The 144,179-nt window shown below is 35.6% G+C and overlaps 3 protein-coding genes and 2 long non-coding RNA genes across 8 annotated transcripts; 1 reads left to right on the forward strand and 4 right to left on the reverse strand.

Moving 5' to 3' along the window:
- Nucleotides 1-9,056: 9,056 nt before the first annotated feature.
- Nucleotides 9,057-21,491, forward strand: LOC121411327 (centromere protein K-like). The gene is made up of 9 exons (XM_041603993.1): nucleotides 9,057-9,104; nucleotides 14,965-15,090; nucleotides 15,815-15,874; nucleotides 16,515-16,590; nucleotides 17,439-17,568; nucleotides 18,205-18,312; nucleotides 19,359-19,482; nucleotides 20,018-20,059; nucleotides 20,576-21,491. The coding sequence occupies exons 2-9, from the start codon at nucleotides 15,010-15,012 to the stop codon at nucleotides 20,732-20,734; spliced, it is 780 nt and encodes a 259-aa protein (XP_041459927.1). The 5' UTR covers nucleotides 9,057-9,104; nucleotides 14,965-15,009; the 3' UTR covers nucleotides 20,735-21,491.
- Nucleotides 21,492-29,046: 7,555 nt separating this feature from the next.
- LOC121411329 lies at nucleotides 29,047-33,342 on the reverse strand. Its single transcript, XR_005969450.1, has 2 exons — nucleotides 33,260-33,342; nucleotides 29,047-29,117 (listed from the first exon to the last, which is right to left on the reverse strand). It is a non-coding gene; the product is annotated as an uncharacterized LOC121411329 (long non-coding RNA).
- Nucleotides 33,343-36,316: 2,974 nt separating this feature from the next.
- Nucleotides 36,317-59,334, reverse strand: LOC121411330 (inner nuclear membrane protein Man1-like). Its single transcript, XM_041603994.1, has 14 exons — nucleotides 57,764-59,334; nucleotides 56,439-56,467; nucleotides 55,963-56,032; nucleotides 54,928-55,010; nucleotides 53,542-53,636; nucleotides 48,255-48,406; nucleotides 47,296-47,397; nucleotides 46,603-46,705; nucleotides 45,295-45,463; nucleotides 44,569-44,608; nucleotides 43,676-43,763; nucleotides 42,787-42,892; nucleotides 40,791-40,869; nucleotides 36,317-40,196 (listed from the first exon to the last, which is right to left on the reverse strand). Exons 1-14 carry the CDS (start codon nucleotides 59,289-59,291, stop codon nucleotides 40,057-40,059), a joined length of 2,784 nt encoding a protein of 927 aa, XP_041459928.1. The 5' UTR covers nucleotides 59,292-59,334; the 3' UTR covers nucleotides 36,317-40,056.
- A 5,715-nt stretch (nucleotides 59,335-65,049) lies between these two features.
- LOC121411331 (dystroglycan-like) lies at nucleotides 65,050-102,265 on the reverse strand. Of its 4 annotated transcripts, none has more exons than XM_041603995.1 (3): nucleotides 101,814-102,265; nucleotides 78,803-79,687; nucleotides 65,050-71,264 (listed from the first exon to the last, which is right to left on the reverse strand). In XM_041603995.1, the coding sequence occupies exons 2-3, from the start codon at nucleotides 79,103-79,105 to the stop codon at nucleotides 68,883-68,885; spliced, it is 2,685 nt and encodes an 894-aa protein (XP_041459929.1). In that variant the 5' UTR covers nucleotides 79,106-79,687; nucleotides 101,814-102,265; the 3' UTR covers nucleotides 65,050-68,882. The 4 variants fall into 4 exon arrangements, with proteins under 4 accessions (XP_041459929.1, XP_041459932.1, XP_041459933.1 ...); XM_041603998.1 differs by lacking the exon at nucleotides 101,814-102,265 and adding an exon at nucleotides 82,120-82,220; XM_041603999.1 differs by lacking the exon at nucleotides 101,814-102,265 and adding an exon at nucleotides 79,869-79,952.
- Nucleotides 102,266-112,448: 10,183 nt separating this feature from the next.
- On the reverse strand, nucleotides 112,449-127,631 carry LOC121411332. The gene is made up of 3 exons (XR_005969451.1): nucleotides 127,516-127,631; nucleotides 127,142-127,213; nucleotides 112,449-112,991 (listed from the first exon to the last, which is right to left on the reverse strand). It is a non-coding gene; the product is annotated as an uncharacterized LOC121411332 (long non-coding RNA).
- Nucleotides 127,632-144,179: the final 16,548 nt, after the last annotated feature.

Consider the following 144,179-nt stretch of genomic DNA (forward strand, 5'->3'; position numbering starts at 1 on the left):
AATTATGCAATACATTCCAGTAAAATATCACTTGTATTGATTTAAACAAAAAAATGTAACGGATAAGAATATCAAATAAATGAGCATAACAATCAAAATTGGATCAGGATCAGTTCAGTCAGATGTGATGTTAACATATCAAACTTTTGTTTAGTTTCACAACAAAGTGATATGACATTGGTAATATGCAGTGGAACTTAACAATTTCTTTTTGTAGTTTTATTTAGAGGAATAAAAGTACTTCTTTTGATTTCAATGAATCCTCGTTAGAATGGAACTATATACACAGTGTGATTTAATCGAGAACTCCTCTATTGTATCACATCTCCCAAAAAATGACACATTAAGAACATGCATTTCTTTGTATGCCACTGACAGTGCGGGTCTACTCATACATCCTGTATAGTGAACAGGTCATTTGCTGTATTTAAAGGAAAATAAAACAACAGAGATAGTTCATGTATCATACTGTATATGCGGATCTGTAATAGGATATCCTGGTAAGGAAGTACCAGTGTATGTATACAATTAGTTGTATGCTTTAATTCACAAGAAACCTCTACTTGATTCATAGACATACTGTAGGAGCAAATTAGTGTGTACATATATTGACATGCATTTGTCACATTGATTTCCGAAAAGTCATCATACTGATGATTTAAACCTTGGTTTGAATATCGGAAATCTAATGAAATACTTTTGTTAAGCACTATTTGGGGTATCTTGGAGGAGAATTGGGGTTTTATATACAAAATCAAAATGAAAGATAAACTGTAAATTCTTTTCCTCCTCCCACTCTTTGGGATGTACCTTTGAAATTCTGAAATCATTGTTTGGCACATCTGTAAAGAGAGTGGGTTTTAAAACACCAAAAGCCTATCATTCAAAAACATTGATTAAAGAAGCTTTTCAAAATGTAAATATGACTTTGACAAAATGGTTATTTTGTGTAAGTATGACTCTCATCAACCTGTGCAATACATTGAAATTTGTCCTTAATATTTTTTTCTTTAGATTGTGTGGCTACATTAAAGCTTAACTTAAGTTGTCCAAATAAACAATAATTCTGTGAGAAATCCTTAAATCATGGTAAATTGTTAACGGACAAGTCCACCCCAACAAAAAGTCGATTTGAATATAAAGTGGAAAATCTAACAAGCATAACACTGAAAATTTGACCAAAATTGGATGTAAAATAAAAAAGTTATGGCATTTCAAAATTTTGCTTAATTTCACAAAACAGTTACATGTGCATACTGGTTGGTATGCAAATTAGGAGACTGATGACATCATCCACTCACTATTTCTTTTGTATTTTATTATATGAAATAAATATTCTAAGTTTCTCCTCATTGTCAAGTGAAACAACGATTAATTCACCCTCAACATGTGGAATTTATAGCATTGTTTAATACTCTATGGTTCAGCCAAGAAGGTCCTTCTTGTCAAATATTTGTAAAGATATGAAATAATGTACAATTTAAAAAAGAAAAACAAAAGAAATGTTGAGTGAAGGACATCATTGACTGTCTCATTTGCATGACACTGAATTGTGCATAGAACTGTTTTGTGAAAAATAAGCGAAACTTGAAAATGTCATAACTTTCTTATTTTACATCTGATTTTGATGAATTTTTCAGCGTTGTGCTAGTTTGATTTTGCCCTATTTATTCAAATCAATATTTTTCTGTGGTGGACTTGACCTTTAACAAACTTCATGAATCCTTTAAATCAAGAGCTCATATAAAAATAGTGAGAATAGAGCTCTGAAAACCAATTGCGCCATGGACCTACATACATATTACATGTAATAGGTCCATGATTGCACCAAAACACAGGCTACACAGCTACATGTACAAATTAACAAACATGCCATCATCGCCATGCATTGCTTACATGCATGGGCACTATATTACTAAATATAGCTTGGAAAAAATCGCACTGACAGAAAGCCATAATTTGCAAAATTACTTACTAATCTGTTATTCCTTAATACTAGAATCATGTGGCACATGATTTTGATTGAATACAGACCCTTGTTGACCAGTGTTCCTGGTGTATTCCAGTCTTTCCAGATGTAAAATTCAGTGTTTGATTGTTACAACAAGTAGAAGTTGTCTTTCTGTGAATTCTTGTATTTGTGTATGTGATACACTTTGTGAGAAAATTTACCGTGTTAATTTTAATGCTTCAAGTTCATGTTATTAAAAAACAGACATTATAAGTACTAATCAATGAACAGATAATAAAAAAAGATAAATAATACATATGAAAGGTTTTTGAGGACCCTTAAAAACAGAGCTTGTGAGTGGGGTCCTACAATAAATGAAATGTAAAAAGTGAAGGAACATACTGTACAGACTAATAAGAATAAAATACAAGTACAGAAACAGCATTTTTATGCTATATTTAACCCAGATTATCAAAGAGATTTCTTTCATATTGTACTTTAAACTGATAAAGAGTTGTACAGTTCCTAATATCAGCAAATGACAAATATTATTTTCTTAATGATGATATACAGATACTTCATTTTCTTCATGTGTATGGTGGTGGATTTTCATTTCTCTGAATATATGATCTTCGGTATTATTATATTGTTATGAGTATGTAAATAATATTTGTCATTTGTTTAATCAGAATCTGTTGTTTTTCTTTCTTTTAAAAAATCCAAAAGCTGAATTATAAAAGCTGATTTACAACAACAGCCAATTGATCCTCAGTATTATTACGTTTTTTAAACATGAGTATGTAAATAATATTTGTCATTTGTTTAATTAGAATCTTGTGTTTTTCTTTCTTTTAAAAAATCCAAAAGTTGAATTATAAAAGCTGATTTACAACAACAGCTAATTTTTGTGATTTGAAACTTCAGCCTTCGATTTACATGTATACATGAATATAGACTTTATGAAACAGGAATAATTTCTCTAATAACTCACAATAATCACAGCTCTTATGATTTCATTTTATTAGTACTTTTTTCCCTTGATTGGAGATCTTTTTTTAGGTAGCAGATGCATTAATGAAATTTAGTTTTTACATTTTGTATATAATAATTGTATACCTGTAAATTGTTAATTCATAAAATTTTCTTTTATACTGTTACTCTTTTTTCCAACTGAATATGTTTCATTTGAATCTTATTTTTTCACAAATATTTCATATTGAAGCAACTGAGTTCCACAATAGTTTGCTATATCCCTGCATACTGTATATAAATCAAAATAAGGAATTGGAGGAGGTAAAAATGTATGTATTGTGTGTTGTTTTGATAATTTGCCACTTTGAGTTTTCAATAAGGCATTCAAAATCATGCTCGAAGAATTATGCATCTTTTGCATTTGTGCAGGCTTCTGACCATATCCATTAATACTCATCAACAAATTCATATGCATTCAATACCCTTTATTCATTTGTGTTATGCAAAGGTAACATTACATATGTAAATTGTTGAAGTGATATTTAGGAATTTAAAAAAACTTTGTCACATTGCATGGCCTTATCCTCATGTATAATATTTTGTATATTATGGCCTTACCATGTCCCTATAGTTTATGTTAGGCTTTGCCTCTAAATTCCTGAATTTATCAAATATTTTTCAATAAGGAGGCGCAGTAGCTCAGTCGGTAGAGCAGGGGTTTCGGATTCCAGTGTCCCGGGTTCGATTCCCACTTGGCGCGCTAGTGCTCCTTGGTAAGGCATTAATCCTCATTACCAGTTCCCTTGGAGAGGACCTTAAGACATCAGTCCTCTGGTTGCTTGCTTACAAGCATTCAATGCTTTCTTAGCAATCAGGTAAAACAAATGACCATCAATATATGTTTTCACTCTTGAAATACCTAGAAACGTTTTTACTATGTTGTTGTTTGTATATGACTATATGTACATTATTGAAACTTTGATTTATCTAAAAGAAAGGCAAAATATAATGAAACTCTGAAAGCAAAGAATTTAATATTTTTTTTCCAAAACTATTATCAATTACAGTCCCTAGGTGAAGATAAAAATCCTTTCACATTCCATTTATTATAAATTTCCTGATCCTATTGAATCTTCATTGATAAATCCCACTTTTTATGCTTTCTAACCAAGCTTGACATGAATATGTGTGAAAAAAATATATGAAAGTTGAAAACAAAATTCTGGTCAGCTTTAATCAATTTATTCCATAAAACCTTAGTATACCTTTGATGTAATTCTCGTATATTTGCAGTTTTTTCCTATTTTCTAATTGAGAAGGTTTATTTCTATAACATCTGTTACATAATTCGCTGTTTGATGATAAGAAAGGTAAGATATAGATAGGATCATCAGTTAGCTTGTGCACAGGTTCCATAACATTATGGTATTGGATGAAGTGTTTAAGATTTCAATTCTCATGTCGAAGAGCACTGTTTAAATTGTTCTTTTTCATTTCACTTTCAATTGTACCCTCCAATAGGCTTTCACAATAAATAGACATATATTGCCATCAGGAGATACAATTTTTTGTTTTTATTGTGTTTTTTAATATGAATTTTCAAAATAGGTTTTATACATGTACAATCAACTATGCATGTGTAGTGTTAATTTTTTGCTGCACCTGACCCATGTGAAGTGAATAAGTACCCAGCATGCACCAACTGCCACACCATGCTCTCAATGCGGCAGCTTGTGGTGCGCTTCTGGAGAGATTATTTTGAGACGGATGGCATTATTATAAATGCCTAGTAGTATTTTCAATGCATTTAACTTTCATGATCATGTACACTTGTATCATATTCATAATAAATAGTCCATCTTTTATCAATAAAGTTATGGTGGGCTACTTTTTTTTAAAGTGGTTAAACTGTGTTATTTCCTATGTAAGTGAGGTATGTGAAACATTAAACAGAAAGATATTATAATCACATTTATACACGTACAGTTGTACATCTGAATCATATTGCAAGGAGGTTCGTATGAGGGTAACAGTGAAGACTGAGGCATTCCGGCCTTCGGATCGAGAAAGTCGTGATCATGATGTGAAAGTCTTGTGTAATATTTTCATATTTGGTTGATAATTATCATGCAGGGTAATATATTTGGACAGTTCTCAAAAAGTAGCTTGTTCTTGATTTAAATTATGGTTGCATATACTTGGAAATGGTAAGAAAAAATGGTATGAATCCCGAAATGGAGAGTCCAGGAAGGGGTCTGTGAGAGGACAGGCAGTTTGCTTCCATGCAGGGTAAAGATTATTTTAATTAATATTTTTTAGATTAATCTTTCGGCCTGATGTTGCCATCATAATGATGAAAAGTGGCCCACGACTGCCAAATAATAAAACATGATTAAATAATGTGACAATAGTAATTAGATGGAATGGACAGTCAACCCAAACCAAATATAGCCAGGAGTCGAAGCCACTTCTTCCTGGGACTGAAACAGGGTTTCTCCCTTAACAGCCCATATGGATGCAAGCTAGGGTTGTTTAAAGGGAGCCTGGTCAGCTAGGAGTCAAGCTAGTAACCTCGACTTCTAACCTCCCCTAACTGAATTTGACTCCTCAATCAATATATTTAGCAATATTTATATATATATAATATGCCCTTGTCCCACTCTGAAATCATGACAGTAAGAATGGTTAATAATTGTGTGTCAGAGTGCGTGCATTTGTGTGTGGTGTGTGAAAGATTGAGAAAGGGAGAAAGAGAAATGGATGGAGAGGGGAAGAGATAGAAATAGAGAAATAAAGTGAGAGAGGGCATTAGATATATTGGCATGACAGTCATGTAGACTAGAAAGCAAAAAGTTGACATTAATGCGTAAACTTTTGATAAGTAAGAAGATAATGCGAGCGCGAAGCGCGAGCTGAAAAGTTAGACATTTTACCTGAAGAATTGAAATTCTACAAGCACTTTTTGTAATCGTGATAAGGATAAGTATATAACTAAACAATAAAGCGAGCTTGAAGCGCGAGCAGAAAAAATCGAGATTTACACCTAAAAATGGGACTCTATTCATGTTTGTAAATCATGGAAATGATGAGTAATTGGAAATCTTTTGATAATGCGAGCGCAAAGCGTGAGAAGGAGATTTTTTATATATTGGATAATGATTTAATTAAAGAACAAGCTGCGTATCTGAATAAACATGCACGATTTAGAATCTGGGCATTCTGAATCCCATTTCTTTATAAAGAAAATCAAATAAATCGAGCGCGAAGCGCGACTTTAAAGTATTTGATATTCCGATTTGAAAAAGGGTAAATCTAAGCTCTGTATCAGTCAAGCACTTTGCAGGAAAATTGTGAGGTGGATATGGATCACAGTTTAAAAGAGCTGATATGTTTCAATATTATTACTTTAGGGTTTGGAATAAGATCGGGACATTCTAAGAACATTATGTCATCATAATTATGAAAATGATGACTACCTTCTATTTCTCTTCCTAAGCGCGAGATGGAACTTGCCGATAATCCATTCTGAAAAAGGGCACAGTTTGATTATTAAATTAATGTATTGTTAATTAATCTAATAAGCCTATAAGAGCGCGAAATCTGTTTATATTGTGGCTTGAAAACTGGACATTAAAGTACTTTTGTAGTGAATAAGATGCATGAGTTAATATTATCTTCAACGATCAGTGCGAGCGCAAATCGCATGCCGAAATGTTTGATAAACTGTCGTGAAATGGGGATTAAGTTTGTTATAGAATTAATATATTGAGATATACATAACTCACCAATCAGATCGCGAGCGTGCAGCGCTAGCTATTATTTTTGACAATCTGGGCCCCGTAACTCAAAGATTAGCGATTAATCGCTAAATAAAATCAAGATCATCGTTGCATGCGCAATAGCGAATAATTAATACTATGACATTTTGTACGATCATGATTATTTGTATTATGGATAATTATTTGTCTTTTGTGAACAGTGTTTTGTTGATATTGATTTTGTAATACTTTGCAATATTGATTTTGAACTGAACGATTTAATGAATATTACAAAACAAAAAAAAATGCCGCAGACTGGCTAGGAACTAATCAGAATTTGTGTTATGGGGTCTTGATCTGAATAGGGATATTTTGAGAACTTTATGGAACACCGGAAAATAATAGGTACCTGACAAATCAAATTTTGCGAGCGCGCAGCGTGAGCAGAAAATTTTAATATTCAGACCCTAAAACGGACATTTTTACAGAGTACTTTTAAAAATCCCTTTGCAAATCAAACAAAATTATGCTAGTTTGATTTTAGAACTGTAATATCATGTTTGGTATGTTGACTTCAAATATTTATATTTTAAGCTTCATATTGAGCAAAATATGTTATTCACCTAAGAGACAATTCAAGCGCGAAGCGCGAGCGAAAATTTTATAAAGTGAAATTTTAAAGATTTTAAAAAGTATTTTACAAGTCTTCCCTCATCTTATTCACTAGTCTTCCTCCTCAGTGGCGTAGCTACGGGGGGGGGGGGGGGCTGGGGGCACGTGCCCCCTGAGATTTGATGTGCCCCCCAGGTTCCCCCCTGAAAAAAATTGGCAGCCAGCAAAAAATAAAGGAGAAAGAAGAAAGAAAAAGGAAAAGAAGGAGAAAGACAAGAAAAAAAAGAAGAGAAAAATAAATGGAGGAAGACGAGTGAATAAAATAATGTGAGGGGAAGACTTGCAATGTTATAAATTTTTGCTTGTGCTTCGCGCCAGAATTGCCTGTTCGATGATTTTCATATCTTGCTCAATGGGCTGATATGGAGCAAGTTTTGAAGTCAATATACAAAACATATTTTAGCTCGGTCATCGAGCTTTCATTATTTTTTTTCATTTACAAATCTAAGTGCTCTGTAAAATGTCCGTTTTATGGTCTACATAATATTTTAAGCTCACGCTGCGTGGTCACATTGTTTGATTTGCCAAGTTCATATTGTCTAGGTGTATTCCATAAAGTTCCATCAAACAAATGCATTCAGAATGCCCGGATTCTAGGTCTAAATCTAAAACATGCGCGATAGCCTGCATATTCTTTATTTAAAATGTAAATTATCCAGCCGATTCACATTGAATATCAATAATTGTCTGCTGACGCTTCACGATCGCATTATTATACCCAATTAACTGTATTCTATTTATGATTTACAAAATATGAATAGAGTGTCCCGCTTTTAGGTCTAAAATCTAAATTTTCTTCCTTAAGCGTTTCGCGCTCGCATGAATTGTTTAGTTACATACCTATCCCATTTCTTTATACAAAAAGTGCTTAGAATGACAATTTTTTTAGGTCGGAATGTAAAAAAATTGCTCCCGCTTCGCGCTCCCATTATAGAAATATATACCGTCTTCGTGGGTAAAAGCAGTCCTTAGGCTATAACAGGTCGATAATGCTAGAACAGTTAATATACATTTTTCATACATTTTTGCTCGCGCTTGGCATTCGCAATAATCATATAGTTACATGCGAATCTTTTTCAGGATCATACATAACATTGCTCAGAATATTAAATTTTCAGGACAAAATACAAGGCTTTTGAGGTTGTTTTATAAGAATAAAACTAAGTAGTGACTGATCGGGGGAAATATAGGTGAAGATGATTTCGGGCCCGTCCCCTATTGGCGAAAGTCGGATCCGCCCTTGTGACACATACACACACCGGAGAAAAATGGTTACCCCCCTGAAAAAGCAAGGACCCCCAGTGACCCCCCCCCGGAAATAAATCCTAGCTACGCCACTGTTCCTCCTCTTATGTTTCCCCTTTTTTCTCCTCTCTTTTTTCTTTCTTTCCCCCTTTCCCTCCTTTTTTCTTTTCTTTACTCCACCTATAGGGGGGCGGGCCCCTTGGCCCCCCTTGATCCGCCTATTTTACCCTATTCTCTTTCCCTCCATGTATTTCTTTATCTCCCCCGCCAAATCGAAGGTCCCTCGTTCCGCGAAATTCGAAATTGCTCGTCTGCCCTCTATTGATAGAAAGCAGACGAGCTATTTCGCGGAACGCGGGACCTTCGATTTGCCAGCTGAGAATGGAGCTGAGCGCTGGATGGAGCGACGGCTGGGATATGCGACCCCGGCGCGGCCGGCTAGGTACGTGGACGTGGCTAATTGCCGTAGCTGCCGAGGATGGGATCTTGTGAGGACCAAGGAGACGGTAAGTTCTTGGCAGACACGCCAGACAGTTCAATCGAACAACACAAAAGGAGTAAAATAGTCCAGGATAGACTTTCTTGCGATGTAACTTTTTTGTTTAGCGTTCAGAATGTACCGTATCTGTATCAAATTGGTACCGATGAAGAGAAAGATTGAATGACGGGACTTTCAACTAGGACTAGGTTTCAGTTTCGCAAGAATAAGCAATGGGGTTATCGGCGCATGCAATTCGTGTACACATTAACGGGATGGGTTTATCACGATTTTGTGAAAGAGGTATTCGAATTGCACATGAGCCAAATTACCTGGTGTAACACTTGGGTTGTGTGAAGTTATTGCTTCAGAATACAATGCAACATTATTTAGATAATTTCATATGTTTTTGTATTAACTTTCAAGTTTTGGCTCCCCCAAGTTTTGATTAGATCACTCATTCAATGAACAAGGTTATAATATAACCTTGTTCTCAGTTATATCTCCATGTGTGGCAAAATAAGGGTGGCAATGCAATGCAATGTTTGGCTTATTTTCTCTTTTTCTTTGGGGCAAATGCTTGATTTTTTTACACTGACAGTTTTCATTACACCTATTTTTCATACTACTTGGCTCTTATTTCAATTTGATTCTTTAAATCATTTTTTTTCTTAATTAAAAATAGAGATCAAAAAATGAAAATTTTCTTGCCATATATCATGGCATATTAGTCCCACCAATAGAGGGTGTACACAAAAATATGCTAAATTCAAGTTTTTGAGCGCTCTGGTGAATACAAAAATTATTCCCAAGTTACTAATGAAAAATAAATTGCAACTGTATGAAAATTAGTAATTTTGGTCACAAAAGTGATATTTTAATGATTTTTTTGAAGTGTGTGCTCTACAACATTGGCATACCATAGTCCTACCTGTAGACACTCATTCAATGAACAAGGTTATGATATAACCACTCATTCAATGAACAAGGTTATGATATAACCTTGTTCTCAGTTACATTTCCATGTGTGGCAAAATAATGGTGGCAATGTTTGGCTTAATTTCTCTTTTTATATGGGACAAATGTTTGATTTTCTTACACTGTCAGTTTTCATTACAGCTATTCATCATATAACTTGGCTCTTATGTAAATTTAATTCTTTAAATTATTTTTTTCTGAATCAAATATAGAGATTGAAAAATTGAAATTTTCTTGCCATATTACTTTCTACCAATAGAGGGCATACACAAAAAATATGCCCAAAACTCAAGTTTTTGAGCGATCTGGTGAATACAAAAATTATTCCCAAATTACTAATGAAAAATAAATTGTAATTGTATGGAAATCAGCAATTTTGGTCACAAAAGTGATATTTCAATGATTTTTCAAAGTGTGTGCTATGTACAGCATTGGCATACCATAGTCCTACCTGTAGATTCCCCACAGGCAGGATGGTTGCAGTGAACAAGTGGATATAACCTTGTTCTCACTTATATCTCCATGTGTGGCAAAATAAGGGTGGCAATGTTTGGCTTATTTTCTCTTTTTCTTTGGGGCAAATGCTTGATTTTTTTACACTGACAGTTTCCATTAGACCTGTTAATTCATACCGCTTGGCTCTTATTTAAATTTGATTCTTTATATTATTTTTTCTTAATTAAAAATAGAGATCAAAAAATGAAAATTTTCTTGCCATATTACTTTCCACCAATAGAGGGCGTACACAAAAATATGCCCAAAATTCAAGTTTTTGAGCGCTCTGGTGAATACAAAAATTATTCCCACATTACTAATGATAAACAAATTAAAACTATATGGAAATTAGTAATTTTGGTCACAAAAGTGATATTTTAATGATTTTTTTAAAGTGTGTGCTCTATACAGCATTGGCATACCATAGTCCTACCTGTAGATTCTCAACAGGCCAGATGGTAGCAGTGAACAAGTGCCTGTAGATTCACCACAGGCAGGGTGGTAGCAGTCAACAAGTGGATTAGATCTAGACTATAGTATAGTCTACTGTCTAGACTATACCGTGTCTATGCTGACCGGTCTTGTATTACCGAACATGCACATTTACTCTTTGGACTTTGCACGCTGAAATCCTGAATTAATTGGGGGGGGGGGGATAATGATGACAATCGTTTCCATGTTATTTTCTGTAGTGTAATTCAAAGTATACATATTGCACCACAGCTCAGTTTTATATTTAGAGGGAGCAATAATCAGCTCTCTTAAAACTTTTAAGTGGAGCACTGCAAAAAGGTCTTCTTTGACATGAATCTTGTCCGATTTCATAATGGATAGAGGAATGTTCACTAAGTTACAACCCACAACCAAATGAGATAAACAATCAGATATAGATCTATACAATATTCATCTCATTTAACTTTTAAATGTCATTCTTGCAAGTGTGTTTCTGCTCACAATATAATTGTGTGTTATTTACAAAACCTTGAAAGAGAATGAGGTTTTCAAGGTTGACTCTAACAGTTTGATCATTGACTGACACTCGACACTCTTGTTAAACAATTGCTGAGGCGAGTGATAAATCGCCTACCAAAAATGGTTTAAGGAGAGCGGTAGCAAGTGATCACTCTCACTCCCCTTAAAACTGAGTCCCCGGCACCATTGATACTTATTAATTTTATTAACATCCAAGAACTATTGCCTTTTATTAGCTTTATTGAAGGGAGGGGGAAAAACTAATTATTACCAGGGCTCGACACTAGCGGCGGTCCGACGGTCCCAGACCGGTAAAAATCGCTGTCGAGCCAGTAGATTTTCAGAAATTGGAAGATTTACTGGTCCGACATGACCAGTAAAAAATATTGTCGGGCCAGTAATTTTTCCAAAAATAGCAAGATTTAAGGGTCCGACATGACCAGTAATAAAAACCATTGTTGGGCCAATAACTTTTCCAGAAATGGTCAAATTCACAGCAAACCATTTCCCCGTTAAATTCTGCCATTCACACACAGAATACAGACAGAATGAATCGCACGTAAGTGTTACTAGAGTACTATACAGCATGCATACAGTGTACATGTAGTCAGCCACACAAACCACATGGTAAATTCTCCACTGGCCGCACGAACGAAGCCTGGCTAAACTCTGGCAGAAATCTCTCACATAACTGTCAAAATTCAAGGTTCATACTCATGAAAGGCTCTTATAATGTCCATATTTCCTAAAAATTGGAGCAACTCTGTCATTTGTAAGCAGTAAAAGGAGAAATTTTCACTTCTGTTTTGGTTCAAACAGATCGGGTTTCGGGTGATATCGTCTGAATACATAATAGCCCCACATATGCATTTATGTGTGTGTTGATACACTAATGGTATCTGACTTTCTTTGGTAGCTATTTTAATTGAGCCAAAAAGAAACTGATAAATTATTTATAATAGTTTTAGCTTTCTTCCTATCTTTCTTTCCTTCTTAATCTTTCTTTGTTTCTTCCCTCAATTTTTTTTGTTACTGTCTTTCTTTTTTAATTTCCCTTTTTTTCTTTAATTCATTTTTTCTTTCTATCCTTTTATAAAATATTTTCTCTATTTCCTTTTTCTCTTTCTTTCTTTCTGATATTTTCTTTCTTTAGTTTTTGAGTCCATCCATCCTATATTCTTCTCTTCCTTTCTTTCCTTCCTTCTTTTTACCCCTTTCTTCATTCTTTGTTACTTTCTTTGTTTCTTTCTTTCTTCCATCCATCATTTATTTACCCCTTTTTTTTCTTTTCTCAGCCCTTTCTTTCTTACATTCGTTCCTTCCTTTCTTCTATCTGTCTTGTTCTTTCCTTTTCCCTTTATTAATTATATCATTTTACCTTTCCTTTCTTTTTTTGACTGCTTGCTTCCTTTCTCTCCTTTATTCTTTCATTCCTTCCTTTCTTTGTCTCTCGGTCTTTCTTTTTTTCTTCCTTTCATCTATTCTTTTACCTTTTCTTTTTTTTTAATTGCTTGCTTCTTTCCTTCCCTTTCTTCCTTTATTTATTTCTTTCCTTCTATCTATCTATCTATCATTTTACCTTTCCTTCATTTCTTCCTTAATTCCTTCCTTCTTTCAATCCTTCCTTTCTTTCTTTTGTCCGTCTTTCCATCTCTCCTTTTACCCTTTCTTTTTTATTGCTTCTTCTTTCTTTCCTTTACTACTTTCTGGATTTTTTCTTTCTTTCTTATATTTGTTCCTTCTTTATTCCTTCCTTTCCTTCTTTAGTTCTTTCTTTTTTTCTTCCTTCACATCTATCCTTTCTTTACCTTTTTTTCTTCCTTTCTTTTATTCTTTTTTTTTTCCTTCCTTCCTTTCTTTCTTTCTTTCTTTCTTCGTTTCTGTCTTGCTTTCTTTTTGTCCTTCATTTCCTTCATTTTTTTTTGTTGGGGGGGGGGTAACGAAAGGCTAGAAAAATAAACTTGCGCCTTTTCTTAATGTTTTCTTTATTTTTTGGGACCAGTAGATTTTAGGTTTGGACCAGTAAAAATTTGAAAAACTGGGTATCTACTGGTCCGACATGAATAGGTTGGACCAGTAGAAAAAATGGGTTAGTGTGGAGCCCTGTTATTACAGTTGTTGGATTTAGTTGTACAAATGTGCAAAATTGCAACATCAGTGCGCATATGTTAACTTTTAATTTAGCATCAGAAAAAATATGCTTTATTGGCCCTGGCCTTATGCCCTTAAAAACTATATCCGTCCAAATCAAAGCAGGGAATTTTGATATAAAGTTCAAGATGATGAAAAGGGGCAAAAAACACATTCTCAAAGCCTTTATTTTCTCACAACATCAACATATGGCAAAAATAGCTGATCATTAAGTTTTTAAATTTTTTTAACCTTTCACACAACACACGTGTGGTACTATGGTACAATTGGTGAGTACTAATTAGTGACCAAAATATGTCACATGCGAAGAAGGATGCAATCGGAAGCTGATATCGTAAAAAGGAAAACAAAATAAAATTATGAATTAAATTTTTTGTAGGCATTTTTGTAATTCATGGACATGGTGGAAGTTTGATGACTTTAAAGAAAATATTGCGTTTGATGTAATTGAATATGAAAATGTTGGTTATTACGATCCACTGACATGTTTCAGCTCGTCTTTTACTGGAGCCAAGTTAGAAAGAAATAGGTCAGTAGATTTAGATTAGGTAATGGAGGAAGATGAGATTGAGAATTCAATGAAAGGGGAAGTTCACCCAATCCAATGGTAAACAAGGGCAGAAAAATCAGAGATCAATTTTTTTTTTGTTGAGTAAAGACTTTTTGTTGAGTAAAGTGTCATCAAGTGTGAAAGAGGTCGAGGCATATTTGCAAAGCGGTGTTGGCTCAGTCGCTCAGAGAGCGGTGTTGGCTCAGTCGGTAACGCGTCTGCCCGTCGAACCAAAGATCGTGGGTTCGAGTCCACCCCGGGCGGATGACTGAAGCCAGTGCGTTGTGTGTAAACGTCTCTCCCATGTTTCATAGATGCAGGCTGTGTTACAATGGAAAACACTCCGTCCCTCGGATAGGACGTTAAATGGAGGCCCCGTGTAGAGGAGAGTCACCACCTTTGCACGTTAAGAACCCATTGCACTATTCGTATAAGAGTAGGGGGAAACCCCGGTGTAGTGGTCCACCTGCATTCCCCAATCAGTTATATCGGGAGGAGAGACCTGCGGGTCACAGTGATTCAGTTCGCTTTTCGCCTCCCAGGCACAGGTGACGCCAAACAAATAATAATAATAATAAAAAACAAGGCCAAGGGGCACTGCACTGGTGAGATTAACACAGAGGCGTACACATTTGACTTGACAAGCTTTAAATTAAATTGTTGAGTATGTCTATGAATAAAGCGTAATTTGTGTTCCTTATTTTCTTTATTGCTTCTGTTTTACACCACCCACCCAACACAGGTCAAGGAATACTTTGAATGTTTAACCTCCAAACAAGTTGGAATCATGGCATCGCAGAATTCCAAACAAGAACCTGAATCAACATTGAAAGCAGAATGTGAAGAGTCATGGAAGCAAGTAAACAAAGTAAGTTCTCTTCTTTAAACTTTCCAAGTTCCCTCCCCCCCCCCTGTTAGAGTAGATTGCCAGTGGATTTGGCTCACCCTTTTGGGATGTGAGGTTTTATTGTCCAACTCATTATTAATTACACAAAATAGTGCCACTGATTTATTTTATCCTAAAGCCAATAAAAGTAATAAAATGACTTCAGGGTGAAGTACAGAAACATAGCTACAAGATAGACCTTACATGTAAGAGATTTACTCATTTTTCAAGTAGAGACATGCCTTTTTACTTGATGTCAGATGACATAATTAGTGCCAGAATTTTTTGTGGCAGTTTGTCTATATAATAACACTAATTTTTATGTCTGAGAAGGAGTTTGTACAAAAAAAGCAAAAGAACCCGGGTTACAGACAGTTTTCCTTGTCAGTTCACACAATCTCATGTACATATGATTCCTTGGGATCACCAGCAGAAATTTGTTCAACTTGGGTGAGATTCAACTATAGAGCTGTAAAAGTAATAAGTCTTGTTTTTGCATTACTGCAAAAGAAAGATTATTGAATGGAAAATTGAGAAGGAAACAGAACTTGCTTGATGCATTCATTGCGATGTCATTGACCAGACAAATGATTAACATAAAAGTAGATTGTTTCATTATACTTCTGGTAAAGGGCCCAATATAAGATTAGTGAGGTAATGATTGCTAGATACTTTGTTTCCATTTTTTCTTCTTGGACAACTTTAGAACCAAGCTGTCTTGCTATCACAGCCGATACATGGACCGGTTGGAGACTCACAGAATGCTGTAAGTCTAAAAAGACAAACCATCTTATCTGATATTGATAGGAATTTGTATGTTAAGAATGGTTGTTTCATAAACCCATGATGTGATCAACTCTTTTAAATTAAACAAAAGCTTGATCTTATTTGTGAAAAAGTTGGACATATGATTGTAATGTTAAAGTCTCATACTATAATTTGACAAAACCAACCCATTATTTGAAAATGATATCACTCTGCATTGACAGGGCTATAAGGCACATTATTTCATTATAGCAGTCACTTAAAATTATGAACAAGTTTGTGAATTTGCATAACTAAAGTATTTATTTTCATTTTTATTAAATTCAAACCAAAATTTGTTTGTTTTTATGGGTATTTCAACTTTTTATTGGTAACATCTTGTAGAGCTGCTAGAACTCAATTCATTAAGACCAAAAAATGTCAAGTTGATGGTAAATGCATCTAGCCCTCCATATACAGTGTATATGGTGATTTTATTGCCAATTTATTTGGCTTTTTAGTCATATATGATTTACATCCACTTTTAAACTTAATAAACATTTCTTATGATATTCCTTTAGAAATTAAATATACTTTGTGTGCAATGTTTGTTTGCTTTTGTATGATAGTTTGCATTTTCATTTTTGTAACCCATTCAATAGCTGCCTGCCATATTGAAGATGAAGGAAAGATGTCTTCAAGGAGAAATCAATGCTGTTAAAGCAAAAAAGATTCAAGGTAAATTATATCTCAGTTTCTTATGTGACAATACAATATGATTCCCCCAATGTTTCATACCTCTTTTTTCCCTCTAACTGTAAAAGTTTCTACCATATTTCATTTACAATTTTGACAGTTGTGGTTTCAATGGTTTATCACTGTAGTGATGGTAATATTTTCAGAAACACCAAGTTTAAAGACCAGCTTTGCACTAGATTTTCTGCTATTTAGTGAAAGGAGGTCAAGAAATTATGCATAAACAACACATTAGCTATTCTCTCCGAATATATTCTGTGTCACATAAAGCTATTTTAGGTACACACAATTTTAAGTGCAACTTGGACTTGGACATGTTCGTGGTGCTAAATCAGATTCTCAATAATTTTATTACTAAGAATCTATTTGTCTACACATAGGCCCGTATTCTGAAGTCAGGTTTAACTTAGACCATGGTTTAACTCTACTAAAAATATGGGGAGCCACAAATTCAAAAATTCTTGTTTGTATTGTATATTTCTTATGGTTGCTATCTTGTTTCCTTTCACTTTCATAATGAAGAAAAATACCTCAGATATCATTCATAGACAATTATGGACGATTTGAGTGTCAAATGAGTTAATAAATTGGATGTGTCTTGTTAGGGATTTGTGTCCCTATTGGCTCTCTATATTGAAACCACAATTTTAAACCAGGGTTTAATTTAAACCTGAGTTCAGAATACGGGCCATATATTCCAATCCAAGTTAAGAATATTAATTTCACTGCTCCAGATCCTTAACCTAATCTTTTATCCCATTTCATTCCTGTTTATAATATTTCAGTCTCTCAGATTTACGACCATGCCATATTTTATTTCCCACTTTCAGTGCTTCCTAATGATCAAGTGATTTTAGAATCCTTGTTGAAAGAGGAGCTGCAAAAGAATGTTTCCCAGCTAGAGGAGTGTCTCTCTGTGGTGGAAGGGAGACGGAGAGAGCTGGAAGATGATCTTGCCAGGTAAATACAGTAGTGACATGGAGTTACAGTCTCATTTAGAAAACTAGAGTTCTTATGATTTTAATGCCTCAGCCCACCTGGGCCCCGTCTTATGAAGAGTAGCGATTGATCCGATAAATCGCAACTATGGATGGCCAGCAACGTCAACATCTATAATGCATGTTTGTTCAAAATATTTTCTAACTATGATGTATGTTCATGCATTCATTGTTTTCTTGAGAATTCACTGTGCTTTTTTTTGTTTACAAAGGACACGGTGCAAATTTCCTGTAGAAAAAAATTATGACACTGATGGATTTCCGTAGAGCTATGATTGATTGTATCAATCATAACTCTTTGTAAGATGGGGACCTGAAATCTATGGCTACTTGAGGCATTGGGTTTTTGTGCAATTTTTTCATCTGTCGTTTTCATGATATTAAAGAATTGTTTGACATTGATGATTTGATAATTTGGGAGGTTATCAAGGTCAAAGAAAAGGTAATTTTTTCTATTGTCTCACAGTTCGACTTTTGTTGCCATCATGTTTGAATTCAATGGAATATGTGAATGTAATTATCTGTATATCTGTCGGTTTGTCTGCCTAAAAAGATGTGGATATTCATCTATGTCTTTATAACTGTCTTTGCACTGCAGGCAAAATGAGTTATTATCACAACATCAGGATATGAATAGAGCTTTAGAATCCAGATTGAGAGAAGCAAAAGAAGGAGGAGGAAAGAAGTCAAGGCTTAGTGAAGATGGGTATGTCACCAACAGTTCTTATTCCTATTGTGGTATTATATTATTACAAGGGGACAGACATTTTAAGATACAAATGGTTAATGATATTCAGTATTTGTTGTAAGCTACTGAAATCTGTGTATCTGATTGGCTCAGTGCAAAATGCCCAGGGAAATCACTATTTGTTCCATGAATGATTGAATGCATGTTACCAGTTGATGTCTCTAAAGGAATCTCTTTTGTTGACAATGTTTGTGCACAGCTTCCTTAATATGGCCCTGTACTCTGATCATAAAGAAAATACAATTTTACTAAATAAAATTATTTACCAATTATCATCATTCAAAGACCATTCAATTGAAGGAAGAGTAATGCTAAAGTTAAAGAATATGCTCTTGGTCATTACAAAATTCATAATTTAAGGAGAATTCTGGCAAGATATGTTCGAGTGAAGCATTCTTATTAAATAGTGTTATACATGTACAATCCAAATTACTTGTACTTCTATGGAGAAAGAAATGGACTCTCCTTTGGGAGCTGTATTGTCAGCTTATTTTAATAAGGAGTTTTCCTATTGAATTAAAAACCAGACAAATGATTTTAAACAAAAAAATTCTTGATTCTTATTTTGACTTTCAGTAGTTGTGTGTGAAATCGTAGGAATTTTATTTTTTTTCCAGCGTTTGACTTACCATACAATCAATGTGTGTGCATTCAAAATTGATCTCTATAGATTATAGATACAGTCAGTGGTGTGAATTACAGTCATTGGTGTGCATACCTTAACAGATGTCACCCAGGCTAATGCAGATACATGGTGTGAAACTTATTGACATGTTTCACATGAAAAATAATTTTCAATACTTATTGGGGCATTACAAGAAACTTTGTTCAATTCCAAATCAATTGAATATCCAAAAATCAAGCATTGATTAAATGCAATTTTGTTGATGATTTTCATGTATTATTACATTTAAACTTCCTTGGTGTTTTACTTGATTGAATGTGTAAATAAAACTCCCCTTTTATGTAGTTAATATTTTATATTATTTTTTTTTTCTTCCCAGTCAAATAAAGATATTGAAGAGGAAGCAGGAGAAAGCCCGTGAAGTTCACAAGGTTCTCCTGAATCAGATAGGAAACTTTGTTGGAAAACATTTCCCCTTGCCTGATACATCAAAGAAGCGACAGGTATGTCTTTCTGATTGTTTTGTAAAGTTCCCTGAAAGAAGATATTCAAGCTTCTAGACAATAGGACTGTAGTACTGGATTTACGTAAATACTTCATAACCATAACCGTTTTGCTAGCTTTTTAGTACCTCCACCCACAGTAGGTGAGAGTCATTATTTTTGTTCTGTTTTTTTTAATATTCTTAAGACTTTTTTTACCCACCAATTTTGTGTAATGTGAGATTTACCAATCTTAAAATGTAATTTTAAACAGTAAATTAGAGTACAATTTCGTAAATTTCATTGAGACTTTATAGAGAAAGGATTACAGGGGACAGTTAGTTGTAATGATGGGTATTTATAGTACATGACAAAACATCTATCAATAAATTGAAAAAGTAAAAGAGGAGCTCCATGATATTTGTTTTATTTTATGTGTGTGTGTGTTTGTAAGGGAATTTAGAGATTGAGCTACTTGTAATGCTGGGGAAAGGAGCATAAAAGAGTGTGGGTCAAAAAGGATCACTCATGTATCTTCATATTTTTGTACTTACAGGCAGAACAGATTCAGTACAAATCACTCCTAGAGATAATTGAGGTATACTTGCTTTAATTTTGATATGAAATGAATCAGGAATTATTTGATTATTCAAAGATATTGCATGAACTTTTTTTTCTATGGCCCAACTCATTTCTTTGTATAAAAGGCATCTTATTTCTTAGGTTTTAAACTGTTCAATATTATATCATCTTTTGTGAAGATACAGTACACATGATCATTATACGGTAATAGATTATTGCGTTTCTTTGAATAGATTTTCTGTAATTGTTTTTATACCAATTCAAAGGCAACCGTTATATTGAATGTTGTAGGTTTATCAGTTAGGTTTCTGTTTGGTGACATTGTTTATAAATACTTTCTTATCTCTCAATTTTTTTCAAACTCAGATATTCATGTCTAATTTGTTTTGAATAATTGTTCGTGATGATAGTAATGATAGTCAGAAACACTCCTGTGAATTTAAAAACTTTTGACAATTTTCGCACCCAAGATACTATATTTGTTTGCTAATCAATGATACAACAAATTTCTTCTTTCTCTCTCTTTTTCAAGATCTTGATGAACAAAGGGATGGATGGTGGCACTGATCCATATGTTTTCATGCATGAAACATTTTGGCCTCCTTACATAGAACTCTTACTTCGCTGTGATATAGCATCCAGACATCCACAAGATGCCAACCGTATAAGACTGGTACCTCTCCATCTCTAAATATGGTTAACTCTACAAAACTGGAGTGTTATATTCACATAGAACTTTTACTTCACTGTGCCAGCATCCAGACATCTGTAAGAAGAAGCCAGGCAACTGTATCAGACTGGTTTTTCTCCATCTCTAAATATGTTGGTTAATAAACTCTGAACAGCGGGAATATCAATGTTTTGCAGTCTTACATTGCTGCAATACCATCTTGACATCCCCAAGATACCAACCAGGGGAGCATTTCATCAACATTTCTGTCCGACAAGTCGTCAATTCTGACAACTTCCCTTGATTTTGATTGACTGAGCACTGTTCATATGGTAATTGTCGGATAAATGGGACTTGTCAGATAAAACGTCCAAGTCTTTTCATGAAACGCTCCCCAGGCTTGATGCCAATTGTATCAGACTGGTTCCTCTGAATCCTCTCCACATTGAATGATAGACCCTGAAGAGTTGAGGCTTTTACATTGCAACATGATGTGTCAAGCCTTTCTAAATGGAACGGAACTACTATAATGCGAAGTTCGCTTGCTGTTGTATTGACCTTTGACTTGTTGACTTTATCTCAATAGAGACCTTTCGTTTTCTGTGACGAGCCATGTGGACGTACGAGATTAAGGAATTTTGGGAGCGCTGCGCATGCGCGAAGTAATCTGTGATGAGCCTTTTCGTTCACTGCCCAAATCTGTGACTGGTATTTGAGGGTTTTGACGTTCGGTGTCATAGTGCTCGAACGAGCGCTAGTTCGTACATGATGACGTCATCCAAGCTTAGCAAAAATGAATGAAGCCGCATCAACATTCGAGTTTCGTTGATTCAGCAGGGCTGGTAAACTGCAAATTACTGCTTGTTACCAGCTTTTCAGACACTGCATATCCAATAGGTAATTCATGTTTTATTTCCAAACAACTGTGTTTTTTTTGCTTTTTGCACATGAGTGCATATGTTGCACCCCACAGTCACCCCACCAGTTTGTAGTATGATGCTACGCCTGATTCTCTGGACCGCTCGCTATCACGCTGGTATATGCTGTGGCCTGGTACGGGTACGTCGACTTAAATCAAAACTGTTTTCATCAATGTACGAACGTGATACTGAACGAGCGGTGTCACCACTTCCGGTGAACTAGGAATACGTTGCAGTCGCAGACAATCGAAAGCGTACTTATATCAGGTTGTGGTGTGCCTGATCATGCGCATGCATCCAGTATGGACATTTGCTCTGATGCATATAGATGTGAAGGTTTCGTCAAACAGAATTAATGAGCACTGAAAGATGGTTAATTGCCTATCATTTGCAGTCTTCTTGAGCATTTGTAGAATCCAGCTGTTTTTTGTTTTTTTACACTACCCAAATCATTAAAATTTAATGCAGTCAAGAATTCCTCCAATACTGAATATGCACATCAATGTGAAATGTAGAAATTTTATTGCTTTCACTGTCATCATTCAGTCCCAAAATTATTTTATCATATTATGTTGCTTTAATTACATTTTATTGCTTAATTTTCTCTGAGACACACTGCTAATTCTTAAATTTCTCTCAGAGTTTATATCTCGGTGCAGTACATGTATATTTCTATGGGAATTAAAAAAAGACTGGTATCACTTCTCTTTGACCAAGACTGCCCTCAATGGCTTATTGATATCAGATTGTGATGGCTGGTGGTTAAGGTTTTTTTTTACACCAGTCACTTTTGTGGTGATCAGATTTTGCAAACCTGCTAACACCCTTGACATTGCTGAATAGATTTAGGGTCAACAGTTACTTTTTACAATGTATAGTCTAGTCAGTTGCAGTTATGAGAAATGATATAACTCTCACATTTCAGAATACTCATTCAGTCAGATGAATACTTATTCACATTGAGAATTATGGAAATCAGAGCAAACAAGAATGGCCACAATGCAGATTTGATTGTGATTACATCTGACAACTTTATTACTTTCTTGTTTTCCACATTACCAATTTTAAGAATAATTTGCTCAGAGAAATTTCATTGGGAATATTATGTGCTTGAACAACAATAACCATATTTTTGTGGTTTTCCCTCTTATTCAGCTGTGGTTGTTTTGTCCAGTAAGGTTGTTGCATACTACCTGAATGGAGAAACATGGGTGGAAAGCTTTGCCAAATAAACAATGACCAAAACATGATCTAGGGTTGTAGGTTCCATCAATGTGAAGCAAGAAATACTATCAATGTTATTTTTTCTGTGCCAATTGCTTTCCAAATTTTGAATTCTTAAGAAATTATAAAAATTAGTCAATCTTTTCTGCATATGCTTCAAAACATGTAATCAAGCTCCATTCACATACAATATCATATAATTCAAGCCAGTGAAAAACACAATAAATCCCCAACTTCAAGGCTCTCAAATTTGAATGTTTCTAAATCAAAGTCAGTAGTGTAATGCTTGAAACTTACATTGTTGTATTTTGCCTCCTGGGGCCTGTTGCATAAAACTTTTTACCTGAGAAAACTTGTAAAAACTGAAAACTAAGGTTAGTCTGATTTCTGCCATTGACTTTAACTCGGCAAAAACTCTGGTTTAAACAACCCGAGTTTTCTCAGGTAAAAAGTTTTATGCAACGGGCCCCTTGTGGCTTTCAAATAATGTATAGGTTTATTGACTTCCAATATGAGCTTTAATTTTGTTTGTATGTATGGAAAGTATGACTGATCAAGGAATGTATTGGTGGTCATATTATTTTGCATTTGACATTTCCTGCTTGAATAGTTTATCTTTATATTAATCTCAGTTATCTAAAAGCTGGTTTCAATTTGACCCCATTCTCATCTACTTAAACTATTTTAGTGGAAACCAATTTAGTAGAAATCAGTTTTTTAATGTGTAGTGGGGATGCTTTAAGCGATCTTAAGTGGACTTCCATGGACAGTTTTTCCTGGTTTAACCCTAAAAAGACTGGGGGCTGATTCAGCCCCCCCTCGACATTTTCCGCGATAAATCTGCCGCGCAAATTTTTTTGACCGCGTCGCTCGCTGACTTTTTACTTTCAAGTCTCGCGCAACTTTTGAGACCAAAATTGTGACCCCCGGGTACGCGGTTCCGAAATTACGCAACATTTCGTAAGTGCATGCAGACCCAAAATTACTCAAAAACGTGAATTTGTGTACAAATCCAATGCAAATAGTGTTTTAGCCAAAATTCATAAATGTATCATTATTTTTCCTTTTACTGCTTAAAATCAATTGATTTTATCTTTTTTATGGTCAAAATAAAGTCCCCAACAATTTCCATTGAAAAAACAATAAAAAACAAAAAGTCGAAAAACAAGGAAATACATAAGAAATTTAGAAAACAATAGAATACATAAGAAAATAAATGTGATGTTTGAAATTTTTTTGAATAAATTTGATCAGATGCCTATCTAGAGTATGTGAAACAAAAATTAGCATTTCAGGGGCATTATTTTATTAATTAGAGCAAACTTATGATTTTACGCATAAATTAGCATAATTAATGAGACATGAGATTTTTTGCAGAATTTGATGTTATAGTCTTGTAGATAATGCCATGGGTAAGGCGTGTGCCAATTTTCGTCACGATCGCGCGATCGATGGCCGAGATCATAAGGGGGGGCTGAATCAGCCCCCCCCCCCCCAGTTTTCTTAGGTGTCGAAATAGCCCAGTCTATTTAGGGTTAAGGATTTTTAAGGACTGAGGACACAACCTTGCGAACTTCGCACGGAAGTATGAGATGTGTATGTTGGACAAACTGCTTAGTAAACACTTTGTCTACGATGCAGTTTCAAATTTTGCATGAAACATGCCACTCCAATGAGAGCATTCCCAGAGCAACAAGACAAATTTACTTAAGTTGTTCTGGAAACCAGTTTAAGATATGGTAAAGAGGACACTAGCAAACCAGTTCAAGAAAGTAGATTAGAACAGGGTCTTTAAGTAAATAGAAAGTGGCACAAAGTCTTCAATTTTTTTGTTAACCAGACCAAGTAAATAGTGATGACACAAGAATGAAATATAGAGTTGCCCAAGTTTTAATCTCCAAAATTATTTTTTGACTTGGGCCATTATTTGACTTATCCATATAGTAGGGAAGTTCTTCACCTTATATCAGGCCTCTGGTATAGTACTAGAAATATTTTGTAGAAATATGAAGAAAACAAATGATGTAATGATTCTCTGAATCTTTGTAAATATTTTTTTTTCTTATATATCTATATGTATATAGTTGAAAGGTATGTTATTTTGATCATCACATGGATATGCTCAAAGAGAATCACTTAATAAAATCTTGTGCCATTCAATATATTCATAAGTTATTTCAAAATCATAGTTTGTTTATAATTCAAAATAGAATATCTTTCTGTTCTGAAGAAAATCAAGACAAACCTTGCCCAATTTCTATAACAAAATTTGGCTTTTCACTTAAAATCGACCTAGAATCATTCAGCCTCAGAACTTACATTGATATATTACCTATGGATACCGGTAATCTTTTTCTTGAGAAACACCCACAGAATATTTTCAGATCTGAATTCAACTTCAAAGTTTCACAAGTATTTCAAAGATAATAAGATGGCAATCTGTTTACTGCTATCCAGTTCCTGTTGATTATTTTAATATTCTATATCATAGCTCATCTGATTATTGACCTTATACTGTCTTATCCAGATTCACATCACTAAAATATCCCAGTTGTAGATCCATGGGATTTTGTGAGAGGCCCACTCCCCCCCCCCCCACTTGAAAAAAAGGAGGGATAGGGAGAGTGGAAAGAGAAGAAAGGGAAAATGGAGAGAGGGAGAAACAAGAATAATGGTCAAGGTGAGAGAGAAGAAAAGCAGGGGGGGTTAAGAAAAAAAGGACAGCCTCTGTGCATCAGCCTTAATTGGCTCAGTCAATGTCTCTGCTTCAATTAATTGTTCACAACCAAGCGGAAGAATGAAACACCAGAGTTGGGGCATCTAGTGACCACCAAGTTGCGTCCAACGGCAGATTCAGTGACCATGACCATTCACCAACAGACACCAGTTGGTAACATTAAAAATCAATATTTACCAATAACTTGTACAGTATATCTTACAGAAACATCTTTCTCTGATGATTACATCGGATCCAACTTCAAAATTTGTTCGAATTTTCTCTTGCAATCATGATTACAGACTTGCAATCATGATTACAGACTGGCAATCATGATTACAAACTTGTAATAATTTAGATCACATTCAAATGCTTTAATTTCAATTACTTACTTTAATATAATGTAACATTTTCAAAGATTTTTTTAACAATCGTTTGTATAATTCCCTGAAAATCAATGTCAAAATTCAAAACTTTTAATATTCATCTGATATATGTTTAAAACATTTTATAAAAATTTCAAGAAAGTCAGTTAAATTAGAGAAATGTAATTTCCACTTACAACTGACTTTCAGAAAACAGGCTTAATGGTTACATTGCATATGTATCTGGTGTCATGGCTGTAAGAAACTGCAGCTCAAAATCGGCAGCAATTGCTGTTTTCCAATTAATGTAACTGAAGATATTTGTCTTCAAAATGATAATGGCAATTCTCTTCTTTTCACTGCAATGTGCACATGGCTTATGTGCCAACCAAAATAAAAAAGAGGTGTATAAAATATCCACTGAGAACTACAGGCACACAACCTCTTGCCCTAAAACATCCAAAGCAGCTGGCCAAAAGCAAACATTCGATGCACACAACAATAATAGGACCTGTTCAAGGCAAGGTGCAATCACTGCCCAGACTATTTGGAACAGCAAAAGTGATGTAAATGAGCTAGTCATCAATGCCACATAAGAAATTCTTCTCATTGCTATGTATAAAACTTCCTCTCTTTTGGCATCCTGGCTTGCATACAGGCTAAGATCAATATAAAATGCAAGCAATCAATGTGACATCAATAATTTATTGGACCTCAAGAGTGCTTCATATGTTATTATCATTTCCCTCGCCTTGCCCCCCCCCCCCTTCTCCCTCTCTCCCACTATAAAAATCACTTTCCAGTCCCAGTATCTCATTAACATCATCCTTTCCCTCACAAATTGCAACACTCCATGGCTTTTGTAATAGGGAAACAAACACACATTTGTTCATTTCAAATAACTCAAGTTTTTAATGAAATTTGCTGATCCTGACATCAGCATTTTCAGATTCACAATGACCTTCCATACCATAAAATGAACCTCAAGTGATGAAAATATCATCAAGAGCAAAAATGTTTCTTCAAATAAACATGTACAAATAAGAATGGTGGGCTGTCATCATATTTAAGCATTTTTAAGGACAGCTCGATTATAAAAAGCTGCATTTCAGAATGATACCAATGACAACCTCATTGACATAAGGGATGCTTCAGTATAAACATGCAAATACTCATCAATATGAAAAATTGCCACTTGATCAAATACTACAACAATCAACAACAAGCAGCTCCCCTAATGACGTGTGGACTAAATTGCCTTTTAGGTAATGTATCAATTTGCATAAATTTCAATGATGTCCAAATTAGAATGAAGGGTATTCAATTGCAGACTTTACACTGATCCTACATCACAGAAGTAAGTATGACATATATTATAAATAATTCCCATGTCGATCCGACAAACACAATGACATACATGTAATTATATTTCTTTTAAAGAGTTCACATAAATATAGGCATGTTGACTTCGTATTGTAGATCAATGTCAAATCAATCTTGATTTACAATGTAGGTGAGGTTTCCTTAATCTTCCAAAATATCCACTATTGTTTTCAATTTCAAATATTTTTAATGATGTAGTTAACTCTTTGCATATAATATATTGTAAAATATTCTCAGAAAAGTTCATAGTCCTTCAGAACACATTTTTATTGTGTGTGTCATGAAGCACTTTTTTCTTTCTTCTTCCTCTCTTCTCTCCTCTTAGCTTCATCTCTCATCCTTCCCAACTCTCCAAGGGCTGGAGGAATATCTGGTATCTCCTGCATTAAAAAAAAAGATTGTTAAAAGGTACCAAAAATATTGTAGACATTCCAAACCAGTGAATCATACCTGAGTGGTAGAACCTGAAGAAACTAATAACTGCCATCAAAGGTAACTACCATGGCAACAGGAATCAATTGCCAATCAAAATACAGTACTCAATGGAAGTTAGCATCAATGGCAAAGTTATATATCAATTCTAAGTTTTAAGCAACAAGACCAGTGCAAGCTGGATTAACTTACAAATTATCCAACAAATCTTTGGTAGTCTTGTTAAAGGTCAAGTCCATCTCAGAAAAATCAGACAAGCACAATGCTGAAAATTTCATCAAACTCGGATGTAAAATAAGAAAGTTATGACATTTCAAAGTTTCGCTTATTTTTATCAAAATAGTTATATGAACGAGCCAGTTACATCCAAATAAGAGAGTCGATGATGTCACTCACCATTTTTTTTGTTTTTTATTGTTTGAATTATACAATATTTTAATTTTTATGAATTTGACGATTAGGACCTCCTTGCCTGAAGCACAAAATGTTAAAATAATGGAATGCCACGTGTTCAGGGAGGAATGAAACTTCATTTCACATGACAATGACGAGAAAATAAAAATATTTCATATAATAAAATACAAAAGAAATAGTGAGTGATGTCATCAGTTCCTCATTTGCATACCGACCGAGATGCATACAACTGTTTTGTGAAATGAAGCGAAACTTTAAAATGCCATAACTTTCTTATTTTACATCCGATTTTGATGAAATTTTCAGTGTAATGCTTGTTGAATTTTTCTCTTTTTATTCAAATCAAGTTTTTGTTGGGGTGAACTTGTCCTTTAATGGGTTGGGCCGTTGGGGGACAAGCAAGATCAAGATCTACTTTTATGTGTTTTTTTTATTATAAGTGTCTTATTATTTTACAATCAAATCAAAATACTTCAAATGAAATATAGACAATGGATGTCAAGATGAACCCTAAGCATTTGATATGGGATGAAGACAGACATATTTCATTTTTTTTTTATTTGATAAGAGCAACATACTTCAAGAAGTATTAAGACAAGACAATAGAGAAATAAACAAATAACAAACAATTCATCTTACCAGTTCCGGCTTATAATATGAATGTACCATCTGAGCCCCTAGGAACATGGTCAGCATACTGGCCGTCATGAACTTGAGATATGGGAACCAGTCAACACCTGCCGGCATGTTGAAAGACTTCTTCAACAACAATTCAAAAAGCTTCTCCAAAATTACTTCTTCTTAAAAGTGTCAACTTCTGGCCAAGTCAATATGCCAGACACTTTATTTCAGTTTGTTTGTCATTTACAGTGTTTTTAGTTACTCCTTATATTCTTCCTCCAATCGTTTTGCATAGCGGCGTTCTGATTCTTTTCGCCTGTACACATCATCTGCAACATACAAAGGATAAAAGGAAGAGAGAAATGACAAAGAAATGGAGGGAGAGAGCAAGCAAGCGAAAGAGATGAACAATTCACACCTTCAAAATGTCTACAAGACTGCCTATCATTATCTGCGTTCTGTTGATGCGGTTTCTGTTCGTAGGAAGATAAGTGCCCTGAGGGACTTACTTACTTTCTTTAAAGTAGACAACCAAAGAATCAAAAGTATTTTATAATGACTTTTTGTGGTCATCATTGTAAAGGGGAAGTATAACTAATCAGATATATAACTTCACTTTTTAAAATAGTGATTAGAGTTTGCAGAAATCCGCTCTCAAAAATGACTTAATTTTCATGGCATGTTTCTGCCTTCGTCCGTCCTCTGGCGAGCTCCAGCTGAGTGACGTCACACCAAGAGCAGTGAGCAGCTGAGCTGACAGCAGCCCATTGAAGACGATCTTTCCAATCAGCGTTTTTTGCTCTTAGAATTGTTTATTCCTCTCAAGATTGGTCTTATTACATAGATAAAAGTTTGAATTTTCTGAACAGTAAAATGAAATGCACATTTAACATATTTTGGTAACCGATATTTAGCTTAGAAAAAATTATTTGTTTTCAAGAAATATACGTGAATAAACAAAGCATATTTTCACTTAGAAATCATGCTTGCACCACATTGATATTATTATCAATATAAAGCATAGACATTCGTCTTCACGACTGAATAAAAATTATGAAATTTAATCACGTAGCAGGTTCAGGAACCACAAAAAACACGGCAATATCCATCGCGAAATGATTGAAATTGCAGTTGGATTGCCGAAGCATTGCGAGGCAACAGCAGCGAACGTACTTTGTTTGTATATCATTGTGAACCCAGGAGATTTAGAGACACGGTCTATGGACAAATCTGTACGCACGTTGAATTTTTTTATGAGTGCGGGGATCCTGGTTCGAAACTCTTTGATTTTTTTTTGGTTCGGGATTTTTTTTTAAAATTATATTCCTTCCCCGTTCCTACCAGCTCTTTTTTCTCTTTTTATTTTCATGTGAGATTCTAATCAGTCCTGTATTTATTAAACCTTACTTCTTAATTGCTGCTTTTGATTTTCAAGTTCTTGATTAGATTCTCTACTTAAATCATTTGGGCAGCAACTCACTCACTCACTGACTGGAGTGGAGCAACACACTGCAGTGGACAATCGGTCTTTACAGTCCACAATTCAATAAAAACGGGCAAAGGAACACACTTCTGATTCACGTTTGGTCTGAAGTTGTCGAAAACAGAAATTGAATATCACATTACATGAAGAAAACGGTAAATTCAGAAGATATTGAACAGGTCAGTAAGGTGATTCAGTGCATGATGCACAGAGAGATGATGAGCTCGTCGATTGTGTGACGTCATTATTCTTGACCGTTTTCGGCTGCGTGATTGTCGGTCTGGGGGGCTGAGAAGGGTGTCTAATCATTTCATTTCTTGCATTTCCACGACATCTATAAGACTTTTTAGTGACATATTTGTGTATAAAAAGACAATACCTTTCCATCCATATATAATTTGTCTATAATCATCACTTTCGTGAATTTTCTTCATGTGTATACTTTAATAGGGCTGGAATTCTCCTTTTTCCCCGTTTTGATGTTTCAAGTTTTAAACGTGGGGATTTCCTCATGCCTACCAGTAGATTCCCCACACACAGGATTGTTTCAGAGAGCAAGTGGTCTACTGACTCGTACTTTGCAACTCTTCCCTAGTGAACTCATGATTTTATTTTTATAGTGCTATGTACCTGTAGAGGTGGTAGTGGTGGTTGATATCTTCTAATGGTACAACAGGTGCGAAAGTACAATCAGTAGCCCCGCCTCAAAATGTCTTGCATCTATACTTGTCAAGATCAAGCCTCAAGCTACGAGTAGGCAGTTCGGTGAAAAGCCACTTTCAGAATTTGTTTCAGCAACTGTGCACCCATGTAAAACAGGTGTCACACTGAAGGTTTTATGATGGTTGATATATATATTTGTAGTTATGGTAGCGTTCGATGGCGTATATAGGCCAGTGTTATAATCGAAAAAAGAGGACAAGAAGACGATGCTCATTCAGTTCCAATATAATCATAATATTTACCCTTTCTTGATGGTAGAAAGGAATTAATGATGAAGTACAAAAGGAATATCAATGGGAAGTATACAAATGAAGAAATATAAACAGTATAATGTGAACGCTATAGGACTCCTTTGTTAACGGCCAAGGGATGGGCCAGGAGAACAAACTGTGTGATTTTATGCGGGGTGGAGCGGTAGCTAATACCCCCAAAATCTATCTCTCATATATTTTGTACTCTGTATTTATACTCTGGACTTCATATGACAATCACGTTTCTATATTCTTGGACCAGTTGACTCATACTATTTCTGGATAAGAAGGAAATGGGTGTGTTTAGAAAGACCACAGTGAGTGAGAGTGGAAGAGAGAGACTGGGAGAGAGAAAGAGAGAAACCCTGATTCTGTAATGGTCATTTTCATGGAAGAAACCTTGTGTGACGTAGTGAACAAGTGGACATAAACAAAATAGTATTGGGTTAGTGAACTCTTTCGATTACAGTTCAACTAATGTTTCTTATTTTAAATCATATATTGATTATTTCTAATCTACTCTTACATAAGTATGAAGCCATTGCAGGAGGAAAAAAATCCTATCATACCATGAGAAACTTTGAAGTTATATGAATAAAATGACATATAATTCAATGGCATACCTTGCCTCACATTGCACTTTTAGAAAAGGGATTACACAGTCCCATTCATTGCATTTTGTGTACATGTATGGCAGTGAGTCCAAACTTCGCGCGTGTCCATACTTCGCGGACGATCATTATCTCAAAAACTAGCCAATATCCTTAAAATATGACATCATCAACATGAAAAGCGACCTTAAATTACCCTTTGGTGAAAGTTTCTTTACAATGAGTTCAGTATTCATGAAAATATTGGCAAAAGATCAGTAAATTTGTCACCGCCAGCACCCGTTTTGAAGAAATCTGATATTTTCAACAAGCATCACGATATCATCATGTTGCAACTTGCAAGCAGAAATCATCAAAAATGTGACTTAGATGTGGTACTAACCGATTCTATAGCATTTTGCCATCAATCTGATATATTAATATATATTTCACTTTTTGAGTTTTTGTTTAAATCTCTACAAAATCTTTGGTGCGCGAAGTTAGTTCTCACTTTTTCTGAACAGTTTTCCAGCACAGCCCACATTCGCCGATCGGAATAGAATTTTGAGATCACGATACCGGCAAAACCCCTTGACCTACTTCACATTTTCGTCTATGATTTTATAGTTTACGATCTTGCCGTTAATGTGGTAACTATTTCTTGAATTGGTTTTGCATAAATTATATTTCGTGAAAAAAATTAAGCCTGATGAATATTTTTGAAAAGTGTGCGAAGTTTGGACACCCCATCAACATCATACGTTAAATCTACTTTTGCTGTAATTTAAATATCTGCACATTTGATTCTCCCCTTTGAACAGGAATATCTCTGTCAATATTTGACATCATGAGTTTAAGCACCATTCTTTTTCTTATTTCACAATCTTTCCAATGTTATCAAATTTGTTGGGATCCCTTCAAGATTTCAGACAAGCCTTCAATCATGCCATGGTTTCAATATTTTTTTTTGACAGAACATGAAAATCGGGGATTCAACAATGAACAAAATCTACATATTTCCCCCTGTAAATTGTAATATCTCCCTCAATATATCACAAATGAGTTGATTGAAGCACCATTATTTCACAATTTATTTTTACTTGCACGCTGTAAGTGTAAGCAATTTTTTATCGGATAATGTACATACACTTGCACGCGCACCAGTACGACAATACACCAGACGGTGGACTGTAATGTTTCCAGAAGAAGAAGAATTTTTCCAATGGTATCAAATTTGTTGGAATTCCTCCAAGATTTCAAAAAATCACCGAACTCCCATCAAACACACACACAAAAAATCACTCATGGGACTAGGAATTCAAACTTACAAAAGGTTTCTTGCCCTGGTGCTATTCTAGCATTAATCATAACCCATTCCAGTGCAGCTCCTGTAACGAAAAATATAGGTAAGAACCTATACACACCGAATGTCTTCTTTCCCGGCCACTTATTGAAGATTCTTCGAAGAGTTTTACTATAAAACATTCTTGCCGACGATAATTACGCAAACACGGGCTCATGACATAGGGAGCATGCGCAGCGCAACAACAAGCATCGATCATGAACCACCCCCGCCCCGCCCCCCCCCCAAAAAAAATAATAAATAATGGCATTCACCCCACAAAGCCAAATAAATTTATTAATCATTTTGAGTATAAGTGCAATAAATTTCCTCTATTTTTGTTGTTGTTTTGTTTCATTTTCATCACAATGTCAGTAAATTGCGTACCAAAAGCATACTTGACATTGTACAGCAGTAAAACACGCATCAAATTGACTCCGTCAAGTTCACATTTTTCACGGGAAACCATTTTTGTCTCACCTGCGAAGCAAAGTGAGACTATAGGCGCCGCTTTTTCCGACGGCGGCGGCGACGGCGGCGGCGGCGGCGGCGTCAACATCAAATCTTAACCTGAGGTTAAGTTTTTGAAATGACATCATAACTTAGAAAGTATATGGACCTAGTTCATGAAACTTGGCCATAAGGTTAATCAAGTATTACTGAACATCCTATTAGAGTTTCATGTCACATGACCAAGGTCAAAGGTCATTTAGGGTCAATGAACTTAGACCATGTTGGAGGAATCAACATCGAAATCTTAACCTGTGGTTAAGTTTTTGAAATGTCATCATAACTTAGAAAATATATGGACCTAGTTCATGAAACTTGGACATAAGGTTAATCAAGTATCACTGAACATCCTGCATGAGTTTCACGTCACATGACCAAGGTCAAAGGTCATTTAGGGTCAATGAACTTTGGCCGAATTGGGGATATCTGTTGAATTCCCATCATAACTTTGAAAGTTTATGGATCTGATTCATGAAACTTGGACATAATAGTAATCAAGCATCACTGAAAATTTTGTGCAAGTTTCAGGTCTCATGATTAAGGTCAAAGGTCATTTAGGGTCAATGAACTTTGGCCGAATCAGGGGTATCTGTTGAATTACCATCATAACTTTGATAGTTTATTGGTGTAGTTCATTAAACTTGGACATTAGAGTAATCAAGTATCACTGAACATCCTGTGCACGTTTCAGGTCACATGACCAAGGTCAAAGGTCAATGAACTTTGGCCGAATTGGGTGTATCTGTTGAATTACCATCATAACTTTGAAAGTTTATGAATCTGATTCATGAAACTTGTACATAAGAGTAATCAAGTATCACTGAATATCCTGTTTGAGTTTCAGGTCACATGATCAAGGTCAAAGGTCATGTAAGGTCAATGAACTTTGGCCATGTTGGGTTTTTTGTTGAATAACCATCATATCTCTGTAAGTTTATTGGTCTAGTTCATAAAAAGTGGACATAAGAGTAACCATGTATCACTGAACATCTTGTGCGAGTTAGAGTAGTATTCAAAGTCAGCACTGCTGCTATTGAACCGCGTGATGCAGGTGAGACGGCCAGAGGCATTCCACTTGTTATACTTAATCTTCCTTGTAGATAATTATGATATAGTTTTCTTTTAAAGTAACTAAATAAGTAAAGATTTTCAGATATGGAATATACAGCAAATTATCAATGATGATTTCATGTAACAACGCAAACTATCAGTTCCTTGGTGAGCTGGATGCACAACACCTTTCCTCATGTTTGCTTCACCAAGATAGGTACATCCAGGGATCCAGCTCACCTCAATAGTTAGCCCATCACCATCAGGAACAGTGATTATTATTTGCTTAATATTATAATAACCAAAATAGACTTTGGAGCCTTCAACCAACATGAAGCTCTGCTTTTACTTTTGGCTCCCTCATATCCACATCTCTCATTTTCTTTCTCTGTCAATTATTTTAGAACCAATTACAAGAATACATTATAGAACTTTTTGTTTCTATTGTTATATTAGGTATGCATTTCATACTTAACAATATTTATTTATGTTTGACTATGAAAATTTGTATTGTATGATATTATTGTTTGTATTGAGTCGTTGATTTTTTTGAAAATGTGAAATGTTGATGTGAATAAACCTTGAGATACGGATCAATCAAATATAAATTGGTGAGAAATCAAATGACATCACACATTTAGAAGAGAAGTTATGTTGGTAAAGTCCAAACATATGGAAACAAAAGTCAATCCAAGGGTGCAGTTGAAATGCTTGCTATAATGACATTTCTCTATATGTATTAAAAATAAAGAGAAATGTCATTATAGCAAGCATTTCAACTGCACCCTTGGATTGACTTTTGTTTCCGTATGTTTGGACTTTACCAACATAACTTCTCTTCTAAATGTATGATGTCATTTGATTTCTCACCAATTTATATTTGATTGATCCATATCTCAAGGTTTATTCACATCAACATTTCACATTTTCAAAAAAATCAACGACTCAATACAAACAATAATATCATACAATACAAATTTTCATAGTCAAACATAAATAAATATTGTTAAGTATGAAATGCATACCTAATATAACAATAGAAACAAAAAGTTCTATAATGTATTCTTGTAATTGGTTCTAAAATAATTGACAGAGAAAGAAAATGAGAGATGTGGATATGAGGGAGCCAAAAGTAAAAGCAGAGCTTCATGTTGGTTGAAGGCTCCAAAGACCATGCATCATATTATGAATGACTGAAAAAAAACCCTCCTCTTACATGGCAATACCACTGATACATGTACTGACCTTCAAGTCAACACAGATTGCAGAATAAAGAAAAAAAAAGCCCAGACAAATAAATTATTTGTATTTACATTTTATTTCACAATTTTATTCATACAGAACACTCATGCAAGAAGCATAAAAAGTGCACACTCTCCTCCATGTTTCCGGAATTATAATGGCGATATTTCCCTACTGATTACAAAATTGTTGTATCATACAGGTGCTAGAACTATTCATGGAAAATTACAAGCATGGATATATATCATTATAATTCTTGATTATGATTGTGAGTACATTAATCTGAGTACAGGTATTACAGGTTTTTTAAATACAAGTTTGTTGTAACTTTTGCAAGTTACATCTATTAAGCATCTTTATATTGGCCTACTGGTGAAAAGTGGCAAACTGACCATTGATGGTAACTATTTTGCTCATTAATTACTGTAAAATATCTAACATTTGTGAAACCAACAATTAAATTTCCATAGCAATATAACATAAATAGAAAGTTATATGATTTTTAAAATAGCACCAAATCATTGCATTACAATATCTTTAGATAATGTAAGCAATTTTATATTGTAAATCCTTTGTTCATGTCATCAATTTCTACAACATCGGGTACAAGTAAATAATTGGCATTCTTATTTGTTGTTAAATTTGAAGGGATAAATATGACTTTTAAAAAAATTGGAGTAATCGTATCATACAAAAACACTTTGAAAATAAATAATTCCTACTTGATCTGTGGTATTCTAAACTGTTCAAGAAGAAAATCTGTACTCAATATCATCAATGAAAGGCACGCCACAAGGCCCTGTTTCACAAAGCTTTGTTTTAAATAATAAATTGTTAAATTATATACCAAGTCTGCTCTCGGCTAATCAAATGCCGGAATATCAGTAGCTTGAAACTTGCTATCAATAAGAAGACCCTGTTTGGGCTGATGTTTTCACAGTATAATTAATAAATTGTTGAAACCCAGGATAACAAGATAGCACATTAAAACAGAGAAGATATCTGATATATCAAATGTACACTACATACACAATTGACGAGTAAACAAGACAATGAATAATACTGATAATTATACAAAACTACATGTAGATGGATACTCAACTGCATAAAGCCAAAATCCATGACCCATATTCTGAAGTCGTGTTTAATTTAAACTCTGGTCTGCAGTTGCGATTGAAGTATTTAATTATGACATAAATCTCTAACAGTAGAGGATCAATGAATCAGCTCATTTTATTTTCAAAACCATTCTTAACTGTCTAGGAAGGATAAAGAAAATTCAGGAAAGAGCAGTGAACATAAGGAGCATACAATGCAAACAAAATTTTGACATGTTTGGCTTTCCATAATTTTTAGCACTGAGTTAAACCATGGTCTAAGTTATTCCCGACTTCAGAATACGGGCCTATGCCTTCACCATTGCAAGATCAGAAATATGTTACATACCAAACTTCTAAAGAAATTCAAATAATGACCTCTACGACCTTCAATCAGATCATCCTCACTCACATTTGCATACATGAGAGAAAATGGAAGTTGAACTCTCAAGAAGCTCTCTAGTTATTGCAAGAAAAATATTTTGAGTCATATGACCTTTGAACCCATGACTCCAATATCTTTTCAGATCATCATCATGTCTATATGCATACATGAGCTAGTTGATCCCTCTAACGGTTCTTTGGTTATTGCAAGATGGGGTATTTCGATGTACATTGACCTGTGAACTCTGACCTCATGACCCTAAAATCTGATCACATCTTCGTCTTGTGCAAACTTGAAACAAGTTTTAAGATGATCCCGTAACTGCTATTCGATTATAAGAATAATTACATGCATATGACCTGATGCATCCTCTAATAATTTCCTAACTTATATATGAAGTTTATTTTTCAACTTACTGAACAAAGTATAGTTGCAGTATGAGAATATATATAAATATGAACATTAACATCATACAGACAAAAAAAAAATGTTTATATTCCGGGGCTACTTTTTCCAACATATGTCTACTGGCTGAATCTGGAACAATTGAGAAGCTTTAACATTACAATGAATGGGAATTTTCCAGGTCACGTTTTTACTTAATTTCCAGGGCCCTTTTGAGCATTTCGGGGGTGAAATCATCTCGAGCCCTAAACAAGATTTTGCCTGCCATCGAATAGTATTGTGCCCAAAACATGATCTGACTAGTGCAATGATGTGGAAATACACAAGATATTTTAGTCGGACCCCACTCGTTCAAAGCAATCGGTATCATAGTGCACCCTCTCCATCCCCTTGGGGAGTATTCTCCTAGCCTTGTCATATTCATATGCTTATCCAACAAAAACGTCGCACCCTACAGGGTATTCAACAAAGATGGTCAGGAGCAATGTAGATAAAATACAAGCCACAAGATGAAATCGACCAAATTGAAACCAAACTCAACAATCTAATGATTACAATGCTATATACCAACTCCTTTCAAATATAATGTAGGATACAATAACTTATCACACAGAACCATCTACACTAACCACACAGAATCACATAATCACTAATGGCTGGTATGAGATCAATTCAAAATAACATAACTAAAATCATTAGACACAAAAATTGTTATACAGAGAAAAATCATTAGATCAATTAAAATCAATTCAACAAAACAAATAATACCTAATCATCCTCTCTTTAAAGTTTAATTTTTATTCCAATAATTGATCATTTATCTCATTCATATAACTGTTTACTAATAAATATTGTGCATTCACTAATATACCAGCCATCAGTATGATCATGAATTTTGTGTGGTTTTCATTTCAAACACATCACTATTTCCTTTCACTTTACAGTAATCAACAATGTACAATCTTTACACTCTATACATGTTTATCTTTCACTCTTACCAACCAATCTACAAGAGGTAGATAATGAAATAACTCCCAGCTTCAATCTTCAAAAATTATTTTGGATTAACCTTTCCTTACCATTAAAATACGATCAATTAATAAATTAAATCGCATTCATACTTTTTCTTCCTTTCATATTTCTTGTTTACTATGATTTCATGCAATTTTTTGGGTGACTTAATATCCTACTTTTTGAAGACCCAAGTGGGTGTTTCATAGAGTAAGTTACGATTAACTTTACACACAACTGAGTTCTATTCTTGTTCCCAAGTTTTTTTTTTGTGTGTTTAACATAGTTTGAATGAAATTTCTATAGTCTTCTGATAAAAATATTGATAAATAATAGACTGTACATTCAGAAGCTTGTACACAAAAAGAATATGAAATGTTGACAAGAATTTTAAGTTAGAAATATTGGATTAAAACTTCAAATGATTGGCATCAAAATGACTGGGGATCTGATTTGGCAAACCAAGAAAAGGTCATCAGATGTTGGTCAAGTCTTGCACAACTTTATTCCTCGCCAAAATTTCCAAACATGATATGCCTCTACAAACAGCAAGATAAATTAAAGACTATTTATGTTGTCTGGTGGAATGTCTTCCAAGAAAAATAGAAAAGAAATATACAACACAAGGTGGAATACATTTGACAAGTGTTCCTTTTCTGAAATTATACTAGACGAAAATATATTGCTTAAAACAAAACAACCATCCGATCTATCAAGAACATCAAATCCTTCAATCATCTAGACCAGTGTACGTTTATGATAAGTTGGAAAATACTATTTGTAAGGAAATATTTTCCTAGTTTTTCCTTTTCAAACAGGGTAACCAAGCCTCTAATACAAATGGGAGTCCAGGTTGACCTCATGGCCACATTTTGCAGGCCTCGGTCTTGAGTCACTGTACAAAGTCTATGGAAGAGAGTTTTCCTTAGCTGTCTAGTGACTCGGAACTCCTGTCCTCCACTATATCACTGCCACTATCTTAACATTTCCTTTTAATACCTCAATAGAAAATATGAACGTCCTGCGATCACTTTGTTTGGTTGCAGGAGAAAAGGGGTTAACTTGCTTGGCACCATACTTGGCTTTGGTATAAAAGGGGCCTCTGAGATTAATAACAACTCACATTCTCTTCCTTCATATCAATATAAACTAGAAAAGCAGAAAGTCACAAAGGGGTGATCAGCTGGGTGAGCTGGGAGGCGACTGGAGTGACATACGGAGATTGTTGGAAGGTTTCAGCAATGATGTCACATTAAGAGCTGATGGGAAACGCTGATGGTATCGGTCAAGTCGAATGTATTTGACTGTCACAAGCTTACCTATCAAGAGAAAACATCATAAAAATGGGTTTAAAGACAGTCTTTTTCTTTGTTTTTTATAAACATGGACCTCAGATTATCATACAAAGATCAATATTTAACCTACAATATTGATGATTATTTAACATTTCTTTAATGTTTGTGAATTCTAATTTGATCACTAAATCAGATTTAGCAACATAGTCACACATGTCTTCATTACACAATCTTACCTTGTATTGAATTGACACTTTCAATATTGGCATTCTTTAGATTTACATTTATACTATGTTCTGAAGCATCTTGTTCCTACAAACATATCACGTCTGAGAATAATTCTTACCTATTATTGTCTTTTGAACGTAAGAAAATGTCAGCAATAACAAAGATAAACTAATGTTGACAGTAAAAGATTTTCAAAACTGATATGAATCCAATGAATATTTGGCCCAATGTGTTTTGTTTGTGACAAAACAGGGAAAGTAACTTCCTTAATTTTCTTAACAAAGATAATTTGTATGAAATTTTATACTGTACATTTTAAAAATGTACTATTCTTATAGCTTTTCAATTAAAATAAATAGAATTACTTATAAAATCATGGCATAGTCTTACCATCAAACCAGCTTCCTTGAAGGCACCGGAATGCTATGCCTGCCTTCTCTGAAGAAACACACTTCACATAGACACATCCCTGTAAATTGAAATAAAGAAAAAAAATTACCCATAATGACACAATTAGGCAGAAAACCTTTATTTTTTCAATGAAAGATTGAAAATAATAACTTTGTGATTTTGAAGAATTAATATGATAATTTAATTTAACCCCTTTGAGATCTAAACACCATTCAAATTAATAGCGAATGCTGTGCTTTAAACCGACGAGCACAGCGCCGTCATTTTTGTTTACTTTTCAAAAAAATATCATGATCTCATAAGTAATGTTACGCTCTGATACAATTGGTTACCAATTTTGGGGACGAATTATTTCCCTGACTTTTTACGGTTCCTCACGCTTTGAACAGGCTTTGATAAGATTTATTAAACTTTAATGCAGTTATGACGCTCGAAGTCAGGCTCTGATATGAGTATCAAGCTCTGTTTTGCAAAATTACGCTCTGTTACGCATTGGAAAATATCGAGATCGCCAATTTTATGCTGCTTTTGATCCAGAGCCTATATAGAGATGCAACAGATCCACAAATTCATTGCATCTTCAGGGCTCTCACTTAACTCTTTTCTTTGGTTGCTAGCCAGGCAACCTATCAATTTTTAGGTTGCCAAATGGCATTTTATCTTGCCATACGGAAGTTCAGGTAATAACTGATGATTGTACACAGAATGTGTGCACCATGAATAGCAACCCCTCCAAAATGTTGCATGTTTTACAAGACCTACATAGTCCCATTGTTATTATTAAATGTAATAACTGAAATTCAGAGAAATCACACTAGACCGTGTGAAACCCTTTGTTTTAACCAGCCACTACTTGATTTAGATAAACTCATGCAAAAGGGAGCATTCAAATTTTTACAGAATCCATGAGCGAGGGAGCGAAGCAAATTGTGTTTTCCTTCAGACAAATAAATACTAGAGAGGAAGGTATTTCAAGCTATTTTACTCCTGGGATTAATATAGTTAACCTATGAAAAGTATTTATTATAATATAACATTATGTGATTTGCTAACCAATCAGTAAATAATTTCACAAAAACTTGGACTTGGCATCAGCACCATAGACTAAATGTGTTATTCTGGAAAGCCTGGGGCAAACTTTCAGGTTGTCAAAAATAGGCACTATGTATAACTTTTAGGTTGCCCGCCAGTAGTTTTGGTTACCAATAGCACCCGAGCCGCTAATTTCAAGCCCAGATCTTTGACTACAGAACACGATGGCAGAACAACAAGATCCAGAAGTTCCAGAGCATGATCTATCTGAAGAAGACACAATGTTTGTCTCCCTGCTGGTACTGAAGTCGCACTGCTATTTTATAGGGATGGATACAGAGCATGGGTATTGTAGGAGCATGTGAAAGAGCATGAGAGAGCGTGAGGAAGCTAACCAAGTGTAACAAAGCCTCACAAAGCATGTCAATCCTTGATCAATGCATTTCAAATCATGGGAAGGCGTGATAGTCCTTTATGAAAGTGTAACAAAGCGTGTCATATCATGATGAAAGCGTCTGACCACGTGTCAAATCTTCATGCCAGATCGTAGCAAATCTTGAGACATCTCAACGAGGCGTGTCAATTGGTGACAGACCGTGAAGACTGGGGTCCCCGCTTTGAACCAAACTCTGTTAAGCTTTCCTACGCTTTGAGTCAAGCTTTGTTGAGCTTTGTTATGCTTTGATATGCTCTCAGCACTTTAGTCAATTCGTGACAGAGCACCCCAAGTTTATAAACAGTTTAAAAATTTTTGGCGCTCTTGCCGAATGTCCTACTTTACTCTAAGCTTTCCAACGATCTATTACCACCCTAACACTTTGATCAAGCTTTGTTACACTTTGGTGCCACTTTAAAGCACCATCAAAGCGCTGTTGGTGTGAACTAAGCATAAACAATCTGATGACATCCTCTAAAAGCAATACAGTATACAATAAATATTTACCTCTCTAGAAGTCTTCTCGACAGCAATGTGCATGATACCACTGTCATCCCCACATCTCTCTAAGATAGCATCCTGTATGGTCAAATGCCAGTTGCTTCCAGACTCCCTGTTATATTCAAGATTATCAACAGTAAGTAATCAATGTATACAAACTACAAAACAAAATATAACAGAAATTTATTTAGGAAAACCATATCAATGGTGAGAATGATAAAAATGAGGTTGTTGGGCATGATCGAAGAAGAAAGATCAGGGGAAACAATGATTTCATTATAAAGTAAAAGATTAATTATAACCATATCATCATATATCTATAACTGTGAAATCATGAAATCTAAGCATAAAAATAACCACACTGATGATCAACAACAAAGAAAAGTAGATGTGAGCAGTGCATTATATTGCTCACTGGAAAAAGATCAGATATCTGACTGGAATGCTGTGCTTGCTATGTCAATTTCTCAGCAATTGTACATTTTCTACCAAAATCACTTGGGTAATGTTTTATATTAATAGATAAAATAACTTTGATAATCATTTTATCAGATTATATTCAACTCATTTTATATCATTGCCACAAGTGCCATTTAATAAGAACACTTACCTCATCCATTTCCAAAACAATTATTCTTGTTGACACATGCTTAGCATACACTTGACAATGGATAAAAAACAGATTGCCCCAAAGAACATTTTCAATGATTCTTGATACTATTTTATCATTCAGAACAATGAAACTTCCCCAACCAAATTGTGGATAATAATCTTAGAAATGACAGAACTAGGTTTTTTTTCAGTTTTTTCCCCAGAAAAGCTATCTGTCTCTACATTTTGACTGACAGAATGTTAACTATACAGAACATACCAAGTGTGAAAATAAGCAACTTACAGTGTAGGATCAAACATATTTCTGACTTTGAGGCACGGAGTGTAGTTATAGGCACTGGCTTTCACTGCACTATCCAGGCTTGCAAAAGCTGCAAAAGACAAAAAAAATATTGAGATGGTTAAATTATCTTAACTGCAATAATTGATTAAAAGCAATATCAAAATATTGTCTTACAAATAATTTTTAAGTAATAAAAAAAATGAGGATATATTGTATCCATATTATAGAACATTGTACAAATTATACGCAGATCGTCATTTCATACATATCACTCATTTGAGCTAGTCATATCAAAAACTGTATTGCCCTTGTTTTCATCAGCAATGAGAAAGTGGTAAATTATTTGTCACCCTTTGCATATAGAATTTATGTGCTCGGCCAAAAGTGAACATATCTTTGCATTTTCTATAGTCTCATATTCAAGCAATTAAAGACAAAGATGATTTAATAATAATACTCAATTTTTATACAGCGCAAATTACAGTGAAGCCTCTCAGCACTCTAAAAGATAGTATGAGAAAGAGAGACTGAGGAAAAGAAAAGGAAAAACAATCATATTGAACCTAAATACATCATTCAACATAACCTAAAAACATCATTATACATATTTGAGATTGAATTTTGACAATATGGAACTAGATACCGGGAATGCATCATTAGGAAATTTGATTTGTTGAGAAACCATTGCTTCTTGTAATGTGGGCCTGAAATTCAGTGAGTCCCAGTAAGATTGCACATACACGCACACACTATTAGCTTGTTTTTTTCTTTTTATCAATGCCATCAAAAGCACCAATGCCATCAGCATCACCATCACAAGCTCCAATCATAAACCAGCTTACAAACCTATTAATCAGCCTACATCATAGTATTCATTTACATACAAGCCTTACCTGTTCCTTGCCACACCTTTGCTCTTTTGGGATTCATATCCTGAAAAAACAAAAACAATGGAGTTACATTTATCGATCAATCAACAACATAATATTTTAGTAATCTTAACTGGACAACCTACTAAAATTATGATGGTCTGCAGAGGTTGAGACCAGCCACCACTAAAAATTTCTGACTTGCACCCAATGCAATCAATCCCTAGCACTTATTTCACAATTGACAAAGGAAATGATACTGTCCATTAAAAGCCAACTAGTTTTTTATCCCCCTCTAACCATATGGTGAGGTGCACCTTTATCATGTGACAACCCTGCTGGACATACATGAATAAAGGGGGGGGGGGGTGTCTCACGATGTCTGGGAAGCCCCTTTTAGTATCCAAAACAAATTAAGCTGTTTTCTTTTCTTCAAACAAATTATCAAGCTTTTTGAAAGCTAACCACCAAGAGACAGAACTCACAAGACTGTACACCATTTGTCAAATATACAAACCACTTCTTTAACTTGCTTCAAATTGGCACCACTCTTCCTCCAACAAAATTGCACCAAAGAGCTGCAAAAAATGTAAAGGTACCATGCAAGGAAGAGATTTTCCCCCCAATTTGGCTCTTTCCCATAATGTATCAAACCTGACAAAAACACACAGGAACTAAATGTACATTGTGGGTGCAAATTGCCCTTTGCTTTATGCTACCTGAATGATTCAGAGTACTTCGCCTACTTACCCTATCAGTGATGGGTACAAACGATGTGACAGCCACAGCAGGAGACGGTTGAACCCACCTCCATACAGCAAACTCTTCACCAGCAACCTGCTGTGTCTCTACTCTCACACGAGATTCATTGACGTTCAGGAACTGTACAGCCTTCTGCCACAGGTGCTGCTTCTTATGTCTGGTAACAAAGAGATCACATGAAAAATAAGCTTTCAAGCTATAACTTGACACCCTGGTCATGCAAATATTTATATCATAATCATCTTTACTCTCATGTGGGCTCGTCGTGGTCTAGTGGTTCTGACTCTCGCCTTTCAAACAGAGGGTCATGGGTTCGAATCCTAGCCATGGCATGTTTTCCTTCAGCAAGAAACTTATCCACATTGTGCTGCATTCAACCCAGGTGAGGTGAATGGGTACCCGGTAGGATTAATTCCTTGCATGCACTGGGCGCCAGTGATGGTAGCTCAAGCTAAAGCTGGGGTATTAAAAGTAAGCGCTTTGTATCCTCAAGCAAAAAGTGCTATATAAATCCAGCTATTATTATTATTTTTTTATATTTATGTTTAATCACACATTATGTGAAATAGGGCATTGTATAAAGACCTCTATAAAAATATTGAAAGATCAAGTCATTTGAGAACCTACGGTTTATTTAATGAGCTACTGCCACCATATCATTTTGATAGATGAGAGCTAGTTAACAGTAGAAATCCAGCAGTTGTTATTGAAAGGTTTCATGGAAGAGGGTCATAAAGTTGTCCACAACTTTACTCCAGTTTACTTCATTTGTGAGTCTTGTGATTTGCCATTGATAATTATTTTTCAAATTGACGTAAATAATAAGTTTTTTTTTTGGGGGGGGGGGAACATTGGCTGTCAAAAGAATTATTAAAATGATATATTTCTTTATAATGTTCTATTGTGAACAAGTTGCTATTTACAAGGCTGCATATTCAAGAAATAATAAAACTAATATGATCTCATTATGTTGATCAAAATCAATTCCAAATTTAGTACAACACAAAAAATAAACCAGTGGATAAGTTATCATAAATTGCAAAGACTGGTCAACTAACCATCGGGAATTCAGGATCATTATATATGTTTTGCACATTTTTAATTAGTCAATCCCAGTCATCAACTACTTCACAGGGTCATAAATTATTACACAAAAGAATGTCTGTATGCAGAAATACTATTAAATAACATAGCCCCCCCCCAAACACTAACCAAATACCCTGAAGCCAAATCGACACTGCGTTGTGTATCTCCCCCCCCCTCCCCCTTGACTGAATGGAATTGAGGGAAGCCTACCTTTCAGCTGGAGGGATCAGTGTGTCTCTGACATGAGGAATAGCTAGGTATGGTGTCAAACTCTTGTCTTGGTAGCAGGCTTGTTGGTGGTTAGCAAGGACCTCTGTAATTGACAAGATATTCATATAGATTTGAAACAACAATGTAAGATCAGTGTTCTACCTTACAAAGATGTGACACAATACATTTTCGTTAAATCAATGTAAAGTTAGATATGGAATACACATTGTGTCAAAGCACTCATCCAATGTTGTTAATCAGTCCATGTATAATTAATTTGAACAATCAGCAATATACTTAATTTTTTAAATAAATGAATAGAAAGAACAAAAATTCTAATGATGATGATCTTCAAAGGTTTTCATGATGGAGAGATTAATGATGAATGATGTTGTTTAGCTTGATTTAAATCACTGAAAATTCTCTCAAAGACCAGGAAAGTACTAATAACCATTTAATGTATGCAAAGAGAGAGGGAGAAGAAAGAAAAGAGAAGTAGACGACATTCAACACCAGAGCTCAACACAAACTGCCGGAAATACGTCATATTTTCCGAGGTCAATCCCAACACCAGCGTGATTTCAAGTACGGTGTTGTAGCTGGTGTTGGTGTTGTCCCAACACCAGATTTCAACACCATACTTGAAATCACCCATTAAATGAAGAGAAAGATTAACCACCATGGTGGACCTACCAATAATCTTTTCTACAAGCTGAGTGACTTCTTGCCGTGCCTGTTCTTTCCTCTGCATCTGGTACTTTATAAGATAGAAACCTGGCCACAATACCAAAAGAGCTAGACAGGGAAAATCAATTGATTATCAAAACTGTTAATTTCAATATGAATAAAATTAAGGGTTTTTTTTCCCTTTCACCGTCTACTTTTTAAAAGCACTATATCTTATCAGTCAAATACACAAATATGTGACTGATTTTCTAGCCAAAATCATCTTCTAAATTGTAAAATCATGAATATTTCTGACAAAGTTTAAAACACCCAAGATGCCTTACTCTACTAACTTGATCCTAAACCTTCATAAGTTCTTTGTGGACTGATTTTTTTGTTTTACATACAGACATCAAGAAGAACAGGGTTATTTAACTATTTCTATTGTTCTCTTCTTTTGAGTGTATAGTCAAGTTATCTATTGCCCCCCCCCCCCGGACAAAAATCGCTAGCTTGGTCTGTATTATGATTTCATGCATCAATTGGTGCAATTACAATTTTCTAATTGACATAACAATTTTGAAGACAGTGTGGCACATATCTCAGGAGGTGCCCCTCCCCCTCCCTTGCTGTCAAAGGGGTCCAGACAACTTGGCTGGGTCAACTTCAACCATGGACATGATGGACTATTCAATTAACCTGATCCAACCCCCTCAACAAAGGACCAAAGTATAGTCACACTGTACTCCGAACAATGCTAGAAAATCACATTCAAGATGAGTCCTTGGGCTTGCAAGCCCAAGCAATAGACTATCTAAATCCACAGTACATTCAACCTACAAATTTCCACATGCTTTGTACTAAACCTTTTGAATTGATATCATACGATGAAGATAATGAGGATGGGCTCTTGAGAGAATGGATTAACATTTTATACATACATGTAATTTATTACATAGGGTCTGTTTAACCAGACTACTACTTACAGATAACGAGGATGGTAGCCCAGAAGAGAAGTTTGATTGCTGTAGTCTTGACCTGACAGAATAAGGTCATGTATTCATGAGTAGATTCCAGCCACTTCACATCGTTATCATACCTGTATTCTGTCAGATGTTCGTTCTCTTTATCAAACAGCCTGGAAAGAAGTCATACAATGATAAAGAATTATCCTTGGCGGTTGGCACAAAGTAAATAAAAAGAAAACAGAACAATTTGGGAATACACACAATCAAAAGGCAAAGTAACAGTTTCTTCAGTTAAAGAAGAAAGGAAAAAAGAAACAGGATGGCGACATTTGTAAAATAGGAAAAAAAGTTATTTATATCTGAAAAACAAAAATAGCTAAAACAAATTCCTAAATCAAATCAAAATATTTGATAAATCATTTGTTATCAAAGAAAGGATAATCATAGGGACAGTGACTTTCCATTATAGTAGACCGGCCAAACCTCAAAAAGTGCTCTAGATAAGGATTCGACGGCAAAATTTGTTAATGCTTGGCATCCCAGCTAATAGTCTTGCAAAAATACCCAGGAATAGCGTACGGCCGGATGCCAAGCGCAATTTTGCGTGAAAGTGTCATTTTTAGCGTAAAATCTGAAAGACTGTCGAAAATCACGCATTTTGATATTTTGACGGATTATCATCATATTTTTGATTATCTTTGATATGAAATTATTTTTATTCAGAATTTCAAATTATAAGTCTACTAAATATGCATTTCAAATTTGAATATTACACACACACATATGGCACAGGGAAACATAAAACAGCGATTTCCTCGAAAAAAAAGTTTGTGAAAACTATCAATAGATTGAAGTTTTGTTACGCAACATAAATTCTTCGATTTAAATGCGTTTATCCATCGAATGTATAGTAAACGTCCTAGTGCCACAAATATTAAAAGAATTTTCAAGAAAGATGGTAGATATCTCATTTTATGTTATCCGAAAGGATACAATGTGCATTTTACCATGTGCGCATTTTGAAAAAAAAATTGAAAATACCGTACATTATGTACATAATTACATGTATAAGTAGGGGAAGGCGGGGTAAGTTGAGCATAGGGGCAAGTTGAGCCACCAGCCCCAGGCCAATAATGAATGAGTCAGACATTGTGGTGGTGTCATGTATTGATGACCCATAGCATAACCCCTAACCCCACCACATTGTTTTCCACTTTGAAACAAAAAGTAGTTTTTTAGAGGGAAAAGTATGAATTTCAGCCAAAAAAGTAAAAAAGAGTGTGAAATAGATAAGTACTTTATTCACACACACGTCTTTAAATATAGTAAAGACATGATAACAACATTGTTAGTCCAGGTATGGATCTTCATTCTTGTCATAGTCTTTTATATGATGGATGCATAATAAATGTGTGGATATAAAATTATCGCACTAAGTTCGGACTGGGGTAAGTTGAGCCAAACAGCATGGGGCAAGTTGAGCCATGGTAATTCTTATGGTAATGTATCTTAAAAAACAAAAAAACCATAAAAATCGATTGAAATGCAGGCTGAAAGGAGCAAATTTACATGACTGCTCTTTTCCTTTTAAAGGATGTTAGTATTATAGAGAATTAGCAAGTGAAAAGACTTTAAACAAAAAATTGACATGCTGGTTCTCCCCCATACATTTTGTACATAGTTTTTGTGGCTCAACTTACCCCCAGATGGTGGCACAACTTACCCCATATATGGGGCAAGTTGAGCCATTTGACATCGGTTTTTTCAAAGGTCACGATGACTTTCAGTGTGGGGGTAGAAAGTTATATGTAGGTGAAAAACATTTCCCAAGAATCAAATTTAAAGGCAAGGTACTTATTTTTACAATAGTACTAGTCATATCAATTCTAACATGCAAAATGCAAAAAGTGTCACAACTTACCCCGCCTTCCCCTACATACTAAGGCGAGTTTTTATTTACATGTAAGAGTCCATAATAAAGCGAGTTTTTAATTAGATAGCCCAATTTATCAATTCCTTGCATCCCAGCTAAAAGTCTTGCGGAAATACTGAGGAATAGCGTAAGGGCGGATGCCAAGTGCACTTTTGCGTGAAAGTGTCATTTTTAGCGTAAAATCTGAAAGACTGTCGAAAATCACGCATTTTACTATTTTGACGGATTATCATCATATTTTTGATTATCTTTGATATGGAATTGTTTTTATTCAGAGTTTCAAATTATTAGTCTACTAAATATGCATTTCAATTTGGAATATTACACACACATATATGGCAATATGACACAAAAAATCGTGATTTACTCGAAATAAAAGTTTGTGAACACTATCAATAACTCTTAGTTTTTTTTACAACTCAAATTCTTTAAATTGGTTCATCTATTGAATATCGTTCGTTTCTAATGTCACAAATATCAAAATAATTTTTTTTAAGTAAGGTGGAAGAGATATTTTCCGAAACGGGACATGCAAAATTTATCGGGAGGGGGGGGGGCATTTTGAGTGTAAAATTGAAGATACTGTAAATTATAAACATAATTACATGAATAAGTACTTTAAAGGACAAGTCCACCCCAACAAAAACTTGATTTGAATAAAGAGAAAAATTCAACAAGCATAAAACTGAAAAAATCATCAAAATCGGATGTAAAATAAGAAAGTTATGACATTTTAAAGTTTCGCTTTATTTCACAAAACAGTTATATGCACATCTCGGTCATTATGCAAAAGAGGGAACTGATCACATCACTCACTCACTATTTCTTTTGTTTTTTATTTTATGAAATATTTTCATTTTCTCGTCATTGTCATGTGAAATGAAGTTTCATTCTTCCCTGAACCTGTGGAATTCCATTATCTTAACATTTTGTGGTTCAGGCAAGGAGGTCATAATCGTCAAAGTCGTAAAAATTGAAATATTGTATAATGTAAACAATAGAAAACAAAAGAAATAGTGAATGAGTGATATCATCAACTCTCTCATTTGGATGTATCTGGCTCGTTCATATAACTATTTTCTTAAAAATACGCGAAACTTTGAAATGTCATAACTTTCTTATTTTACATCCGATTTTGATGAAATTTTCAGCATTGTGCTTGTCTGATTTTTCTCTATTGATTCAAATCAACAATTTTTTGAGGTGGACTTGACCTTTAAAGTGTCATTAATTTTTTTCTATACGTTCAAAGTTATAATGAAATTTTGAAAAATGTAACTTTGGTTAAGATTTCAAGGTTGATATGACGCTGTTAAATCAAAACTACCGTCACCTCCACCGGAGAAGTGGCTTCTTTAGTCCTACTCTGCTATGCCAGCGAGACAAAAAATAGGTACTGCCGTGCAACGGCCATTTTTTTAAATATACTTTGATAATCAAATAACTGAAGTAAAATTTAGATTGACAGAGTGGTTTAAAAATGCTTATTCAATCGCTTTATTCATACATGTATGTTTTCTATGATTTTGGATATAGATATTCCTGTAAAATTAATGCTGCCATGGTAACCATGGTAACGGCAAATTAAATATCAGACTTATTTCTGAATATCGCCACAGGTAGATTTAAGTTCAGCACCAATTCATTCGTGGAAATAGCAAGAAGATCGAACCCTACAAAAGCAAACATAATCCTACATAATATCATGACGAGTATCGCACTGATATAAGATAAATTATGTGCAATATCGATGTAATATTGTGCGCTGTTTATTTTTTTATCAGAAATGCGCATCTGATAAAATAATGTGCATCGTTATATTTCGCATATATAACATAAAATGATATATATCTTGCATCTTATTTCAGTATTTGTTTTCACTATATGTGACATGACAACAATTATTAAGTATTTATTCGGTTAGCACTTAATCTTGACGAAATTGAGATGCGGAACACAAACATTATACCATTAATAATTTTTACAAACCTCTATTTTGAGTAAATCGCGGTTTTATGTTTCCCTGTGCTATATGTGTGTGTGTAATATTCAAATTTGAAATGCATATTTAGTAGACTTATAATTTGAAATTCTGAATAAAAATAATTTCATATCAAAGATAATAAAAAATATAATGATAATCCGTCAAAATATTAAAATGCGTGATTTTCGACAGTCTTTCAGTTTTTACGCTAAAAATGACACTTTCACGCAAAAGTGCACTTGGCATCCGCCCGTACGCTATTCCTCAGTATTTCCGCAAGACTTTTAGCTGGGATGCAAGGAATTGACAAATTGTGCTATCTAATTAAAAACTTGCTTTATTATGGACTTTTACATGTAAATAAAAACTCACTTTAGTATGTACTTATACATGTAATTATGTACATAATGTACAGTATTTTCCATTTTTCTTTCAAAATGCGCACATGGTAAAATGCACATTGTATCCTTTCGGATAACATAAAATGAGATATCTACCATCTTTCTTGAAAATTCTTTTAATATTTGTGGCACTAGGACATTTACTATACATTCGATGGATAAACGCATTTAAATCGAAGAATTTATGTTGCGTAAAAAAACTTCAAACTATTGATAGTTTTCACAAACTTTTTTTTCGAGGAAATCGCTGTTTTATGTTTCCCTGTGCCATATGTGTGTGTGTAATATTCAAATTTGAAATGCATATTTAGTAGACTTATAATTTGAAATTCTGAATAAAAATAATTTCATATCAAAGATAATCAAAAATATGATGATAATCAGTCAAAATATCAAAATGCGTGATTTTCGACAGTCTTTCAGATTTTACGCTAAAAATGACACTTTCACGCAAAATTGCGCTTGGCATCCGGCCGTACGCTATTCCTGGGCATTTTTGCAAAACTTTTAGCTGGGATGCCAAGCATTAGCAAGCATTAACAAATTTTGCCGTCCAAAGTATAAAAAATCGTTTTGGCCGGTCTACTATTATATAAATTACTCAACATACATGTATTTCTCTTGCGATGTTACTATTTTGCCAGAATCCATTAGAATGCTTTAGTACTTGAGTATTTGGACAGTACTAAAGAACAAAATAAATCAAAATATGCAAAAGAGCTCTCAGCCTTCGATCATCATAGAGATCACAGATATTTTCTTTACGCAGATCTGTTCACATATAGTGTGGATGGTACACTATCCCTACATCGGCTGTGACTTGAATATTTTTTTTTCGATAAAAAATACTATCAAACATGAAGGGTATATGGAAAAATTTGAATGATTTTAATATCCACCAATTTGCATTTTATACACAAGTAAATTCTCAATTTAATTCTACATAATAAATCTGCTCATGTGCAATGTTGATTATATAACTCTTACCTTATACTCCATTGTGGATTTGAAGTAATAAGGAAAAGAGTTCTGGGCATGTACTCTGACACCCAAAATGGATTGCTTCTTGGTGTACGTTTTTGCTAGAAGGAAGAAAAACACACACACAAAAATAAATAAAATATATATATGTGGATGCTTGAGTACCGGTACATGCAGTCAAAATATATGCATCTCTCTCTCTCTACCAGATCAGAATTACCCACCTAAATTAGATGACCTCTAGCTCTAGGACCTTTTATTTTGTGACCCTAAAATCTAATCATATCACTGTCACTCTTACACATACAGTGTACAAAACTCACATACAAGAGTGATGTTTGTAGTTGATCCCTAAAATGATTTGGATATTGGAAGAACAATTTTCATGTAGGTAATGAACCTCATACCTAAAACATCATGATTGTCAATCTAATCAGATATGCAAACATAAGATTAAAATTGGTCTCTTGAACAATTGCTTATTCATCATAAGAACACGTTTTCAATTATATAATGGCCTCAGTGATTTTTTACTTTATAAACCCAAAATGAAATACAAAATAAAATCAAAGTTGCAATCTGAAACAAGTTTTATGTTGATCCCTGAAATAATTATTCAGCTATTGGGAGTAGGCTCATCCCGACAACAAAATATTTCAATGTAGTAATAATCTCTTTGACATTTGACCTTGATACCCCAAAACTAATCAGATCACCACTTCTCCTACTTGTGCAAAGTATGAAATTAGTCATTCAAACTATTCTTTAGATATCCTGAGAAAACTAAAGAGAAAGAGTGAGACAACCCCAAAACATTATACCTTTGGTAATCACATTTGGAAAAGAGAGGCAAAGTAGTCACAACTATCAATACAACAGCTACCCATTTAACAATAGAATGACATTCACTTTAATTTAAATAGCCAGGCGTATATAAGATCATGTTTGCATATTAATTACAAGTGCAGTCCCTCTTTTATAACAGCTACCAACATCCGACTCGCATATACACCCACCAATGGCTACATGCACATTCTTGAACCCACATTATAATACAAGTCATAAAATAATAATAATAATACAAGGTTCTTGTATAGGGCATATCACAATTATGAATATTGTCTCTATGCGCTTCCAAAGGACTTAGATATTATTACCCCAGCTGTAGTTTTGCAGCCGTAATTACTAAGATTACAGTGCACACGCATTTCAAGGAATAAATTCCTGCCAGGTACCCATTCATCTCACCTGGGTTGAGTGCAGCACAATGTGGATAGATTTCTTGCCGAAGGAAATTACGCCATGGCTGGGATTTGAACCCACGACCCTCTGTTTCAAAGTCCAGAGACTTATCCACTGGGCCACAACACTCTACAATAATAAAATACTCACAATGGAGGGATATTCCTCTAAATAAATCTTAGCTTCTTCCATCGTCATATTCTTTACAGGGGATTTACCACACAGGAAATCACCTAACAAAAGACAGGGAGAAAACAAAATGACAATTGCATTATAATATAGCATAAATTGTACCAAACATCAACAACAAATGAGTTGCCTCCATTCATGATCATGGATAACATTATTTAGTAACAACTATTCATGATCATATACATGTAGGCAGACTGAACAATGTGAACATATACAACATTCATTTCCTGTGTTTATTGAAATTCAGCATCACTTCACTAGGCCTGTGGACAATCCACAGGAACCTGGGACCTGCTCAAAAGCTTTTGAGTCCCAGGCACAAAAATTATAAAAAAACATAATTTTAAAGATAACTCATAATTGTGTGATCATAATTCCATTCTCTCAATGAAATTAAATCATGAAGTGGGATTGGCATTATTTTTCTTGGTCGGCTTTAATGTTATTCTGATTAACCTTGGATATGTCTGTGCCCTTTTGTATTTTTCCTGTTTGGGCTACTAGTATAATATAGAATTGTGCACTAGAAAATTGGACCTTGCCCTGAAAATATCATAATTAAAGGCATGTAGGACTGTGACATTAGCAATCCAACATTTAACGCATTTCTGGAAATACAGTACCAGTCACCATTCTTTGAATCACTATTACCTGTTTCAACCAGAGAATAGATTTGGTCCATAAAAAACCTTGGAGGAAAAAGAATTGATGCAATGACATGTTATGCAAAATAATGCTACAAATAGTGTCACTGTGTACCTTTCTGATACTTGTTGATGAGTATACAACACATAAAAAAGTTTCAAGCATTACAAAAACCTCAAGAGAAATAAAACATTCATATGTAATAACTTTTGCTCCTTATTTAAAGTGGATAATCCTGACACCACTGAAACTGCAAATATTGCAAGATTTTTACAGGGCAAATTATAATAGTTGACTACATCATGACCAATACTATGCACAGTAAGTTGCTGCAGTTGATTACACTACCTCTTATTTCACTCAGTTTTTCATGCAAGGCCTGTCCCATCAGCAGTGGTAGCTCATCACCAGAAAAATCCTAAAATCAGGGGAAAAGAGTATCAGTAAGAAAACAGTATCCAGTAAAATAAGATGAGTACAAATCTCAACTCTTAAGGTTAAACTCTGACTAAATAATTTTATCTAAAAATTGTAATCAACTTTTCTAGGGTAAAGAAATGATACAATAATTGCTATGCAAGTAGATGTCTCGCGTATAAACAAACTCATTTCACATATTTATCTAAAGTGCATATTATATCGACTAAAGGTACTTTTAACTGGTTTGGACATTTCAAAACAGTACAAAAGACACACATTTCAATGAACATCCCTGTGAAATTATCAATAATTATTATTTAGCCTATCTCAAAATTTTCACTACTCTGCAAGTTTTAGACAAGGATAAAGCATTAACTTTTGCCAGTGCGAAAGTGTATACTTACCACATCATCTCCACCTGTAATGTCAGCAACTGCATATGAAAACAAACATACATTAATTAAAGGTCAAACTCCACCTCAAAAAAAATATTGATTTGAATCAATAGAGAAAAATCAGACTAGCAAAATGCTGAAAATTTCATCAAAATCTGATGTACATGTAATATAAGAAAGTTATGTCATTTTAAAGTTCTGCTCATTTTTCACAAAATAGTTTGTGTATGCACAATTTAGTCACATGCAAATGAGAGAATCGATGATGTCCCTCACTATTTTTTTTTTAATTATTTGAATTATACAATGTATCATTTTTTACAGATTTGAAAATAAGGACCAACTTGACTGAACCATAAAAAAAATGGTAATTGCACTTGTTCAGGGAGAAATAAAACTTTGTTTCACAGGACAATGAGGGAAAAATTAGAATTTTTCATATAAATTCCGAAAGAAATAGTGACTTAGTGATGTCATCAGTTCCCTCATCTGCATACCGACCAGGAAGTGAAATTAAGTAAAACTTTAAAATGTCATAACTTTCTCATTTTACATCCAAGTTTGATGAAATTTTCAATGTTATGCTTGTTGGATTTTTTTTTATTCAAATCAACTTTTTGTTGGGGTGGACTTGTCCTTTAAAAGCACTACCTACATAAATCAGAGATAACATTGCTATTCCTGGATGTACATGTACTGCAAATTGCAATATACAATAGTGACAAAAATGCCCTAAAATACATTTATCTTGGGTCTATTAAATTGTTCAAACTTCAAATAAAAAACATAAAGAAAATTTTAATCCACTGACATGTGTAACATAGCTCCTATGAAAATGTAGGCCTACAGGTTTGACATTATTTAACATCAAAATTATTTTTGAGCAGTTACTCATTTTTACTACAAACACTTGGTCATACTGTGGACTATATTAGAATCTATTATGACTGGAATGGGCCTTCTGACAAAAAAATATTTGGAGCACAACACTCTTTGGATGGTATAAACAGTGCTGCATATTTTTTTTTCTTATAACAAAATAGCAAAAATTAAGGGGTGCTTTAAAACAGCCAGAAAAAAGCACTCTCCTTTTCTCTGGTTTTATATTCTTGGGGGAATTCTAACATATTACTCTATAGCTACCATGTTCAAATTGTCACAAAAACATTGGGTGAAAGATATACCATAACAGTTGTAGTGATCTAAAACAAGATTTTATATTGTAATGTACGGATTCAATTGCAATTTATAATCTCTTACAAGAATAAATTTCTGTCTGATTTCATATTGAAAATACAGGTACCATTTTAATTCTACACATAGATCTTGCTTACTTTGCAAATATCTGGATTTCACAGTACTGTTGACACTCAAGTACATCAGCCCAAGCATGATGAAGAACAGGCAGACACTCCCAAGAAGCACTTTAGAAACAAAATGACTGTATTGAGTTCTCCAACTAGAACCAAGATTCTCTTCTGTAGCAAATATCTGAGCCTCATCCAGTGACTGTTCCCTGAGTGGAGTCTGAGCATTGGTCTCAAACCTATTTTCATTTGGTGCTGGTGTAGAGTAGTCTTGTCTAAAGCCGCTGCTCATCGGTGTTGGTGTTTGCCCATGAAATGATGCATGGTTGCTAGATGATGCATCTAATGTGGAGCCTCTCAAAGTTGGCCTACCACTGACAGGAGTTGCTGCAGCACTTGCTGGGGCATCCTGTTGAAATGAGTTCCCAGGGTTGATGGAGTGGTAGGTTGTATCATCTCTGCTTGAGCTGGCTTTTCTAGGAGTCGATGTACGAGATGAATTGAACGGAGAAGTGAAAAATGTCCAGTTTGAAGATGTATCCGTGTCCTTAGATCTTGAAGTATTTGATGTGATGCGAGGTGGTGAATCTGTCTTTGATTTATATGAACCAGAGAGAAAATTCCACCTCCCTCTCCTGCTGTCTTCTTTACGAGATCCATCTTTTGACGAATTAACAACAAACGTGTTCCTTTTCCCTGAATTATCACTAGCAGAGTCATCTTCATCTTCTTCAACATATTCATCATCATCATCCCCCTCCTCATCATGAACAATCACACCTGGTTTAGATTTAACTTTGGAAAACTTATAAGATTCAGAAGTTCTAGCAACAGTCGGTTGTTTCTTTGTTCTTGTTTTTACACCTTTATCAAACAATTCCTCATCAGAGTCCGAGAACTCTCCCCTTCTACTAGTACTAGCAGTACTACTAGTGACAGTAGTGTCACCGAGTTGTTCACCATTAACTCTGTTCGAATTACTGTCCCCTGCACCTCTTCCTTGCCTGATCGACCTTCTCCTACCCTTTACCGTTCTTGAATTAGAAACATCATTCGTTGACGGTCCACCACGAAAGTCTCTGTCATTCCGATGTTGATATTCATGTCCACGATCACTTTTTTCACTCCCATCATCATTGACGTCATCCTCAACCTCATGGTCATTTATACCAACTCCTAAAGACCTTCTCGAACTTGTCTTTCGTGCACTTTGAGAATTTTTAACACCAACTGAATTGCGCTTTGTTTTGGGCGCTGGCCGCGCAACCCGTGCACCACTGCGGCGTCTAGTTGCACTGACCGGGGCAGTTACCCTGGAATTTCCCACAGCCTCTCCTTCGCTTTCATCCGAACTCAATGCGAATACCTTGGGCGATGAAACCTTTCTGGAAGCTGCTTTTGTAGTAATGTTCTTCTTCTCAATTCTAAGTTTGTCGAGCTTCTTCAGAAACAAAGATCTAGTGGTTCCTGTTATCGGACCTGGCGTGTATCCATACGAAATCAACTCTTCACGGAGCTGACTGTCGGTCAACGGAGGATCTCCCCTTGCCGCCATTTTGAGCGTCAGGTCATTTGCGATCACAGGAAAATAAAATCGAGATTCGATTGTCGATGTCTCGTCACTTGTATGGAAAGCAAGGCCGTGCAAAATGCGAATAAACCAGATACAGGTGTAGGTTTTTTAGGTGCTCGCCGCGGCTGTCATCTCTTTTGAATTTGGGGATTTGGGTACAATTTCAAAATGAAAAAATAGATAATTGCATCTGATTTGATTTTATAAAGAGAATATGATATATTGATGGTTTTATTTCACTATAGTTATCCATTTTCATTTTGCACAAGTGACAAGTGCATGAATGCGCTTTCTGGAGGAGTTTTGCGATTCCCTGTTTTGTCAAAATAGGCAATAAGTAATGGTGGAATTGGTGACTGAATCAAAGTCTTAATTAAGACCCTAGGTAGGTACGTACGGCCATAGACACTAGACGTGCTCTCGCTTTGAAATACAACCTAATCCGCTAAGATAATAAGCCAAAATCTATTGATGATTCAGAGAATCCAATAGTTCATTACGTTTCACCACATTTTTTTCACATTGTATGAATTTTGGGTTCAAATGGGACCAAATTTATGAATCGTTTTCGAAACTTTAATTGAAGAAGTTTCGATGTGTGGCCATATAAAACTTGTGCAGGGCAGCATCCAATGCATACTAAATCCATCGATATAGGCTTGCATGATGAAGTCCGGGGATGAAGTTCATCCATGCGCACGTATCTGTGCAACGTACAGCTGAGCAAACTACATTTCTTCTCTGTACTTTTTGGCACATAAACATGATCTATTTTGTCACTTTTTCAGAAGTTATATGGAATTTCTGTAACTTTTAAATATTTTTTATTATGTTTATTAGGACTTAAGGATTATTTTTATGTATTCTTTATGAAAAATTAAGAGCTTTCTAAATTTGGTGTCCTATCTTCCCTATAGGCCAACAAAAATGAATGTCCTTATGGCCTGTCAATGAGAATAATAAAGCCTTACCAAATTTAATCAGCACTGTGGTATGGGGATTGAGAGCGAGAAAGATAGAGAGAAGGTGGGAGAGAGAGAGTAAAGTGTTGCTCCAACTCTCCAATCCCCCACCCCATATCCCTGACCGTCGTTTTCCATGCAAGTTATAGGCCTACTTGGATGCTGCTAGGCTTGGATGCCGCTAAGTTGTGAGCTTCCATCTAATATCGGCCTATATGTTCAGTGCCCCATTCCCAAAACTCCAAAGAATATTGCTTGTAGTAGATATTTGCTCACACTGCAACATCTAGAGTGAATTTACACTGAAGAATTAGCCTGGTCGCTGTATCCACCTTCTACTGTTAGAATGAGCATGGACCTACTACAGGTCCATGGAACTTGATCTACACGTCGTTTGGAAACATTAAAAATCTCACGGTATTCCACATCAAATTCGCTCCGTTCACATTTTGCAACACTTCGCCTTCCATACTTCCAGACAACGCGTCACGGAACTCGATCAGCTTAGCTTCTGTTGTGAAAGTAGTCTTGTAGATTAGTTCGCTATCAAATATAACTGATTTTTCTTTTCAATAATTCTGGGTCATATTTACCCTTTTCAAATTATTTACTCCATTATCATGTCTTATATTTCAACATTTACAGAAACTTGTATACTCGTGTTTTTCATGGACTGCTTTTACCTGAGGAGAGAATTCGATGATACAGGGGTATTCATATTTAGACTACATAATGCCAAGGTCAGACAGGCCAGAAGCGCTTGGAAAAAAAACAAAAAAGCAGTTCAACCGTAGAATGTTGGAGTTTAAACATCCATTTTATCTAAAGCAATTTTGTGTAACCCCGATTCTCATGATACAAACTGATTACACATCAGATATGAATTTCCTTTATTTATATAATTATTTATTTTTTCAAATAGATCATTTCCTTTTCCCGTTTTATTTTCTCACAACTTCAAGTGGAGCGGAACGGTGGGGGTGACCATTACATCGGCAAAAAGTCACAAGCAGACGGTCTTGTTTATGTTTTTGTACACGGTACATGTCTTAGGGGGAAAAGCGGGGCTAAAGCGCCCCCCCCCCCGTAATTCTGCAACCCTGACTACTTAGGCCCTTTATATATAACCGTCTTTCTCCTTCTTTATCAAGAAATTATCTCTGATGGTTACAAATTATATATGTAAGGTTTAGTGGCAGATCAGAGGGGGGGGGGGGGGGTGGCCGGGGACATCCGGCCTGTGCCCCCCCCTGAGAGTCATATTCAATCTTTTCTTTCTTCAACAAGGGAGGACCTTTTTTTTATTTGTTTGTCCAATTTTCCGTGGAACAAAATGAACTTCATTTTGTAGAGAAACCCTTTTTTTTGCTTGTCGCATTTTTCGTAGACAAATGACCTTCAGATTTTAGGGAAAATGTTTATTTATTTCTATAATTTGCTTATGCCTTATCCAAATTTTCCTAGGAAAATGTGCTCCCCCCCCCTTAGAACATCCTGAATACACCCCTGGTGAGGTTATCATACCGAGACCTTTATATTTCTCTATCACTTTCAGAAATATAATGTAAATTACCTAACAATAATATTGTTGAAAAAAAATGGAAAAAAAAATTGTGTTGTCAATATCATTCGGGTTCTGACAAGCAACCCCATCCGACAACAGACATCCTCGCAATCTATACGCCAGTATACTTGCCAATCCCCCCCCCCCCCATTATCATTTTCAGCCTGGAGTTCCCCTTTAATCGGACTTTTTGTTAAAACTCATGAATAGAATTATCTCACCAAGGAGTTGATCTCACTAATCAAGATACAAACACGCAGTGTGAGCTAATAAGTTTTGATAACACCAGATTTTTTTTTGGGGGGGAGGGGGGAGATTTCTTGAAGAGGATATCAAAATCCAATATTGCAAACGTACGTGCAGCGCGAGCTCAAAAGCTTTGATATTCAGACCTGAATATATGCCAAATGAAAAAAAAATCATATGAACAGAACGTACCTCACTAAAGAACTAATGAGAGCTCGTAGCGCGAACTGAATTAAACTTCTTTACATTCCATAGAGGTAGATATTATTTTATCCAACTCTATGTTTACATCGAGACCTGAAAACCCGACATGAACAGGATCTCACTAATCACATGCGCGCACCGCGGTGATTTTTTCCCCCTGATATTCAGACCTGAAAATGTGACATTTAGTTGAACACCTCTTTTAATCACGAACAGTATGTAATCAAACAAAATAATAAAACCTCAGTATGTATGAGAGATGATTACTGAAGTGTTGGTGGTATACTAACTTGAAAAGGGGACATTTTGAAGTGCCATTTATTCCTCTCATACACAATATCATTGGACAGGCATTGCAAACGCGAAGCGAAAAATATGGTAACCTGAAAGATACAGTCTAACCCCCCCCCCCCCACCTCGGCCTCCTCATACCATGTTGTAGTAGGTCCATGCTTATACATATCGATTTTTTTCTCCTCCTCTCCTTCCCCATTTTATTTCCCCCGTTTAGTAAATTAAATTTGAAGACAGGGTACAGGTCCTCCTACCAAAAGTTTGGCAGAATGGTATCTGAATTTCATAAAGAAAATTTTAGTCTCGAAAGTTGTACATCTGCTAATTGAAAGAAGATATCCTAGCATAGTTGCGTTAAAAAAAATACTGATTGCATTCCATAATATGCGTTTTCATATTGCAATGGCATGGTTTTAATGAAATTATGGAAATTTAAGCATTATTTCAAAGAAACGGAGCTTTGGAATTCTTCGTTTAAAGGACAAGTCCACCCCAACAAACAGTTGATTTTAATAAAAAGAGAAAAATCCAACAAGCATAACGCTGAAAATTTCATCAAAATCGGATGTAAAATAAGAAAGTTATGACATTTCAAATTTTTGCTTAATTTCACAAAACAATTATATGCACATCCTGGTCGGTATGCAAATGAGGAGACTGATGACGTCATCCACTCTTTCTTTTGTATTTATTATATGAAATATTTCAATTTTCTCCTCATTATCAAGTAAGACAATGACTAATCCCTCCCTGAACTTGTGGAATTAGCATTGTTTAAAACTACACGGTTCATTCAAGTTAGTCCATATTGTTAAATACGTTTAAAAATGAAATACATGTATTGTATGATTTAAACAATAAAAATCAAAAGAAATAGTGAATGAAGGACATCATCGACTGTCTAATTTATATATCACTGAATTGTGCATATCACTGTTTTGAGGAAAATGACCAACATTTTAAAATGTCATAACTTTCTTTTTTATATCCGATTTTGATGAAATTTTCAGCATTATGCTAGTTTGATTTTTCTCTATTTACTTAAATAATATTTTTTTAGGGTGGACTTGACTATCACATTAAATAGCAAATATGGAACTTTTGAGATACAGTATGTGATTTTCCTTTGAATCTTAGGTACCATCCGTAAAATAAAATTTTCTGGTACCTTTTCCTTTTTACTCATTTATGCATGAATTATAAATCATACACTCTTAAAAAAACAGTCAAATTGACTAGCTCAGTAGTCAGTTGGGTGCAATTGATATTTCTAGTCAGAAAACCTCTGTTCTAAAATACTAGAAAATAATTAATTACAGCTAGAATAACAGTTGCACCCAGCTGACCCTATCAAATAGTCATTTTTTACCCATTTGTTTTTAGAGTGCAGTAGATGAAAAATAGAATCTTAGGCTTTGTAATAATGTCAGTGAGGTTTGTGATTAAGTTATGATAAAACATAAATAAGTCTCGATCTCGTTATATTCTGGGACACACTGCATAATCCTGCAGTTACTTTACATTATTTTAATCTACCCCTCTTCACACACTCTCTTTCCCACTATACATTCCTCATCCCCCTCTTTCTCTGCCTTTCCTACTTTTTGCCCCCCCCCCCCATTTCAATACCTGCTAGATTATTGTTAAGAAAATTCCCTCCAAAATCACAATCACACAAGTGACAACGCACATTTTTTTTTTCATTATTATTTTTTTTAATCATTATTGATGAACATTACAATAGAAACAAACATACATACATATACATGTACATAATAGAGGTTGATAAATACTAAATGGGCCGCACAACGTAGGTTACCTATGATCGGCAAGTTTGGAGTACAAAAATTAATATACACAAAAACTATCACTTTTGGCTGCATTGATGAAAAAAATGTGAGAAAATATGACAAAGCAGCAAGTCTTTCCATAAAAAAATGAAAACTATATATATAATGATCATAACTATGTAAATTTAACTGAAAATGATTTATTTTACAAGTCTTCTTTTACAAGATGTACATGCTACCCTATAGATATTAGATTTTAATTGAATACAACTGACATATTTTCTTTGATGAATACTATATGGTTCTAATAAATCTAAAATATGTGTGATTCCTTTAATGACTATCCTGTATGAGCACACAAATCAGGCAAACTTTTGCCTTTTATTATCTCTCTTTCATACAAGTTATCATCCATTTATAATCATCTGGTGTCTTTTATAAACAGGGGCTGCGGAACGGTTTTCAAAGGGGGGGGGGGGGGCTGAGACAAAAGTGGGGGAGGGCTGACCATGCTAAAAATCACAATTATATGCCAATTTTTACGTTTCTGTACAAGGTTTTGGAAAAAGTGGGGGGGGGCTGAAGCCCCTCCCCCCCTGGTTCCGCAGCCCCTGATAAACACTACAAATATCTCTGCAGGTAATGGAACCATGCAGAAAAATATCAAAGAATTCTTTAAAAAATAATCACATTGGAAATATTAGAAAATACAGCCATGTAATTCAAATAATGTTGTCATTTAAGTTTTGCTGCATTTAAAGGATGAATTATCAAAACCTTATTTTGCTAAACAGAAAGTAGGAATTAATTGATTATCCATTATACTACTGCTGATAAAAATATACTGGCAGCACAAACCTGGTGGGTGTTTCATAAAGTTGTTCATAAGTTAAGATCGACCTAAAGAACGACTGGTGCACAATTTTTTACACGCTAAATAATCACCAATGAACATTCAATGGTGAATATCATTTACTGCAAGATAGGATCAACAGTCATTCTCAAAGGCACTCTGAACTTACGAACGATCCCCAAGAATAAACTAGCAGCTCTTATCTAATATACTATTGTTAACAAAATTCCTTGCTCTTTACAAAGAGTTCTCATCTTCATGGAAACTTAGTATGCTTAGTATTTCTTGTGCAAAATAGAAGGCTGTAAAATATGAATAAATTTATGCATATCCCTCAGAATTATTTTCTGTGAGATTTGGTCACTCAAAAATTACTATATATATTAAAAAAAAAATCATACACAAATCAAAGATCTGAGTGAAAGTGGGCTAAAACAAAACTTGGTTTTAAATATATGTACAAGTTGTTTTATCTAAGCACCTTTGATCCTTATACATAACTCTTTTAAATAAAAAAATGATAGAAAGGGGGACATTCAGAACTTTGTCTTGATAAATACCTTTAACGTCATCAAACACAAAACTATGTGTTGTCTTTCTGTTTAAAAACACACACAATTCCATGAAATATCCAAATCGCTGTCACTGATAAGCAAATAACAACGAAAGAAATCTTATATACAAAAAGCTACATTTCATATTCTGCCAAATCAAAATGAACTACAAGATAAAAAGTGTCAAAACCAAACAAGAATTTAAACATTCTCAAGTTCCTATCTGAATAAAAGAAATTGGAAGAGTGCAAAGTGCTGTAATTCTAGAAAACCACAAATAGTTCCATGCTATTTACCAGTAACTATCTTCTTATAAAACATAAATACTATGAGATTTATGTCTACAGTTTTGCAGGCTCTTGACAAAGAAAATGTAACAGACAATATGTTTACTTTCAAGAAAATCAAGGCTATTGAAACATTTTAGTATATGTTTTCCTACAATTCTACAATGATTTTTTTTAATTGAATCATGTCATATAGTAATATGTATATAGTCTGACAAATATCATTCTTCCCAACCTATCAGTTCAGCTACAAAAAAGGCATAAAAGTGTCAATTCCATGTATTGTCTTTAAATTCAAATGACAAGAAAAGGATTCACATGTCACATGATTTGACAAGCTATAATCAATATTTTTTTCTTCTACAATAATTATGCACTTCTTTAATCACAGTCAGATCCCAGTGTGCTTTCTTTAGTACACCACAGATAAACAGCACTCTCTTCTTTTATCACATAATTTTTTCATGATTTGTCAAGCAATCTGTACAACCATAAAAATGTTTTCAAACAATCATTTCAACTCCAATCTAACCTTAAATAAAGTAGACAAATATTAAACTCTAATAAGCTCAAGTATCAATTTATCATTTTCTCTGTTTTCCTTTGTGTACCAAAAAAGTTTCAGAAAGCTATTCTGCTTTAAGATATACTATGCTACACGCTGCACTATGGTTATGAATTCTCTTATTCGAGGTAACATCGCATGAAATGCTGTTCAAGCCATTACATCAGATAGTACACAATACAATTGTTCTTACATTCTTTTTCTCTGACTTAATATGGAAAATATGCAATGGCAAAGTAGTACATTCATCAAAGTTGTCGAGAATTAGTACTAGAATCATGTAAAGAGTACTATGTTATCTGGCCTTCTTTGCCAAAGACTACAGAGTACTGTTGCAATTAGGACTAGGACTTGGCTTGCAAGACCGTGCAATGTGATCAAATTATGCTTTACAAATTTATGAATGAAAGATATGGCTACACAGCTGTCTTTAATACACAATGATGAGTAATCTCGACATAATGATCTTCATATTCCTAATTATGTACAATATTTCATCTGTCCTCATGAGTCTTGAGACAAAAGGTATTCAGTTTTCCAAGAGAACTAGACACCTGATACATATTACAAATCGACTTAAAAAAGAGATTCCTGAACAAAAGCATCCATATGACTTCAGTGGATGATGTATAAACCAATATAAAACAATGTAGTTTTGTAACAAAGATAACAAATTAATATACAAACAAAAAAGGACTAATCCATCTCATTTGCATATATATAGGTATATAATGCAGGAATGAGTTGTGCATTGTACTACAAATTAATCTCTCACTTTCCTATCATTTACGCAAAAATGTGTGTTTTCTGATCCCCATGTTCAGAAAATACACTACCACAAGCACTATGAATGATGCCTGCCTGAATATCTTAACTCATTGCTGTAATGACTATAATGTGACAGAGAGAAGAGACAAAAATATAATATATGATGACTTCATGTTCATTATTAATAAATACATAATGCATAGTGTACAAAATAAGCTGACAGATGATGCTGATCAATGCAAACATGATGCTATTTTGTTTTCATGGGACTGTATTCTGAAATCAGATTTGATTTTAACTCTGGTCTAAAGTTGTGGTTTAACTATGGATAGCTAACTGTGACACAGATCTCCAACTAGAAGTTCACTGAATCAGCTCACTTGGCTCTTAAATCATTCTTAACTGCCTGGGTAGGATGAGTATGATAGTTGTCTTCACCGTTAAAAATTATGAAAGAGCAGAGTAAAAGAAGCATACAATGTAAACAAAATGCTGACATGTTTGGCTTGCCATAATTTCAGCACAGAGTTAGACCATGGTCTAAGTTAAACCTTACTTCAGAATACGGGCCATGGTTTGTAACAGTCAATGAAAGAACTAAAGGTATCTGAAACATGAACAGGCAACATTGTTCCATCATGTTGTCACCTTCAAGTTTATTTATTCTATCACATCTTTCTTACACCTGTACAGGTATATACATATAAAAAAAAAATCAGAAGTCAATATTGCAATGACATATCATTTATGCCCAGGAAGTACATGTTAACTCTAGACTAAATGCAGGTAAACTACTGCTTGCTTCTTTCATGCAAGCAAAGGCTTTACATAATGATTGCATCACATGTGACTGAATACATGCCTGACCACTGGAAGAATATCATACAACCTTGAAATGTGTGTAGACTTTGTACTTAAATAGAATCCAGTGCCATTTACATATTTCTTTATGGCACAGATAATGTTGTATCAGTTAAAAACTACCTCCTTAGCATGAAAGCGAGCACAACCGAAGACATCATGACCACTAGAGTCATCGACATCTTACACTAACAAGCTTTCATTTTCATAGCACAATTTTACTTTGTACACAGCTTTGACACTTGCAGGAACATGGTACTAAAATGATTATTAAATTAACAGGTTAAATATAAAACTCACATGAATGATAGTACATGTCTCAAGGGATGCTCTTTGCATACTATACACATGGCCTGAGAAGCACAAGCCGGGCAGTTCAATTTAGTTTTGAGTTTATGAACATAGACTTAGAGATGAGTATCAAGTAATTTTACATTAACCATTCTTACTCAAGAAACCTCAAGAAAGGATGATTTCCTCTGATAATGTTTGATCTCTTGTCTCTAAACGGATTATTTAGACTGCATGTAGAGAATGATGATATGAGGATAAATCATCAAGGCATTGTTTATGTAGAAAGTGATACAATGATTCTAGGATCATGAGGCCAACAGCTGTAAAGAGGTTAAGGGGGAACATAGGCAGGTGGTGATTGAAATCGCGTCGTGCTTGGGGCATGGGAATTCCTACTCTCTGGTGGTGAAGGTGTTATAGGTGGTGGAGGCTCGTAAGGAGGAGAACCCCCTAGATCCACCATGGGCATTGATGGCTTGTTTGCATCATCTGTAGGTCTATGGTCACTCATCAAAGGTTGTCTTGTTCCATCATCAGCAGAGTATTCTGGGGGTGGTAATGGTGGCTTTTCGTTCTTCATGATTAACGGTGTCGATGAAGGGTGTTTGTCGGCTTCGTCCAACTCTTCGGTGAATATGATGGGGATTCCTTTGTTGATGAATGTATTCTGGTCTTCGTCTGAGAGTTTTCCCTTTCGGTTCCTGCGGTAGAGAATGAATACCACAATACCTGCCAGGATGATGATGAATGCGACAATGACACCTGGAAGGACATTGGTAATCCATGCATCATTTGATTTTGTATTGCCATCTACAGGAGGAGGGAAGGCCTTGGTGGCAGGAGTCGTAGGAGCTAGAGTGGTTGCATCACAAGTGCCTTGAGGAGCCGCCTCAACACCAGAAATAGTGTAATTAGGAGCAAATGCATCAATAAGAGCTTGCGTTGGCTTGCCATCAGCTGTTACAAGCTTCTTCATGAGTTCTTCAATCAACTCAACAGGACATGTATCCTTTGGAATGGTATTATTGGTGAAAGAGAGAATGACTGAACCACGTCGTATACCAGTTATTGTCAGAGCACTAGCATCAGGATCACCAAAGACACTAGCTATCCTATTGAGGATGTCAAGTTGCAATGCAGGATTGTTGATAAACTCATCAAAGTCGATATTAAGTGTTGCTCCCATGGCAACTGGAGGTGGATCCTCTTGTACTGCATTGGATTCCAAGACATGAACTTCAAAGGCATCTCGCAATTCAACACCTTCTTTATCTTGAGCAACCAGGACGTAAGTTTCCACATCATGAACCTCCTCAGTGTAAGCAAATATTGTTTGCTTCTGCTTGTCGAACTTCAGCCAGAAATCAGGGCTCAGGATTGAACCATCTGCATCAACCAGCATAAGTGACAGCTTACGGGTATTGCCATCTTCTGGATCCATGTAGGTGTCTGCTGGGACTACAAACACAAAAGGAACTCTAGCAATGACATCTATCCTTTCAATCGGATGGACAATCTCTGGTCCTTTGTTAATGTGTGGAGTTGTTTCTGGTGGTGCAGTTGGCTCTGGTGTTACTGCAGATGGAGTTGTAGCAGGTTTAGTTGGAGTAGGCATGATGACAACTGATGTTGGTGCCATTGTTTCAACAGGACTGCTGGCTACAGGTGTTGATGTCAATGTAGGCATAACCACTAGGCTCTCTGTGGACGTCATTGAAGGAACTGGTGGACTGAATGTGCGAGTAGGTGCTTCGGAAGTTGTCATGACTGGTGTCGTCACAGCCGGTGTTGGCGTAGGAGTTATCACAGGTGTTTTGTAGAAAGATGTCTTTGATGCTTTGACTGTTGGAGAAATAGACACCTTCCCTGTTTTAGTGGAAGTTTCTTTGACAGTCATTGTCATGGTGTCTTGAGTACCTGCTGTTCTAATCATACTACTCAGAACAGGTGAGCTCTCTGTGGGGACTATATGAGTAGATGGAGTAAAGGTGGACAGAATTTCTGTAGGTTTAGGTACACCTGTTGGGAGGGGAGTGGGAATAGGGGTTCCCATCAGAGGGGCTTGTCTTCTGACTCTATTCTTGATGATTGGAGTATTACTACTGACATGCCAACCCTTAATGTCATAATTTAATTTCTCAGCCATAGAGCCATCCTTTGAAGCACCCTCTAGGATGGTAACAACTGGTAACTGTTCAATATTCCGACCACATCCAACCACCCAACTCAATGACAACCCTTCATGTTTGGCAGTGACAACATTTCCACTGCCGGCAGCTAAGGCTTGATAACCCTTGACATCATCTTTCTCCGGAAGAAGCCTGAAGGCAGTCATGGGTATTCTGGAATACTTGGACATCTTGGATACCATATCGATTCTCTGTTGCGGTGTTAACATTGACCAGTCAGCATCCAAGATGATAGTTGCTCGAACAGCTGGCTTCTCTGGTGGACAAACCACAATTCCTTCTTTGTGTTTGGATGTAGATTGATCTGTGTTCTTTGTCTGTGGTGTGTCATGTGGCAGTACATTGATGCTAAAGACATCTTTAGTGTTTGAGCTGTCCTTGGTAAAATTGGTAACCTTTCCCAATGCAGTCACTGAGATATAGTACTGGCGTAGGTCTTCTTTTCCTGGGATTCCCTGAAGTGTGTGCGTCTTGTTGCTGAAGTTCAGCCATGATGGAAGCGACTGGGCCCCGACTTCTCTTAACTGAAATTAAAAAGAAGGAAAACAAAAAGAAGTTGAGAACAATTAATCAAAATTCAAATAATTTATTTCAAAGTCATCTTGATGACACATTGGAGTATAAGTATTTTATTTCAATGTACACCATACCCCAAAGTTGAATACTGCCCTCTCTAGCCCTTATCAATACTCTGACCTCTTGAATGCAATTTCACAGGTAATGGGCCTATATCACATGAATACCAACGAGACGTACCCACTTTATAATGGGAGGATGAGATCAGTAATTAAATATTCTGCCCAAAATCAACATAAGCAACCTATTTCCGATTTTGTTGAGAGACCAATCATTTCTGTGATTCAATTGAATCCAAGTAGAGAGAATCAGGAGTGAGGAAAGAAGCTAAAGAGGGAGATGGTAAATAGAGTCATTGTTTCGAAGTGGGAGGGAGATGATACAAAATGAAAATGCCTAAAGAGTATTGATAAGGAAAGAAAGAGTGGAAAATACAGAAAATGGAAAAAGGAACTCCAGCAAAGAGGTTGTGTTTGTTGAAACTTGACCTCAGTTACTATGCAGTTAACCACTTACAATTGTTTGGCAGTGATAATTTGAGCTTTCTGTACCTCAACCTAAGAGGTTTTCAGACCTGCTCAAATTAGCAAATTTTCCATAGTCCACCTTGATCAGAATATTGTTGAAATACCTGGTGTTTTTCCAGTGTAAAAGCAAAATAGACTTTCATATACCCAACAATATCTGCCAATTAATATGAACTTTTAAATTATTCACAGGTATTCTTACAGCGAGAAAGCAAATTATGAAAACTTTCTCATCACAGTGATCATGGGTTGCGGATGCCATGAGCACTTTATTTGCTAGCTAGCTAGCAAAGATTAGGTGGCAACTTTAAATGCAATGAACCTCATTCGCTTCTCAGAATTATGACATTTTTTTTAGAACTCGTTTCAAAAAGGTCTTGTATGGGTGGGTATGAATGCAAAAATTATCGTAGGGTATCTTGAGGTTACAGGTTCTTGTCAATTGAAAGGTATTTTTGTGATTGGGTGGGCCTGAAAGCATCTACAATGTATAGAGAACAGAGAGCACAGGTGGAATTCATAAAAACCTTTAACTTTCAGTAAGGTCACATCAGGGCCAGTGTAAAAAAGTTTAGACAGACATGATTCATTGGTGCAGAATGCAAAACTACTCAAAATGTCACATTCCTCTGGAAAAAACAAGTTGGTCTTCAAGAATAATTCAGGGTTTTCTTATGTTCCTGCTGGAAATTTACACTTGTTTCAATCATTCAAAAGATATGTAAAAGAGTGAATTGAAATTTCAAGTGTGAAGCACTTGGCCACTTCAAAGCTGAGATTTATCTAGTGAGACAGATTGACGTTATCATAGCAAGAAGGCTACACATCTTTACATCAACTACACAATAACATTGTGTAACATATGTGTGAAAAAGACACAAGATTTGAAAAATTACTATCCTGCCTACAAGTTTCTTTCCAAAAAGCCCACATATGCCCTATTTCAATTTCCAAAAATCTACAATCCACATTAAAGAGGTTGACATACATGTATATTTTGTTGCTATCATAAAAAACACAATATCTCATCCCATTTAAAATCATGTATATAAACTGCCATGAAAATATTCAAAGGGTCCCTTCTGTATGATAACAATATACATGTACTGCAGATTAAGACAACATTTGTAGCTGTTTGTATACCACTATTCTTTAAGGCCTGGAGGACTTATACAAACAAGAAACATATACAAACCAAAGCATATGACTATCCAGCTTTGAAGTAAGCGATGTAGGAATAGAGAGCAGTGTCTTTCCTCAAAGCTGATTATATGATTTATCAATCACAAACCTGCCTCGCATTGCCTGAGGGAAAGGTTTAGCATATGGACCAGTGGATTTGATTGGATATGTATCATATTGGACTGCACCTTGGAGGAGAATAGAAAATTTGGTTCTTGACTCAAGCACCCCCCCCCCCCCCAAAAAAGAGCATAATTCATGGAGAAACATCCAAAAGCAAATTAAGCACTTTCTTATATAATTCCATACAATCTAATAAATCTTGAATTATGATAACACAAAACAGGTCTGTAATGAATGCAATGCTTGGCCTTCAATGAGAAAATAACAGAATGAAAATAACAGAATAGATTTTACCCCAATATAGGTCTGTAATGAATGCAATGCTTGGCCTTCAATGAGAAATAACAGAATGAAAATAACAGAATAGATTTTCACCCCAAAATATTTTTATTGAAAAATGATCAGGATAACTCAGTGGGAAATTATATTTAAAGGAAGCTCATTTCCCCTTTCGAATTGGAACATCTTGTGATATTAACCTTTGATGTTTTAAGGTTAGGGATGTACAATCATTTTCATTATCTTGCTTACTACTTTCCCTTCATTTCATTTCCAGTGCCAAGCACACATCCATGCTCTGCCACAAACAATGGCTGCTATTGGGAACTGATATATTTGTCCACAATCTGGTGGACGAGTTACGCTTCCGCAGGGATGACAACCACTTTGTCAACACCCAACGACCATCAAACAAATTAAATTGCGTATTCCAAGCCCCCCCCCCAACTTGTTAGTGAGAAGTGACAAGATACTGATTTTGACAAGTAAACTAACATATGTAGTTACAAGATTTTTTTTCGCAACAAAATAAGTCCTTGTTTGCCCATCTTAAAGTACGGTTTTGTAATAATCTGAACATCTGTGAATGAAATTAGAAGTCAGATGCCCATACTGCTACAAAACTGTGCAGACTGGAGATTCTGACTGAACTTGGTGACTTTCTCTCTACATGTGTGGCACATCTGTATACAGTTTCTGGAAAGAGTGGACTTTCCCATGTCCTTATTACCCTGGCCTGTAATAATTCATAGACAGTCTGCAGTCATGAATTCTTTGATTCTGGATAGCAAAAATTATATTTCATTTTTTTAATTAGGTTTTACTTACACAAATCTGTAATTTTACAAAACTTTGATATACATGTACTGGCAATAACATAATTATGATGAACAGTCTTCACATACAAATGATAAATATGAAATATAATCTCAAATATGCTACATGAATAAAGTGCATGAAAATGTGGAGGAAACCTTAGAAGCAGAATGCTTGTAGATAAGGTTCCCTTATGCAAGAATAAAACAATATCCCAAAATATAGGAACAAAATAATAAAACTATTTGAATTTCATAAATTAAAGCAATGCAATAAAGATCTAATCCTCAAAAATTAATTTAAAAAAAGTAAACAAAACATGCATTTCAATGGAATGGGTGGTTTTGGTCAAATAAAATAAAAACAACCCAAAGTTTAATAAGAGAACCTGCTGCCATGACTGCGAATCTTTCAGAATTTAAATGCACCATCCTGAAGAAAATCCTATACTCTTACTCAATAACAGAAGAAACACACAGATCATGGAGTATTGATTTTAAGATCTGTCCTGCAGTCGTCCCACCAACTCAGCGTGAGTCAAACACACCGGCAACTTCTTCCATTATTTTCATATGACTCATGGCACAGTAAATGGACAACAACTCGTAAATGAAATAGTAATGAAATAATAGGCTTAACTGCTCAAGGGAAAATATGTTTTCATATGGATGCCTTAAGGCTTGAATCCAAGATGGGGGGGGGGGGGGAACAAGCTTCTCAAAGGCGATAAAATTTCTCTGTACTTTTAATGTCAGTTACATTTCATGAAGGAACCTTGGATTTGCACATAACATACATGATACATGTATATTTTGTTAAACTGGAGAATATAGATTTTGTGTTAAAATTTAAAGGCAGAATTAGGAGTGATGCTGAAACAAGATAGCCACCTGCCCCGAGAAAGGTTTGACTTTTGAAGACTTTAGTGGTGGATTTGGAAAGAATAAAACAATTTGAATTTGAAATTTGGTCAGTTTGAAAGAATAAAACAATTTGAATTTGACTTTTAATTAAATGTCCCATTGCCATTTCATCCTCGGCGGCATCCATGCTGTTAAAACTTAAGTCCTTAGAAAAAAAAGTCTCATTGAATATTTCAACCTGATTACAAGTGACTGACTGGATTGTAACAATCCTAATCACTGAAAAAAAAATCTACATCCAAAAGCCAAAGAGGGCAACCTTATGTTTTATTTCTGAGGGTAAACAATCAAAACAAAAGATAGACTATGTACATGTAGATGGCATAGACAGGCATTCATTCATTGGGTGTATATGGTAGTGAAGTCTGCATTTTAATGGAGAGTGATAGCCCTATAAATGGACTGTGGGCTTTGTGTTCTCAACAGGCTTGTTTAAACAATGGAGCAGGACTTGTGCATAATGATGTTGATATTGAATGGGTCAGTAATATGGATGGAGCAAAATGCAATCTGATAGTGACACAGTCAGGCGTTCTGTCTTCATGCTTTTAAGTTCTGTCTTTCTAAATACAGATTAATTTTACAAAATGCAACCATTTTAGGCCTACATTTTCGAATTATACTACAGGCCTAGATGAAAGAGACAATAATTATTTAAACCTTGATAGATGATCAACGATCACATTACATTCAAAATAAACATTACATATTATGTGAGGTAATCACTAGAGTAAATATTATGCTTCACTGCAATTACATAGTGATTGAAATATTTCAAAATCATTTCTCTTCAGTTGATAAGACTTAAATCCTGAACCGATTGCCAGCCTATGTTATCTTGTACCAGTACCGATTGTAATTGTAAATCAATTTCATCCTCTTAAATGGGATTTAAGCAACATTATTTGCAAACCAGTTGCATATCACGATAAAAATGGTATGAATGCCGACTCCACCATGTCTACTCCCATTTTTAACAGGAGAGCTGTAAGATTTATGTGCGAAATCCTCTTTAGATTAAATCTATTAATAAGATTCAGATTGGATCGAGGGAGGGTGTTGGACCGTTTTGATAGCCCATTCTTCCATTCAATGAATACTTCCGTTTGTGCTGAGAAAAGATTTGTCACTGGTCTTGTCATGACCACTACAAAAGGGGAGGGGGTGGGAAGCTGCTCTCAGAGTTTCAGGGTCGACATTTTGACAACATACCCCCCCCCCCAAAAAAAAAAAAAAAATACGGTGATTTTATGCCATTAAAACTTTTATATTTCAATCCAATTAAATGATAAAGTGAAAAATTAAGGATAAATTTCCTGTTACAAAAAAGGTTGCTCCCATTCCTGCCAAAATCACCCTCAGAACAGTAACGGGCCTAAATAAGAGATCCCAATTTTCTTTGACTTTTTTTTTTTTTTAAAATGTCAATTTCGTGTTCTCCGGTGTTCTTAACATCATATTCTGTGCTTTTTGGTGATCTGTTGTGAACATGTGATTTGTGATGAAGCAATTATACATAGTGAAAATCTTAAGCTTGGCAAACACATGTGAAATACTGAACATATTTTTTTTTTTTTTACTTCTGTGCAGGTTTGTTTTATTTCATTTGATTTTCGTGATTTTCACTGTTTTTCTTTCCACATGTTCAATTTTTTTTGCCTGAAAAATTGTGAGTTTTCTGTGAAATAATGTGAATTCTGGGAATTTTCTCAGTTTTCCATATTGCATAAAACAGGGCACCCTACCCTGCATGTTTAGATATTTCAATAGCAAACTCTATTGAAAAATGTCTGATACCCCTACTACATTTGCTATTCAGTGGCAATCTTACTTTCCATGATGGTGGTAATGGAGTAAAGAATTAAGGCAATTTAAACTGATTTTGATTGCAGTTTGGAGAGTCTGTGTGATTCAGACAGAAGCAATCTGTTCTGGAGAGGTCAAAATGTAATAACTAGAATGATTGTCTATGAATGTCCGTTGGGATGATGGTATGAATGGAGTTGACTGGACTATCAGGTGGGTGTTTCATAAAGCTGTTCATAAGTTAAGAGCGACTTTAATGACTGGTGATCCCTTTTTGTGGTAAATGGTATATTCATTGGCGATGGTTTAGCGCGTAAGGATCACCATTCGGTCTTAGAGTCGCTCTTAACTTACAAATATCTTTATCAAACGACCTCCTGGTCTGAATCCTTCCATTGACCACCTAGGCACTCTTTGGCCTGACAGGGTGAGGGAGCAATAACAACACATCCCATTCAATGAGCCAAGAACTGGTCTTGTTACCATTTAAGATAGTCCTTTCACTTTCTTCTATCTTGTGACATCAAGGGAGAGAATGAATAAAAGGCAAGGTTTATCAGGGAGGACATCCTGAAAGACAGAGAATCAATGGCCCATAATCAATTGAGCTCAGAAGAGATCTGTTTGATGGTAGCGCATTGTTTCATTATACAAGCCAGTGGGACCATTGTATGGGGGCAAACAGGTATTGGGCAATCTCATGAATGGGATGACCCCATGCATAACCTTATTGGAATGCAAAATGGAAGAGAGGCTTTTCATATCACCTGCATACTCACATTACAGTTATCAAGATAATATAATACAGTATATGAAATAACAAAGACTTATTTTGCATGCTATCTTCTGTGAGTACTAATGACATATAATGGCCATATTCTTAGACGTGTTTGATAAAGTGTAGGCCTAAATATATCATATCATGTAGGCCTAACCTAAGTACGACTTTCAACTACAAGTGGAGATATCCCAGTGGGTAAATCTTACATCAATTAAAATGCGAGAAATTTCCCCCACCAACCCAAATACAAAGTAAGAGGCATAGTGTGTGGAGTGAGAGGGGGACCAAATATTATGCAGATGCACAGTCTGCAATCTGGCTCCACACTACTCTCAACTTTCACCGGAGACAGACGGTAAGATTGCATTTTCCAGAGAGATTCCATGGAGACATTCATGGTGTCGGTCCAATTATATTAAGAAAGCATCCAAGCAGGAAACCATTCCAGAAGCAAACCATCAACTGGAAATGAAAGAGCTCCCTGATTGAACCTTATACCACTGTAACATTACCTATCCCTGAGGCTTTACTGTGAAGAATCCAGCAGAATTTCCACCCTGCTTCAACTCTATCACAGGTGTAGAACCAATGCCAAAATGGCTGCATCAAGATATGACTTGATGGTTCCAAAAGCAACAGCAAATATCGTCCAAAATAGTACACATGGAAAGGGATGTGGTACAGGCCTATCAAATAAACTTAGAATATAGGCCCCATAATGAAAAGGATCATAATAAACTGATTAGTTGGGAGAATCCATGTTGCTAGAAATTAAATTTTGACTAACATGTACTTATACATATATGTATGCCTGAAGATAAGTTATAATCAAGTATAAGGATCAGTCATTGTTTGAAATGGGGAGAAAAGAACAAGAAGCTAGACAGTGGACTGGCAGCAATGTACCACCAGAGCAGTGACTCTTATTGGAATCTGAAGTAAATAGGCCTCTACAGAGTAACTCTAAATATTTTACACTATTCTCATTTAATATAATCACCATAACTTGATGAAGCAGCCAAGACTACAGAGCCCATCTCATTACTCACCAAATACTTATCTACATCTCCTCTGAAAGCCTCCTTGGGTATCTTGAGGCTGAATGCCACTCCCACCGTCGCCGTCGTATCAGGTATACCCCACCCTGGTGATACCGGTTTCCACACCCCGAAGCTCGGCTCCGGCGCATCGTCAGATTCCTCAAGATTGTCTCTGCTTTGGGGTTCATACCAGTCCCTATACACAGCGTTGATTTCTTGTGCTTGTCCTAGGGATACAAGCATCACTGCTAGTACGGTAAACAGCAGTAGTACTGTTAAAAATGTGTGTGGTCCTGAGTGAGACTCCATCATTACTGAGTTTCTCCCTTCACCTTCTCCACTTGAACAACAATAATTCCAGCTTGAGTTGTAATAATTCCTCCTCTAACACCTCTTACATGGATCCACAAGCAAACACCAACAAGTTTTGTGTTTGCCTTCCTGCTAATGCTTGGTGGTAAGAAGTACCAAACGTAGGGAAGGAAGAAAAAAAAGCTCTGGATTCAACAGAGCTGGGGGATAAAAAAAAACTTAACAAGTCAATGTTAATCCTCTTTTCCCTTTCTGCTAATTCTTCCAATTATTTCCTCCTCTGAAGCAGCATGGACAGACAACAAAGCATGCTTGTTCCCAAGTACCCTCCAACATGAACAGAAGCACAGAAAGCAGTTGTAGAGAAATGGGACTGTTTTTCCAGCTGTCAGAACACTGTTTCTGTCACCTCATTTACAGAGGGAAGATGGAGATGGATGAGCAGTAGTCCTCAGAGCGAAGTTCTTGGGAAATAGTTCTTGTCTTCCACCATGGACCCTTGGCACTGGTCACCCATATGTCAGCTGGGCATTAGGACAATGGTCAGTTTGGATCAGGTTGCAGCACTCTGATGTCTTTCACCTGCAAGGAAATAAAGAAAAATACAAAATTGAATTCACTATATTAATGATTCTATTATGGTAAGTTTTTCTTGTCACAACGAATATGATCTTTAATAAAAATACCATGATAGCTGTGATAGGATCCTGCATGAAGGAGCATAATTATAATCAATATCTGCTCTAAATATGACATCACGCACTGCTCAACATTTCCAAGAATCATTGATCCTCATATTGCTAAAACTGATGAACTATGATCAATTGAATTTCATCTCGGTCACTCTGACTTCCTTAAATAAAGTAGTTCCACTGACTCACAGCTCAGCTAACGACCAAGAACAGTGCAGCCAAGCAAGAACTTACAGCTTCTGAAAGTAGATCTTGAGGTGGGATATGCTCCACTAGGTCCATGACTAAACATTCAATGTCTTTCAGACAATCAATAGCCTATTCTTCAACCAAGGAATCACAAATACAGGTACATGTGATCCCCAAGTCAAACATTCATGTCTATCTTTTTGTGTGTATTATGAACTGTGTTGTTTTTATGGTCAAAGGGTTGGCAGACAAACACTAATTAAAGTTATCAGTAAACTAATTTAAAGTAACAACCTGTTAATTGTATTAAAGCACGGGTTTATGGGACGGAGTCAATTTACCGTACTATTCGCAATGGAAAAAGTTGAAAATGGGGTGGGTGTTATATGGGGGAAGGGGTGCACTTTCGACCACTGTTGGAGATCCAGTGTGCTGAGCTAGTCATTCAATTGGCTGTCAGGTATATTCAGCATTTCCCGTTGGATTCCTTAAAAATCATATTTTATAATTAAAGATTTGTACATTGAAGACTGGGCATAGAAAAGATATGGGGAGTGGTCATTATGCAAGCTAGTCATGGAATTTGGAAGTTGTAGTGCTGCTTTCCATGTCAGCAGGAAGGAAACCATCCCATCCATGGTCCACAGAGGGCTTGTTTTTTGTACGTGCAGAATGCATTACTGCTTCATTGGAAAGGTACGGTAATCTTTGCTCCACAGAAAGTGAACAGAGAGGGGGGAGGGGTATGAATACATCTATTGTTGGATCAACACATTGTTCTCTTTCCTCTCTCTCTCTCAAGGGCTTCAATTGTCCCAAAGAATTTCCCACCTCTTTCTCACATAATAATGTACAGTAGTACTCGCTATTGTGGGGTCAACATGAATGAAAGCAAGAGAAGACAGAGAAGAGGGGAAGTGATTGAGTGGAATAATTAAATGCACACAAATAGATGACCTATATCATCTAACCAACCCACTGAGAATATCATATCTATCATAATGGTGGGAGGTTCTTTGACAATTTCTGGACAATCTGAAAATGGCAGCATTTTCATTTTTATGTCTAGGCGAATATAAACCATTTCTCCTATTGCACATTGCGTACATCTCCATGTCTGAAATAGAATCTGAATTGTCTTCAAATCATTACAAGATATCCTTACTCTAAATGCTAAGGTGACCGAGGAGATAAGGCGGAGGCTACCAACATCACTTAGGATGCCCCATTAACATTTTTCTGATCAATGTAAGAGAAGAAACCCAGTCTCATCTTGTCCTAACAACAACAAAAGGTCATCAGTGGTATTTCACTAATGAGAAGGTAATTGTTACCTCATTTATCAATCAATTACAGTAGTCCCTGATACATCTGGCTGTCTATTCCAGTCTCCCTCCAAAGAAAAACAAAGCTTTAAGGATATCCGATAAAGATGCAACGGCAACATAATCTTGCTATAGCAAGGGGCCAATTTAACAGAGTAATATTTCAAATTATTGTGCTTCACAGTAGGTCATTTATATTTCATTAACATTAGACAAGACAAAAAGAAAAAGATAGCGGGGAACTATGGAATAAAAATCAATTAAAATACACCGAGCACCCAGTATGATTTAACCAATTACAGTAGCTAAATATGAAGATTAATTGCCTAGTTGGCTTCCTGACAAGTCCTGACAAGGTTATTAAGACAAATGTACATTTAGCTCTAAATTATGAGATGATGAGAGTGAATACAATGACCTTTCCATGCACTGTTCAGGTATAGAAAGATTGGAAGAATTTGCAGGAGAACATGACTACCTACCCAGATAAACACTCAATATTTTATCTGGAATATAAACACTACTATTACCCTACTTGCCAGCAAGTCCAATCTTCTTATTCCCATATATTATTCCTACATCAATATAGCTGCGGGTCGCTCTACAAGATAGTAGATTCCAATACTAGAAGCAGACTTGTGAAACTTGCACATCGGTCAAGTGTTGTTTTCCCTGGTAAAGCCACAATACACCCCAACACAGACTAGTATCACTTCCCAGCCACTGTGGCATTCCTTGACAGACACTTCTTTGGCCACACCTCACTGTTCTCACACCTGATTCCCCTGACTTCTGTTTGCCACCTTACCTTGTCTTTGGCTCCCAACCGCAATCCCTTAGTACATTTCCATCTCATGATATTACACCTCTCTTCCAAATTGACAACACCACTATTTATTGCCTCCCAATATAGCTCTCTCCCTCCTCAACAACGCAAAATAAAAGCCAACCAATAAACTACTTCAATCGTGTGACCACTGGTATATTGATTCTTGTTCTGGTGTCATCTAAACACACATTGTGGTGGGATTGATTGTGTGCCATTGAGGGGGCAGTCTGATATTACACAGTAACCCTACTACTACAAAACAGATATGGGCCAGAGAGAATCAGACACAAAAGAAACACATTTATGGATCAATTAAGATATCTCGGGAATGTGATTGACATGAATCGATTTCCATTAAACATAACAAAACATACTGGTCATTGATTTTCTCATAAAGGACTTAATTTGAAAGTGAGTCATAATGTTCTGTACCAGCGTGATGAACCAATGTTTACTGTTTACAGAAAAGGAAACAAGAGAAAAATTGAGAAACAAAAATGATTATCTTGTAGGCTACATATCAGAGTGATTGTGGCAAAAGACAGGAGCTAAAAGACCACCCTGTCCAGTGTATCCAAGAATAGGATATCCATTAGTATGAAAAAGTCAATGTTCACTAGACCCATTAGCACATTATGCCCTACCAATATTGAAAAAGAAAAAAAGAAATGCAATTTGTAAGAAGTGAACTTGTCATGAACTCCAAAGCGGTTGAACCTACTCTCTCACACAAACAATCACAACCTCTTTGAACTATTCCCACTAATAGCATCAGTGCTTTTAATAAATGATAGGGTAAAGGCAATCTCAGAACATATCTTTGGGTCTTCCTACTGGCATTCTCACACTTCCTAGTTAACCCAATCTTCTTGATCTAGATCCCATTAAGTGATTGCTGGTAAGGTACTGCGCTGCCATGACCTGAAATGGTGGGAATTGGTTAAACCAATCAACATTGGTAAGCGCATTTGCTTCGAGATATGAAATGTAGAAACATATTCTGACCCATATATGATCATGTTAATACTAGCTGGGGTGCCATGGTAAAAACCCCCCATAAAACCAATTTACAGACTATAGATAGAGAAGAGTCCATGATTTCCTCAGATAAACTTAAAGGTACACCACAGGTAAAACACATAATATCCCAGCAGGACATGCCTGATTCTTTTGATAACCATTTCTGAAATTGAATATCTAGCATTCTTTTGGAATAGAAATGATGAAGCCATGGTACCATTGAATTTCTCTAATGACGAACATGCAACGAAACATGTAATGTGGTATAGATCTTGTCATAGCTCTGAACATCACCGTTGAATGTTTTTGTTGATCTACTGTGATTGATAAACTGCATGTGTTGCAGAGATTCGCAGTGTGACCAAATCTCCCATGAAGGGGGCTATCGTCAAAGACAACAAAGTTCAGTAGCCTCAAAGGAACTCCTGGTAGCCAAGTCTAGCTGAGATCGGAATTCTCCTGCATTCGGAACTAAGCATTGCACAACACCGAAATGGAGTCTTTAAATTTGAATGACAGATGCTCCCATCCCGACACGATGAACAAACTTTGCTCGCCACTGGCAATGTAGGAATTGGAAATGTCACGCCGAGGCGGTATTGGAAGTGACAGTGAGAGTTCAACTCCAAGAAAGCATATGATACATACATGAAGATAGATACTTGACTGTCATAAATGAATGGGTACAGGAGAATGTATAACAACAATTAAAGGGCTTTTACTGGTCTCCACTCCTTGAGGACATATACACAATCAGATTCATTAAACAATGTCAATTATGATTCATTTCTTCTTGATTGGAAGAATGAAATAATCATAATGCTACACCGTTGCAGTTTTTAGTGTCCTTTATCATTCCCTCATGCAGATGTTTTTAAATTTTATCTAACTTACAATTGTGAGGCTAAACTTCTCCTATACAATGACAAAGTGTGGTACGTGTACATTGTCATTCATACTGTTATCAGGATCTTGTCTTATAAAGAAATCTTCCTTTGCTAAGTGATTCATTTCATTTATTGAGGGTAAAATGAAAGGATTCATATCAAATTACCACAAAAAAGAGAGAGGTAATAATCATACTATCATATGAATTCATGACACAGCCTTTAAGATGACCTTGACATACACACCCCTACATCTGATATCTCATACCTGAGTGAGTATACCATTTATCAGAATTCATTAAAAACACCCTCATCAAGATACACATCATTGCATCATTGGCCAGCCCAAGTGATCTATGCTAAATGCATGATAGCAAACTGACTGTATACTCTATTGACCTTTTCTATTCATTTTGCAATAAAAAAACATTATTTTCTATTTCTCCCTAAAAGTTCTCAAAAATCTTGCAGTAGTTCAACAGATAACTGAAGCTTAAACAGCCAATGAAATTGATATGTCTAGAAATAATTTGCCCAATATAGCTCAAATCTCCCATGTTTGACCAACAACAGCAGGAGTTTTGCTTTTATGAACAATTTTTAAAAATTTATAATAATTCTCACTCCTTGGAGAACATCTACAATTTCAAAGCAAAGAAGTGCTTGGTATTTTTCCTGTAAGCTAGCTACAATGCACTGAGCTACTTATTACTCCATTTAATCCCTTTCAAAAATATTCGAGAGAATAGCTTACAGTTTTAATCTTGGAAGGACTGCACGAGAAATGAAAACACGAACAGGCTAACAAAGTTCACTGACTTGCACCAAATTTTATGCTCTCATGACTGTAATAGAAATTTTGTATTCAAATCTTCATAGGCTTCAGTTGCTACTGAAATTTTAAAACTTTTTAAAATGCATTCTCATCACAGCATAACATTTCCCTAAACAACTAGACAACACAACTTCAAAATATATAGCAGTCTAATTACAGCTTGATATCAAAGAGTTTGGCAGTTGACCTTCTTTTTTATCTAATCAAGAAATTGTCTGTCTCGTACTTTGGTGCGACAGAAATATAGTTCTATATCGAATTAAGAACAGTGCACTAAAATCCTATGTGCTTCTTCCTTGACTTGAAATACCAACCAAATACAGAGTATCTCTCTTCCTAGCTCTTCAATATCAACCATTTACACAAGGTTGGTTGGGGCGGGGCAGACCACTCTTTCATCACTTTACAAAAAGTACATTCTTGCTTGAAGTACATTCTTGAGGAACGATCAACTGTTTTGAAAGATCTTGGCTAGGATGACATTGTTATCAACTTTCCTTAAATGGAGAAAGCAGGATGGATATGTAAGCTGATATCCACAAGTTCAGCCATGGAAGGATGCTTTGCTTCGAACACCATGACCTCTGAAGGATTCAACTATCTTTGGAAACAAAATTGAATAACTGATGTTCAATGTCACAAAGGATATCATTTACAAGCCTAAGTGATCATCAGAAGAGCATCTGGTCAACAATAATGAACAATCACAATGGTGACTTAAATCAAAGATCTCCTTTGTCCTTTAAACTACTTATCAGCAGATGTACAATTCTGCAATAATGCTTTTGTTTAACAACCAATCTTTATCATGCTTGCCCGGACAAAGTTGTCCAAGTCTCCCAATGCCATAATCTGTGAAATTTACCTTTTTATATAGGATCTGTTGATCCCTTCAACCGGTCGCTGACGACATGATTGGTTAAAATAATAGGGGAAACATTAGTAGCCAATATACAAACTAAGCCAGTTGTTAAGCAAAAAAAATTTTTTTTTACATTATTTCTTTGGTTATTAACATAAATCCATTACAGCTGCACAGTACACCTAAGTTAACTTATAATTGCAGCAGGCCCCTTCATATAGGCCTCAACAAATCATTAGGATAGTGCATGAACTTGGGTTATGCACGATTCCAGGTGTACGTGTCAAGGTACCACTGGTGTTGTTTACTCTGCATATTATCTGAAAGTGATATGATTTGGAGGAAAACGGGAGAAGGTGATCATGAAAGAGATCAGGGGAGGAATGAAAGGGCAAGGGGGTAGAAGTACAGTACCTTGAAGTTAACACATTGATCAATACGGTGATCTCAAGAAAATGGAGATTATGGTATAGTGTTTCAGAATTTCAGAAGTGAACAAGTTACAGAACAGTGACTACTCATAGGAGTGGTAGGATGGAAGGAAACTTTCTCCATTTCAACAAATTGGCAACACTATAGAATTCAGTTGTCAATGGGATAACATAGGCCTATGTGATAGATGATGATGCCGTCAGCAAAATCACCTTTGTGTAAACCAGTATCGAAACTGACAATCGTTTTCAGATCCAGCAGCATCACAGCTTTTCATAATGAAGGCTTCACACTTCTTTCTGAAGAATGCGTATTGATGCAGAAGTTGTACTTTATGCAGGTTTCCGAATGCAGCACAGACCTATGTTTACTACATAGTAGGCCTATATGTTTGCCAAAGCTATGAGTTCCAAGCCAGGTCCATTTTGTCTAATAATGGAGTTGTGTATATCTTGCCTTTGGTGTGCTCGACTAAATTCTGAAGTACTTCACCTCTCTTGATCCCTTGCGCAATCCAATCCTATGTTGTCTCATCCATTGAGTCATGATCTATGTTTACCAAGCACTACCTGCTTTCTTTTCAACTGGAGCTAAAGCAAGATCTCTCTGCATAATCTTCCCAACTTAAAAGAAATGTCACCTTTCAGTAAATCCTCTTTGTTAAAAAAGCAAAGGGATATTTGGAGGAAGCCTGCAGGATGATTTCCTCTGCTTTGGGGTTTGAAGTAGTATTCAACAAAAAGGTCTTTGTGTGGGTGGGTGTGGGTGTGAAGAGGCAGGGAGGTTGGCCAGACTCATTGAACACCTCTTACCATCCCTCTCTACACAAGATCAGGGCTGAGGTGGGTTACAAGCATGGTCTCAGATTTAATTGGGTGTCTACCAATAAATCACAAAAAATATTGTTCATAATTCAATCACTTTTCAATCATTCTATATAGTCATAAGGCTTTTGTTCAGAGACCGCCCAAAATATATTTAATATGTAATGGACCAAGAGATTATAGTAACTATCTTGCTCATTTGATATTCCTCACTATTATCCTGCCAAGAGGTATATTTTCAGAACACCACATTCATCATTTGCATTTCTTTCTCATATCTCCAAGGAATATATATGTTTCCGAACAATATATATCACACTCATGGTATTAATTCTCTAAAAGATATCTGCTACCCTCCTCAAGGCCCCAATGCAGAAATGGATTTGGTTTGTAGCTAGATGTATTGGGTGTATGCATTTTGATATCCACAACCGTTGCCATTGCTAGATCAGGTCACCCTCGTTTAGAAAAGGCCTTTATCAGATCAATAAACAAAGATGAATCTTGGCAATAAACATGTCTCTTGTCACATGGATATGCTTTATTATAGATGTCATAAACTCCCATGTTTGAAGACTGAGGAGTGATCTATTACAGGGTGGACTTGAGAAGCCCAGAAGAGATGGATGATTCTGCTCAAATCCAGGAATACACACAAAAAAATGTTTAAGATACAAAGTTGAAAATGACCTTTCCGTAACATCTCAAACAAAAGAGCAATGATTGGAAACAATAAAGATAAAGAATACTATCATCTTTGGCATTTTTCTTTAAATCTCTATTTGAATATTTGTGACGAAAATGACCTTCATGCAAAATCTCAAAGGGGCAAGTAATCAATGGAAAAACTCTAAAAATGAGGAATAATATGATCTTGTCAGATTTGGCAAATGAGTCAGATTCATTATCATTCACACCATGATAAGTGCGTTCAGTGGCGTCAAGGCAACTTTAAACATTGACTTTTCGTCACCACGGGGCAATTTGCATTTCTTATCATATCCAAATGAAGTCAAAATAAAGAAAAGAAAGAGAAGAGATTGTGACTACTGCATGTGAAGTGGAGGATTGAGTACATAAAGTAAGTCAACATTGCCAGACCTATTGATAAAACTGACCTTACAAATGCTCTTCAAATATTTCAAATTCCTAATCAGTTATCCACGATGTCAAAATGAACTAATATTTCAAGCACAAAAGCAATGGTATAACAGTTTATCATATTCATATCATATCAAAACTGTCATATCATATTATGGTCAATATAAACAAAGTAAAAATGGTGGTGCTGTTTACTAATACTGGTACATGTACCAATTTATTAAAGGACAAGTCCACCCCAACAAAAACTTGATTTGAATAAAAAGAGAAAAATTCAACAAGCATAACACTGAAAATTTCATCAAAATCGGATGTAAAATAAGAAAGTTATGGCATTTTAAAGTTTCGCTTATTTTCAACAAAATAGTTATATGAACGAGCCAGTTACATCCAAATGAGAGAGTTGATGACATCACTCACTCACTATTTCTTTTGTATTTTATTATATGAAATATTGTTATTTTCTCGTCATTGTCATGTGAAATGAAGTTTCATTCCTCCCTGAACACGTGGAATTCCATCATTTTAACATTTTGTGCTTCAGGCAAGGAGGTCCTAATCGTCAAATTCGTAATAATTGAAATATTGTATAATTCAAACAATAAAAAACAAAAGAAATAGTGAGTGACATCATCAACTCTCTCATTTGGATGTAACTGGCTCGTTCATATAACTATTTTGTTGAAAATAAGCGAAACTTTGAAATGCCATAACTTTCTTATTTTACATCCGATTTTGATGAAATTTTCAGCATTGTGCTTGTCTGATTTTTCTCTATTGATTCAAATCAACATTTTTTCTGAGGTGGACTTGACCTTTAAGTATTCTATACACTCTCTTCACAATGTTAGGATTTCGATAATGGGCAGCTCTCATGATCAATGTAGGACTATATTCAGCACACATTTTTTCCCTTTATGCAGTGCTTAGATTAAAAATATAGGCATAAATGTGAACTATAAAATTATTTTCATAATTCTCTATCCTCTTTATAAAAAAATGCAAACTTTAACAAATTTTCAACCTTCCATTTCCCAAGAGATGAACCCTCTCCTCTGTATGTACATGTATGAACAATATTTTAAGAATGATTGCTGAGATTTTGCAAAGAAATATATACATGTAAATAAAGATCTATAAACCAATCATATCACTTCAGATCTGGGTGACACCAACTGACATATAGCTTACTTTCGATGGCCACTGAATTATAATCAAAATATTCTACTGAGCAAATTTGTTATGGCAGTGAAAAATTAGCACCAGTATTGAGAATGATACCAGGAGTTGATTGATACAGCTAACTGGGTGACCTGCCAGTGTCATGATGCGTATCCCATATGGAGCCCAGGCTCCCTGCAATATGATGATGAATTATTGATCAAGACCCAGAGTCTCATTCACTGGCTTTCCCCTATATCATTTCCTTCATCTCCGTTCTTGGAAGGAGCATCTTCAAGAAAGATACAGAATGGATGAGGGGAGAAGGGTAATGGTCCCAGCTGAGAGTAAGATGTTGATGAGAAGAGCCGATGAAATGACGAGGCCCTCTTGAGATGACATTTCACAGAAGAAAGGTTTTGAATCAGATAAATCTAGAACATGTCAACTAGACATCTGAATACTTTATTTTCAGTAGGATGCTGACATCATAATGAAAGTTGCTTCTGTTACCTAATCAAACCCATTTAATACAGGTACAATAGATAGAGCTGCATCTTCATCAAAATCAGGGGACTGGGGACTTATCCTACCAAGATTCAAACCTGGTGCTTTAATACAAAATAAAAGTCTAAGGATTTATTGGGGTTTCCTTTTATTAAGCTCTTGGGTCGCAGTGTTAACCATGGATAAACTATCGAAGTAAAGTATCTCCATGGTTTAACCATGGACCTACATGGTTTAACAGATTTAGAAGTATCTCATTACAGCTTGGACCATTCCCCTGACCTTACATTATAAACTGAAGAATGTTCAAAATAAAAATATATTAATAAGAGTGTAATTATATAGGGGAATTCAGTTCAGTTATCAATGCTGTTGACAAAGCCCACTGATTAAGAGGCCGCCTTAAAAGGAGTGACAGAAGCAAATATGGCATACAAAAAGGAGAAAAACATCATGGCATAAAATGCAAATGAAATTTTGTTGACAGTCTGAATAGTGGCAAAATTCTGTACACTGCACACTTCATCACAGAGAAAAGAACATGAGAAAAGAGATTGAACACTCATCTGGTATTAAAATCACACGTTTTTGTGTTTTCTACCCTCTTGCGAGAATGGGTGCCCCTCCTATCATCTCTGTAAATATACCCTCATGGGTCATAGTTGTGAATGAAGAGGAATGGGAGATAAAAGTCATTCTGAGCATCTCATCAATCAATAGTTGCTCCATCAAGTTCATATAAGATTTTCAGATTAGGATGCATGAATCTCCTCATCAAGAGATATTGAACCTGCTTCATAGGCCAACAGATTCCGGGAATTATTGATTGACAGTGAATCTTTTCTCTGAAATAAGTTATTGATATGCATCATTGGAACTAAACATGGGAGATGTTACTCTTTCTTACTTTTTTCAATAAAGAAAGAACCACATCCCTGAGTACAGGATATCAATTTAAATGCATTACAATTAATGAAAAGTCTCTGATCATGTGTTTTTTTGTACATTGATTTTGTGTTATATATGTGTTATATAACAGGTTTCTTCAGATTCTTTTATTCTAGCAAAGACACTCAAGGTTCCAACTCATATCATTTCAGTGGCTGCAATGTAACTTCCAAACCTTTCTGACAAACAACATGTATATGGAAGATGCTTTTAAAAATACATGTGTAAAATAGAATGATTGACTCCCCATCCTCCAAACTCACTCATCACCGTTCTGCTAAACAACACCAGCCCACAGAGCAGCATGGGACCTGAAAGAGTGGGTAGGAGGATGTTCATGATAGGAGGATGTTGATGATGCAGGAGCAAGGTTACTCTGGAATATTCAAGTGGGCCTGGATACATCATTTCTCAACCATCGGACACTTCCCTTGCATGCATCAAATAAATTTCCTATGATGAAATCAAGGCAGCTGGCAGAGCCAATCCATGTAACAATGGTAATAATAACGTGAATCCAATTATTTCTTTAGATGTTTTGAAGTGAGAAGGCATTACTGACAAGGGCCTAATATCTTCAGAAATTTGCGTTTAAAGGGGAGAAGAAAAAAACCCACTTAACAAAAATCAATTAAAGAAGAATAGAAAAATCTCGATGATTGGGCTTCTACTCTTTGAAAATTCAAAGTAGAAAAAGCAGACACACAAATTGGTCCATCCAGCAAGAGAGAGTGTGAAGATGGCCGCCATTGGAGCCCAGTGAAAACCAGTAGACCCATTATACACTTGGTAGTGGATTCGCCTCCAATAATATTGAATATCATTCATCATTTATCATCATGTGGAAGCCGAAGTAACACTTGAGCATCTTGAAAGGCCAAACCACAGCCATGTTGCTGACGTAACAAGAGGAGACACGTTGGGGAGCTTCTCAGTGCAAGGAAACCAAATCTTCTAAAAGGCAATCATTAGCCGCAATTACAGCTCTTGGTCTGACATCAAGAGATGGAGTGTCTATGCATCTTAGGTTGATCATCAACTCGATTTTAAGGGACAAATTGGGGGGTATGAGCTGGCGATTTATCTCATTTCGATTTTGTTTTGGATTCTTGCTGGTATTTGCACGTACTGACCGACTTTTGGTTCAAGTACATTAAAAGCTCCTAGTTTCAAGGCGGAATAACTTCACAGTTTATTTTCAAGTCATGTATTTTCTGCATTTAATATTAGATGCAAGAAATTCACTGGCACAAAAAGCAGAAGAATAAGGCGACATCCTTTTTTTTGCCCGAGAAATAATGTGCGCTTGGGAAATTACCTGGTCAACTTCAACTGGTAACACAGGAATAGCTACGAAAGGGGTTATCTCTCTCTTCCCCCTTAACACTTTTCATTTCCATACTGCCCTCCCTGAACCCCTCACATCCATTAGTCCATACTAATCTTTCTTCATCTTGGCCTAATAACCAATCTCTTTCATCATCATCCCACACACAGTCCACATCCATATCAAAGGGGACCATTTTACACAAACCCAGTCCAAAGTTAAATTTCTGGACATCCCATATTTAACAGGTTTTTTTGCATGCAATCTTCTCCAGTATATCCATGAAAACTGACATAAAATGGTTTAGTGAAAAAGGTTCATCTCATCTACGATTTTGTGATATTTATATTAAGGACCATCCTTATGGGTAAGAGGTAACAAGGTCAATGATGGCCCATAAGAGAAGTTTCATTACAAGGTACTATTATCATTTTATAAGAGAGAGTATGAAGATTAGTGACCATGACCACCCACATAAAATTTCCTGGTCATAAAAATCACATTTATAAACTTGACATTATAAATATCCATCAGTCAAACTTCGTTTCCAGGAACATATAAGGTTGGTTTCTTGCAAATATCTATTTACTTCTTCCTGTTAACATGTTTTTTTTTTTTCAACAGAAGCTTTATTTTAAAAATAGAAGTGAAAATGGCAGGTCAATACTACAAATGTAACAAATATAAAGAGTGAAACAATACCTTACACATGACCAAAGGCTTTCATTTTTCAATTGGCCTTTAGGACCAAGGACCCCCCCCAAAAAAAAAAATCCATTACAGAAATAAAGAAAACCTGTATTAATTACCTTCTCGTTAAAAAAAGTCCCCCCCAAAAAAATTATCTTCAAATCATTGAGTCAGATGAACAACAAGCCAATACTCAATATGAAACATACAGGAACATCTTCGCTCTGCATTACACAAAGTTCTGGTGAATTTAGATTGTGCTTTTCCAATTTTATACTTTCAATTTCATGAATCTTTTTATCCCATTTCCCTTCTAAATTTTTAAACACAGATTATGAAAATATACTCTTTCTTTGTCTGCTTCTGATCCTCGGTAAATAATTCATTTTCTAACCTCGGCTCTCATCACAGCAAGGGATATATAACCAATCCAATAATCTTCCCCCTTTGTCTGCATTGATCATCCAATTATTCAAATCTAATTCATTTACATTTCCTCTATTTTCTCCCTGCTACATGGATATGATTTGGACTGTGCCCAAGGGAGGATTATCGACCTCGTCATATCTCTGTTACTTGTGATTTTTGGTTCTATTCTTTCTCAAATCCATCATCATTTTGAAATATTTATGCCAATGATGTATGTCTGGCTCCCCACATCCTACAACCTCAGGCCAATCATAGTCTCCATTCAAGATGTATTTGAAAAATATCTCATCCATATGATCGCTAATCTCTTTGTATTTTCAAGTTCAGAATCTCAGCTTTTATAACTTTCACGTTCAGGGTTGTATTACATATTTTTTGGCTGGTAGTAACTCAATGCTATACACAAAACTTTGATGGTAGGCCTAAGATATAAAATATTGTCATTTTGAATAGTCATAAGTCATTTTGAAGTTGGATTTTACCTTATCATATCAATATTTACTTATACTATGTGATCTTCTCTACCCTTTTTAGAGGAAGAGATAAAAAGATGTCTTTGCCATGTTTGAAATCGCACCATTAATGTGACATGATTTTCAACTTTTGTTTCACTTTGGTAGTGTTCAAAGATGTCATGAAAAACCCAAAATACATGTATGTTTTCAGGTATTATTAACTAGTAAATCATAAGCAAATCTTTGTGAACTACAGGAAACTATGTCATGGCAAACCCTTTGTGTCCAAGTCATGAGGTAGCAATCACGGTCAATTATTTCATCCTTGAATCATTTTAATGAACTTGAAAATAGCTCAATTGCATGTGAGGTGTTACCACATGGATTGCAACTGGCATTCTCACAAACTAGTTTCAATTTTACAGAAAGAAAATTATCATATCTATTCATATAAGCCTACTTTTATCATACACATTTAGGTGTACATGTATGTACTGTAACACTCTTATAGATAAACACTTCAATTTGCTACATTGTACAATTTCAATGTGAAAAATCAATCAAAAAATATACTACTATATATTATTATCAGAACTATAGACCTTTTTTGACAAGTGCATTTGCAATGCTTTTAGAATTTTGAGGTACACTATTCTAAATCTGCCAAGACAGGCAAAGAAAAGCGAGAAAATGGAAGAAAGGGCTGCATTCTAAAAGAAACAGTAACTCCACTTTATTGTGAGGTGTGCCCCTTGGCTACATGTTGGCCGCATGCTAGATGAGGTCGATGGAAATACGAACACTAAGCCCAGAGCACTGTTACAGCACTAACAAAAATCAATCCATTTCTGAGTCAAGGCTACACAATAATGCATGCCTGGGACAAATTCAATATTCCTGGCCATTTTTCCAAGAGAAAATCACTTTGTTGTTGTAAGATCACGGTCCTCATCAGGCTCAAGAATACGCAATATCTAATTGCGCAGGTGAAGTAGAAAGGAAAAGGATTTCCAATTATAAACACAAGAGCAACACAGTCTCTCAAGAATTTCTAATAAAAAGGCCTGTCGTCGCCAAATCATAATCATATTGTTCATTGTATTGCTTTAGAATTAATGATCATCAAATGAATTGGAACAGGATCAAACAAAATTATTATAAAAATGTCATCTTATGTAGGCCTGTGTGCTGAATAATAAACAGTACTCTGTGCTTTTTTGCTTTGGTAATTTTTCAGCTTTTTACAACCTCGCTTGTTTTTCAACAAGTTTGCCTTACACTTTTCTAAAATGAGTGGCTTGCTTAAACCATGGACCTAGTAGTAGGTCCATGCTCAAACTTTGACATATCTTACTTTCATCATAAAACTACTAAACTTTGACATATCTTACTTTCATCATAAAACTACTAAACTTTGACATATCTTACTTTCATCATAAAACTATTCAAAGACTTATCCTCCAAATTATTCATCACTGCAGCTATAGCTGGCTTTCACTTGGGTCATAACAAATAATGACTATGAAACTACATTTACATCTACTACATAAAACCACTTTTCTTTCAAAAATTAAGTACAGGACTGAGTACTGGCATTTGCAATTAGGTTAGAAAATAGAAAGTGGATCAAATAGTTTTTCCTTTTGAATTCATTAATAACAAATCAACTACAAAATGCACCACAAAAATTTGCACAATAGCAAAAGGACAAATGCTTTATTAATAATGTAGCAGCGCAGTATTCAGACCTTAACATCTAGGAAAAACAGAGCGTCCCTTTTCCCCCAGACAAAATTGATTTCATTTCCTACCTAGCTTGATATTCATCAAGCTAAGCTAGAGCTCGTAACACAAACAAAGGGACCTGATTAGCAAATACATTGACGTGAAAGAAAGAGGGAGCCCCATCGAATTATGAATTGGCGATGCAATAAGCATCCTCTTTCTAATGGATACGGGTCATGCATCACACACACCATCAACATAGCTAATACCCTCATTCTCTTTTACGCTGACGTGAGTAGCTTGGAGATCGAGCCGTGCATTAAATCGCTAAGCTAATCAAGGCGATACCCCTCATATGCCACGACACAAGTTCGTTTCATGGAATGCCAATCTTGGACTCGATGCTTTGGAACAATAAAGAAAAAGAACACTTTATGATTAGATATTAAATATCCAAGAACTGAATATTATTATCATTATTAAGATGTGAAATATATAGGTCTACATGGAAAGCTTATCAATATCAGTAAGAGCTATTCTGAACTCAACCTCAACTCATATTTTTTCTGTGAAGACTGATATAAGGATAGGTATGGCCTATGTATATGAATTTTAATATCACAACTTAGCAGTGAAAAAAAAATATGCTTATCACTTTGTATATATTTCTTTCATATGTGTACGTCACACTGATTTCTAATGGACATCCCAACAGGTAAAACAGCAATTTATGAAGATTTCTCACTTTATTATGAGACAAAAAAAGAACCAATTACATGCATCCTCTAGCACACTTATTGCCATAGAGTATATAGATAGCAATTTTTAATTATAATAAACCTTACAATACACGTGTCATGCTATGTAATATGACATAACACAGAAGACGCAAACGTATGCAAATGAGATACAATTTTTTCTCGCTCAGAGCCATTCATCAACACAAACAATCTTTGATGAGTCACTGAGTGTTCTTATGAGAGGTAACCTTGTCAGCAATCTAGTTTTCCAATTAGCCTGGATAAGCTCATATTGTGATGGAGGGAAATATTGCAGGACTTTAGGTGCTTTCTGTCACTTGTCTAAATTCAAATTTATTTCACTGATGGATAATTACAATGATGTAACATTCTAAATAACAAAAGACCAATATGCTCTCTTTGTTTAGGCTTTGCCTTGAGCATAAATAATGTTTATGATATCTGCAGTGAACTCACAAATTTTCATAAAATTCTTTTGTATATTTTATGGACAAATGTAGGCCAGCATTAGAAACATGCAAATACATAAAAATTTATAAACACAGTTTCATTATCATTTCATTACGATCCCAAGAAGAGGTAGTATAACATAAACAACAGCCTATGGAACACTAAGTACATGAGCCCATGGTCACAAACAATATCATCAAGGAGCATTATAAAGGGCCTTCAGTGAGAGTGTGTTGTAATGAAGTAGCCTATACATGGCAGTATATACAAGTCCCCGTAAAAATTAATAAAAATCCCATTCATACACCACACCAACCTTGAGGATAGTAAATATGAAAATGAAAGTCAACCACGATGAAAGAAGTCGTAAATAATTGCGGCTAGTGAACCAAGTAAAGCACAGGCATGCTGCATGAGCCCAGCTGAGGTTTGGAAGAAAACAATTTACTCTCAATGGGCTTTAGTATGAATCATCCATCCCTCCCATAATGGAGGGAAATGATGGGAGGTCAGATGGGAGGGACTGCATCACTAAAAACATGGGGAGAAGGATAAGATGGTGAAGCACTCACCCCATTGTGAATGTCACTTTTTTTCATGACATTATCTGAGGGGGGTAGAGGGTGTCATTTTGTGCCAAATGTCTATTAATTACTAAATCCAACTCCAAGAGAGAGAGAGAGAGAGATTTTGAAGGAAGTTTATTGAAAAAAATTGTTGCATTCATATAATATTTATTCACTTATGGACAATGTCCAAGTTGAAACCACTGTGACTGAACTAAAGTTGCTGGTTATGCCTTGAACTCACTGTAGATATCAATCATATAAAATTATAAAAACATCAAAACCATAACCCTATTCAGTGATACATCTCCTTTTTGCAAACTCTCCTTACATGCAACTTGAATTTCAAAGATAGATTTTCGGATTATGGAATTTATTCCTGTCCATCATTCATTGGTATGCTTCGTGTATGAGCATGCAAGGAAGGCAGGGTGTGGACTGTGGAGATGGTATGATCAAAAAGCCTCCATGACCCTAAATCCATAATGTAAATGCTAGTAAAAACCACAAGACATGTCTGCACTAAAGCTTTGGAATGCTACTCTGCCTTCTGAGGTCATCCTATGGTTTCTTGAGAGGTCACACCAAAGTCAATTTCAAATTCCAGCTGGTGGATTTCAACATAGTACACTGCACCAGCGTGCACCTTACCCAATGTTTTCTCAAATAATTCCCATTTTTCAATTCTTTCTTTCTTGATATCATCTGACACTGTCACCAGGAAGATGTATGGAGATGTGAAATCTTACAGGCAGGGGAGAGGGGTGCCAAGGGTTGTTGGGTGGAAAAGCCTGCAGCAAGTTGGAGTTATTTCTGAGGAATTATCTCATTTTGTTTGGTGTTGAAAGTTGTGGTAACCATGTCCCAGCATGCGGCCCATGGCGTAGTATGGAGTGCTATATACCCGTGACTCATTATTGAATAGTGAAATGGGTGACGAAGAGAGGTGGGAGGGTATATAGTTTCTCTTTATTAACCACTAGTCATCGAATTCTCTTTACCTCTGAATGATGAATGAACAGGGACAATGGGAGTCTGATGGATGGAACGCAGAGCAGAGGAAACACACCAAACTTGAAAAAATAATAGATTTCAATATTTGTTAGGAATCAGAGTGGGATATATTAATTAGGTGACCTACATCATAAGTGAGATCAATAATATATTCAGTCTGCTAAGTGCAAGGATAGAGAGCTTTGCCATTGATGTCAAACACATCTATCAAATAATCACAAACAATTAAATATTGATAGAGTTAGGCCTATATGCAAAGGCTTTCATCAAAGCAGGCTGGAGCACAGGACTGCAATTTATTTTAAACCTATGCATTGAATCTATAGTTTTGAAGTTAGGACAGCCAAGACAGAGATTCTATGCACTGTAAGTGCTTGCATGTTTAGCTTTCAGTCAAGTATAGATTTTTTTTTTACACAAGCTAACATCTAATAAATTATAATGATTATAATTCAGATTATTGACCAATAATTAGAGTGGACAAAGAATTTTTTTTAATGAACTAAAGCTTAACTCAAGACCTTTATTTATCACTCTTAATGCTGGTAAAATAAACAAGTTTACATCCTATTAAAGATGCTCTTTTCTCCATGTATTAAAAAGACTGCTATCTATAATCTTTAGTCAAATGCTTAACAAGGGGAACCCATTAGGGCATTAATTACCCTCCACTATACACCAGCTTTTTATCATCTTGACACAAAATTTATGTCTGGTGCTAAAATTATTTCTTTTGTTCAATGTCATTATTATGCATTAGATTCACAGCTTCATATTAATTGCTACAGGATTTAGTGAGACAAGCCAGCTGTAAAAGCCTAAACCAATTACACACAACACGAGGTAGCATCACCCTGCATCAGAAAGAATTGTGGTATTAAACAATAAATCCATAAGCACATTGTTGGTTTGAAGTTTGTTTTTTTTACCAAAAAAAGGCCTAGGCTATAGCGTAATAACATACCAATATATGCTAATCTGCATTGACAATTTCCAGTATACTCAATTTCTATTCTGAATTCCATCGTTTTCAAATGTGGTTTGTATTGTAAAATCATGTCAAAAGTAACTAGACTAGATCTGAACAGAACAGGCTATATGATATTCCGACACCCCCCCCCCTCCATAATTTTCCCTCATTTTTACCATTCAGTGGTATTACAGCTTCATACACATAAGGTGGTTTCAAACCGCCTCGATCACAAGAATCCCCGTTAAATTACGAGAACTTTTTAAGGCTAAAAAATACCCGTTAATTATTCCTGCATTCACACCGCCCCGAAACACATCCTTCGGGATAAGTTCCCGAAGTTACGAGCATGCGCAGTGTGGTCTGATAAGCAGGCAAGGCGGGAGATTCAAAATCACTAGCCCAGCAGCCACCAACGCCGCCGCGCCCAACGACACGCTGGGATAAAAGTTCCCATAATTTGCTTTCACATCGCCAAAATACCTGCGACCTTGGAAAAATCCCCACGAAAGTTCTCGTAATTTCGCCAAGTACCTACTATTTAGCGGGTATTTTCTTTCGGGGATAATACGCGTAGTTTGCTTTCACATTACCAAAATACCTGGTATTTTCTGATCAGAGAATACCTGGAACTGGCGAACTTCGAGGCGGTCTGAAACCACCTATAGTCCTACTTACTATTTCCCAACCATATTACAACCCAGATTATTGATACCCACCCACCCCTCCCTCTTTTTTGTTTGCTGATATGGTTGAATGCTTGATTGATTATGGTTAAATGGTGGCTAAGATGCAGGGCCATTGTCATGTCCCAATCCCTCTGACTTTTGACACTCTTTAGAGACTCACATAACCATGAAAATTGTAAGTGCCCCCCTACATAAAATCCTCTTTTAATCTCTGGATTGGTAAGATGTACATGCAATTAACAAGAAAGTTGCCACTTGACTTTGGTACATGTATATTATAGGCCTAAGTTGAAGTAGTGAAGCTTCTCTTTGACTTTCAAGGTTCATACTTTTTCTTTTACTTAAAGGTCAAGTCCACCTCAGAAAAATGTTGATTTGAATCAATAGAGAAAAATCAGACAAGCACAATGCTGAAAATTTCATCAAAATCGGATGTAAAATAAGAAAGTTATGACATTTCAAAGTTTCGCTTATTTTCAACAAAAAAGTTACATGAACGAGCCAGTTACATCCAAATGAGAGAGTCGATGATGTCACTCACTCACTATTTCTTTTGTTTTTTATTGTTTGAATTATACAATATTTCAATTTTTACGAATTTGACAATTAGGACCTCTTTGCCTGAAGCACAAAATGTTAAAATAATGGAATTCCACGTGTTCAGGGAGGAATGAAACTTTATTTCACATGACAATGACGAGAAAATAACAATATTTCATATTTCATATAATAAAATACAAAAGAAATAGTGAGTGATGTCATCAACTCTCTCATTTGGATGTAACTGGCTCGTTCATATAACTATTTTGTTGAAAATAAGCGAAACTTTAAAATGCCATAGCTTTATTTTACATCTGATTTTGATGAAATTTTCAGTGTTATGCTTGTTGAATTTTTCTCTTTTTATTCAAATCAAGTTTTCAGTGGGGTGGACTTGTCCATTCTCCACTTTAGAGACTCACATAACCATGAAAATTGTAAGTGCCCCCCTACATAAAATCCTCTTTTAATCTCTGGATTGGTAAGATGTACATGCAATTAACAAGAAAGTTGCCACTTGACTTTGGTACATGTATATTATAGGCCTAAGTTGAAGTATTGAAGCTTCTCTTTGACTTGACTTTCAAGGTTCATACTTTTTCTTTTACTTAAGGAAAAGGACTACAGTTTTTGCTCTATTTCATGATGATCAAATTTTTGGTCAAAAGTTCAAGGGTAAAAAAGGATAAAGTTCTTCCTTTATACCTTCAAATTCCACTAGCAGTGTACACACGTGTACCTGCATCAAAACAGGAATACATCTACTTATTTACCACTGTAACCACAAGAAGACCATGCAACTTTGCATATTAACAGATGGCTTTGAGCACGTACTAAAGGTCTACTTCAAATTTATCATTGCCTGTTGAGAATATAAGGACCAGAAGGACGTTACTAAGAACCATAATAGAGTTTACTGACACCGTAGTAGTACAGTCAATGCCTTACCATGTGAAAATATCTTTTCCATTCGTAACTTGTTATCCTAACTCTATTAATTATTCAGAATTATCAGCAGGGGCAGAAATCTCTCCCAAAATGTAGGGAGGACAAGGGGGTGGAAAATTTGACAAGCCCAAAAAAAGGGTTATCATCCCAAAAGGTCATCTCGTCCTAAAATACATGTTTCATTTCGATTTTGAATGATGTATTTCTTACCATAATATCAGACCAAATATAGTAGGGGGGACATTTGATATTATGTCCCCTACTATTTTGAGTAGGGGGGACATGTCCGCCTGGGATTTCCGCCCATGATTATCAGATATCGAAACAGTTGAAAAGCAAAAGAAAGGCCAGGATTGAAGTTAGAGAACAGGCTACAACTTACAAGACCTAGTACTACAGAGAGAGCATGAACAATGGATGATGTCATACATAGATGATAGTATACATGCCATAGTGTCATGACAATGATACAATCCAATGATTAATTGATCAGCTATTCATCACGATAATGTACCCGATCGGATATACTCACGTTGCACTCTGCTTCGTACAACAAATCAGGTCTAATGTAATCCACAAGTATCAATCCTTTGATTTTTAAATTCTCATACTCCACATCAGTCCTTGCTTGTTGCTGTCACATCAGATGCTACACACTGCTGCTAATGCTATTCTCATTTTCTACCTGGATGAACCTCCCTCAAACAAAATCGGCCACTGCAAGGATATACTAGCCTGCGATGACCTTCGGGTTCCTGGTGGTATTCCTGAGATAAAAGTCCCTCCGAAAATCAAACATGAATGGAAACCTACAATTCCGAATCACACAAATAACAAGCGCAAATCAACTCGACTGCACTCGGAATTATGAGAATGAGTGAGGAGAGAGAGAGATGCAGGTTTAGATTGGGTTTGGCGAGAGCCAGGCTTGGCACCAACACACTCGCCAGTCTCCGAACCATAAATGAATGGGAATGCATGCACACGGCCTGATCACCTCCACACACACACAAGCCTCTCAATGCTTTATTGCATGGCAGGTATGTGTGACCCCGCACTATCTCTCTCTTATCTGGAGGGGTATTGGCTGACTGATTACAGGAGTGGTGTATGGGGGCAGGTGAGTGTGGGTGGGGTGGTGGGGCTTGAAATATTCATCAGTATAATATTATGGTCTGGTATAAGCACAGAATGCAATGATAGTTTTATAATCCCTAAATTTAAAAAAACCAAAAATTCAATTTGTTTCCCCTCCACAGGGATTTTATTATTATTCAAACATAACAAGATATCTTTTCAATGACAAATCAAATTAATAACAACGAAATACAGTACAACAGTAATTGCAACAAATATATAAATTGAACTGTCAGGTTCACATAATAGTAAACAATTTAAGAAACAAGCGAGGAGTAAATGAACAATAATATTCATATGTATAATTGTACATGGAAAGGGAACTGAACAGATCACCTCATGTAAACATGGCACGTAATTGAAACCATTTCTTTGTAAACTTTACCATTTTACAATTTGACTCTGCGATATATTTTTCATTCTTGAAATAGTTCTGAAGTGCAAATTTGATATTATCAAAAACAGGTAATTGATGTTTTACTCTGGAAGTGTAAATCATTAGCCGTATCACTATCAATAAACAATTTCAAAATTGTTTCAAATTTCAAATAAACTGAATTTCAAAAATATCTTCATCTACCTGCATATCTACCAGAAGGGCCTATATGTTACAAAGACACTTCTTGTATTGTCACTTGATCAGAAGTTTGTTGTATTTTGAGTAGAAAATTGCAAACAAATCTGATTTATACAGTATATCATGGTCAAGAGCACTCAAACATCATCATGTTGATAGCTTTTCATGGCATAGGCCTATCCATTTCTTGCTTGTTTTGCACATTTTATTTGGTATCAGTTAGCCATGGCACCACCACCATCAGACACCACAAAAAATCAAGACAGGATGAGAATGGATACAGCTTGAAACACAAGCCTGAACATGCATATCACATTCATATCACCTTTGGAAGGCTTGATAGAGGCTGGCATTTAGACAGGCAAACTTCTATGAAATATATTACCAGTTAATCAACATCCACTTTAAATCAAGCAGGAACAGTAATGGAAAGTGCCTCCTTCTGCACTTTCTACGCATGGTGGTGAGAAGGTTCGGCTCATAGCTGAGTAATTGCTGTTGTATTTTATATATGGATTTATACATGTAGAATGACATAGGACCATGGGCAGGATATATTTTCTCAAGTTCTTACTTGATGATCACCATTGATCAAGCAAAGGGCCTATGCCAATTTACAGACCAAATAAAAACTTTATATTCCAAAGAGATTAGCTCATCTCAGACTAAAGTCAGAGTTGTGTGGAGAGGCAATCACACAATAGCTCTATAGGTGAGGTAATTAATAGGGGATAATTAATCAATACCCCTATTAAGCCATTTCATGGATCTATAATCCCCTATATAGGCTTGGCTATTATTGGCAATATCTTCAGTGAGTGTAGTAAACGGGTCAAGTTATATCCTGTTCCATCGAATTTGCCATGATCACAATAATCATAACCCAGTATTTCATATAATCATCACAAAATATGTACGGGTCTACCACGCAGATAAATGACTTTTTTGTGATAAATCAGATTCATGCGACTGGTTTATACAATTCGTATTTGATCAGGTGACATCACATGTTGGAATGCTTTAGGTGCAGACTGCAGGCTCTGGATCAATGCTTCGCTATGGCTTCATGACTACAAACTTACCATCCTATATCATGATACCGACTATTCTGATTTGAACACCAAGTATTAGACACTGTTAATTCTTACATATTTAATTCTCAACGCACCTGTGACCAAGCAGGATATGGAACAATGGATAGCGTGATGATAAGGTATTTGATAATAGAAATTTGAAAGATGACAATGAGTTTTAAAAAGGTAGGGATGCAGGTTGACAGATGGGGTGGGAAAAGCAGTAAAACTGTATTGTATTGTGGGAGGACATGGACCTGTAATCTACTTGATTGGAAAGTCAGGTTTATGTTCACACAATGATCAAAGAGCAGCTGAAAGATATCGAGAAAAGCAAACAACTATTAGCAACAAAACAAATTAAACACAGCAACAGGTAACTTCTACCCACTTCTCATTTCTCATAACTGTCTTTTTTCTCTCCCCCATTTAGTTCTTCATTTTTTATTTTCCTCTTTCATCATCATTTGAAAAATCAAGGGGGACTCACCCCTTACCCCCCCCCCTGGTGTTGCCCCTTTTTGTTTTTACCAGTTCTAGGACAATCAATACCAAGATAAGGCTCTCTTGCAGTGGCTTATAGTAGAATATCAAATAGTGTGGATGAAAGTTCTTTACAAACTATGAATAAAAACAAAAGAGATGCACTAAAGATTCAACAAATTCTAGAATCACAAATTTATAAATGAGTTTTACTCTGGTCTTTTAACAGGACTGAACAAACAAGAATAAGAGCTCCAAGAAGCTTTAGGAGAGACTATTTCCAGGGGACCAAAGGAATCATTCAATACTCAAGGAGCCCTGATTCAATATTGAAGATCTCCAAAATAACTCTTTGTTATTCCACTCTCAATTTAGAAAGCTAGCTCTTGGTTTAGCTTTAAATATGGCTCTGATAACCTACATAAAAAGGGGGAGGAAAAACTAGGGCTTCTTGGGTTTTTCTCTGACTTCAGTTCTGTACGACTCTGTCATCGTTCCATAATGATGCATGGTCTCACCATGTCTAGTTTCTGTTTTGCACTGATTGCCTAGGTATTATGAAAGAGATCGCTTGCCTCTAGTTATGTCACCTTTATGACCTCACAGATGTTACAAACTGTCTCTATCATTTATGATGGTGATTTATAAAAGTGTATTTATGATAACTCAAGAAGGTATCCCGAAACAGATGTTAGGAACATCTATTTCGTCATCTTCTATGTAGAAATGAAGAAGCAAAGTAATGCACAGCTCACATCCAGTCACTTTATTTTATGACCATAAGATATTTTTTGTGGCCATTTCATATCTCCCTTGTGCAAATCATAAAAATCTTCTATTCAACTCGCTGTATAGAATCATATGCCCATTGGTCAAGGATTTTTCTCAGAGATGATCTCATGCATTATACATTGAAATCTCTCATCCATTGATGCAAATGCATAATAATGGAAATGGCCTGAAGGTTTAAATATTAACAGATGATTTATTGAGTTATCCTCCATCCATTCATAATTCAAATTGCTATTTTGTGAAATTTGATTACCCTTTAAGAGGATCATAACAGTCTTACTATTTTGGTAATTTTGGTAGAAATATAAATTGTGGTTATTAGTTTACATATGGGCCTAGTCCTATATTAACTTAGAGCCTACAATTCAAAAAGTCAATCTTCTTACCCAACTCATTCAACCAATGTGAAAAAACATATTTCATCCCATTACATCTTGCAACTTACTTTTATGTTAAAGAGAAATTCCAGTAGTTGCAGTAAACACTGATTTCATGAGAAAGTCTGTAAAACAAGGCTTAATTGTCAGTATATCATCGAGGATCTAGATCTGGTATAGTTACATTAACTGAACTTTATGAAATCTTGAAATCTACGCTGAAAATGTTCACACCGAAGATCCCCAACACAGATAAGCGCACATGGGACAATGTATAATCATTGCTTAGAGCGTCGGGCCCGAAGCTCTACCCGAATCCTGTGCTTATTTGCTGATTTCTCAGCAATTACACAATTTCTTCAAGAATCCTTTGGCACATGCGTTTTATTTATACAAACGGACACTTTGGTGGTCATTTCATTGGATTCTGTACGAACTCATTTTGATATCGTTACCAAAACTAGCATTTACCTTTAAGAGCTAATAGGTACTACATTGGCCTTTAAAAAAAAATCCATAATTTATTGTTCGAAATAGACATGAAATGAAATACTCCGAAAATTTGCTTTGCCCAATTGATCGTAGGCCCGGCAGCTGCTGTGCAGCGCCAGACCGACAAGGCTCTATCCCTTTAATCGTTGAACGCCAAACAGGGTAGCAGCATCTCCCATCTTTTAACATCTTTTGGTCTGAGCATTACCAATAGAAATTGCCAATATTGCCACATCCTGACGAAAGTGATAAAACGTGACTAGTTATTGTTAAAAAACATAATAGAACAGAATGTTTTCCTTTTCTTACTCATACAAGAGTATTTATAGCCCCGTAAATCATGTGTTTGTATAACTAGAGAAGTGTTTAAAAGGGGAAAACTTCCCCTTTGGTTGAGTTTGTTTCAATTCAAGCAGATAGAAGGAAAGAAACATTAATGAAGGTTCTACAAAACAAAAAACATACAGGAAAAGAGTCATGGTCATCAAAAGTTATAATTTCATGTCACATGTAAACAGTTCCTGACTAGATCATATGATGTTTGTCCAAGCATTACACATTAATGAGAAATCATTTTACGAGACAGAAGAAAGCTAGTGTATACCATTACCACTCTAGTTTATCTTATCTCTTCTCACCACTTGCATAACAATTTTAGAATGATGCATAATTGTTGGCGGCTCTATGCATAAGGTCAAACAAATCTTATTTGATTCAACTCCAGCTTCCATTTACAGCTCCCCTATTGAAACTGAGCATTTCTTCAAACACTAGACCTCCAATACATATTAAAATCTACAATATGTACATCCACCATTCCATTGAATGAAAAGACTACTACCTTGTGATGAGGTGTATTTTATTTGCAAACAACTCGTGGTCCTTGAAATGATCTATTTTTAAGAATCCTTCCTTGTTGTCATTGTAAGGAGACTCTGCCCGCTTTGTGGTACAGTTATCAGTGGCACAGCCTGCTGGGAGTTGAGAAATAATGAGTAGAAATCAAAAGTTTATGCAAGGTACTTATCCAATCCTCAACATACGATATCCACCCCTCCCTTTAATTACAATATATTTATAGAATTGCAAATTATTGCATAAGCACCTCTCAAGAGACCTGACGGATATTCCCCACTTGAAAAGAACCTGCAAAGCAATGCTATCATAAATACAATACCTTTTCTAGACTTGGCAAAACAAAAGAACAATGTAAAGACAAATCATACCATCGTCAAATTTCATTCAGTCAAATCCTCAAGGAGATATGCGTGAGAACTGTGACAAGGATATACCCATTCATGAGAGTACAGTGTTCCTGTCTTGTTGTCTGTCTTATTATTTCAGGATGTGGGGCAAACAGCATGGGGTCTGTACTTGATTCATTCATATATATTTGTAGCTGTGCCATCAATGACTTCTAAGAAAAATAGTATGACCGACTATTCACCGCCAAATTATCCCATAGCTTCTGAAGCCGGCATAAAAAGCCGACCTCTCGAAATATGAAATTAATCTGTGTTTTGTCACGCTCAAGCTGCCATAAGTTCATCTAAAGTTCCATTATATGCAGCTTACGCAGCTATGTGGCAATTTTTACTCAGCCTCTAATATTCAACGAAAGAAGAAAAATAGGGGTTGATTCCACTATACCGGTATGCCTCCACATCTGTGGATGGAGGGTTGTGGTTAATAAACCTCTATTCATCACAGTTTCCCCATTTTCTGCATGATGTACCGAACAAAAATGGCCTTGAATCCCAGTATACTAGTAATTAGAAACAGCGATGATGTTGAAGTCAGAATCCTATTGAAAATTTCATGATCATTCTTTGTCGTTTGGTGTAGGGAGAGTCAGAAGCAAGAGAGGAACACATTTTTTTAAAATAGAAGATGCTATATAAAATATAGGCCTATATACTTGTATCTGCTTGTAATGCAGAATTATAAGGAAAGGTGGGACAATATGGTGTATGATTAACTATCAAGAAATATTTTCTAAAAACATAGAAGGAAGAAAAAAAAGGAAATTAACGTGAAAATATGTGAGATAAAATTGAAGTACCTTGAAATGGACAGTGAAACAATATAAACAAATCAATAAAAAATAGCTTAAAGGGAAACAGAAAAGACACATTTTCTAACAAATAAAATAAGAAAAGAGTTTCTACTGTATTTCAGTGATAGTCAAATATGAATGCTAGTAAACAAAAAAATATTCACAAAATCTAATAGACATTTACACTGGGATAACACTCTGCATTTTGGAATACAGTTTCCAAATCCCCAACGATTCTCACAGATGTTGAGAAGATAACATTTGCATAGCGCATAAAAGGGGAATGAAGACCCAGATAAAAGAGATGGGTTTGTAGAGATATACAGCATCTATCCATCACCGATCCGACTTTTGGGTATGCCAGTTATTTCAGCCATGACTGACCCCATATTTAATAGCTCAAACCAAAGTTGCAATGGTACCCTGGCCCTAACATTACAGCTACATCCACCAGCACACCAGTGTATATTTTACATGGACCTGCGTCACCTAAATCAACATCACTGACGATGGTCGATTTTCTGGGGGGTGGCCATGATTGCTGCTAGCCAGATCCATTACAGAATCTGGGAGTAATAACTTTCAAGTGGGAGGGGATTCTATTCCAAGTGAAAATCAGAGATGTCATGGCGATGCCATCACAGGTTATCAAAATGTTAATGCATCTATTAGAGTCCTCAGAACCTCCTGTAAATTAGTTCTCTTGTCATTAAGTAATGGCCAAAGAATATGATCCACATCTCAATGAATGATCAATCAAGATGGTCTTGAAAAACATTAGACAGTATCCTCAGGTTATATTAAAGCTTTACTTCAGTTTGTGCTGTCATAGTGGTTTCAAATAAAAGTAGACACAATCATGAATTTCTTTATTCTGTACTGAAAGTAAAAATTAATGTTGTAACAAGAAAAAATACATCCCACATTATATGCTCCAACGAACAAAATAGCCCAGCAATCCAATCTTAATCACCATTTATCTTCTTCACTTGTTCTCTATGAAGTAAATAAGGAACAATTATTTGACACAAAGAGCTCTAAACGCAATATAGTAAAACATAACAAGGCCAGTCGAACCCCAAGACATCTCAATGAAAAGAAAACCATGGGCCTATGCGTAAGGGCCTATACACTAGTAGCTCTTCATCAATTTGGTACTATTCTAAATAATAACTGAAAGAAGGAAAAGAGATAATACAAGAGATCAAGAAAATGTGCAGGTCAATATTTGGATTGTATGAACTAAATTCAGGAAAAGGCCCTTAGTACTATCAATCTGAAATGAGGATAAGCATAAAATGATTTTATTTTTTTTACAATCTTGGTTTGATAATTTTTTTGCCTGATAAATGTGTATACTATTCACACTCAGACAATGATATCATGAAATGTTCAAGATAACTTGCAGTGATATCGGATAGCAGACTTGCTTTCAACCAGCTATAGTATAAGAGAAAATGAGACGGAAATAAAATCTTCAAAACAATTATTGGAGAGAGCATGGATGGAGACTAGCTAGCTGAAATATGAAGCTGGGAACAATATCTGGTCATTCATTACAGATGCCACAACACACATCATATTATGATCTTACCAGGGAGTAAAACATCTTCCATTCAACGTATCATATCTGTGTGTTCTTCTTCAAGCTATACATACCAAGCAATATGACTCATGCAAAATATGAGATGCCCTAATCCAAGAGCCAAATTTGAGCTGGAGGGAACAAAGAAACAACTGTTCTCTACTGACAAGGCAAGATGGTATTGCTACCAATTTACGCCCATTAGGGCTTGTTGTCATTCTATGTGGGAGTATAAGTGCAAGTAGGACTATCCATTCTCTGATAAAGGTAGAATTCAGTCAAATATCAGAATAGAGAAGACAGTTTCTCAAAGCTAATCAGTCCCTGCCCCAACAAATTCTTTTCACTGTTACATTACATCATTTTTCCAGCTGAGGGAGGGGGGGGGGGCAAGTGCCCCTGTTACCAAATTAAAGGGAACAAAGTGAAAATTTGAAATAAGGTAAAAGCAATACCAGAAAGTTGAATGAAATGAACAACCAAAAAGTCACATGTCCCATGGGCCTACTTCTCGGTCAGAGTAGTTGGTCCATCCATGTAGACCTACTATAAGTTGAAAGGGGTGCAATTTCAGCACATACAATAGACTCTGATTTACCACAGCATTTTGTTCCTCTTTATTAATATTGGGGAGCAGTGAAAACAATATGTGATAAACATGAAATACCAATTTCTTATTGTTAAAAGAGAACCTATGACCTTTTAGAGTTTCGCCAAGATAAAAGGGTCCGGAGCAGTGTCAATGATTTAATGGCATGTCCCAATATTGCAGCACTAAGACCCCTGTTACATATGAAAGTTTCCTACCCGAGACCCGACCGAGTCCACTTGCATCCTTGACTGGGTTATTGGTGGATTAGCTTCGCGAACGGACCGAGTCCGAAATGTGGTCTGTTTACATCTGTGTTTATTCCCTCCCCTATCGCCCTATCTGTGCTGTTTCTAGCGGCATCCGATTGCTGACACCTTTAAAAGGCGCTCTCGATTTAGGCTCCGAACATAGAGTTAAATACGTACTATTTAGGTTTATATAACTCTATGGCTCCGAATAATTCGCGCGCGCTAATTGAAGTTACCCGAGATTCTGAAAGAATGCTGATGATCCCAGCAGTCGTTGAAGATATGATCGACTTGAAAAGGATACGTTTAAAATGCTTCTTTTCACTCAAATCAAAGACTTTATCAATCACAATTCACATGTCGCAAAAACATTCGAAGAACGACGGGGCTGGGGAGGAGATAGCGCGCGCTATGACGTAATTTGACAGCTGGCGAACGGACCGAGATAGGTTCGAAAGCTTGTGTGCGTTTACATCTACGAATCGGTGGACCGGGGCCGGCCCGATACCTACCCGAGACTACCTCTGGATGTGGTCTCGGGTAGGTTCGCTAAAAGGTGGCCCGAGGTAGGTTTGGGATGTTTACATCTGATTTCTTTCCGACCCGAGGTAGGCCCCGGGCCGGCCCGAGGTAGGGAATCTCTCAGATGTAACAGGGGTCATATTCGACTTCCTGACACAAGTGCATACATCTGTCTTGGCTGATTCCTGTATAGCCAGCCCACAGTTGATAAATGATCACAAATGGTTTTGTATTCTGCTTCACACTCACTTTGGAAAGAAAGAGAGCATGCAAGAGAATACAAATGAGAAAGAGAAAGAAGAGAAAGAGAACAAGAAATAATGGGATGAGGAGGGGGAAGCATTGAGAAAATAAGAAAGAGGGGACAGACATGTCAGAGTAAAGAACAGGACAGATGGAGGAAGGAAGCAAGAGGGTAAAGATAAAATATAATAGGAATCAGAAACATGGCAGCCTTGTAAGTAACAGGACTTGATCAACTGTCAAAACAAGTATTTCCATGTCAACAAAAGCATCCAGAAGTCTAAAAGATTCAAATGATAAATCCATCAGAATGAAGGAGTCCAGGGGCCTGTTGCAGAAAGAGTTGCGTTTAAATGCAAGTCATAATATCAAGCGCAAGTCCCGAATGCGGGTGCTTCATTGGCTGAAAATCAAGTTGCGCCAGATTTTTTGAGTTGCGTTTGATTTTAACTCTTTCTGCGACGGGCCCCTAGATTACATTTAAAACTACAAACACCAATTTTCAGAATCTGGCCACCTAGCTGGTTCAAGTTTCAAGTGCAATATGCTTTCTTCAGTGAGCACTGATGCTTGGAACCAAAAGATCTAGACAAAACAACCAGTTGTTCTAACAATAAAACAAGCATATAGGACCTACATAAAGAATCAAGTTCATGTCTCTAATTTCAGGAAATGAGTTTGGTTCTCTCTCAGTGTATCCCATTTATTATCAATGAATGTGAGCGTTTTACTTGGTGAATTCTTCCCATTCATAACTGCATGATGTGTAATGCAGTATGTTGTTAAATGTAGGCAGACCTGAAGGACAAACAACTTGATGTAACACATTTATATCCATAAGAAGATGAAAATTACAAACCTGAAGGCCCAATGACTACACATTCTTGTTGCATCTCACCACAAAAGGCAGACTGTTCCACAAAATGAGCTCAGGGTCTGCATGCTTTCTACATCTCTCCAAATAAAGTCATGGCCAGGTTTCTAAACATTGCAAGATTTATGATTGCAGAAGGAATGTCATTGGAACAGAACAGTGACAAAAACCCATTGATGCATGCTTCATCCAAAACGACATTTTCTGAGGTTGAGCATTAGTCAAGGAAAAAGCAAATTTGAAACAAAAAGCATGATTTTTTTTAATACCTCAGGATACTCTCTTGATGCAAAATAGTTAATCTGGTCCATAATATCACACTCCTCTCAGCATGAGATGAGAGACAAGTCCTGTTGGAGTGAGACTTCCATCTTTTGAGAGTGGATTTGACCTATTTTTGGGTGAAAGTGTAAAACAGATACACAGTTCACTCAAGAAGAAACTATAATGCCCTCTATAAGGATGTACAATTCACTCAAAAGGAATAACTGAGAAGAGTGCGATTAGGGACTAGATGCAATTTAAATGGTTTGAAGCAACTGCTTCAAGAATTATCTCAGCAAGGTTCACACCACTTGAAATCATCACATACCAATGGTGATATAATTGCTAATCATCTATACAAAGACTTACCATTCAGAAGTAGCCTCTTCATTAACCTGCATGAAAGAGAGAAAAAGAAAAATCATAAAAAGCTATAACTCTCATTTCATTGCCTCGAATCATACATCAATTTTCCTGGTTTGTAATTAATGTTACTCAGCTCTTGACATTCCTAGCTCGATAAATACGGCACTGTCAATTAGCCATATTTGAGAACATAAATCAATTGTTCCGAACACAATACGATTATCAATTATTAATTGGATCCGAGTCTGCTGATGTCCTTGAGGCATAATTCAATCAGAAGTTAATAAGATTAGTGCAAGACATTGCGTTCTCTCTTTCTCTCAAGAACACTGTACATTGATGAAGGAACGAATCACTGGTAGGAAGAACAGCAACATGTCATGACGTCCATGCATTGAAATTATTGATCAGGCAAATAATGTGCTTGGAAATACAAAGGATATTTGTCTCTCACCATCTATTTCATATTTCAAGTTTCTATGGTGATATTAGTTGACCGGGAATGTACAAGAAATTCTCAGCTTAACAGCTATGCATATATTTTAAAAAAATGTTCAAAGATGTATTCATTCTTATTACAGCAGGAACTGTCATCATCATTATTACTTTCTGAAACATTACAAGCACAAAATAATCATGTTTGTTGCATTAGCCATCACCATCATCTTCAAGTTATAAGCAATATCATCTTCTTCAATGTATTTTGTTGCCATAGCCACTGTCATCATCATCCTCATCATTTATTTCTAATCTTATCATCATCCTTTCTGAATCAAGACCCTTGGATAAGAAGATAATTAGACACTTGTGTAATCACAGAACCGTTATTAGTTTCTTTCTAATATTGCAAAGAATCAAATGGACAACTTTCTGAAATTATTAATAATAATAAATGTAAAATTGATATTTCCAAACAGTCAGTTTATAATTCATCCATTAATTTTTCATATCAACAGGCTCCAGGGTGCTTTAATCTGAGAAAAACAAAATTGATTTGCTCCTTTCTTAAAGCTTCAGCAATCTAAAATGAAAATGACAGGCTGGAGACCAAGCCACTCATCTTACACAATCTGTGTTAGCTTGACTCCACGAGTGAAAGATCTGGTATGAAATAATCTTCATTTGAGTATCTCTGCTGGTGGGTCGAAGTAGGTCTTCTGGTGCCCCATGTCAGATCATGATGTATAGGGGATGCTCATGAGGTCTCCAGAGACCCAAGGCAAGAACATGCCTTTCAGACCAAGCAATGAATTATGCAGGAGGGCAAACATGCAGAAATAGGGTACTGAATGTGAATGACCTCATTTGGCAACAAGATATAGGCCTACACTTGAAAGCAGCAGAAAATGTGTTGGATTCATTGTTTATTTGCTTATTTTTCATTAATCATTTCAAAGACTATTGATTAGAATATTTTCAATTTTATCTTAGGCAGCTTCAGTCATTACAACATAACTTCTCTGTCACTTTCATCTGCCCCCCAAAAAGACTGTTTTATACTAGTGAAGACAATGATCTATTCTGGGTAGGCATATAACAATAAATTTGTGAAATGACCATGTCACAGTAGTTAGATGCAAATCTGAAAAAAAAAATCATTGTTCAAAAACTCACATATGATTGTGCATAATGACTGAATTGCACAGCAAGAGCCAAGAGGCCTCTCTCTGTCTTGCAACCGAGGCTCTATGTTGTCATGACGATTATGTAAATTAAACTTTATGTAAATAGAAGATGGAAGGGACTGCTGTTCAGAATTGTCGGATTATCAGAAAGATCAATATGAGATATTTTCATGTCAAAGTCTGCTAGGGCATTGAACCAAACTTGAATTCCCCCACTTTGAATACCAGCTCATTTTCAAGATGAAGTGCTGTCTGTAGTCACATCTCTCTTTCTGTACGATTGTATTTTTTTTCCCAAGCATATCATCAATCAAACTGTTTTTACATCATCATTCTCCAAATCCCACCAATTCCTCACTACTATGGCAACATTTGTATTCCTTCCTCTTTCCCCTACGCTTCATACCAATCTGATAAAACATAACTCTTTACTGACAAAAACTTAAAAAATAAAAAAAAATAAAAAACTTGTAATACCATTACATGATTCATTATTCACACCCACCTAAATACTAAAAGTTCCTGCAGTCTTTAAAAAGCAACAAGACTTTAAGTAAAGGATGTTATTTTTCTTAGAGTCTCACCTCACATCTCCATTTTTGTCCTTTACCTTCACACTGAAATATCCCAGCGACCTTCTGGAAACACTTGTGAAATATTTTCATATCTTTGAAAGGCTCTTACTTGTTTTTTTTTTTGGATATCATAAGTACTTTTTTGCTTTTTACACTGGAAAAATCTTGATCTTTCCTGATCTATGAGACTTTCCGATTACAAACCCCCATATTTTATGTTATTGGGTTGGTATGAAAGCAACTCTCTTTTCTCTCTCCATCTCCCATGTGGTCAACTGTCTCTTGCCTGTCTCCATTCTGAATTGTTAATGGACCTGTCTTTTAACATATTTCGCATGGTCATCTTCAGCCTCCAGGCTAGCTCTGAGGGTCATTCTTGGGACGCCTGCCGATTGCAAATTATGAATGACTATAGCACAGTGCCGAGCAGCTCTCAGCATGAGCAGTGTTAACTGAGTAGCAATGTGTCACACACATCAGGATAGACTGGTAACATGAATTTCAGTGACATTTGCCACAGCATTCAATGACTATCTAGTCATGTCAAGGGTTACCAGTCTTAATAATAAATCAGTATGCTATCATCGAGAATAAATCTTTTCATAATATATTGCTTAAGAACCAGAAGAGATTGAAATCTACATAAGAGTAAATTATTTAGTATCATTAAAGGTTTAGAAATGTTTCAGTTACAGATATCAAGCTTATTTCTAACAGCACAAGTAGCTGTGTCTTTATCGATTTGAATTTAGTGAATGTAACTTTGTTATTGACAAGTACAGGTTAAAGCAGCCATACAAAAATTATCCAACACGCCCAGTAATTACTAACTTTATTTCTCTAATCATTGATATTTGACATTTTAAAAGTTGAAAACAGATACTACAGAATACCCCATTGACTGTATAATAGCTTGCATTGACATGCTCAGAATACGTAATCCCTAGCAAAATAGTGCCAGAGAATTAATTGGACTAGCCAATTCCTCTCGCTTAAAAATTCCACAGGGATTTTCATTTCATGTGGATGGAAATACACAAATCCATATCTATCCAATTAAAAAGATTTATAGAGATGCTGCCATTCTGCCTAATTTGATTAACTACTCAGTTGAGATTTCCCCCCTCTCCAATCTGTAATATGGCATGGTATACAGCTCTGCCAGTTGAAGACTGAATTAGCAATAATGAATGATTGTTGGAAAATTGTGTTTTTGCACACCTTGGGTGGTTACATACAATTTGTACAATGTAATTCGTTAGAACTACATACGTTTGTGTGCTGTTACAAATCTTTATGCGAGGTAGATTTTGAAAACACTATAACATCCTGAGGGATGACGATATCCTGAAATAATGGAACATTTGACTGTGAATCTAATGAAGATGTGAATTCATTAAATAAAAGTACATCGTACACAAGAATTATGAGTATGACTTGTGCTAAAAAAACTAAATGTCAAAAATGCAATGAAGGCTGTGTTCATGCTGGAAATTTGGACATTGTTTTATATATATACATCTTCAAAGAAAGAACAATTTGTCATCCGAGTTTGGATTTCATCACAAGATCAACATTTTTGTGGTATATGCTGAAAATCTGGACAGTACATCTTCAAATAAAGAAAAATGTATTCTGTAGTTCGATTTTTAGTGAGAGACTGCTGTTTTATGGTAGATGCTGAAAATCTAATCTACAAATGATTTAGAAATCAAGATAAAATAGAATGATTGTGTCATGAACTATAAAGCAAACAATCATTTCCAATAGGCTTTCAGTGGTAGTATTTTCAGATTGTGGCATATCAAAGATCACACTTATTGTACTGTACATCACAAATTGTCAATAAGGGAAAGGGCAAATAAACACTTTCTAAATCCAGTAAAAACCTTTTTCACATACTATGATATCAATTTGTAACCAGTGACTGGAAAGTTATGGGTAAACTTAATGATGGCCAATAATACAGAAGGCACAGGCCGATTCATATACAAGTTAAATATGAATCTCTTTTCTCTCCCACTCATCATGAGACATTTCTATTTCTAGCATGAAGAAGACGTCAGGCTGTCTATCGGGTTGACCTTACTAATTCACAAGCTAACACCTATCAGGGGTTTGCACCGGGTAGACACCACACCACCCTGCATCAGCCTGCATGTCCAAGAAATCTGAGCCAAGATCGATAACGCAATATTAACAGAATTGACTTTGACAAGATGTCTTCATCGTGAGACGGTTTCGGGGGAAGAGTTTTTTATTACTTGCTATTGATTTGGTGTGGAATCGGTGGGTATATGGAAAAATCTCGGCCTAAGAAGAGTCGTATTGGCAGTGATTGAATGGCAACCAACACTTCTCTCTCTGTCCCGCAACAATAATTTTTTTCCAATCATGAAAAAGCTCTTGGTGCACATCTTTAAACAGCGCCAAGGAAATGTCTGTGGCTTATTTACATAGATGAACATACATTCAGAAGCTGAAGTGCTGGTCTGTTATTCAGGAGGAATATTTTCTCTATAGATTACGACGAGACTGGCGACCACCATATTCTGTGGGGGAAAAAGCCAATGAATAGGCAACGGTGTAGTCACAGGTTTTCAAAAATGGAATGAGACTGTAATGTTTAACATTTAGTCTTTAGGATAGAAACCTGAAACTGGAGTCAAACAGAGAAAACCAACTATACCCTAGTCTAAACAGAGACTTAAATTTTAAACATAATTATCATAAACCAGTTTATACATAGGGGCCTTCCTCTCGTTTAGTTTTTTTTCTGTATGTGTATAGTTCAGCTGTTACTTGTAGACAGTATATCACCGTCTTCAAGGGACTACAAAAAATAGGTCAAACATCACATGAAACAGAACACGGTTTCAAGGCTGGACTTCCCTTTTCAATCATACATTGTTTTTCTTAATGTCACACATTTCTGCAAAGCAACAATAGATTGAGAAAACAACTTGGTTCCAGTTGTACTTTGCAAGTTCACACCAAATTGTGCTCCATCCCTCTCCGGAATAGACCACGGTACACATGGGGGTTGGTGCATAGGAGGGTAAATACCTACCAGACATGCATACAATAAACAGACATTCTCGGGATGCTTGAAAACTGCGGTCAATGTTATTGGCTCTCCATGTATGGAATGACCTTCATAGTCCAATAGCCTGCTACCAAGACTCACAGGATATAGCCCCTTTCCATTTTGAATCCATCTCCGAAAAGAAAATCAAAACTATTGAAGACAGAACAATTGTTTCGCCATTTTGTGTATAAGCAAATGCAGGAGTTGCCCCTATGTATTTTACATCGCAAAACCTATGAGTTCAATTTGAAAGTTTGACATTTTCCACAGCACGTGCTTGAGCTAATACACTTCTGCCACACACAAATCCTGCTAGCCAGAGGATGATTTATTTCCATTTCATCTAGGCCTAAAATGTTATGGTACTCTTAATGATTGCACTGTACAAATATGTTCAGTATGCAACTTGTTCCATTAGTACCAACAAAAACATTTCCATTCAACATAAACATCTTCATTTCTCTGCAAGAAATACATATTTCCATTTTTTTAAATCATAGTTTGTGACAAAAGTCACATTGGTGGAATAAGCAGTGCTGTATTGAAACCGTTTTACAGATGTTCAATATTTTTATTTCTATGAACAACAACTTTCCCTAATACCTGCATTAGTTTGCACATCTTTATAACCTCTACTGGTCAAATGAAGATGAGCCATGCTATACCAACCAAAACTTCTAAAGTTGTTTTTTCTGGCTTTGTCCTCTGAACTGCCTGGAGGCTGAGGCTATTTGGAGGTTCATCTCACTGTTCGATTACAAGGATCTCTCAAGATAGAAAGAAAGATGAGAGATTGGGATGATGATAATGGCCTTGGGTTTTTCACGTTCATGAACACTAGCGGCTCTGTCTACAAACAATGTTGTCTTTCTTCTCAAGTCAAGCTCATCTCTGGAACACCGAGTCATAAAAAGCACAAGATGTGCGATTTGATTTAAACATGCCGTTAAGACAAATATTATTGACAAGATTTTGCATAATGGCATTCATGCTTTGCAGACACAAACAAATAAATTCTATATGTAGAAATATAGGACTAACAAGAGAATTAGAGATGGATTGGGCCAATTTCTGGAATACTGCTTCTAGAGTAAATAATAATAATAGGCATTTATATAGCGCCATCTATCTAAAAAATATTCTATTACAAGGTGCATTCTTATTATTATTACCCCTTACCCCAAGAGTGGAGAGCGAGAATACAGACCGACCTATCTAATCAATTAACAAGTGGAATGCCTCTGGCCGTCTCACCTGCATCACGCGGTTCAATATAGCAGCAGTGCTGACTTTGAATACTACTCTAACTCACACAAGATGTTCAGTGATACATGGTTACTCTTATGTCCACTTTTTATGAACTAGACCAATAAACTTACAGAGATATGATGGTTATTCAACAAAAAACCCCAACATGGCCAAAGTTCATTGACCTTACATGACCTTTGACCTTGATCATGTGACCTGAAACTCAAACAGGATGTTCAGTGATACTTGATTACTCTTATGTACAAGTTTCATGAATCAGATCCATAAACTTTCAAAGTTATGATGGTAATTCAACAGATACACCCAATTCGGCCAAAGTTCATTGACCTTTGACCTTGGTCATGTGACCTGAAACGCGCACAGGATGTTCAGTGATACTTGATTACTCTTGGTCATGTGACCTGAAACGCGCACAGGATGTTCAGTGATACTTGATTACTCTAATGTCCAAGTTTAATGAACTAGACCAATAAACTTTCAAAGTTATGATGGTAATTCAACAGATAACCCCGATTCGGCAAAGGTTCATTGACCCTAAATGACCTTTGACCTTAATCATGAGACCTGAAACTTGCACAAAATTTTCAGTGATGCTTGATTACTATTGTGTCCAAGTTTCATGAATCAGATCCATAAACTTTCAAAGTTATGATGGGAATTCAACAGATATCCCCAATTCGGCCAAAGTTCATTGACCCTAAATGACCTTTGACCTTGGTCATGTGACGTGAAACTCATGTAGGATGTTCAGTGATACTTGATAAACCTAATGTCCAAGTTTCATGAACTAGGTCCATATATTTTCTAAGTTATGATGACATTTCAAAAACTTAACCTCAGGTTAAGATTTCGATGTTGATTCCTCCAACATGGTCTAAGTTCATTGACCCTAAATGACCTTTGACCTTGGTCATGTGACATGAAACTCTAATAGGATGTTCAGTAATACTTGATTAACCTTATGGCCAAGTTTTATTAACTAGGTCCATATACTTTCTAAGTTATGACGTCATTTCAAAAACTTAACCTCAGGTTAAGATTTGATGTTGACGCCGCCGCCTTCGGAAAAGCGGCGCCTATAGTCTCACTTTGCTTCGCAGGTGAGACAATAATTCATTTGGATCTCCAAATTTTTACTAACATATTGAGGACCTACCCTTCTATTCATTTTTTTCAATAACTTAATGATCTATTCATTTGTTTTTCTATTGATTCATATTGTCATTCATTAATTTATTCACTTATTCATCTATCTTTTACTTAATTAGCAATTCTTTCATTTATTTAATTTGCTTGTTTAGATCATTATCCAGGGGCGGATCCAGCCTTCGCCAATAGGGGGGGCCCGGAATTTTTTTCAGCCATATTTTCCCCGATCGGCCGCTCGAATATGATTTTTGCCGGGATTTTTTTGTTTCTTTGAAGGGGTAGTCCTAAATGGTCACTTTTTAGATTTATTCTTATGAAACATAAATGTATAATACCATAACCCTTATTTGTATAATGCGAGCGCAAAGCGTGAGCTAAATTTTTTTGGAAATCTTATGTACTTTTTCCTAAAATTTTGAACATTCTGGGAAATGTTTGTTTTCCTGAAAAAAAAGATGTGTATGCAAGTTAATAATTACTACGAACGTAAAGAGTGAGCAGAAATGAAGTGATGGAAAAAGTACTGTTAGATACTTGCTTGCAGTTAGCCATGAAGACGTTACACATTTTAAAAAATCAAATAATGCGAGCCGAAATTTTTTGACATTTTTACCAAAGGAATAATTAAACATGCGAGCACGAAGCGTGAGCAAAGTTTCGAGATTTAGACCTGCTAAACAAGACACTCTATTCAATTAGTAGGCCTATTGTAAATCATGAAAAGGATTAGTAAGTGGGGATCTTCCTTACATTAATAATGCGAGCGCAGAGCGCGAGCAGAAATTTTGTGTATACGTTTTGAACTGCTCAAAATTATACCTGTTATGGACTGCTTGCATTTAGCCATGAAGACTTTACATATTTCAACATTCAAATATTGCGAGCGCGAAGCGCGAGCTGAAAAATTTTGACTTTTTTACCTGAATAATGAAATGCTAAGCACTTTTTGTAATCTTGGAAGGACTCTAGGTATTTTATAGATGCGAGCGCGAAGCGCGAGCGGAAAAATTCTGGACACACTATTTATGTTTTATCATGAAAAGGATAAGTTATTTATACGCGAGCAGACACTTTTTGATATTGTGATCTGAAACCGGATAATGATTTAAATAGAGAACAATCTGCGTATCTGAATTAACGTGTGTTTTAGATTTCGACCTAGAATTTGGGTATTCTAAGTAACTTTCTTATCATGAAAATCAATAAAGCGCGAGCTAAAAATATATGATATTCCGATCTAACAAAGGGTGAATTTTAGCTCTGTAATGCAAACACTTTGTGGGAAAATTGTGAATTGTGATGGATCACAGTTAAAAAAGAGCTGATGTATTTTATTATTATTACTTTGAGTTTTTACATAGGACCGGGACATTCTATGAGGGCATTATGTCATCATATGAAAATGATGACCATCTTCCTATTTCTCTTCCTAAGCATGAGCGCGAAATCTGTTAATATTATGGCCTGAAAACTGGACATTTAAAGCACTTTGTAATTATGCATAAGAGGCATTATATCTATCAATGCGAGCAGAAATCGCGAGCCGAATTTTTTGATAAACTGTCATCAAAGTAGTTTGATTTAGAATTAATATTGGGATATACATAACCGACTAATCAAAATGCTAGCGTGCGGCGCTAGCTGATACGTTTTAACAATCTGACCTGAATAGGGAACTTTTTGAGAACTTTATGGAATACAGGAAAATAATAGGTACCTGAAAAATCAAATTTTGCGAGCAGAAAATGATAGTGTTCAGACCATAACACAGACATTTTTACAGAGCACTTTTTTTAAATCAATTTGTAAATCAAACAAAATAATGAAAGTTCAATTTCCCAGCTGAAATATGTTTTGTATATTGACTTCAAAGTTTGATATTTCAAGCTCCATATTGAGCAAGATATGCAAATACCCTAAAAGACAATAAGGCGCGAAGCGCGAGCGAAAATTTTGTATCCTAACAAATAGATTAAAAAAAAAATTATTTTCAAAGTCTTCCCCTCATGTTATTTTATTTAATCATGTTCCTCCTCTTACGTTTGCCTTTCTTCTTTTCTCCTCTCTTTTCCCTTCCTTTTTCCTTTCTTTTTTCCTTTTTTTTGCTCCGCCAATAGGGGGGGGCCCGCCCCCCCCCTGGATCCGCCTATGTTATCATTTTTATTTACATCTACTTTAATTTTCTTTGATTTATTAAATTTAGTGTGTGGAGGTTCATTGCTTATCTATCAGTAATGAATGTATCTCTAAAGCTGCAATCCAGCCCCATATCCCCATAGTCTGCCAAGTTCAGTTTTTCAGTTCATGGCAAGATGAGACAACCTTTTTTTTGCTCTTTCACATGTCTGATCATGAGGAGACAGGAAGGAGATGATATTCATAATCAATGCTTACATGCTAGGATGAAAAGACATAATTATGAATTGCTCTCCAAACCAGCTGCGGTGCACACCAAAGCCACAATTTCACCTGATGTAACTATGAATGAAATTATTTTCCATGGATTCTCTCACAGTTCGATGCAAAGCAATTTGAGTATGAGTCATCAAGAGTTTTGTCACTTTGGATGTTAATCTTTGCTTTGAATTCAGTTTGAGTGATCAATTATGTTTAATATGGCTTTATCAAGTTGATCAGACATCACATAAGGGTATTAGGATGTTAGGATACAGAGCTGGGAGAAAGGGCAAGCATTTATATTAAGGTTTCACTGCAACAATAAATCATTTTTGCTCCCCTTACAACATTTCATCACCATTTCCAGTTTAATAGCCTTTTCCATGTAGGTCTACATGAATAAGCATTTTCTTCATTTGGATGTGATTTCTTGATTAAATGCGATATTCTAAATTATCTGATTTCTTACTGTGATCTTTAATTCATATTTTGAAACATTTAAAAAAACTAATATCAAATGCAAATGATTTTGACTACAAAGACACCCCCCCCAAAAAAAAACAGACAACCTATTACTATTTCAATGTCTGATCTATTCTAGTAGAGTTCTGGATTATCATTATACTAGTGAATAACATTTGAGTTTTTCTTGAACTATTTCTTGATCTATTTGTGTCGTGGAGAATTATTATTAATTTTTTATTAGAGGCAAGTGGGTAGACACTTTGATAAATGTGTATGTCCAAGGGATGAGTACCTTTAAGGGCTGAAATAATTAAGGATTTATGATGTAAATTCAACAGCTTTCGATATCACCTATAACAGACTAAGCTCAAAGCATGGAGTGGAATATTCAATAAATGCCATTTATGTATTGATAATAGACACTGCACTGCGCTCTACTAAATGGGTCACAGTCATACCCATTTACCCACAATGAAATGCAATTTACAACGATCAGTCAAAAAGCACCGAACTGAAGAGAAAGTGAAAAATTGATGAAATTTGGAGGAGGGTAAATGTTTAGAATAACTTTGAGTGGAGGAGGTTCCAGGGCTGGGATTGAGTGGGAGTGTCTTCGTTAAATCATGTAAAGTGGCCCTGATCAAATGATGCTCATTACCATGAACCAGTTTCATTCCCACTCCAAATTACCATGGGCAACATCTGCAGGGAATCTATTTTAAAAGATGGAAAAAATTATTATCTGCTTGGTGATAGAAGGTAGTAACTGATTTCCTTCATGAAGTGCTAATGCCTCTCTGGCTGTAAACTTTGTAAGCATGTATCATATGTCCATGTTTTTAACACTGGATGTGAAGTCTCCCCTGCTCCACTCAGACAAGTATGTGTAACTCATATATTGAGAACCAGACCTTAAAATTTAATAGCAAGCAGGAAAAATGCACTCTTGATTAATCGAATCTCATATATTGACATGGTATGACTAATAACCAACATAGCTGCGGAGAGTCGTATTTTTGTTCCATTGAAGATCTCATCAAATAATAACACAATTCTTATATGGTGGTCGGCGAGGAATGTTGTAGGTTTTTGACTAAAGAAAAATAAGTCTTTGAGAAGCACTGAAGTGGACAGACATTGCCAGACCGGTGAATCATCATCACAATATAAAGCATGATTATCATGTATTCTACACTTGGTGCTTGTGCTACGAAGGTCAAGTGTCACCAGACAGTCAGGAAAAAAGAAGGGGAAAAGGCACTCCCTGACTTCATCCTATTATTATGATCAGATTGTGATGGGTGGCTAGCCAGTGGCATTACTGCATACTAAATAAGTCTTCTAGAAACCACTTTGCATGTTTAGCCTATATCATCTTTTGAGACTGAATTTCTTTTTGTTGTCATTCCACTATACCTGATCACCCTCCCTGAAATGAGACGGAGCACTTTTATGATATCAACAAAGAATGTAATTAATCAATTACAACAATGCTCCAGATGACATGCGCTCTGGGCAATTTGACTTGATATGAACAAGCACAGGTATTTCTTTTGGGACCCTCATTTTCTTGGGACATGTTTCTTTATTGTGGAGCTTTCAGAAAGAGTCTCTATATATATTAGCAAAAAGTAATGAACAAGATGTTTGGAATTTGATTGGTTTCAAAACAAAGAACATTTGTAATACTCTCACAATCATGGGTGAGAAATGATCTGCCAAATTTTACACAATGTTATCAAGAATTGTCACATGGAACAATATATTTCAAAACACTTCAAAGATAGCTTGCTCTGTCTTTCAATGAGTTATGTTGGTTTCTTCAGCAAGCAATAAATTGATAAACCAGTGTAAGATGCAATGTTATGAAAGACATAGCCCAAATTGCTAACCATATATCTTGAGTAGATGAGAACATGTAGTTGGGTTTGGTTTCACAAATCAAGTGTTAGCATTAAACATTTTATAATTTTAAGGACTAAATTTGCTCTCAACCAATCAACTGACAATATTTCTATACCTTGTAATAGCAGCACTCATTTTATCACAAATTTGTGAAGTAGGATTCTGGTAGTTTGCTGTGCAAACCCTTCACTCCAGGTGGTGGGTGTTTCATAAAGCTGTTCTTAAGTTAAGAGCGACTTTAGGAACGACTGGTGATCCTTTCTTGCGGTAAATGGTATATTAATTGGCGATTTGGTTAAGCACGTAAGAAAGGTTCACCAGTCTTCTTAAAGTTGCTCTTAACTTACCAACAGCTTTATAAAAAACCGCCCCCAGAAGTGGTCTGAATATGAAGTCCCTTGTTGATCACAATATCAATCAGGGTCTGTGTCAGTGTGTCTGCAGACTAGGGTTCCTAAGATAACCTCAGTACAAGCAATGTAGTAGGTCCATGGAATAGAAGAGAAGCATACAAGCTTGACATAATATATTCACCTCTGATCATGATATGAGGTGGACCAAGTTCAAAAGAAACATGAAAGTGAAGACAGAATCTATTGCAAGCAGGAGGGGGTATCTTTGTACCTATATAATGATCAATTTAGCACAATCCAATAGACAGTGATGACCAAGATCAATACCATATGAAGGAATATCTGTCCTTATACTTTTACCAAATCTATTTCTTCATTGCCAAATTTTAATGCCAAAGATGCCTGTAGACAAAAGTATACACATAGATATGCTGATCAAGATTATGAATAGGCCTGTATCTCATTGAAAATAATGAAAATGTGAAAGAGGGATCTTTGACCCCTACTAAATTTATTGGCCAGAGTCACAACAGTTACCAATGACCAACAACAGACAATCTGGCAAATTATAAACCTAGAGCTAGTGAATATGGGCTTAACATTATAATATAGTGAAGTACTATCAGCTCAGAAATATGTCTACTTGAGACTTTGACTCCACAAAGTGATATCCATATCTTGCTTTTGACAATTCCAAAGTTCGCCAGGCAGTAATAAAAACCAAGTGAATAATACATATTATTCCAAGGTTAGTAAATAAAAGCAAATTCTTAATGAAAAGCAAACAAACAAACAAGAAATGGAGATAAAATATGCCAAAGTGCATGAACTCTAAATATCAAAGTCTTCCATTATTAATCCTGTTTCACCCACACAGAAAGGATACAGCTCACTTGTTAATAGCAAAATTCTGCACAATTATCTCATTTAAAGTTATCATTTATCAGGATTCAACAAATTTAATAATATGGGGCATACAGTTCATGAAGTTTCCTTTCTCTGTGCAAGGTTGACACTGACCTGTACACATGACCTTCTTGTTTATCTTTTGACTTGCTGCAAATAAATGGCAACAAAAATTTCAGGAATGTTACAAGTTCTACTATTTCCTTTATAAGTGGAACAAATAGTGTAAATCAATCGTTTGGTGTGAAAATGTCTGTGAAATGGGTGTAAAGAAATTGAAGAAATAAAATTTCATTTGTGGAGGAAGCAAATAATGGAACTGCACTCACTAGTGAATGAAACTTCTTTTCATTACATTACTAGGAGTTCAAGCATGAATTGACAAGCTCTGTACAATAACATTTTATATCACATATTTCATTTTCATTTGGTGCTTATTTTCCTTACCTGCAGTCAATGATAAAATCCTATACTAGACGTCGAGAGGTCAATTCTTACTGCAGGCTAAGATTAAGATATCTGAAAGAAACAAAAAAGATTATGAAATTCAGAATTATGTCTATGATAGAAAACATAAGAAATATATTCAGTAAATAAAATTCAGCTATATTGCATGAAATTCATAGTCTTGATAATTTTTTTCATGTAAATCCAGATGCTTAACATTGCATGTGATAAGATACAGTCAACACACAAGTAACTGGACAAGCAGGAGATTAACTATGGGATAGATGAGATGACAAGATATACGATCTGGACATCGACATGAGGGATGATGTTACTTCCTCAACGCAGGCCAACTTAAATTTTGAATACAATACCTCATAATACATTTCCTCAACATCCAAACATACAATACAGAACATTTCCATAAGTATGTTCCTCAAACGATGTAAACGAGAAGTTAGAAATTCAATATAATTCTGAAACAAAAACAGACAAATGCTATCTGATATTGATGAATTATTCGTAACGTAGCAATTACATGTTCCTAGCACAATCTTGGTCCCTGTCCAAAATGTTATTTCAATCGATGTCACCCTTTTTAGTTGGTTTAGCCTCCAGTTTGGTAGGACTCCCTCTTTAGATACATTCAGGGCTTTGAGGAATACATTCATGACTCAGATGTTGAAGTAATCCTAGCTACATCAGGCCATTATCTACCTACCTGCCCCCTATCCATCATCAGATTTCTCTTACAAATTCCTCACATTCCAGCTCTTATAACCGCCCATTACCTGTCTTAAAACCAAACCCTGTCCACTATTTTATACAGATGTATGTGGCATGGGGGTAGAAGGGTATTTTTAACCAATATATCAGAGCTATTATTTTTTGGAGGTTCAATTCAATCAATAAAGAGAGAGCTATACATTTATGGCATGAAAATGAAATTATATCATCTCAGATAAGGTATAAGGCCGCCCCCCCCCAAAAAAAAAATGCACCCTTCAATCTGCATACAGAGTCCTTAAAGGACAAGTCCACCCCAGAAATTTTTTTATTTTAATAAAAAGAGAAAAAAATGAACACAACACTGAAGATTTCATCAAAATCAGATGAAAAATAAGAAAGTTGTGACATTTTTAAGTTTCACTTAATTTTATAAAACAGTTATATGCACAGTATGCAAATGAGAAGACTGATGACATCATTCACTCATATTTCTTTTGTATTCTATTATATGAAATATTCTAATTTGCTCCTCAATGTCAAGTGAAACAAAGATTTATTCTTCCCTGAACATCTGGAATTAGCATTATTTTAATATTATATGGTTCAGTCAAATTGACCCTTATTGTCAAATCTGTAAAAATATGAAATATTGTATAATTCAAACAATAACAAACAAAAGAAATAGTGAGTGAGGTACATCATCAACTGTCTCATTTGTACGTCACTGAATTGTGCTTCTGTTTTGTCAAAAATAAACGAAACTTTAAAATGTCATAACTTTCTAATTTTAAATTCGATTTTGATGAAATTTTCAGCATCATGCTAGTTTGATTTTTCTCTATTCAAATTAACATTTTTCTGGGGTGAATTTGACCTTTAATAGTTAAAGGGGGGTGTTTCACAACGATTTAAGTATGACTGAAGTCACACTTAAATGCCGACGCGTACAAGATATGCAACGCATGATCTTATTGATAGATACGCATTAGTGCGCGTCCTCTTGAGACGATCTGACCAATGCGGTCAAGCCTTTCATACCATACGCAACCCGGTATTTAAGTGCGACCCTAAGTCATACTTAAATCTTTGTGAAACACCCCCAAGGTCACTTAACACATGTTTAAAGTGGGGGGAAACCCACACTTTAATGTTGGCATAAGCCACATTTTCATATTCATTAAACCTTCAACAATTCATTCCTACAGATTGTCATGCATTAATACACATCTCCATTGTCACCATTATTAAATTTATTTCATTTTACTTATTAATTTCTTCATCCATTTATTTGTGTATTTTTATCTATTTTCTCATTGAATTATTTGAATATTTATTTATTTATTAATTTATTAATTCATTAATTAATTAATTTATTATTTTATTTATTTTCAACTATTTATTTCATTTATTCCTTTAAAATTACTTTGTTTTATATTTTAGTTATTAGACCTAATCCAGGGCTCGACACTAGCGGCGGTCCGACAGTCCCAGACCGGTAAAAATCACTGTCGGGCCGGTAGATTTTCAGAAATAGGAAGAGTTACTGGTCCGACATGACCAGTAAAAAATATTATTGTCGGGCCAGTAATTTTTCCAAAAATAGCAAGATTTTAAGGGTCCGACATGACCAGTAATAAAAACCATTGTTGGGCCAATAACTTTTCCAGAAATGATCAAATTCACTGCGAACCATCCCCCCCCCCCCCCCCGTTAAATTCTGTCATTCACACACAGAATACACACGGAATGAATCGCATGTAATTGCTACTAGAGCAGATACAGTGTACATACATGTATGTAGCTAGCCAGCCACACAACTCACGTGGTAAATTCTTAACTGGCTGCGCGAAAGGAAGCTTGGCTATAAATCTCTGGCAGAAATCTCTCACAGAACTGTCAAAATTCGCGGTTCATACTCATGAAAGGCTCTTATAATGTCCATATTTCCTAAAAATTGGAGTAACTCTGTCATTTGTAAGCAGTAAAAGGATAAATTTTCACTACTGTTTGGTTCAAACAGATCGGGTTTCGGGTGACATCGTCTGGATACAAGTTGGCCCCACATATGCATTTATGTGTGTGTTGGTTTCTGACTTTCTTTCGTAGCTATTTTAATTGAGCCAAAAAGAAATTGATAAATTATTTATGATGATAGTTTTAGCTTTCTTCCTCTGTTTTCTTCCTATCTTTTTTTCCTTCTTTCATTTCAATCTTTCTTTGTTTCTTCCCTAATTTTTTTTGTTACTATCTTTCTTTTTTATTTTCCCTTTTTTCTTTAATTTGTTCTTTCATTCTTTCTATCCTTTTAAAAATATTTTTCTCTATTTTTTTCTCTCTCTCTCTTTCTTTCTTCCTTTCATCCTTTCTTTCCTTCCTTCCTTCCTTTCTTTCTTCCTTCTTCCTTCCTTCCTTCTTCCTTCCTTCCTTCCTTCCTTTCTTTTTTGATATTTTTCTTTCTTTAATTCTTGAGTCCATCCATCCTTTATTCATCTCTTCTCTTCCTTTCCTTCCTTTTTACCCTTTTCTTTCCTTCATTCTTCGTTACTTTCTTTGTTTCTTTCTTCCTTCCACCCATCATTTATTTACCTTTTTTATTTCTTCTTTTCTCTGTCTCTCAGTCTTTCTTTTTTCCTTCCTTTCATCTATTGTTTTACCTTTTCTTTTTTTATATTGCTTGCATATTTCCTTCCTTCCTTTATTTCTTTCTTTCTTTCCTTCTATCTATCTATCATTTTACCTTTCCTTTATTTCTTCCTTAATTCCTTTCTTCTTTCTTTCAATCCTTCCTTCCTCTCTTTCTTTTGTCCTTCTTTCCATCTCTCCTTTAACCCTTTCTTTTTTATTGCTTCTTCTTTCTTTCCTTTACTACTTTCTGGATTAATTTGTTCTTTCTTTCTGTATTGCTTGCTTCATTTCTTTCCTTCATTTGTTTTTCTTTCTTTTTTCTCTCTTTCTCCCTTTCTATCTTTCTTATTTTTGTTCCTTCTTTATTCCTTCCTTTCCTTCTTTAGTTCTTTCTTTTTTCCTTCCTTCACATCTTTCCTTTCTTTACCTTTTTTTTTACTTCCTTCCTTTTTTATTCTTTCTTTCTTTCTTTTCCTCCCTTTCCTTCCCTCCTTCCTTTCTCTTATTTTTTTTTCTTTTCCTTCCTTCCTTCCTTTTTTCTTTCTTTCCTTCTTCGCTTCTGTCTTGCTTTCTTTTTGTCCTTCATTCCTTCATTTCATGGGGGGGGGGTAACGAAAGGCTAGACAAATAAACTTGCGCCTTTTTTTAATGTTTTCTTTATTTTTTGGGACCAGTAGATTTTAGGTTCGGACCAGTAAAAATTTGAAAAACTGGGTATCTACTGGTCCGACATGAATAGGTTGGACCAGTAGAAAAAATGGGTTAGTGTGGAGCCCTGCCTAATCTTTGTATATCTTTATACGGCAGATTCAATTTTTTACTTATTGTTTATATCATTATTTCATTCATTTATTGTTTTTTTTTTTTTTTGGGGGGGGGCATTTCTTATTCGGCGTCTTTACCACATTGCTTGATAACATTACCACGATGCCAAATAATTCCATCTAGATACAATATGACTGAATCAAATTCCATATTACAGACACATTTGGATCCCTCCTTCCAATATTTCATACCACTTGGAAAGTGCAAATGATCAAGAAGATGGTTCAAGCTTCTAATCCCCTCTAAGTCACTATTTACCCCCTCCTTGAATACTGAGCACATGCCCTGAGGAACCCCAAGCACTAAGTGCTCCAACAGATTGCTAGATTAATCTTTGTTGAAGTCTGCGGCACCTCAGATATGTCTCTCCGCACCAATGTATCCCTTACCAATCTGGAAGACCCCAGCTCTGTGTCAATTAATCAAGGCAGATGCACAAGTAAAGAGATCAGAGACCCAAGGGTAATATTGCACAAAAGAGGTGCAATTGATCACAACTCCAAAAATCAAACGCAACTTGAATTTCAACCAATCAAAACCGCGTATTCAGGACTCGAGCATCATTTCTTTTCTGTTGGGATCAAATGCAACCCTTATTTGCAACAGGGCTGCCAACTTGGGATGCGTTAATGATGATCAACTTCTAAGGGGCCAGACTGCCTGTTTGGAAATGAATTTAGTTTAAAAAAGCTTGGGTATTTTCTCATTCATGTTCTTCTGAAAAAGCAAGGGAGCTAATGGAGAATCAATAGTGTAAAGATCACATTAAGAGTTTTACAACATTTCACTAGACAATACGATTGTGCCACCAAATAAATTTGAGTGATGGGGGCTCTCTCCATGGACCTACTAGTAGGTCCATGCTCTCTCTAAACCCTGCAGTGGTAGACTGACACTTCCAGAAGCCCATGAATGCTGAGCACATGAACTCCTGAAAGTACCATTCTTTTTCAAAATATGAGTTTACCAAGTGCGTCGTAAATGCTCATTCTGTTTTTGAAACCACACATATACACACACACCCATCGCCAGAGTCGGTGCTAGTGCAAATGTTAAGAAGCACAATTGGATAAAATATAAAGCTTGTTAAACATCTTGCTTCCAGACTTCCAGGACATTGGCAAATCTGGCATTTGCACAAATGAATAGCCAGGGGCTAGAATTCAACTACCATGCACATAAAAATTGTAAGAAGTATTAAAGAAAAATTAATATTTGTAAATAACCTGAATCATGAAAATGTCTATAAGGCTCCATTTTGAAAGGAAAATAAACAAATCATTAGCCAATTCATATACAACATTTATAAAGCGCTTAACATACACTTTGTTTCATATCAATGCATATGTTCATATCATTTTCAAATCACAATTTCTGCAACAAATCCCTATTACAAGTTGTGCAAAATTCAGATTGAACTAGTTGGCTAAACAGGAATTGATGTCAAGCAAAATTAAGTCGGTGAGTAGCAATATTCAGGTAGTCCGGCCTGCACATCTAGCATCTTCAAGACATATCAATTTTTCATGTCGCACATTGCAAAAAAAGAAGAAGTCTTTTACAATGTCAAGACTATTCACCACCAACCAAACAATAAATACTGAAGATAGAGGCATTTTGACAATTTGCCCTTAAAACTTCAATTGGAATGATCCAGACAAGAGAATGACTGATGAAAGCAGAACTGGCTGTGACTTGTGTCATAAATCATACCTTATTTATCACAATACCTATTGTCCTCATTTCTTTACGATTTCTCGGCTTTTAAATGGCAGAAAATGGGTGAAGTATCCAAAATAATGTGGGTGTCTGGGAGCTGTAAGCAGCAACAGTTACTCTTCTAAATGTTGGTGTTTTCTGAATAAATATGAAAAATATGTCCCATTGTGACCATCCCCTTTCATCTTATGTTTGACAAACATGGTGGGCCCCTGGAAAGAAGATCTGTTCACCCCTCCAGCAGTCACCCTACAAGCAACTCCAACAAAAATCTAGGTAAAGTCAATATTTTTGTCCATTTTTCAGTTATTAACGGCCAATGTCAAATGCCTTTGAAGATGAAATGAATTGCAAATAATTGCTGACCATATCAGTGCTGGTCTAATTAAATCTGGCATGTCAAGAGAATGATGGGCTCAATAAATGCTTTTGACATAACTAGGATGCATAAAATCTTTTGGTGATTTAATTCTAGAGTTTCCCAACTGGTGGCATCTTGTATGCTCATCTTTTCTGTATGAGAAAAACCACAATGCAGGCTAAAGAGATGAATTACTATTAGGATAAAAGCAAAAGTTTGCATTATGATTACAGTCATAGATAATTATGTACAGGGGAAATAACATTTGAACTAATGCCAAGGCTAAGTAAGGCAAACTGGCTTTGTTTTTTAAGAAAATATGACACAAACCAGATATAGACCCCTGTTACATCTGAGAGATTCCCTACCTCGGGCCGGCCCGGGGCCTACCTCGGGTCGGAAAGAAATCAGATGTAAACATCCCAAACCTACCTCGGGCCACCTTTTAGCGAACCTACCCGAGACCACATCCAGAGGTAGTCTCGGGTAGGTATCGGGCCGGCCCCGGTCCACCGATTGGTAGATGTAAACGCACACAAGCTTTCGAACCTATCTCGGTCCGTTCGCCAGCTGTCAAATTACGTCATATAGTGCGTGCTATCCCCTCCCCAGCCCCGTCGTTCTTCGAATGTTTTTGCGGCATGCGACATGTGAATTGTGATTGATAAAGTCTTTGATTTGAGTGAAAAGAAGCATTTTAAACGTATCCTTTTCAAGTCGATCATATCTTCCACGACTGCTGGGATCATCAGCATTCTTTCAGAATCTAGGGTAACTTCAATTAGCGCGCGCGAATTATTCGGAGATAGATCGAGAGCGCCTTTGAAAGGTGTCAGCAATCGGATGCCGCTCGAAACAGTACAGATAGGGTGATAGGGGAGGGAATGAACACTGTGATGTAAACAGACCACATTTCGGACTCGGTCCGTTCGCGAAGCTAATCCACCAATAATCCAGTCAAGGTTGCAAGTGGACTCGGTCGGGTCTCGGGTAGGAAACTTTCAGATGTAACAGGGGTCATACACTATTCAAGTATTAAAAGGGCAGTTTCACATCTGGACCTTAACGCTTCTTCAGCTTGTTAGACCATTAGACTAACAAGTCTTATGACACATAAGGCGATACTGCACCATCCCAAGTTTGCTCAATCTCGAGATTTTAGCCTGATCAGCCCTCTTCGCGATTAATCTCGAGATTCAAGAAACCCTGTCTCCACCATCGCAAGAAGAGCGATTCCTGCTCGAGCGAGGCATCGATGCATCATGGTCTGACGCCGTGAATAAATAATCCCGAGTGCGTCTGCACGAATTAGCGCGATAATTCGTAAAATAGCGCGCTATTTTGAAAATAATCCCAAGTTGACTTGAAATTGCAATCTCGAGATTAATCCTACAAACTAGCGCGAAAATTGCGTCTCCATTGCAAATAATCTCGAGATTGTTCAGATCGGGATAATTTGCCGGATCAGAAATAGCGCGCTAATTTGAAACTCGGGATGGTGCAGACGGCCCTATATTGCCAAAGAAGAAGTTGGTGACAAGTAAAAATTATTGTCCCTTGATCCCATGAATAGAAGGTTAGAACTGGTTCGATGTTGACCTTAAGTATTCCGATTACCACAAATATTGATAGTTATTAAGTAGGTCAACGAAAAAAATATACTCAAAACAATAACATCAGCTATATCAATAACAGTCAGTACTAATGATATATCAAGGAGCTTCAGATTTCTCATACAATATGCAGAATATTCCGATTTGGGGGAAATCAGGCCTCTTATGGGCATGTATGAACTGTATTAAATTTCTTACTTTGTTGAATGTGAGAATTTAAAGGGTGGTCATCATTGATGTATATCCTATTGGCATTTTTTTTTACAGAAGAAATCTGTTATGTAAAAACCAAAATTAATAAGCATATAACTCTCTCGCAATATCTCTTTAAATATACAAGTAGATTTAAGACAAAGATATAGGAAATTTCAGGCATTCCTGTCAAGTACTTTTTACAGAATACATTTCTTAGATAGTTTTTCATAAATGGTGGAAATAGGCTTATGTGGAAAAGTTTATACTCGAAATTCTTGAAATAAAGTATCACACAAACAACAGTTTGGATGATTGCCGACAATTTGTTGACTTCATGTGACTCCAATATAAAAAATGTAATCTATTTGCAAATTTCATCACCCATTTGTTACAAACTAATGCACACACCACACAACAGCCAGTGGGGGACTATTCTTTGGAGATTAGCTTAATAAATACACCAAACCTGGAGGGAAAAATATAAAATTGTTCTGCAAAATACTCCCACTCTATTCTTCAACTTGCCCAAATTGAAAACAACATTTGTCAATTGGTAAAAAAAAAGAGAGTCTGAAAACACTTATTCATTGCCTTATTTTTCTGAATAAATTCAATATGAAAAGGATAATAATAGTATTACAAAGGAAAGGTTATTTAATTTATACTGGGCCAGTGGCTATGAAATGCATTTCCACCCAGGGGGATATAAGTAAACTATGGCTTCATGATTCAATGACGAAATGCCTTCAAAAGCACAAAAAAAGGGAAGTTTGTATATTTTACTGGTACATGGAGATAGGCAACCAAAGCATTCACACTTGGGTGAACATGATTTGCGAGGAAAAAAAACTTACTTTTTGAGGATCTGAATGTAATTTTGTAAAATGTATTCAAGGCACGTACAAAGGTGTATCCCAAATTCTCTTTTGATTGGGGTAGAAATTGCATGAAATTGAACAGATGATTGGTAAAATTTAAAGGAAACAGTAAAGTAGAATTATGGGCATCATATGGATGAGATTGATTTAATCCCACAAATAATAAGTTATATTCTAGAGTAGTTTTCAGGATTTCAAACAAACGGTCTAAATCCTTAATGGAATGATGATATCACATCTACCTTTGCGATACATTGAATCCCTTCACATATACTTCCAGCCATGCTCCAAGTCTTCGTGCTTCTATTTACCCCATCTCTACCTCTCTGATTTCATTTTTCCTCTACCTCTCTGATTTCATTTTTCCTCTTGAATCTCATAAAAATATATTTCATTTTGAGAAAAGAGAATTTCTTGATCATGTAAATATAACATTTATAATATCAGTGAGGACATGACCGAGTATAACCAACATTTTTATTCAGTTTGAACAGGCTAATATAGCTGAGGGCGGTTGGTTGGACTGTTTAAATGTACCGACAGAGCTGCTTTTGAAGTTTTCTTCTTTTTTCTGGGGGGGGGGGTACAGGGGACTGAACATGTGCACAATCACAATTATATTCATGTTTTGGTAAACGTTAACTAACGAGGGGCAGAAGTCCCCAGCCCCCTCCTTTCCCGTTCAGATATTCATCACATTTTATAACAAAGTCAAAAGACTTGATGCTGTCTGTGAAATGAGTCCTCTGAACATGACCACATTTTACATCGCGTCTCTCATAACGCTAGTCTGCAGAAATGAACTTGAGAATTCCTCTCATACCTGAATGGGAACTGTGAAACAGAGAAGATTACTTTTCAATACAGAAGATATTATCTTCTGATTAGCAGCAGCCCCGATGTTGCAATCTGCACTCCTACTGCTCTGAACCAAATCATGATGAATAGAATGTCACAGTTCCTCGTTATACCCCACCATTGGATACCCATGAACATGAATAACTACTTGGAGATAATGCAAGTTTTGAGAAATGCCCATCGGCTCTCTGGTGGCATATTAGAAGAAACAGGACCATTCCATCATCTGCTGATGTTGGCTTCTTTAGTTGAGTTGTGTTCATCAAATTAAATTGTAATGTAAAGCATGTCTATAGCTTATTGTGACAATTGATTTTTTCATCCATAGATCAATTGACTAAAGTGATCAAAAGATCAATGAGCAATTCAAATTTTATGATAGAAAGATATTTAGCACCCTCTCTCAGTAATACTTTAATTTTTCTTCATAAGGTCCTTTAAACACTTCAGCAAAAATAAATTGTTTGCCGAATAACTCGCCCACCCTAATTAACCCAACGACTTGTTGTTTGTTTGATTGAAAAACAAGTAAATATGTGCTGACTAACCATGATTTCATGACTTTTTCATGAGTTTTTTTTTTCAAACAAAAAAAATCATAAAACTATGCAAATTACATTTGCCACATGTGGTCACGGCTCTATGCAACGATTCAGAGGAACCCTCATTATATGTTGTAAACACATCTGTCATCTTTTACCGTGTTTACACAGTGACACGGCTCGGGGGTTCGACACGCGAGCCGTGCTCAACACGGCAATTTTATGCTGTGTAAACCCGATCAGCGTGATCCGCGAGCCGTGTTGAACACGGCTATTTTGATCCGCCAAAATTGTAGGTTTCAACCCGTGAGCCGAGTCAGACTCGGCAATTTTTTCGTATGTAAACAGAAAGCCGTGTCGAACTCTCTTGACCAGGTCACTGCGCTCGCTTTCACTTTTGGCATTGTTGTTGTTCGCACGGACAAGATTTGATTCCGGCGGTGAATTTCCCGCGTTTAATTTGCGACGTCATAATTCTTCTTCCGTTCGAGATCCGCGAGCCGTGTTGAACTCGCCTTTTTATATGTACGTATAAACGCGATCTCTGATCCCTTCTTCACAGTGTTCAACCCGGCTCGCGGATTCAACACCCGAGCCGAGTCAATGTGTAAACACGGTATATATGTACAAACAAGAACAGAATAAAATAAGATACCAACTGACCAACCCTTATTTTCTTCCACTGTAATAGCAAAACAAATTATTTTTCAGGCCTGATCTTATAAATTTGTGATTCGCACATCAGGAGCTACAAATAGTATATCCTGCAATTTTCATTCCATTCCTTGCTTGAAATAGTTTTTGAACTGAAAATGAAAGAGTATGCAGTTTCTTTGTTTTTCATCAGGATTCTGTCTTACTTGCGAGTTGAAAAATAAATGTATTTAAATGTTTATTTCATATCATCTACACATACACCATACATATGGGCCTATTAATGATTTACAAGAAAGAGGCTATTACAACTCTACTATAAAAATAAAAATGTCTGTATTTCTGTGAATAGTCATTACAGAAAATAAGAAGTAAATACATTACTCCATGAAAATATTAATACTATCTGTTTACAAAAATATATGCCTTCTATTTCATTGAATTGGAATGTGCTGGTGGTTATTATGATCTTTAATTTTAAAGTAATTGCCAGAAGAACATATATATAAAGTTCTATTAATTATGAGAAAAAATGAAAATGATAATTTCTCTTTATACTTAAGTAATGAAATACAAGTGCTTGAATAGAAAAAAAATGTAAGTAATCTTCCTTTTTATCTACTCTTCCTTTTCAATAAGCAAATGAAACTCTGTATATATATATTTTTTTAATGTTACTTCTTTTCTGACAAAACATAAATTATATTCACATTTCCTCCCAGACTAACACTTCCTTCATGCATAGTGAGAAATGTTTTTCAGTCCCGAAACACATGAAATCCAAGTCGACAGGATTTGTTTTTGAGGGTAGGAGTTCTGCTTTTGGAAGATCATGAGGAAGGAAAATGGAGTTAAGTTACTTATACATGCTGCTTTCTATCTAAAGACAGCATCATGTTTATCATGAATATACATCAAATGTTATAATCATGACCTTTTAAAGGTAACTAAGATGAAACTTCCCACTGATATTACAGACAAATGACTTTGTAATGGCACCCGTTATTCTTTCCTCATTTCTAAGTGCTTTGCACACTGCAGGCATAGGCATCGTCTAACAAAGAGTTACGATTGATCCAATCAACCACAACTATGGAAAGCCAGCAACGTCATCATCTAAAATAGATATATGTTCAAAATATCTTCTAGATATATGTTCAAAATATCTTCTAGATATGATGTATATTCATACAATCATTGTTTTCTTGAAAATTCAGTGTGCTTATCTTTGTTTACAATGGACATTGTGCAAATTTCCAAGAGAAAAAAAATTATATGACCATGGACCCTACCATGTATATGACACAGATGGATTTCCATGTATAGTTGAGGGTGATTGGATCATGAACTTGGATCAATCGTAACTCTATGGAAATCCATCAGTGTCATAAATTTTTCTACAGGAAATTTGCACAATTTTCTTTGTAAACAAAGAGAAGCACAGTGAATTTTCAATACAATGATGAATGCATGAATATACATCATAGCTAGAAAATTTGTTGAACGAACATGCAAAATAGATGTCGACATTGCTGGCCATCCATAGTTGCGATCGATCGGATCAATCGCAACTCTTTGTAAGATGTGGCCCTGATATCCTCCACTCTCCTGTATCCTCTGCTACCAAAATGTTGAGGTAAGGAGATTTACAGTGGAAAATACAGAATTCAGGTCATAGCTCCAGAACAGGGTCACTGACCTCTGAAAAAAATTGACATAAATATGGAGAAATTGAAAACCGTAAATTGCTCCAGGTAAAGAAATAGAGGAAGGATGAAAGAAGTCAAACAGATGATGTTTTGCAGTAGGCATACAGGTTTTATGGAAAGAGAATAAAATCATATCTACATTCCACCTTACACAGTGATGAAAAGGTTGAATAGGTACATGTTGTCAAGGAGTGAAATAAGAGATTTCTGCTTGCACTTTTAGAGTTTATGCACAATTTTTTATTATTCACTGATACATATCTTATTATTAAATACCCTGCAACTTTGCTTGTCCAGCTAAGAAATCATTTCTTTTACAAAATATTCTTGCACAATATATGGAATGTGAATATTCATCATATCATGCAAAAGTTGTACTTTGCCTGCTTGCTATCAAATATTGGTATATCTAAAGATTACATCTTGTTTAAAAGGCCGACTGACTCCTTCACTGTAACAATGATAATTAATCTCATCTCCCAGCAAAAATCAGGCTTTTGTTACATGTTTCCTTAAAATGATAGTTCCATCCTTTCTCATTATCATTTAAAAGCAGATCCTGAAATGCTGATCATAAACTTTTAAAAATGTGTGCCAAAAGTAAAACTAGGTTCTCCAAGAAACACAATTTGATTTGAGGTTGGATGAGTCATAATGTACTTCGAGATTTCTTGTAAATCTTATGAAACCTTTTGAAACAAAAAGCTCCCAAAGCTTTCAAAATCCCACTGCAAAGTAGCTTTCGTCATGCTGCCTATGTCCAGGATTTTACTCCCCAAATTCACTTAGTATTGAATTCCAATATTTTGAGATGAAATAACAGCGGGTCCCTGTTCTTCTCTCAAAGTAGGAAGCCCTGGAGATCTCGATCTGAAAATGGAGAAGAAGGGGGGCTGCTAAGCAGATGAAAAGCCATCACTAATGGTATGGGTAATATTTTATACTTTTGGACAAATATTCCAATTTGATTGATGAAAAGACTGACAAATGACATTTCGAAGATTTTTTCCTGGATATCTCAAACATAGAATCATTCACCACTCCATACTGTCGGATATCAGACTACCATCACATGAAAGAGTCCTTGATAGACTATAAAGCTTTCATTTGCCTGTTACATTCAGCCCCATTTTGTTTTTTCCCCTATCATCCCCCCCAAAAAAAATCACTTCATCCTATTAACATTTTCCTTGAAGAGTATATACAAAATGTAATATCAAACTTCATTTTGATCCATGAGGTCTTTTACTGAAACAAAAATAATTTTGAACTTTTGTACTAGACTCCATGTTTAGTAAAAAAAACAAAAAAGGGCAAAATATCATAGAACAATGAAGAGCCAAGGACTTTATTCAGATTCTCTTTCCTCCATATTAGATTTGAGCTGTACATGAATGTCACGATATGCCTCGTTAACCGGGTAAGCAATGAAACATGATCTCTTCCATGATCTTGACTTTCTCTCGACAAAGTGTATACCACCCTGAAACATAAGCCTCATGATCAGAACCAAAGGGGAATAACTCAAACACTTTTTATTTCTTGGCAACATCCTTTTTTTTTCCAGAATCTTTGGTGCCTCGAACACTACACTAACACAATGATGGAAGCTTACATGACAGTAAACAGACAGCCGAATATATCGTTGCTTCTCTTTCTTAAAATATCCAAACCGTGTTCAAAATGTAAAACATTCCCATCATATCACTTAAGAGCATCGCTCTAGCTCGGAGATAAATTTGCTCTTGATGGGTTACACGAGAAAGACGAGACACGTTACACATTCAACATGGCTAACATGATGATATTCATTATCATGAAAGGAAATGAGGCAGAGCTGGGGGATGCATAGTAAAGATACAGGCCCGTATTCTGAAGTCAGGTTTAATTCAAACTCTGGTTTTAAATTGTAGTTTAACTATGGAAAGCCAGTTGTTACATAAATATCTAACAGTAGAGGTTCATTGTATCAGCTCATTTGACTTCCAAAACATTATTAACTGCCTGGGAAGTATAAGTATGACAGTTGTCTTCACTATTAAAGAATTAGTAAAGTCAAGAGCACAGTAAACATGAGAAGCATTCACTGTAAACAAAATTTTGGAAAGTTTGGCTTTCCATAGTTTTAGCACGCAGTTAGACCATGGTCTAAATAAATTAAATTCGACTTCAGAATACGGGCCACAGAGTACAGGTGATTGATGAACAGAATCATCATTTATAAAATTTATGGTCACATGAAAGCCAGAAAACAGAGATATATTTCACATAATCATATTGTTCAAAAGGGGAGGATGGGAAGATCTCTTTTGATCAGAAGATCTGTAAAAGATTTTAACTTCCACCAAGGCAATAATGTCTTTCTGCAAGAAATGGATAGATCTATTTGTCACTTCCGAATTAGGGTAGAAATGAATTTCTTTGAAATGCTAGAGCTCATTGCTGGCAGGGATATCGATGCCTATCCAGAGTAATAGGAACACTATCTGGAGTGTCTTATCAGACACAAGCACTAGAAATAATTTTTCATTGCACAAAAAGGAAAGCTGCCTTTGACTATCAAAATGGCTGTTAACATCTATAAATTAATACAAAAATGCACTTTTGGATGTAGCTATGCATACATTCAAATGATAAGTATAATATTAAAGTGAAGTGTTGGCTAATTTTCCACAGATATATAGTTAGATGGTTTTCTACAGTAAGGTTTCATTCTAAATTGCATTGATGCCTTTTGAAAAGGCAAAGCATATTTCAAAACTTCATTTGCAAGAATGTTCTTGTATTATTAACAAGCAATATTGCAGGAAATGTTCCAAATTACACCCGACTCTGTGCAAGCTCATTTGACAAATGGACACATAAATTGCACTTGGGTCAAACGCTGGAAAATGCACTCTTCAAAAGGGCAACAATTCTTTTTTTCCCCTATTTTTCTTTCATACGGAATGGCTCCAAACTTTGCCCATTCCATTCCAGACTTATAGAAAATTGGAGAAGTAGACGACGGAATGTTCAGTCTGATTAGGAACGCTGAAGTTAGCAGTCAATTACGAAAATTTTCCCATTACATGTGGATGAGGCAAGCTGCTGTAAAAAGGGGGAAGGAGGAAAAAAGTAATGTCGGTTTCTAAGCAACAAGCTGGGCACATTCACATGGAAATTATAGCAATCCATCTGCAGCCACACACTCTGTATTGACTCAAGACTGTATGCAGTATTAATAACAAGCATTGTGTTTGATATGGAAGAACACGTTTGCCATGTTTGCAAGCCCACGTTCTCGAGTCGGTGCTCATCTCTAACAAACCATATGCACCCATTCTAGATTGGAGTAATGAGGGAGGATGGTGCGGACATCGTTTCCGGAATACTCTCATTTTATTCAGATCCTTGAGATATTGACCCAAGAAATTACAGCCATGTATATTGATTCAAGGAAATGTATTCTGCTTTGGATGGTGGAGGAGTAGAGGACACATGTATACATTTATTATTCAGCATCAGACCATGCATTCCCTCCAGCTCTGTCAGATAATAAAAACAGATCTCGTGAACTAGAACCTGTGTAGTAAAATATACGATCAACCTTAAAAACTTCTATCAATAGTAGTTCCATGTCAAAACTAGAATATGGCAAACCATGCAACGATTGTTAATCAAATGAAAGGGCACTGGTCAGTCACATTTTATTCATGTTGAATGAAATTGTATAGACAGGTCTTAGATCTATATTCTTTGATCTAAACTTACATATAATATGCAATTTGTATAGCATAGCTTTAATATGAATATATTCAACTACTGGATATTGCCCTAGCATAAAACCATGAAGGGCATCAATGAATAACTCATGAAACAGTCTATAAATTACTCTTAGGAAATGCAAAACAAGGTATTTATGCAGAATACATATTTTAATAGGAAACATTTACAAAATAGGCCTATTATGAATCATTTATAAATTTTACCAAAAATCAGAAGGGTACATGTATCTTTAAAATTTCTTGAATGTCAGATTAGGACTGTTCGGGGACTTTATAATGGAAAATTCGGTTATCAAACAAGATGATAAAAACTACAATTTACATTAAATTACAGAAGGGAATTCTAAAAGATACAAGTGATTCTAAACACATCAACCAGGTGGACACGATGTGTTGAACTGTTGTACGTCCCAAAGAAAACCTGCATAATTGATCAAGAATCAGGAGTCCTTGGCATCTGAAAATCTCATCACCCATTACTCTTATTTCCACAATTTGCATCCATAATGCCAAACCCCACCCACCGAATTAAAACTAGGTGCTAGAATGGCTGCAAATGACTG

Source organism: Lytechinus variegatus, chromosome 3, assembly GCF_018143015.1.
Source record: "Lytechinus variegatus isolate NC3 chromosome 3, Lvar_3.0, whole genome shotgun sequence".
NCBI classification, from domain to species: Eukaryota; Metazoa; Echinodermata; class Echinoidea; order Temnopleuroida; family Toxopneustidae; genus Lytechinus; species Lytechinus variegatus.

What these genes read in the sequence shown, in the direction of transcription:
- LOC121411327 (XM_041603993.1), top strand. Translation starts at nt 15,010, where the DNA reads ATGGCATCGCAGAATTCCAAACAAGAACCTGAATCAACATTGAAAGCA. An exon ending in CATGGAAGCAAGTAAACAAA is followed by an intron (nt 15,091 to 15,814) that starts GTAAGTTCTCTT and finishes GGACAACTTTAG; the next exon opens with AACCAAGCTGTCTTGCTATC. An exon ending in ATACATCAAAGAAGCGACAG is followed by an intron (nt 19,483 to 20,017) that starts GTATGTCTTTCT and finishes TTGTACTTACAG; the next exon opens with GCAGAACAGATTCAGTACAA.
- LOC121411330 (XM_041603994.1), bottom strand. Translation starts at nt 59,291, where the DNA reads ATGGCGGCAAGGGGAGATCCTCCGTTGACCGACAGTCAGCTCCGTGAA. An exon ending in TTACAGGTGGAGATGATGTG is followed by an intron (nt 56,033 to 56,438) that starts GTAAGTATACAC and finishes CCCTGATTTTAG; the next exon opens with GATTTTTCTGGTGATGAGCT. An exon ending in AATATGTTTGATCCTACACT is followed by an intron (nt 42,893 to 43,675) that starts GTAAGTTGCTTA and finishes TGAATATAACAG; the next exon opens with GGAGTCTGGAAGCAACTGGC.
- LOC121411331 (XM_041603995.1), bottom strand. Translation starts at nt 79,105, where the DNA reads ATGATGGAGTCTCACTCAGGACCACACACATTTTTAACAGTACTACTG. An exon ending in GAGATGTAGATAAGTATTTG is followed by an intron (nt 71,265 to 78,802) that starts GTGAGTAATGAG and finishes TTTTAATTTCAG; the next exon opens with TTAAGAGAAGTCGGGGCCCA.